The 144,179-nt window shown below is 40.4% G+C and overlaps 1 protein-coding gene across 1 annotated transcript; it reads right to left on the bottom strand.

The window, feature by feature from the left end:
• Positions 1-31,279: 31,279 nt before the first annotated feature.
• On the bottom strand, positions 31,280-130,182 carry LOC124799916 (ATP-binding cassette sub-family D member 3). Its single transcript, XM_047262955.1, has 15 exons — positions 129,928-130,182; positions 121,124-121,163; positions 107,018-107,205; positions 106,632-106,701; positions 86,919-86,945; positions 86,566-86,636; positions 84,202-84,382; positions 69,211-69,423; positions 68,872-68,941; positions 61,817-61,914; positions 59,384-59,597; positions 52,184-52,398; positions 45,231-45,506; positions 37,192-37,353; positions 31,280-33,671 (listed from the first exon to the last, which is right to left on the bottom strand). The coding sequence occupies exons 1-15, from the start codon at positions 130,038-130,040 to the stop codon at positions 33,594-33,596; spliced, it is 2,016 nt and encodes a 671-aa protein (XP_047118911.1). The 5' UTR covers positions 130,041-130,182; the 3' UTR covers positions 31,280-33,593.
• Positions 130,183-144,179: the final 13,997 nt, after the last annotated feature.

Genomic DNA, 144,179 nt, shown 5'->3' with positions numbered 1-144,179 from the left:
TGGTGATGAAATCATCTTCCAAAACCTTCATGTACCGTTCGGTTGTCACTGTGCCACCAGGGAATATCCCACCAATTATTTCGTGACTGGACATTGCACATCACACAGTCACCTACTGAGGGCAAGAGACTTCTCGATCGCGGCATGCAGATTCTCAGTCCCCCCAAAATGCACCAATTTTGCTTATCGATGAACCCAACCAAATGAGAGTGGGCTTCGTCGCTAAACCAAACCATATTCACATCAAATCCTGTTCGTCAGTTCTGTGGACAACAGTGTTCACGAAACACAGCCGCTGTTCCATGGCGCTGGGGTTTAACAACTGATGGGTTTGAATGTTGTATGGGAAGAGATGAAGGTCTTCAACAACAATTTGTCGCAGTGTCTCCCAGCTGTTGTGCAACTCATCTGATCGATTTCCTGAGGCTGGTTTGAAACCCAGTGCATATCTTCTCGATCTTTTCAGGCATTTTCGCCATTTTTGGACGATCGACATTGCCAACACTGCCACGAAAACTACCCATTCTCTCAAACTTGCGAATCAAATTTTTGACTGTTAGCACCCTTGGACTGGTTGTCTTCAGCTTGAACTTGGTGGCAAACTTCCTTTGAGTCGCAGTTGGGCTGTTATTGCTCACGTAGTAGGCCTTCACCTGCACTATACACTCATGCACGCTGCACCGTGACATTTTCACACGCAAATGACCATCAACAACAAGGCGCGTGTGCGTGCGCGTGCTAATTCTCATCATGCCCCACGGCCAACTGTGGAATTTGAACATCCTAACGCAAACCTTTAAGAAATTATGACGATTTTATTTTATGTAGTTCAACAATTGTCATCCTCTACATTTACATACGTACTCCACAAGCCACCATATGGTGCATGCCAGAGGGTAGGCCCTACAATATATCATTTCCTTTCCTGTTCCACTCGAAAATAGAGCGAGGGAAAAACGACTGTATAAAAGTCTTTGCACGAGTCCTAATTGCTCGTGCTCCTTACCCAGAATGTATGTTGGCAGCAGTAGAATCGTTTTGCAGTCGACTTCAAATGCAGGTCCTCTCAGTTTCCACAATAGTGCCTGGAGACAACAGCATCGTCTTCCCTCTAGGGATTCCCATTTGAGTCCATGAAACATCACCGTAATACTTGTGTGCTGATATAACTTAATGGTAACAAATCTAGCAGTGTGCCTCTGAATTGTTTCGATATCTTTTTTAATCTGACACACGGACAGTACTGCCACTTGCTTTGAGCTTATCCTAGGGTTCTTCTAAATATCCTGTAGAACCTCGTCCTCCAAATCGGGTGTACACACAGTCCGCTGCCTGCACGTTCATCTGCTCGAAACGACCCATGATCACACAAACACCCAAAGAAGGTCTTCAAAGGTTGTGTGATACAGTTGGTGTCTGTGAGGGTACTTGTTTCAGTACAGCCATGCTGACTCTCCACCATGTCCAACTGCTTGACTGTACACAGATACCATCTCAGCTTGATCCTGACATGAAAACTGGTCCATTCTGCTGCTTACAGTACGCTGTGTCAATCATACAACCTGCAACACAAAATGCACACACGGCACATGGTCAGAACTGTCATTCATCAGTGCCATCTACTGTGGCAACAATGCAGTTTAGGACACATGTTGATAGGACCTTTATTCTTCCATTTTCTGTCACAAATCCGTCCCTACAGTTTGTCAGCTTTGTTAGTGTTCACCCTGTATAGAGAATGAGAGTGGTTCTAAGCAGTAGGGTAAAGGTGATACAAGCACATTTTATATCAAATTAATTATGAAAATTAATTAATTCATCAATTAATTAGCCCCTTCCCCCTGACAATATCAAGGATTTTCTCTGGCAGGCACGTGTCCTTTTCCTCCACCACCCCTGTGCGAAATCACTGCCCCACCCCTCCCCCTCTCGATATTTGTTGTTGAACATGAGCTGCTTCTGTTCAGGCCCGAGTCATCTGAATAGTCCTCTACTTCATAAAATTGATTGACTAATCAGTTAAATTGAGATCTTCTTCTGTGGGACAGTTTTCCTTGCATCCTAATGGTGGATACTGCTCCCTTCTGGAAATATTGATTAATTAGCTATTTGATGGAAATCTGTTGAAGTGTATGTAATATTGTTTAAACAATTTGTGGTAGACAAGGCATTATGTGGAATATTTTTTATTTAAGCAGTTTCTAGTGAACAAGGAAGTGTGTCGAATACTGCTTGTTTAAACAATTTCTGGGAGACAAGACAGTGTATGGAATATTGTTTATTTATTTATTAAACTATTTGTCGGATATAAGTCAGCGTATGGAATATTGTTTATTTAAACAATTTGTGAGTAACAAGACAATATGTTGAATATATGAGCAATATGCGGCCCTTTCTTCTTATCATCGTCAACATCGATATAAAATATCCTCCACACTGTCACAAATCACTCTAAACAAATATGGTAAAAAAAAAAACTTTCCCATTCCCCACATGTGCTTCTTCATGCACAGTTTTTGCAGAATAGCGGGTCATGACAGGGTTGCGGCTGTACACACAGAGCAGCATTGCACACGTCACCGGCTGGGGACTGCCACAGCCACAGGGCTGTGCTAATCCACCGAACAAAAGCATCATCCAAACTCACTTCCTGTCTCTTTCTTTCTCAAGTGGTTACTTCCTGCTTCTGCATGAACCAACCTGTCCACACTTGTAGACTGAGGTGTCCCCAAATACTGCATTCTGATTGGTTCCTGCCAAATTAGTGGGCAGAACTTGAGTCTATTGAAGCCCTACCCCCTCCACTTCTGGTCACATTCTGCTATCATCCACAGATGGGTGAGCCCAATTGTATCCTTCCTCACGCGTTAATAGTCTGTTCGCTTCATCGTCTTTCAGCTAACGTGAATTGTTCTGCAGAGTCCTCGAGCAGCAGCAGCTCCAGTGAGAGCAAATGTCCAAGGCAGCCGCAGGAATCGGACTTACCGTGTAAGATCAGATTCAAATCAACAGCAGTAAGTTTTTACAACTCTTTCATCAGAATTACATAGTAATGGTATTAAATACATTTCATCTTATTGTTTCAGCATATATCTACCAAATTGTGGATGAGCTGGAGATGGAGAGGCTGCAGCAGCAGCAGCAACAGCATTGTAAGTAGTATATATTATCTTCATCATGTACATAAGATGCTGCTTTTATTTAGTGGTCAGTGAGTCTTTGCTGTTGTACATGACTTCGAGGATCAAAATCGATAACTTCAATTTTTTCACTTTGAATTTCATAGTGGTATTGAATACATGTTGTCTTATTGTTTCAGTAAAAATCCAACATATACCTGATGCCTTGGCTGTTGAAAGCCAGCAAGCAGCCTCAACAGCAGCAGCAGCATTGCAAGCAGTGTGTGTGTGTAAATATACAGGGTGGTACAGTGATAGTGACCGGGCCAAATATCTCACGAAATTAGCATCAAACAAAAAAACTACGTAGAACGAAACTCGTTTAGCTTGAAGGGGGAAACCGATGGCGCTATGGTTGGCCCGCTATATGGCGCTGCCATTGGTCAAACGGATATCAACTGCGTTTTTTTAAAAAGAACACCATTTTTTATTACATATTCGTGTAGTACGTAAAGAAATATGAATGTTTTAGTTGGACCACTTTTTTCGCTTTGTGATAGATGGCGCTGTAATAATCACAAACGTATAAATATGTGGTATCACGCCAGTGCGGACGGTATTTGCTTCGTGATACGTTACCTGTGTTAAAATGGACCGTTTACCAATTGTGGAAAAGGTCGATATTGTGTTGATGTATTGCTATTGTGATCAAAATGCCCAACGGGTGTGTGCTATGTATGCTGCTCGGTATCCTGGACGACATCATCCAAGTGTCCGAACCGTTCGCCAGATAGTTACGTTATTTAAGGAAACAGGAAGTGTTCAGCCATTTGTGAAGTGTCAACCACGACCTGCAACAAATGACGATGCCCAAGTAGATGTTTTAGCTGCTGTCGCGGCTAATCTGCACATCAGTAGCAGACAAATTGCACGGGAATCGGGAATCTCAAAAACGTCGATGTTGAGAATGCTACATCAACATCGATTGCACCCGTACCATATTTCTATGCACCTGGAATTGCATGGCGACGACTTTGAACGTCGTGTGCAGTTCTGCCACTCGTCACAAGCGAAATTACGGGACGATGACAGATTTTTTGCGTGCGTTCTGTTTAGCGATGAAGCGTCATTCACCAACAGCGGTAACGTAAATCGGCATAATATGCACCACTGGGCAACGGAAAATCCATGATGGCTGCGACAAGTGGAACATCAGCGACCTTGGTGCGGCATCATGGGAGGAAGGATAATTGACCCCCATTTTATCGATGGCAATCTAAATGGTGCAATGTATGCTGATTTCCTACGTAATGTTCTACTGATGTTACTACAAGATGTTTCACTGCATGACAGAATGGTGATGTACTTTCAACATGATGGATGTCCGGCACATAGCTCGCATGCGGTTGAAGTGGTATCGAATAGCATATTTCACGACAGGTGGATTGGTCGTCGAAGCACGTTCACTGGATCTGACGTCCCCGGAATTCTTTCTGTGGGGAAAGTTGAAGGATATTTGCTATCGTGATCCACCAACAATGCCTAACAACATGCGTCAGCACATTGTCAATGCATGTGCAAACATTACGGAAGGCCAACTACTCGCTGTTGAGAGGAATGTTGTTACACGTATTGCCAAATGCATAGAGGTTGACGGACATCATTTTGAGCATTTATTGCATTAATGTGGTATTTACAGCTAATCGCGCTGTAACAGCATGCATTCTCAGAAATGATAAGTTCACAAAGGTACATACTTCACATTCTGTATTTTAATTTAAAAAACTGACCTATTGCCAACTGTTCGTCTACAATTGTGAGCCATATGTTTGTGATTAGGCCTATTACAGCGCCATCTACCACAAAGCGAAAAAAGTGGTGTTCCTTTTTTAAAAAAACGCAGTTGATATCCGTTTGACCTACAGCAGCGCCATCTAGCGGTCCAGCCATAACGGCATCTGGTTTCCCCCTTCAAGCTAGACAAGTTTCGTTCTTTGTAGTTTTTTCGTTTGACGCTTATTTCGTGAGATATTTGGCCCAGTCATGATCAATGGATCACCCTGTTCTTCATGGTACTGTGTATAAGTAACATGTTACTGTTTGACTAAAATCTCATAGCATACAAAATTCGCTGCATATTCTTTGTTGTTGTTGTTGTTGTTGTTGTTGTAGATGATTTCCGGGCAGAAGAAGAGGGAGGGGCATGTGCTGAGTATAAGCAGATCCCATGTAAGTGCATATTCTAAAAAATTTCTTTTACTAGTATTTTTGTGTGTGTATATGTTCTTATTAAAATTAATATGCCATTGTAAGGGATATGAGTGAGATGAGTTGATGTCTCTACCCAATTCAGGCAAGGATGAAATGCCAGAGTGGGCGGTGGAGATGGAGAGAGACCTTCGTCGGCACAAGGAGATGTTGGAGGACTTGGTGGAGATGCTATGAAGCCAGAGCATAACAGGTAATTTATATACATGTATTATTCATTCTACTTACAAATAATAATTAGTGTTCTTTCTTTCCTTGCAGCAGCTGGTGATGTCTGGAATGTCGCACTTAATTGTTTTCATGAGTCTCTCTTTTACAGTGGCTGTGTCTGGGTGACAGCCACTGCAGTATGCTGTGGCAGAGGTACTGGGGATGGCGAACCCTATATTATCGAAGTGAGGCACGCATCACCAGCAAGGGCACGTTTGGTCGCCATGTGGCTAGCTGCCTCCACCATCGTCACCACCACCACTGACGCCCCACCATCGCCGCCCCTGGTGCTGCTGCCCCAGCACTGCTCTGGCATCCGTGGGTCGTTGAAGAGGTACGGGCTCCCACCTCACGGGCAAGTGGTTCGAGGCTACAGCTGCAGCCACAGCCACAACTAGGTTCCTCACACTGGCCCAGTGCTGCAGCATCTCCTCCCCCACGTCTTAGCCTGAATCGACGACGACCTCGTAAGATACGTGCACCTCGATGCGTAACCCTCGGCACCTCACCACAACTGCCTTCACCGATGTGGTGGAGCTCGTCATCCAGTTTTAGTATTAGTAATAGTGATAATCCTGTGGCTAGTGGCAGTTCCCTCTCCCATTCTTTTAGTGTTGGACATCAGATCAGTGACACCATACCACAATTAGAACACTCGGTGATTGTGGACACCTTTGAGGTGCAAATCTCATTCACTAGTATCGAGATTCTGGCAGGATGGTACTGTAACCCTATAGGGTTCCTTAAAGCATGCCTTCCTATTGTGGAAACGGAGCTCCTCATGGTTGTTAATGATCCAGTGTCCCACCATTGAGTATGGTACAGTGCTGTGCAGTGAACTGTTGCACCCCGCCAAAGGTACCATTGGTGTTGAAGAGACATGTCTTCATTATATTTGGGGGAATAATGGCATGATATTGTGGAGGACCTCAATTGCCGAGAGATTTTGTGAGTCCACCATGAGTGCTACAATAGTATCGTTTTCTGAGATGGAAGTTAGAGAGTCAGCTAAAGCTTTCAGATGAATACTACATCTGGATCTCCATACATATAACTATGATTTGGTAAATGGAGGGTCAAGCTATCTTGAGCTTCCTAAGGTTATAGCAACCAAGTAGGCATGCATTAACATCAAAAATGAAAAGGATCAGGCTTGTTTTGTGTAGTCTATCCTGGCTTGTGAAAGAAGTTATGAGAAACATATACAGATTACAACTTGATATAGTAAAAAACGAAACACTCATGGGTGTTATAACTTTGAGAGTACTGAGCTCCCTGTTAAGATCCAAGTACAGAATACCGGTATATCGGTTCATGCTTATGACCTGGAGAAACACAAGTCAGAGGAGCAGAATGAGCAAGATAAATGTATAGTCGTTGCACCCCTCCATTTCTCAAAATTTGCTGGTGAGCATAAGCTACATATAAATATGTTAATATTCTCCAATGAGAAAAAGAAGGATGAAGGCAATTATTATGTTTGGGTAAAAGACATGCCCTGACTTCTTTCCTCCCAACTGAGTAAACACAGATATAAAAAGTATATCTGCTTAAAATGCCTTAATCCCTTTGGAAGAAGTGAGTATTTAGCAAAGCACCTAGTAGATTGCGCTTCCAAAGACCCAGTACATGTTATTATGCCTACTGAGGACAATAAATTCATGTTGTTGTTATTGTGGTCTTCAGTTCTGAGACTGGTTTGATGCAGCTCTCCATGCTACTCTATCCTGTGCAAGCTTCTTCATCTCCCAGTACCTACTGCACCCTACATCCTTCTGAATCTGCTTAGTGTATTCATCTCTTGGTCTCCCTCTATGATTTTTACCCTCCACACTGCCCTTCAATACTAAATTGGTGATCCCTCGATGTCTCAGAACATGTCCTACCAACCGATCCCTTCTCCTAGTCAAGTTGTGCCACAAGCTCCTCTTCTCCCCAATTCTATTCAATACCTCCTCATTAGTTATGTGATCTACCCGTCTAACCTTCAGCATTCTTCTGTAGCATCACATTTAGAAAACTTCTATTCTCTTCTTGTCTAAACTATTTATTGTCCATGTTTCACTTCCATACATGGCTACGTTCCATACAAATACTTTCAGAAACTACTTCCTGACATCTAAATCTATACTCGATGTAACAAATTTTTCTTCTTCAGAAACGCTTTCCTTGCCATTGCCAGTCTACATTTTATATCCTCTCTACTTCGACCATCATCAGTTATTTTGCTCCCCAAGTAGCAAAACTCCTTTACCACTTTAAGTGTCTCATTTCCTAATCTAATACCCCCAGCATCACCTGATTTAATTCGGCTACATTCCATTATCCTCGTTTCGCTTTTGTTGATGTTCATCTTATATCCTCCTTTCAAGACACTGTCCATTCCGTTCAACTGCTCTTCCAAGTCCTTTGCTGTCTCTGACAGAATTACAATGTCATCGGCAAACCTCAAAGTTTTTATTTCTTCTCCATGGATTTTAATACCTTCTCCGAACTTTTCTTTTGTTTCCTTTATTGCTTGCTCAATATACAGATTGAATAACATCGGGGATAGGCTACAACCCTGTCTCATTCCCTTCCCAACCACTGCTTCCCTTTCATGTCCCTCGACTCTTATAACTGCCATCTGGTTTCTGTACAAATTGTAAATAGCCTTTCGCTCCCTGTATTTTACCCCTGCCACCTTCAGAATTTGAAAGAGAGTATTCCATTCAACATTGACAAAAGCTTTCTCTAAGTCTACAAATGCTAGAAATGGAGGTTTGCCTTTCCTGAATCTTTGTTCTAAGATAAGTCGTAGGGTCAGTATTGTCACACGAGTTCCAACATTTCTACGGAATTCAAACTGATCTTCTCCGAGGTCGGCTTCTATCAGTTTTTCCATTCGTCTGTAAAGAATTCACGTTAGTATTTTGCAGCTGTGACTTATTAAACTGATAGTTCGGTAATTTTCACGTATGTCAACACCTGCTTTCTTTGGGATTGGAATTATTATATTCTTCTTGAAGTCTGAGGGTATTTCGCCTGTCTCATACATCTTGCTCACCAGATGGTATAGTTTTGTCAGGGCTGGCTCTCCCAAGGCTGTCAGTAGTTCTAATGGAATGTTGTCTACTCCGGGTATAAAGTTCAAAAATGCTCACCATCAGGAGTGATGCTGATGCTGATGCTGATTTGTGGTGTACATCGACTTTGAATGCCTCCTCACTCCTGTGACCCACTGTGAAGCTGATGCCACAGCCTCACATACTATGTTCACAGCGAAACACATATCATACACAACTGTGTTCCAAGTTGTATCATCCCATGAGTCAAGTCTCAAGCACTAAAATTCTTTTGTCAGAGATAATCCTGCAGTTTGACTGCTCACTAAGCTCGCAAAACTTTCACGGAGAACTGATGAGTCTTACAGCACCAACATTCCCATGATGAAATTGAAGGAGAATGAAGATTTGTACAATATTGTGGTTGACTGTCATATTTATTGGTTACTGTTAGACTGGAAAGTGGAAACTGCTCACAGGGAATACTGCGATCTTACGGGGAACCCCTGTAGTGCAGCTCACAATATGTGCAACTCGAAGTATCAAAAACCACAACAAATACCTGTTTTGTTCCATAATTTAAATGGATATGATGCTCACTTTCTTGTTGAGACTTGGCTAGTTTCAGTTGGGAGGAAAATCAGGTCAGTGTTCTGTCTGAAAATGTTGAGAAATGTATTTCATTCTCCAAAGGAATGACACCAAGAATTATGCTCTCCTTCCCCGACTTGCTTCATTTTGTGCATGCACCACCCCAGAAACTCATTGAATATCCACCTCAGGAGGATATGCACATCACTCTAGCTGCATTTCACAATGAGGAACAGCTCCAACTTGTGACTAGGAAGGGGATCTTCCCATACGAGTATCTGGATTGTATGGCCAAACTCAGTGAAACCAGACTACCCGACATAACTGCATTCTCAAGCAATCTTACAGGCAATGCCATATTAGATGCAGAGTATGAGAATGCTGTGAATGTCTGGTAGGAATACATCTCCACTTTAGGGGAGTACGCACAGCTTTACATGGACACAGACATGCACTTGCTTGCAGATGTTTTCATGAAATTCTCGAGTCTATGCATGACCACATATTCTCTTGATCCTGCCTTTTATTACACAGCACCCAGGTTTGGCATGGGATGCATACCCTGATCGAGTTACATTATGAACTTGGATGTAAATAACTTACACTGACATGCCATGCAAAATCACTGCCGACTGGTGAGTTTTATTGGGTGCCGGAAGACAAATGCAAGAGATCGAGGTCATGATGGCTGATTCAGATGTGGGGTATGTGGTGGAGGCAAAACTGACATACCCTATTAGTTTGCATGATACAAATGCCGATTTGCCGCTATGTCTGGAGCAACTAGTTCCATGAGGGGGCTCTGACCCAAAACTGATGCTGGGGAATAAGTGGAGATATGGTATTCATTATTGTAATCTCCAGCATTGTCTCAGCGTGGGGATGGAGCTGGTTAGAATCACCTGGACTAATTCCTTGATATATTGATTTGAATAAGAGCTGGAAAGATTCCATAACATGCAACTCTGAGAAAGATTTTTATAAATTAATGAATAGCTCAATTTTTGTGAAAACAATGGAGAATTTGGATTAGAACCAAATGGGATGGGCATTGGAGCATAAGAAAATGCATCACCAGATCAAATTTTAAGCAGGTCACCATATTCAATGAGAACTTTGTTGCTGTGGTGTTAGCAAAGATTGCAATAGAGTTCTCAAAACCTATTTATGTGGGGATGTGCTCACTAGGCCTATCCAACTTCCACATGTACCAATTCCACTATGAGTTTGTGAAAACTCATTTCGCATGTCCAAAGTTACTTTATGTGTATACAGATAGCTTCATCTATTGGGCAAAGAACTGTGATCCATTTGAAATAATGAGGTACTATGGTGAATTCAATGCATCTCGATACACTACCTATAATCCTTACAGTGTTGTTCCACAGAACAAAAAGATTATTGGGCTTACAAAAGACAAGGTGAACGGGTTACCAATTCTGTGAGCAAAAATATATACGTATCACACATTGGAAGGGGCCACCCAGAGGTGGGCTAGAGCGTGCGTTGTGTGGCATCAAGAGCCCTCTAGATTGAAGACTATTTGCAGCACCTGTATAGTGATGCACACGGTGCTGCATCACAGCCACCTCACATGGTGTGGCAAGCTAGTATTCCATTGAGTGGACATAAGGTGTGCACTGTACTGCAGTCTAAAATTAGCCTGTGACCCAGTGATGATAAAAGGGTCATTTGTGATTATGGGATTGAAACTCACCCATACTCACACTGTGCTGTTTACACCCATGTAAATATATTTGCACACCATGTGTACTAACTATAAATGTATACAACTGTCACAAAAAAAACATACCTAGCACATCGGAGAAAAAACAAATGTGAATCTTGTATCTTGCATGTTGTGTGTGTGTGTGTGTGTGTGTGTGTGTGTGTGTGTGTGTGTGTGTGTGTGTGTGTGTGCCATGTACATTTGTAAATAAAATAGTTTAGTTTCACCTTCCACTAGCTGTCCAAGTCAGATAAGTTTTTAAGTATATGTTGTTCATAGTCCATCAGAATTATTGTTCATCCATGTAAATGGAGCTGTTGGGACTGCGTAATTTAGCTGTAGTAAAAGTATCTCCACATTAGTTTTTAAGTGTACATACACTGAAGAGCCAAAGAAACTGTTACACCTGCCTAATACCGTGTTAGGTGCCCGTGACCATACAGAAGTGCCGCAACTGATGTCTGGAGTAGTGGTGGAAGGAAATGGTATCACGAATCCTGCATGGCTGTCGACAAATTCGTAAGAGTGTGAGGGGGTGGAGATCTCTTCTGAGCAGCATATTGCAAGGCATACCAGATATGCTCGATAATGTTCATGTCTGGGGAGTTTGGTGACCAGCAGAAGCAGTTAAACCCAGAAGCGTGTTCCTGGAGCCACTCTGCAGCAATTCTGGATGTGTGGGGTGTTACATTGTCCTGCTGGAATTGCCCAAGTCTGCTGGAAAGCACAATGGACATGAATGGATGCAGGTGATCAGACAGGATGTTTACATATGTGGCCCTGTCAGGGTTGTATCTAGACATATCAGGGGACCCATCTGCACATGCCCCACACCATTACATGGCCTCGACCAGCTTGAACAGTCCTCTGTTGACATGCAGGATCCATGCATTAATGAGGTTGTCTCCATACCCGTACATGTCCATCCGCTCAATACAATTTGAACAAGGCTCGTCTGACCACACAACATGTTTCTAGTCATCAACAGTCCAATGTCAGTGTTGATGGGCCCAGCAAGGCGCAGATTTTGTATTGTGCAGTCATCAAGGATACACAAATGGGCCTTTGGATCTGAAAGCCCATATCAATGATGTTTCGTTGAATGGTTCGCACGCTGACACTTATTGATGGCCCAGCATTGAAATCTGCAGCAATTTGTGGAAGGGTTCCACTTCTCACTTCTGTCATGGTGAATGATTCTCTTCAGTCATCATTTGACCAGTTCTTGCAGGATCTTTTTCCAGGCACAGCAATGTCAGAGATTTGATATTTTACCGGATTCCTGATATTCATGATACAATCCTGCAATGGTTGCACAGGAAAATCCCACTTCATCGCTAACCTGGAGATGCTTTGTCCCATCGCTCATGCACTGGCTATAACACCATGTTCAAACTCACTTAAATCTTGATAACCTGCCATTGTAGCAGCAGTAACTGATCTAACAACTGCACCAGACACTTGTTGTCTTATATAGGCATTGCCGACTGCAGCGTTGTATTCTGCCTTTTTACATACCTCTGTATTTCAATATGTATGCCTATACCAGTTTCTTTGGTGCTTCAGTATAGTTCACGGCCCGTCCAAATTGTTACTGTATAATGACCGGTAACTGATGCTATTGTTACTGCAATTTAGTTGTAGTAAAACTATTTCCGCAGTAGTTTTTAGCATAGATTTAAATATGTCTGAAAAGTGTAAATATTTCAAGCAGTAAATATTATTTTTATTTGTCATTGTTAAAAGAAAAGTAGAAAAGAATCAAATTGCAATCTCAAGAACTGAATTGTATTTGAAGAACTGAATTGTAATATTGTGCTTTACATATTGGGTTTGGGAGTAGGTAGCATGTAACCGCAACCCCTTCCAGAGACATAGCAAAAATGTCTAAAACTATATCTCCTGTTCTTGAGGAGAACCACAGACATAGAATCTGGGCAACTTTTTGTGTACTATCAAAGTGTGAGCAGGGTAAGATCAGTAAAAAAGTATACAGAATGTAAGGTAAAATGTTCAGTTATTTCTCATCCAACTTAAAAGTAATTTTACATTTTCAATAGAAGATACAACACGATTTTCACACGTCTTCTTATTCTTCCTGAGTCAATGGAGAGCAGGGCACCTGTAAAATTCCAAATCTTGAATAACAGCATACTTGAAAATTCGATGCATCCATGTGACTTCTCCTTCGCCATGACATAGATGGTGGTATCCATGTTGTCGAATAATCAAAGTGACATTGTCATATCTTTATAGGGTATACCAGGATCATCCCAGTGAATTCCATGATAGAAATGTGTTAACTACTCTGCACTCCTCTGTGTTTTAGCACACTGTGTCCTTGAAAGACCTTGGAGATGCAATGCTTGCTGATGATGTCTCTATTATACCATTATCTGCTATGTATGAATGCAACATGTTTAAGTATGAACTGTTTGTACTCATCATCATAGAAACCCTGAATGTCTACAGTGATGTTCACAACTTGAGATGACATTATGAAATGCTCCGAGTATGACACAGCAGCTGTTCATTTATATAGCTTGCTGCACAGCACCAGTAATAGTTAACCACACAGTCATTTACAACTAGAGCATATGTTGCTGTATGTATGGGGAAATTTGTGAAAGACTCAAATTCAATTTGCACATCTATAGGTCCTGATTTTATGATGTCTTTCTGCTTTGAGCAATCTTTCATAATGATTGGTTCCAGCACCTTGAATTTCTGTGGGCTGAGTAGACATCCCTCAACATCATAGTCAGAATCATGGAACTTTGCATGTACGTCAAATTCTAGACTGTATACATTTTCATCCCACCGCAGGTGTAAATTGTCATATGTATAAAATTCTGAAGTCAAGTAGACTCTGGCATTAGTTGACTTGCAGTTGTCAAATTTGATGGAATTATTTGCTGTATTCCCCTTTCTATTGGTCTGAAATGCAAGTATGAATCTGTGTGTCTCCAGTTGAACAGAGCGCTTAATAGCCCATGTTTGTCTGGTTGCCATCAGTAGCACTGGGTGTTCAAAAAGCTCCCTTGAAGAGAAACTTAAAGATAGATGCACACCTGGACTCAGAACTTTTAAAAGCTTCAAATGCTCCTCATCTGCTACCGTGATGTTATATTATTTTATTGATGACAATCTTGTTCTCCTCTTGGTGTCCTTGAATGTGTGGGTTGTTATCCATTGTACTCTGTATCAGAATAAGCTCCTCTTTAGCTTTCACAATAATTCGTTGCATCTCTTCAAAGTACCCCATGAGCAGTTTTAGAGGTACACATGTAGTAAATCTCATGTACTCCTCTGCTGTTCTACCCACTGGCTCATCATTTTCTAAAGCAGTCAAATCTGATGATGAGGCAGAGACATATGTTTTAAGGGTTGATAATATGCCTACATTATGTGTATGGTCAATCTCAACCCTGTTAAGTTCATAACATATTTCTTGAAACAGCAGTGCAAAAGCATTATGCATGAGCTTGACTTCAATGTGGGAGAACCATCCTTTTTCTTAAATGCTCCATCCAAATATATAAAACGCTTGCATGGGAGGTTCATAATGTCTTGGTGGTGAATGATGATCCTAATTTCATGGTTCTGTTAAGTGTGGTTGAAGCATAAGGTTTATACAAGAAGTATTCCGGGCATATGATTCACACATCATGTTCTACTTGGGCCATTATATTGAGCAATGTCATTGTGGGGCTTTAAGAAACTCATAGTTTGCACGTTCTTGAGGTTCTGCTGCAAAGTGCAGTGCTGTGAGTTGCATGCAGTGGTTTTATGCTTTACGCTCATCCTGCCTTAGATGTAGTCCTGCAGTGATTTCCCCACCATGAAAATCAACCAGTTGATTATTCTGGTCTACAATACACAGCTCTAGATAGTCCAATGTCTGAACTGTTACTGGGAGATATATAGTTTTATTTGGGGTCTCAACAATCTTATACCCTGTTCCAACTGATGAGAAAAACCTGTTAAGTTGTGTAAATCAATCTATTGTTGAGATAAGAGTTTGAAGCAATATTACACTTGACATGGATTGTACTGATAGGGAATATACCCACTGACAGATCAGATGTGTAGAATATATTATGATCCTTTTTCAAAACCTATCCTTTTGTGAAATGTAGTAGTTGTCCCATTGAACATTTCTGGCTAAATTCAATCATTGAGTTTGGTGTCTTTATTTCAGATTTAAGTGTACTGCTTTTTGAACATGGCACAATCCCTTTCCCAGACTGTTTTAGAACTTTGTTTAAATTGTCTGTACCGTGTGCATTGTGTTCTATTCTCACAATTTCTTTTCTGCCGTTAATTTCTAGATGTAGTTTATTGTTACCCTATGTGATATTTGGAATGATATTATACGTCTCTAGTCTGATCAGCACAACACTCTACCCTCTGTTGGTTAAATCAAGTAGCGGGAAGTAATTTATGTGTAATACTGACAATCGTTCTTTTAAAGTTAGAGTGTATGTCATTGTGTCTGAACCTCAACTGATGGGTGGATTCTTAATGCATCTCCATATATATACTTCTTCATAAATGTTAGAAGGAACATGATGCACAGATGTCCACATAGGTAATTATTAAAATCTTGGTAGCAATTGAAGTTATGGAACACACGTCTTCTGCCGGTGAAGTTTCATTGTATTCTTCTGGTGGATGCAGGTCACCAATGAGTCAAAATAGTAGATGTTATCTGTATTTTTCTTAACATACACCACCCACTGGGTTCCAGATCCCCAGCTACATCTAAATTCACAATTCTGCATTCTCTTTATTTCCACATAGCCTTTGTTAATGTAGCCTGTATAAACACACCACCGAATCTTGAAACACTGAATATTTTCCTAATAAACTTGAGAAAATCTGTGTTTGTAAGAGGTCTGTTCAGTAGGGTGGCTAATGGGCTTTTTTTCTTATATGTACATGAAGAGACTTAACCTTTCTTATGTGGTTTCAGGTTTTCCAATGGCTACTGCTTGTATTATGCAGTTATGCTTCTTGCTTCCTCTAGTTGCTCCTGGGAGTTTTGTGCATTCTTGGCTGTCTTGGCAATAGCTGCAGCACCTCCAGCCAGAGAACCCTGCTGAGAGATTTGCGAGGGCAGGGATGTGGAAGGGAATGATTCCACATGATGTCTTGGATATTGGCAGAACATGGGTGCTTTAATTGGTCCTTTATGTTTCAGACCGCTTTTAGCTGCATGCATCACTGCCAGGACGCTATTTTTTAAATGCTTTCTTCTTCTTCTTCAGTGCACAATGTGCAGCATTCATAACTTGTTTGAAATTCATCCCCAAACCCAACTTAATTTTACCAAGTATCATTTTTTCAACTGCAAATGCTGAAAGGCACTGGCCTAAATTGATATCCCTTCTTGCATGTATTGCCTTGGCTTTATCTGCTAAAATTTGATCTGTGAGACATCCTGGGAGAATTTTATTTGCTGCGTAGGCAATGTCATGTTCCACACACACGTCGTTGGCAGATTAATCCCCTTATCACCTCATGCCAACCATTTTTGAAGCTTTGTGCCAGGTCCACAGTAGTTGTATCTGGGAACGTATAATTTGACCGGCAGTTTGTCAAGAATACCAGCACTTCCTCTAATGTGTCTCCAATCACGAATGCTACAATAATGTGATGGTTGCAGTCTGTGCATCCCATTAAACAGCAAACTGTCAGCATCAATACAGCTATTTTGTGTTGTGGGAAAACCAAGACATTTAACTAGTGCTCTATTCCTTCAGTGTCTTATGACCCTCTCTATGAGAAACACATCCAGTTCCAAGCTTTTCTCTAACTCTTCTGTGTAAAAGCATCCAGCAATTTCATTACCACCTCTATCCTTTAAGAGGTACATTCTAGAATTTATTCTTTGCACTTTGGAAACTGTAAACATCTCAGTTGATCAGTTTGGTAGGCATGACTTCTCAAATGCCATCTTTTGTTTCGAAATATGCACTAAATCACTCACATTAAACTTTTGTGTGCTTGGATCCAGCATTTTCATGTGATTTTGTACTGTATCCATGAGTCTGTTATCATGAATATCAATTGGTCTCATTTTTACTGTGCTGTACTTGGTTCGATTATAATGTGCACTTATTCATGGGAGGATATGTATCCATCTATATGAAGCGTGAAGATTAAATCACATTCACATTTGACCTTTTATTGTTCTGTTCAAATGTTCCATGATACTCACCTTTAGATGAGTGAATGTTGAGTGGTGATGTGTTCCATACTACTGCATCATGGTCTTGCAATACCTATTGTAAAACTTATCACCATGATCTGTTTGATGGCAGTCCAGACAATGTTTTTGTTCCTGTCTACAACAAACTCTCAAACACCTCTGCTACATAACTCACCATTTTTGTTTTCACAGGTAATGCCCAGGTAAATTTTGAGTGTGTATCAATTACCATTAAAATGTACTTGAAACCATTATTCATGAGTGAGTGTTCCCTCATAGCTACAAGATCCACCTGCTATAGGCCATCCAAATCTTTAATCATAACATGGCTACAAGGGTATGTTTTGCATGCCAGTTTGTGCAGTTCTCGAACTACTGTCTCCATATACCTCTCTCTTTAAGGTCTAAAATTACTGAAATAACTTCATTTGAATGAGCTGTATTACCAGTGACAGCTGACGCCCTGAGCACTTGTAGCCTTTTTCACCCTCTAATACAGGCTTTATAACAGTATTGTATTTCACACTTCTTTTGGCTTTTTGGTTTCCAATTTGCTTTCTTATGTAGCTCAATCAAATGCAGTATTTCACCATACATTTCTAGATCATTGGGCAAATATTTTAAGGTTTTTGAGGGACTTAGGAAAATAATGTTAAGTAGACCTGGTGTTCTATCTGTTGAACTTATTAACTGTGTGCCGAGCACATACGGCTTCATCTGACTGACTCCAAATATTCTGTCTATCACAGCAATGCTGTGATAGTTAATGAAATCAGTGGTAGCATCCTGGTCATCATCGTGCAATTTTGCCAAGAGCTGCCCAATAGATACAGTAACTGGCTTAAAGGTTTCTCTCAGTGTTTGGTCCCACTCCAGATGTCCTAACCCTAGCAAGCATAATTTCTCTCGAACAGCCTTCTGTGCCTCGATGGCTTTTCACTTAGCTAACATCTTGTTACATACTAACCAGAGTTCTGTGCAGGGTACACCTTACATACATTCCTTTCTGCTGCATTGACCTTTACAGTTAAGTTGTTTACTTTGTTTTCAATTACATTAATCCTATCATTTAATGCACTGATCTCCCTCAGAAGGGATTCACAGCATGTCAGTGGATCTTTGCATTCACTCTCAACTCTACTTTTGAGAGATTGGATTTTGCCATCCATGTATAAGAGAATGTTCTGTCTATGTACACCCATCCTCTCAGGTTGAGTAGTCAATACAAATGCTAACTTGTCCATGGTGTGATATATACTGATGTAGTCACCCCTTTTCATAGCATTATATATAGAACCTCCTGAAAGTTTCATCTATACCTACCATCATTCAGTTTTCTTGTTATATCAATAACAAGAAACCTGTACTGCGTGTGCTACCAGCAATCCTCACGTATATTTACAAATTCTTTGAATGACATATCAGTTCCTACATGCACTTGGTTTTAACATACTTCAACACATTATCAATCTCCATCAAAACATGCCAGTCACTGTATGCTGCTTCTATGCCTATATTCAGATGTTTTGATCCACTAGCAGTTAACTTATATGTAAAGCTGAATAGAAGAAACAGCACACTGAGAGCAGCAATTGATATCTTTCCATTCACAGCCTGTCCATGCAGTATCACTGGAGTGTTCCTTGGTTCAATGGTATGTTGGAGTCCAGTACGGTCCTTTAAAGACTATATCCACATTTATCTGTTGTGTATTCTGTCCCAACATGCTGACCAGTTCCTCTAGAGGATCACAGTCTGCTGCTGCTCCTGCAGGTCCTGACAAGCTGGATTTTGTCTCCACTGATAGTGGACACAGAGGAGGACCCATTACATATGGTAACAGCCCAACAGACAGACAGACAGACGGATGAACATGTATTATTAAGCAAGGGGAACTCACTCTTTGCTTCTTACTCCTATTATGCTGCTTGGGAATGCTGCACGATCCCAGCTGCTTTTGCTGTTCATGCTTCATGATCTGGCCTCTGACTGATGCTAGTGAGGTGTTGCTCTAGATCATGATCCAGGCCCGGATCTAGGGGGAGGTAAACCAGGCTCTCTGCTTTGGGCGGCAATTACAAAGGGTGCCAAATTCATATTCTTGAAGAAAAAAAGCCTTGTTTCATAAAGCACCTAGCATTCAGCACTCGTTGGTCTATTGATTATTCATACAATTTTGAAACATATTCCAGTTTGTTTCTTGAACATTTTTGACACATTCTAAGTTGATTTCTGAACTAATAATAAGTTGATTTTTGAATATTTGCATAGCATACATGTCATCTCTGTCAGGGGAATTCCCATTGCATCTAGAAATAAGAAACATTTCCTGCAGACGAGAGGGGATGGGGCTATATGATCTGAGCCGAATAAACCCGAATGGGTTAACGCCAATCGCTGTTTGTTTATGTGGTTGATTGGGTGTGCAAATGTTCAGCAATGTTATAATTACTAGCAAAATTCATAGATTCAGACTACTGGAGTGGAAATAAATGACTAACAGGAATAACAGGCATAAAAGATTACATATTATATTCTCAGTGTATGCAGGAAAGTGAAATTTTGACAGAAAATTTTGGCCATAATCCGCCAGTTGTACAGTCCCCAGTTAGCAGCCGCATAAGTTCTGTTCTTGGAATAGTGTAGAAAACACGTTGTATGAACATGTAATGATGCCTAACCAGAGAATAAACATAGGGTAACTGAACCGGTGATTCTCTCAGGGTTAGTGAAGTTGTCTGGAGAATAAGTTTTGACAATGACAGGAGTAGTTATACAATAAGTAACGACAAGATTGATTGTTAGAATGAGGAAGTAGAAGATACAGGGACATCACACAAATTATATGGAAGAATATGATGATTTCAAGTTTATATAAAAATTTTGTAGCACTACTTTTTGATCTCATACTTGGTAAACTGGAGTGTGAATGAAATGTGAAACTATTTCCGAACATAAAACATTTTGCTTGTAGTAGTCCTAATAAGCATTTGATACTAGTACTGCACGAATTGTATTCTGTCGTGCTATTTATGTAAATGAGGTGCATAAAAATGACCATTTGTGCCAAAACAGCCTTGCTTATTTGGAATGTGTTACAATTGCTGCAATATTAGAAAGACCTATTTCGTTTTATCTAGCAGTGACAGAATAGACGTAATGAAATCAAGAAACCGCACCAGTCTGTGTACTATTCGTATTAACAACTTTTACAGTATTAGACTATGACATTTCAATTTTTCATGCAGCAAAACATTTGACAAACTTTGATGCGGTAATAGAGTCTTTAGAGAAAAATAAGCTCACCATGTAAAGCTGTAGCAAGATTAGTGGGGAAAAAATGATGGTGCCTAAGGACAGAAGAAATGTGTACTGTCTTGTTTGTCTCTTGTCTTTACTTGTTTTATGTTTTCTATATTTAATTTTATGTTATACAGAAGAGAAAGTTATTAATTAATAGGCAATAAACAGTGCATATTTTCTGCAGAGTTCTTATTCTCCCGGTCGCAAATAATCCCACTCAGTATTAATTGTGAGTTTTTTTTTTTATGGGGGTAGCATTTCAAAACGGCTGACAGGGAGCAGGAGAGGAACCACAGAACATTTTAATTTCCACTGTCCTAAAGATGTTTGAATTCATTTTAATTTCCACTGTCTTGAAGATAGGTTTGTATTCCACAGAGTGAAATACAGTGACATACAATAGAAGAATGGTGCACTTTGGCACACTTAACACCAAATAGCATGTCTTACATTTCCTTGAACATTCATGTTTTATATATAAATCTCTTCAGAAAGATGTGAACTGCGAAACAAAATACATTTGAAAATTTGTTTTTCTTTTTTAAGAATTTTTGACGTCCTATTTCAAACCTCGAGAGCACTTTTTTAAGTTTTTGCCCCAGTTCAGAAATAATGTAGATCCGAAGCTGTCATGATCATGTGACCAGAAATTTATTAATCAGTCAATGTATTGACTTCAGCAGTATTTCTGGATTGAATCCCAGTACGTTGCCTTGAAGGGATTTCTGGCATGTGCCAGTGTCCAGCAAGGGAATGTCTGGGGATTTCGCAGATATCCGCTGCTCTGTTTATGGATTAGTGCAGTCCATTCCAGCTGTGTCTGGTGGCACATGTGGACCCAGCAATGGTGCATGACAGGAAGTGAGTCTGGCTGATGCTTTTGTTCAAGGGATTCTGGTCTGTGGTGGTTGCTGGCTGGTGGTTTGTTGCACAAGCCCAGTATATGGCTCCAGAAGCTCCGCACCCGACTGATGGCTGGCCCAAGGTGGCGCGATTGGTGCGGAGAAGTGATTGGGAGTTTTTTTCACTGGATATGTTTAAGTGATCAGTGAGTGTTTCATGATGGTATTCCTTGTGCATTCGGAAAAAAGCATCGCAAATTGTTTAAATATTCCACATAATGCCTCGTATCCACAAATTGTTTAAACAATATTCTACACACTGCCTTGTATCCCTCAAATTGTTTAAATTAATAAATAAACAATATTCCACACATCACTTTGTCTACCTGAAATTGTTTGCACAATATTCCATACATTGTAATCAGTTTCCCGCCAAATGGCCAGTTGAGTCTATCAATCAGTCAATATTTCCAGAAGGGGCAGTATTTACCAATAGGATGCAAGGAAGAGGATCTTGATTTAATTGATTAGTCACTCAGTTTAATAGAGTGGGGGGCTTATGTGGCCTGACCAGAAACAGCTCGTGTTTAATGACAGAACACCAAGAGGGGGAGGGGAAAAGTGTGCCAGACCTGAACAACAGAGTAAAGGAGGGGGAGGGGTGGGGCAGCGATTTCCCAGAGGGGTGGTGGGTTTCCCAGAGGAGTGGTGGGAAAAGGGGACACCTGCCGGCTGAGGAAAACCCATGACGTCATCTAGGAAAGGGGGGTAATTAACTGATCAATTAATTAATCTGCATTATTAATTTGATATAAAATGCAGATGTACTGGCCTTACCCTACTACTGTCCTATCACACGTGCCTGGGGCACTCCTGATGATACATGTGTCTTTGATGAACACTTGTCGTCGAGAACGATGTACTGCGTACTATTATTTAAGAAGTCTTCAAGCCTGTCACTTATCTGGGAACCTAAACCATATGCTTGGACCTTCGCCAACAGTCTGCAATGGAGCACTATGTCAAACGTTCTGTCTGCTGCCCTCAATCCATGGTTCGTAGGATATCACAAGAAAAATGGGCAAACAGTTTCACATGAGTGCTGCTTTGTTAATCTGTGTTTATTTGTGGATAGAAGCTTTACTATTCCAAGGAAATTTATTATATTCGAATTCAGAATGTGTTCAAGAATTCTGCAGGCACAGAAATGTTAAGGATATTGGTCTGTAATTTTGTGGGTCTATTCTTTTGCCTTTCTTATGTTTAAGAATCACCTGTGCATTTTTCCAGTTGCATGGAACTTTGACTGGGCTAGAGATTTGCATTACATGCAAGCTAAGCAAGAGGCCAATGCCACAGAGTACTGTCTGTGAAACTGAATTCCCCCCCCCCCCCCTTCCCCAACACTCAAAGCTGCTTCTCTACACCACAGATGCATATTTGTATGTCCTCCATGTGGGAATCTGTACAACAGTCAAACTTATGTCTGTATGCTGCTCCTGCATGAATGTTTTTCAGCTTTCCTTTTGCTGTCCTCTATTGCCACCCCAGACTGATTGACGAGTGATGGTATAAAAGTCTTCAATCCGCTTAATGACTTTACATACATACCCTTGATCTTATGGAGGCACAAATTTATACTAACTTTTGCCTGTCAACATTTGTGCGTTCTATTTTGAACTGAGAGTGGAATAATCTATGTTTCCTCAGCATTTGGCAAATTTGGTTATTAAACTGCAGAGGGTCCTCTCCATCCTTCACTTACTTGGTGCATAGGTCTCCAGAGCACAATTTACATTCAACTGTGCTCATAATTCTTCTACGTCTAATATATTGGAGCTAAATGATGTCAGTTCATTGTCTAAGTGAGATACTAACAACTGCTTATCTGTTTTATCTAGCAAAAATACTCATCCAGCCTTCTTGACAAATTTATTAACTTCAGTAACCATTGTTGCTATGAAGTGACGATCTGTTGGTAGCTACAACATCGAAGATATTTCCATTGTTTATGGGTTGTCTAAGTAGTTGTTCATGGCAATTTTAAAAAAACGTGTTCAGAAGGACTTCACCGGGCTGTCTGTCTGTACAACCTGCAGTGAATCCACAGAAGTTCTGGTCTATACTGGACAGATTGAAGTTGGCTCCAACTAATGCTGAACGATCTGGGCATTTCCATGCTACTGAGTGTAGACTTTCCTTGAATGATTATACAACTGTTATGGCAGAATCAGATGGATGGTAAAAACATCCAATAATTAACTTGAGTTCATTTAGGCCTGCTACTCATGTCCAGATAACTTCAGTCACAGACAATTTTGACCTCAATAGACACAATATTTTTGTTGACTGCAATGAACATTCCCTCTCCTATAGTAGGTATTGGAGGTCAGTTCACAGACAACAAAAGATACTCCCCACCCCCATGACATCATCAATGACATAATGGGTTTTATCCATACCCATCTGAAAAAGGCGGATTGTCCTTTGTATTGACTGGCGGCAATCCAAACTTTAACAGGAAATTCAAAATATTAGTGGGAAATACAAAAAACAGTCCAATTCTGCTAGTGTGTTTCATGTGGTAAAAGAACTGTTGTCCTAAGTACGAATTGGCAGGAAATTTAAAGTGGTACAGTGTCATGCTGGCTGAATTGAAATATTGGGACAGGCTCTATGATTTCAGTACTTGGAATATGAGCACTAGCCTAACTATGATGTCAGAAGCAAGACAGCTGACTTGAAACACTATATAGTGACTGGAGCATACTGGCACAGAGTTGGAATACTGGTTCTGGTTCTATGACATCCAATCAGACCTGCTGTGCTGTTTATAATAGTATGGAATCGTTGCATACTGGCCCAGAGCTGAATTACTGGGATGGGTTCTATGACACCACAATCCTAGTTCTGGAATAATGTAACTATGACATCTGAGGTGAAGAATGTTTGCGCAGGTCTAACCCTGCAACAAGTTTTCCCAGGCTACTGTTCACTCAGAGATCACTGCTTATTGTTTTGCCTGTTTCGATCTCTCCACACCAGGAGGGATTTAAACAAATACCTTACCACAGAGCATAGGGAACACTGGAATTGAGAAGTGCCAGAGAGTTGCTCCAGCCAAGTTACTCAACAGGGAATGTGTCAGGATAGTTACTATTGAGAAGCACCAGATAGTTGCTCCAACCAAGTCTACTCGGTATAGAATGTGTCAGGATAGTTACCATCAGAAACACCAGAGAATTGCTCCAGTCAAGTCTACTCAGTAGGAAGTGAGAGAGGAATACTTCCACTGGGAAGCACCAGAGTCGACCCAATCAAGTCTACTCAATAGGGAATGTAAGAGGAATGCTGGGGCACTAGTGGGAAGCACCAATAATCTATAACCCACACATGCAAGGGTTCATTTATACTTTAAATTACTTCATTTTCATCTTAAGCACAGAGTAGACTGTGAGCCCCTGACTTGTTAAATATACTTGTTATCAGTAGAATAACTTTTTTTTTTTACTAAGAACCAGGAGTTTTCAACTCTGATCTTTTAAGGCTTTCATTGCACCTTTGAACACAACATGTGTAAGATAATAAGTATCTTGTTACAGGAGACCTTGTAGGTAATGAATAACAAGTATTTTTTTCAATACATACATGTACACACTATTGGTATTAACTTCTGGTTATTGGTATTTCTTGACAGAGTGGTTGGCGCAGAAGACTTTTATCTGTGAAGACTCCAAGCACATCTTCAACTCTATTGGAACAACACAATGCCAAGGCAGGTACCTCATGCAAATAATAAAATACACAAAACAGGACTTGTCCCCTAATAAATCCTCTTACTTTGAATGCCTGTAATTCTATGAAAACGCTTCTTCATTTATATTCAAAATTAGTAAGAGACTTCACTTCCACTCAACGCAATTATTTATTTCAAACTATGACTACAAAATATCTGGAAAAATCTCGTACCTTCGGAACGTACTTACTCCTTCTGGATGTAAATTGAAAATCCAAGAGATGTACATTTATCCTCCTGATGGTAGACACTTATGTGCAGGGAAAGTATATTTTTTATGAAAGTAACGGACTACCCCATATTCGTACATAGCACTTCCAGATGAAAAATTGAACTGCCATGACCAACAAAGTGCAGCACCAGCTGATCATTGGTGACTGAAGCTATCATTAATGTACGGCACATGTTGCTAGCTCCATGTAAAGGAGGGAATATGAACACAATAACTCAAGAGCGCTGTCAGAAACCTAACAGGGACCATGTGGTGAAAGCAGGAGCACTCTGTAAATACTTATGGATCATGCACTTTGGTGTGCCAGTGATTGAGGCCTGCAAACAGAAATGCTGAATGGCCAGCACCACTACTGTACCCATATCTATCAAAAACTGGTAGCTGACCACAGCCAGCCGAATTTTACGTGCTGGTATACATTACAGCATTGATGCTGTGCTACACAAGAAGAGAATGTTCCTGTTGGCACTGACACATTTCCCTTTAATGCATATGGAGATCTCACTAAAGTATCATTACTGTATCTAAATAAATGTACACTCACTCTCCAGGTGTGATATGCATGCTACAATGAATGTTGTACCAGCAGGCCTCACCTCACTGTCTCAGTTACAAACAAACTAAAACAATTTTTTGAAAGCGTCATGTGTAGTACCGAAAATGATGAAAAGTTGCACCCACACAAGTGCAAACTCTCCCTCTCCAGATGAATTTGCGGGGATAACAATGTGATTATAGAGCTCCAACCATGATGTTCGCCAACTTTTAGAGGATGAAACTACTACTTTGTACAAAAATAAAATGCCGATTCAGTCTGACACAGACCATTTTATAGGTTCCAGAGGGGTACATCATTCCTATACTGCTTGTGTAACATTAATGACACGAGTACATCCACAGCCAAATGTAATCTAAATAACCCACACATATGTCCTGCTTGGAAACTGAAAATTAAGAGATGAACATTTATCCTCTAGCATGGTGGATTCTTGTGCAGCAGTTCAAAGACCAAATAAATAGACTGATGTACAATGCCTGTAAAATTCACACTAAATTTGCATGGAAGGGCACACAGCATGGTCCACCACTTTTCACTGTCGAGATTCTGTGGTACATGGATTGAACAAGCTCTTGATAGGTTGAAGGGGTGGGATGCATGTGGTTGTTACTCTGTCTCAGAAAAGCTTTAGTATGTTTGCCAAAACTAAGCTGCTGACTAGTGATATAGACCTTCAGTTGTGCGCACCAACTTGACGATACCTTGCATGGTACATTTTAAATTTCTGCTATAACTTCAAATTTGCAGAACAGGCATAGTTCCGCTAACTTTGTGTTCCAATAAATATTTGACAACAAAAGCAAACTGTAGAACCATACTGATCTAAGTGATTTTTCTTTATCGGAGCTTTTTGCAAGGCTGAATGGGAGAAAATATAAATTTTGTAGCCATATTGATCCACATGCAAAAACCACTGTCTTCTGTAAGAATACCTCAATCTCCCACCTTGGAATTCATCTTCCTTGAATAATACACTCTGTCACACTGGTCCAAATGAGAAACCACATTCTAATAGTTATGCCTCCAAGCTACGGCTCTGATTTAGTGTGAAAGCTTAAGTGATCCCAGTGCAAAATATTATTACAATTGAATTTATAGTTTCGAGTGTTCATAGCCTTTTATATTAAAATTAAAACAGGTGCAAAACAAGTGGACAGACATCTTCACGCCTCAGGTATGGACTTAATGTGTGGCTGTCAGATGTGTAAATCTTTCATGTTTCAAGACGTGACTGGCAAGTTCCTGGATTCTGAAAGCCTGTCAGATCATGACAAAGATTAGCAAACTGTTTTTAAAGATGGTGTAAAGATATCATAAACACAAAAAATGAAATTCTTCAAGGGCTCAATCTTTAAGCATTACAGTGATGACTATACAGAAAAGTACAAAGTGATTGACTTCAAACCTTATGAAGCAGATTTGCAAACATTTCTGCCAAGCCTTCAAAATTGCATGTCTGCACAGGCTAGGGCAGCAAAGCCAATACCATACAAAAAGATGTAAGATATAACAAAACGTTCTTAAGTTTGTTCACCAGTTCATCATCCATTCTACCTATCAGTTCATGTGTACTCAGATGAAAAAGTGGCAATGAGGCCTAGGACAATGAAAATGTGCTACTCTCTGGATATGGAGACAATTAAAATAATAAAAAGACTTCAATAAAACATTTTTTTAAAATTTTTTCTAACATATTAGTCAACATTTCATTGAGGATTAAACCAAAACCCAAACATGTTTCCCCACTTTTCTCAAAATGATGAGGTCATTTTGATCAGTATGGTTATACTGTTGCTACTTAAGATATGTCCGCCATAAATAATCTCTTCATAGTGATCCATATTGCAGAGTACAAGTCACACTGGATCACCACAATTGAATGAATATAGATTTCTATCCACTACTCACCTGTAGCATCCAGGCTTACAACCCATCGAGAATGAAGTCTCTGCTATGAGTTTGTATTCATCATCTGACTTGCATACAAGATTATCAGTATTAAACCAGTCATCCATCTAAATGTATGTTGTTCGGCAGCAGCAGGTATCAACTCAACATGCAGACAAGCGCCCCGATGCAGCTCCCAACACATTGGAGTGGAAATCAAGTACAATCAAGCAGCAGAAATAAAGTTAGCATGCAGACAAGCTCCCTGTTTATGATCTGTGACACAGCACTTTTCTTCTATGCTCTGCATCTAACTGGTCACCATATTTCATTGCTGAACTGCTGACTACTGCTACAACATCTGAATCACTAAATGTAGCAGGATTTAAAAAACACTATATCATTGGTATCTGTTGCATTATGTGCTTATCAAAACAGTCTACATCTACTTTATGAAGATTGAGATATTTCCTTCTGATGGACTACAAACTGTAAGTTCTACTATCTGTCATGACCAACTGTTGTGGCACTGCTTAGCTGTTCAACACAATATTCACTAACCTGAAGGGCCTGTGACATGTCTACATTTTTTTGTATATACAGCACCACTCCCTTTTCTCTTACTGATTCTATGGAAGTATGATACCAGCTTCTCCCTGTCAAGATGTATCTGATATTAGTGATGTTCCGGTAAGCACATCATCTGCTGACATTCCACCTGCATGGGTAAGAACATCAGCCTTTTTAGTTACGAGGGTTCTTGAGGAATGATGCTAAATGAAAATACTTTAAGAACCATGACTTTCTCCAAGCTGTAGTATTTTATTTTGATAGTAGCTATTTCAAATGTAACTAGATTTATTCTGCAGTTCTGTCTTTTGGACTACTCGATCCTAAAAAGAAGTTCCAGGAAACGCATTGGAAATCACAGCAGTGATGGGACTAGATGCTTCTGCTAATTTGTTGTGGTAGTAGTGTCTTGACAGAAGTATTCAGTTGTAAAATATGTCTCAGTGGTGCAGCCGAATGTGTGGCAATGCATCAGTCACACTCATGTATAAACACGTCTCTCCTGAGTGATTCTCCTAGTTCTACATTGCAACAATGCATTTAATTTACCCTTGCAAAGTCCATTTTTTATATGGTTTCTTCTGAAAGGCTATGTTATTCTCAGCAGATTCCATTAATATCTCATTTTTGTTCTCATACAGGCTTACACACCGTTTGACTGAAATATCATTCTTTGTTCTTTTCTGTGCAAATCTTCCATTATCATATCGTTCTTTCATTTGCCAGACTCTGTACACTTTGTACAGCTCTTCAACCTCCTCTTCAGAATGTATGTTGGTGTGCAGACTTGAATGATTACCACCTTTTTTTTTTTTTTTTTTTTAAACAAGTTTTGGCATTTGAGATCTTTCCAATATATGTAGTATTGTTTTATTTTCTTATTTACTCATACAGTAAAGTCTACACTTGAATTTGCATTCAACCCTCTACCTAAATAACAAACCTGATTAAAATTCTATTTGCTCTTTATTTTTTCTGCACTGCTAATATTCCTACTATATCATGTTAGATATAATTTACTTTTTATTTCGACACCACAAAGTATCTTGTGATCCTAACGTCCTGCAACTTCCTAAATAAATAATAGTAGTTGAGCTTCTGGAGTCCATGTTAGTGTCTATTTAACCAAACTTGATGTAAAATGGTGCGGGTGCAGAAGTAACAGTACCTTGTAGCCTGGGTTCCCTTAGTCCAATGTTTTCTATATTTTTCAGCATGGCCAGAATGCCTGGTCCTAATAACTCAGAAATGGTAGTAAGACCTCTGACAATCCTGACCATAGTACAATAACCGGACAGAGCCCAAAACTTTGAAAACAAAAGTGACCAGAGCTAAGCTACAACAGATTTACCCACAGCAGTTTAAGCCTAGGCCTGAGTATTTCCAAATCCTCTGATCCTGGGGTCAACACCTACCAGTTCACAAGCTGATCAGATGCCAACAATATGATCATTTACCAGTCAATCAGCATGCATGCGACACACAATGCATCTGCGTCTAGTGTGGTTTGGTGAGAAACCCATCCTTGTATGTTCTCCACAAAGCTATACCTCAAGATGGTTACTGTTTGTTCAAGAACAGCTTTCCAATGTTAATTTCTGGATTGGATAGTGGGATGAACTCCGGTCGGTTCCCTTACACTCACTGAATTGTACTTAATGACAGTAAATAGCCACATTTCACTTCTGAGATATAAAAGAACACAAACATCAATGTGGACTGTAAATATATAAATTCAGTAGAAAGCAAAGAATCAAACTAGGCAAAAAATTAGTCACTTCCAGGAGGCATCCCACTAAAGCTGTACAGCACTGTCTATGGTGATGATAATGGCCTCTTTTTTTTTGGGCAAAGAAGAGAATTGAGAAGCTCCTTCAGACATGCCCTGTCCAGCCGAAGTCACTCATCTAATTAGATCCCACACAGCTCCAAATTGTGAGGTTGTTTATTCTATGTTTCACCCACTAATCTAAATCTCCCAGACATTTTCTGTGGGATTAAGGAAACCTGATTTAGCAGGCTAGTTGTAATACAATAAGGTGCCAGTGTGTTCATGAAATCAGGAACATAAGCATACTCATCACTTCAATGTTATGGCTCAAGTCAACTGCCAAGGGTCACATGACGACCTGGTACCAGTTCTTCACAAACTACAGTAGTCGAAACCAACCAGTGTGGCCTCTTAGGCAGAGCCAGTTTAAGGCTCAAGTGATACAAGTGGCTGACGACAGTCACATGAAGCACTGGAAAAATACTCCATGATCATTGTAAACTGATCCCACTAACCTTTCGAATCCTAATCTGACTTCAGGCCTACAGAGTGAGTGTATCATTATCATAATACGACATTCAGGACTTTAATATTTAAATGTATAGTAGGGCAGATCACTACTCATTTATTAGCAAAGGTACTGAGTAGCAGACAGGCATGTGGAAAAATGTTTATCCTTTGTATTGTCTATTCTATATGCTTTCTTTCTTTCCCTAACTGCCAGTCTGATGTACAATGGCTCCTATATTTCATCAGTAGAGATGTATCTTCACATAGGTACTGAATGACCGTATTATCTAACTTCCAAACAGCAGTTTTCCAACATAAAAGTATCCCAAAAGAATAGAATTACCCACCTTCTGCTTGCTTGTAGTAGTATTGTTGATTATGTAAGTTTTGTTAACCACCACCCACGCAAAATCTGTATCAAAATTATAATAAAATTTAAAGTCCTTTTGGCATCGTTGATTTATGTCAAATGTAAAGAACAGGACGCAAATTATCGATTTAGAAACTGGCAATCACACTTACATAAAAAATAAAATATTTTTTTATTTGTAGCATACATATAAACACAGCCACACATATAATATTCTCTTTATATAAAATGGAATACTATGAAAAAAATTATGCTGTCTTCAAGAGACAACAGTGCAGTGAAATGATATTTTCAACATCAATTTGATGTATCACAATTTGCAATTTATATATTACATGATGCTGATTTCCCTAAAATTAATCAAATGTTGGAAACAAAACAATTTTTATAAATAAAATATATCTGTACAAAGATATTGCATAAAATTAACAAAAATAATAAATGTCAACAGAATCATGATAACTTACATAGTTCACTTATCAATGAGAAAATACACAACAACTGTTTGACTAAAACATTAAGGATCACAGCATCAAATACATCACATTAAACTTTGTTCTGCTGTATAAAAAGCACTAAAGACATATCAGAAATACCCCAGTCATCTGAATGACAGGAAAAAAAATCAAACAAGGCACACAATCTGATGATGGTTATCACTATGCAGTATTTCTCTGATGAAAAAAAAAATCCAGATTTCAGTGTACATAATCATACTAACAGCAAATATATCAATGACGTCTGCATTAATAAGTACTATTCTGGATAAAATCTGTCATATTAAAATTAGATGACATCACAACATTATGAGCCACATAAAAATAAGATTTCTGCCAATGATCAAACTTGCCCTTATAAAATATATGCTGCCCATTTCACTAAAAATGATACTGGTCAGTGTAAGTGGTGTTTCTTTTTTTGTTTTATTTTTTAAATCAACAATGTCAGGTAGTCATGGTAAGACCTTTGTCATAGTTTCACTCCAGGCAGAAACTGTGGTAAAAATAAAAGTAAGTTCCAACTTTGTAACTGAATAAAAACTGAAATTGTGCCAAGAATACTTTTAAGTTTTAAAAGCTCATTCCCTTCAGACAGCACTAAATTATCTAGTTTTGTTTGTCCTAAAACATACAATGCATCCTTTCACTGTTCATTTAAAACAAGCAAATGATTTTACACAATGAGTATGAAAGTAAAATAAGATGGTCTGTCAGTATAACTAATGAGCAAATTGGCACACCTAGCCTGCATTGTGAGCTGGGTAGCTATACAACCTCTAGCCAATTTTTTAATAAAAAAATAAATAAAAAACCAGAAAGGAAGTCCTATTATAAAGTGTAGCAACTGCAAACCAATAAAAAAGTTTACACCGTGCAATATATCTAACAATAAATTGATTCCTTGTGGCAAGAAAATGCTCCGAATCAGTGGTGCAAATACTCTTACTTTAACAAAATCTCCATTCTCTCTTTAGATAACAACTGAGTGTGGCTGATAGCCCACTGAAATTCTATGTATAATCTTTTGAAGACAATTGACTGAGATACAATGTCTGTTTAATTTTTAAACAGATTCAAGATTTTATACAATAAAATAAGAGCCAATTTATATATTACAAAATAAACCTTAAGGAATGAATGTAACACAGTAGATAATGTTTCTCAATTGTGATAGTTAATACAACTTATTTTACCAATCATTAACTGCTTCAAAGGTAAACTCATACAGCTGCTGTTCTCTTCTATTTACTAAAACTTGACATTCCCCTATCACCATCCTTCTGCCAAGGAGAATATGCTCCAAGTTCAATTAGCACAACAGGAAAATACTGTAGCAATGTTACAAATAGAACAGGAAATCAGAAAGAGGAGAGCTTCAGTTATATAATGTGTATTAAAACTGAACTGAGACTGAAAACGCATTTTCACTCTTAAAGTATCCTTTTCCTTTTTCTTCTCCTTTAAAAAAAAATTATGGCAAGAAAGATGGCTACAATTACAAATGAGAAGAGCTGATCCTGTTGACACCTTTCTGTCCATCTGCATGCCCATGTTCAAAAGTATACTGTCCCAACAACATACGTAATGAGCTCACTTCTTGTTCCTCAAACATTTTTTTTTCTTGTACATTCTAAAAGTTTAGAAACATTTGTTCCATATTGTAAATATGTTGCACTATCTTTGTTTTAGTGTCATCAGTCAGCTGAATGAAACCTTTCACTTCATAATACTTATTAGTTTCCTCATTAACAATGAATTTATAGCACAATGATTCTATCATTAAAGGGACTCACAATTATGCCAGTTCTTCCAGGCAAAACAACTATCCAACATACTGCTGAATGAAGACTGATATAGAAGCCAACAGTTAAACAGCTGTTGAGAGTTATTTTACCCACGCTATTTTTTTTATTTTTATCAGGTTCAGTTCTCCAACAGATGAAAGTGAAGTAGACACAATTAAGTAATTTCTGTAACAGAGTTTTTCCTTTGTGTAGTTGCCTATTGGCACTCTTTGTATACAAAGTTACACAGCCAAACCAGGCCAAAACGTTTCATCACCAGTTTGGTTCATCCTTTCATGACCCAAATTCTTGTGTATCCTCTTCAATTGGCTTAAATTCAAATGATCCTCTGCCATCCATGTGTAAGTAATACTGAAAATTTAAAATGGCAAATGAACAGCAATTTTATTCCATTTACATTAGACACATAAGTGAAATCTGAATAAGGAAAGCTGGTAATTATTATTACTGTTGTTGTTTTGGAGCATTAAATGACATCAGTGTCCTTGAATGAAAAATTGACAAGTGTGATGAAAATCTATCACAAAAAACATTTGTAAAACCCAGCTGTAACAACAAACAAGGATTCATTCAAGATTATCCATACAATTTTGATAAAACACAACAAAGTAACTAGATAAGATCAAGGATAAAATAACAGTTCAGACAGAGTTAAAAAAGGGAAAGATTACTGTGGCTAGGCGACTACTTAAAAATAATGGCCTAATGGGTGACCAAGCCACTCTGCAACATATTTTGGGAATGAGTCCTGATGACATACAAAACATTAAAACACAAACCACACTCTTCTGACTACAAGTTAAAATACAGGGCAGGTCCCATGGAAGACCACAGTCTATTCCCAAGCCATCATATAAAACACACACAATTAAAATACGTTGTGCAGACACCCATGTTCCACGTTGTTGCCACATTGGTAGCTCTTTGTGACAGAGGAGAAAGCTGTGTGTCAGTGGGCAATGTACCAATCTTTTAAGGACCTCTACTTCACTTAGTCAGGATCAGAAGCAGATAATGCATGGTCACACTGAAGGTTTCACAAATAGCAGCTCATTACTCCTCACTTCCAGTAATTGAGCCTCCCATCAACACATGGTATAACGTGGTGACAGCCTGCAGGACGACTGAACAATGATCAGGTGGTGGAAGAGAGCAAGTCGTCTTGGCAGCGCATTAGTGGCCTGGAACCCAGCAAACTTTCCTGCCTTTGCAAGTGAAGGAGAGCACCCTGCACTTCTTATCCTATTCTACTGGCTTCGTGCCTCTGACTAATAGCAAGAACAACACATTTGGAATCTTGCTCCAGTACCCTCAGGTTAGCAAACAACTCCACATAATTGGTAACTGCTCTGGGAATCTTACTCTAAGGGCAAAGTCAGGTAACAGGATGGAGCTGCTGACAGAATACCCATCTTTGTTGAGACTAATAAATCCAGAAGGTGATTTAAAATCTCGAAACATTTAAATTTACAAATATAATCTGGTGTACAACTCTTTTGTACAAAAAGTAACTTCTGCCTCGTTAGTACCAATGGAGATCCCCTACTCCACCCCTCACTTTGGACCCTAATGTACTCCACCTCTAATGACTGAAGACTCTTCCCAATGACCATGTTGCCCACCGAAGGTTGCAGAACAGACTTTCTTGTGGTGGCTGGATCGGAGGTGGAGACCAGACAGAGCCCTGTATGCTTTATGTAGCACAAAGAGAAGATGTCTGAATGGAAAATGGACATTCACCAGCATCTGCCACAAGCTAGGAACTGGAGTTGGGTGATAAGCCTAATGCCCCCTTGGTCAATCATAGCCGGCATTTTGAGATATGAAGGTCTCACAAACCCATAAATCATAAAAAAATGAGTCAGTGTGTGTGCAGCTGTAATAATACTCAATGTATATATGACTTTTTTCTTTAATCAAAGTTAAATAACTACCTCAAAGATATTACAGTCACAGTGCAACTACCTATGGACTAGAACGAGGGAAAGACTTAATCATGACATAGATAAGAAACCATCCTAGAATTTGCTTCCACCTCTTAAAACAAAAGATGAAAAAAAAAAACAACGCTTGTATAGGGATTTTTAAGCCAACAAATTTTTGTAAAAAGGGGGAAGATCTTAATCAGAGCCTTGTTACAAATTTCACCACATAGGTCCACACACAGATTGGTATTAAATTCAATTATAGGCATGAGCCATGCACATATCTAAGGTATTTTTAAATTACGAAGCAGTGTAAGACAAATAAGTCATAGAAAAATGATGATAAACTCAAAACATCACTACATGTGCTAGTGTAAGAAGTTGATTGCCTTCCTCAGGACAAGAAATAGTTTAAGGAATTTTTAGTTGGCTTCATTGTGAACTAACAAGATATAATCTGTGAAAATGCTTACACTTGCTGCTCAACAACTGACAGGGGAAAAAGTGATTTCAACATTTGGCACTGTGTTGCAACAACGTATCTGGTGTAAGCTGTCACCAACACACTAGTTGGCAAACAAGAAGCCAGAAGATCGATTAGAAGGTGCTGGATCAAGTGTGCCTATCACGAGGGAGGCCAGAGAGACACCCACAAGCAACAGGCCCCCAACACCCTCTTGACACCATGTATTTAGGTCGCCGCTGCTGACCAGGCCCGACCGCCAGTCAAGCCACTGCTCAACAATGTTTTTGTGTTGTCATGACCATCAAAAGTGCTTTCCTCCAAAATAACAGTCCAAGTTCAAGAACAAGTGGTAGTCACACGGTGCAAGATTGGGACTGTATGTCGGGTGATAAACTGCTCCCAACCGAACTGTTTAAGGTTTTGAGCAACATCTGCAGAATGGGGATACATTGTCATGAAGCAACACAATGCCTTGATTGAGTATTCTGTGCCTTTTGTTTTGAATCATGTGCCAAAATTTTCTTAACATTTCATAGTATCATACAACATTGATGTTTTCATCTTTGGGAAGGAATTCAACAAGCAGAATGCCCTGTCTGTCACAGAACACAATGCACATAACTTTTTTGCTGATAACATTGTCAAGAATTTTTGTTTTTTTCTGGGGAGTGCCTCCACTCTACCGACTGTTTTGATTCTGGAGTGACATGGCTGGTCAAAATTCTGTTTAAGGATTCATCTCCCTCATCACTATATTGGGTAAGTAATGTAAAAGCACTGAGAAGTCACTTCATTTTGTGGACAACTTTTAAGAATTTTTGAAATATAACAGGGAAACAATATGTGAAAATTTAAGTGATTTGTGATAATCTCAAGCAAAACAGTTTTTGAAATTTGTGAAAACTCACCATAAAGCATTCTTATTGTCAACTGCTTGTTTTCATGAATCTTCTCATTCAGTTTCTCAGCCAAAAAATCACGGGGAACAGAAGGCAGCCCACTCTGTGCTTCATCATGAACATTGGTTTGGTCATCATTGAGTTGTATCACCCCCTTTCTCACCATTCCATCAGTCATCACATTTTCACCAAAAATCTTTACAAGCTGACAATGAATTTCAGCTGGCTCAACAGTCTTTGTATTCAAAAACTGTATTACAGAATGTACTTCACAGTCAACAGACCCAGAGATTATCTTCAAACATTTGGAACGGTCACTAACAAATGTAAACACAACAACCAGCTGTAATGGCATCAGTGGTAAGACAATGAACCAGAGAGATGAGTGTGAATGCATGGAGCTGCAACAATGATGCTTTGGAGTGGAGGGGGTGGGGGGTAGAGTGAAATGGTACTTACTTTCCAGTAATGTATAGTGTTTATGGTTCTTTTACCAGTTACGTGAGAGATTTTGTTTTAAATAGTCACTGTCATCTATCTACATCAGAACTCTGATAGACTGATATGATCAGTAGATATACCTCATGGTGCTGCCAGAGCGATTTCCTGTGGCTAACAGTAAACAGTGTGATGCCAGTTTCTCTGCAATACCGGTACATAGATCCTTCAACATCCACACTGACTGCTGATGTGCACTCATCCAGTATGGCAAATTGTGGAGCATGATAGAAAAGACGAGCCATCTGAAATAACAATACAAAAGCTGTGAAACATGAATCTGTAAAATATATATATCACTCAGTTACATAATTTACCAAGTAAGAAAGGAAGTACGGTTGAAATACCTGTGCTTAGTACAAATAACATGAGTGTGGACAAATAACACAAATTACTTCAAAAGATTTGCAGCTTGATACCACAGTTTTGTTTTCTAGAGTTACAGGAAATGCCGACACAATGAAAGCTGTCAATGAAGAATGTAAACACAAAGTTCACAGAAAATCATAGTTTGAGCAAAAGTGTAATGCAGTTTTTAGTTTTTTGAAAATCATGCCTGTTTTATTTTGCTTTATGTTATCAGTCAGCATTTCTCCAACATTACAGTAAAAAAACGTGAATGGAACAAGATTTCCGATGTGAAGAAATAGCACACCAGTTTGCTGTTTATTCATATCGGCATTCTTCAAAAACAGCTGCTGAAAATATTGAACAAAAATCTAAATGACAAGATCAGTCTCTGCAGTGGGTGGAGATATGTGAGAGGAAGTGATGACGTAATCAGTGCTACCTCAACAGGAACTGCAACATTTTATTTCACCACACAATTTTGACATTACAACTGCTAGGTCACTGACATTTGCAGAAATGAAAAAACAGGGAAGTTGTTGAAGTGTTTTGGACAAATCCAATAAGTGACAACTGAACAACAGACCCATTGGACACTGTTTATTATGCCACTTACATGCAGTTAGCATAGTTAGCAACATGGTTATCGCCAAGCGCAAACAAGCATTGTTTTCCTTTCTATTCTTGCTCTAAAGGGGATAAGCAAGCTGCTAGCTGCTTAATGTACAGAATATCTAACAATAAATCAAAACTTAAACATACAGCTCTAAAAACAGCAGTATATTTACAATGTGCAGCCGATCTAGTTATAGGCCGGTACATAGATATTTTTTCTGCCGCAATATCGATACTTTTTTTGATGTATCTGCTGTGTCATCTGAACAAGACACAGCCAGGGCAAAAGCATCACAGGCACAAAGATGCGAGCTTTGCCTCGGCCAATTGCCAGCCGTGTACAATCCGCTAATGACTGGACGACAATGGACAGAAGCCTACTCAGAAGATAGAAGAGCAGCTCTTGCCCACGTTGTTATAGATCATTGTCCAGGGCTGATTTAGACAGGCAATGTCGTTTCGTGACCTCTTAGAAGTGAACAGACAGTAGTTGTAAATTGTATTTGGTATGTACTGTGAAGTCTGCCTATGATTATTTGCACTTAGCCATTGAGGGCCTTCCTTTTTGTGTTATTGTACAAGCAGTCCTGCAGACTTAATCCTTCAACTAGTCACAAAATAAGTAAACCTTTTAAACTAATTCGTATGACTGTTACTAATTTGCTGGAGTGTTGTAGAACCTTCGTTCTCCTATCCTATTACCTGACCCTGGGGCATAGCTGTGTAATAGTGGCAGGGAGAAATTGTCTTAATGGTGTACTGCACCAGAAGCCATTTCACAGACACACAAACTCTGCCTACCTTAACAACAGTGGCCACTCGGCCTCCACAGCAGTAGCAATGAGGCCTTTACATAACTGGCGGCGATGATCTACAAACATATCAATACATCGTATTCCTGATATTTTTAAAACTATCAACAGTCCTTGTGTGAAACATCTCTATGTTTTACATTGTGAACTGGTGGCGTAAACACATTGAGTCATAATTCACAGAAAACATTTCACGTATAATGCCACACATTGAGCCAGACAAGAAAAAATTGTTTTTGCTTGCTCATACGTCAAGGAATGAAATGTAACTAAATTTAATAAAAGTAAGAAACGTGATGCGAGATTTTGATGGTTCTGTGCACTTGCATGAGCCAGGAGGGTATACACACACACACACACACACACACACACACACACACACACACACACACACACACACACACACACCAGTGCTGGCTGATACAAATTAGGACTTTGGTGTATCATGTAATGCATCCGTGGAAGATCTACATATCCAAATTTCAGCCATTTCAGTACTACATTGTTGACTAACTTACTGGTACTTTATTTCGTAAGCAATAAATTCATGAGGAAAAAATAACAGTTTATAAGTTATTGTGCTTAGTACACTTAATGTTTTTCCCTGTTTATGACTCAGCTTATACAAAGGTGCACCAAAATGTTAGATAGGAGCTATTCAGCTACTAGCCTTACAGCATTAAATGAGCAAACAATTATTGCTCAGCATCACCCACGGGCATCTGCATCTACGAGCTAATAATACAAAATTGGCAGATTAGGTTGATGCAGTGAATGTAACTGTGATTAAATACTGATTTTTAAAGGCACCCTGGACTAACAGCTGCTTCATACATAAAGTGCACTGCCAAATGGCTAGCTGAGCACAGACATAAATAATGAATAAAGGCCAACCATCTCTTTTTAAAAAAACTCTTACAACACTCATCCTATCACCATCTGCAATGGAAGTAAGGTAGGAAGGGAGGGAAGGATGTACGGAGGAAGGAAGGCTAGTGTTTAATGTCCTGAGGACAATGAGCCATCAGGGAAGCAGCACAAGCTCAAATTGGGGAAGTAAACTCAACTGTGACTTTCAAAGTAACCATCATGGCACATGCTTTAAGCAATTTAGAGAAAGCACAGAAAATCCTAATCTTGATGGTCATACTGTGATTTTAAGCACTGTTGCCCTCAAACTAATAGAGGGCAAGACCTTAGCTAATTGTAGAGATGTCCTCTTGTCAACACACGAAGTACAGTGAACTAAAATGTGGTACACTAGGAATGGTATTCTGTTAGGAAAGGAAAACATCTAAGCCATTCAGAGGTGGGCTGCTAGATTTGTTACTTGTAGGTCTGGTCAACATGTGAGTATTAGGAAGATGCTTCGTGAACTCAAATGGGAATCTCTGGAGGGAAGAAATTCTTTTTGTGAAACAAAACTGAGAAAATTTAGAGAACTAGCATTTGAAGTTGTCTGAAGAATGAGTCTACTGCCGCCAATGTACATTTCGAGTAAGGACCATGAAGATACAACAAGGCAGTCGAATGAAATTGAGACAGATGGAAAAAAAAGTAATTTTTTAATACTTCAAAAATAATCGCCATAACTGTTAGTATACTTATCCCCACTGGGAGACAAGATGGTCAGTGCATCCTGGTAAAGAAAAAAATTGCGGTTGCCTGCAGACCACATGTTGCCAAGATTGTTTAGAGTACGCTGCAGATGTTTTGCTGGGAAGCCCTTACACATCCTCCATACAGTTCCAATCCCCCCCCCCCCCCCCCCCCAATTTCCATATGTTTGGAGCCCTGAAGAAAAACTTCGATGGCCAGAAATTTGTTTTAGATGAAGAGGTGTAAGTCTGGGTACAATCAAGGTACTATAGGCAACAGCAAACATTTTTCCATGAAGGTACCGACCATCTTGCCTTGCAGTGGGATAAATGAATTAACAGTTATGGTGATTATTTTTGAAATAATAAGCAGTCTTCCACCTGTCTCGAGTTCACCTGTCTGCCCCTTATAGGTAGTAGTTTTTCCCTCACTCTATTAGCAAGTGGAACAGGAAAGGTACGAACTAGTAGTGGTACAAGGTACCCTCTGCCGTGCACCATATGGCACTTGTCAAGTATGTATGTATGTATGTATGTAATGTATATGCAGATGTAGCTGTCAGCATTGCATATTGAAGAGGCCTCTGGTGGTTTAACCCATGTCAATAGACAGTGACCTATTCGGACGGTGGGTGACAGTTACTTCATTACATCTCTTTGACTGTAGAGAACTTTGTTTTGGGTATGTTGTTGATGTGACTGACTGCAGTTTGTTACAAATCATTTTCTGCCACTAGGTCTCCCAATGACACACAACATTAAGAGCAATGCCTCCAATCTTTTCAAGAAAATGGCTGACAATAGAATAATGACTTAATTTAACTGATTAAATCTTGTCAACTAATCTCAGTTTGTGCTGTGTAGTAAAGGTCTCTCCATATAGTGCTAGCAGAGCTAAACAAGAAAAATATATCTTGTTGGTATATTCTGTGACCTTGCAGAGCCTTCGATTTGGCGGATTACAACTTAAGTCTTTGCACGACACTATTTTAGGAAGATACAGATTGCTACTTACCAAGTTGCAAACAGGAAAATTAAAAGGCACTTAGCCAAAGCCTTCATCATAAAAAGAGAAACACACACCATTCATTTCCACATGGAATCACACCTCACACACACAACTGCCAATTCCGGCAGCTCTGGCCCAAGCGACTGGAGTTGGCAGTCATGTTTGCGCAAGGTGTGCTTCCTCGTGTGACTGAATGGTGTGTGTTCCTCTTTTTCTGACAAAGGCTGTGGCTGAAAGCTTATGTGTAAGTGCCTTTTAACTGTGCCTGTCCTTAATATGTCATCTTTAGGGAATATATCTGTTCCTACATTGTGATTCCCATCACGAGTTTCCACTGTTTAATTCTGCATCAAGTGATCACTTTCCAATTACCACCATCCTTCAGTTCATGTGCACTATTGATGCTTTATGCACATAGACATTTTATGCAGCTGATGAATATAAACTGGAAGAGGGCAGGGGTGGGGAAGTGGAGGGGTTGCAACACCAAGGAGGAGTTGTGCAACAAAAACGAATGTTTTTACATTTGAAAGGTGATGTATATTCAAATTTCACACCAACGCTGCATAAGAGTGACCCTAGTAGTACCACTTGTTGTTGTTGTGGTCTTCAATCCTGAGACTGGTTTGATGCAGCTTTTCATGCTACTCTATCCTGTGCAAGCTTCTTCATCTCCCAGTACCTACTGCAACCTACATCCTTCTGAATCTGCTTAGTGTATTCATCTCTTGGTCTCCCTCTACGATTTTTACCCTCCACGGTGCCCTCCAATGCTAAATTTGTGATCCCTTGATGCCTCAAAACATGTCCTACCAACCGATCCCTTCTTCTAGTCAAGTTGTGCCACAAACTTCTCTTCTCCCCAATCCTGTTCAATACCTCCTCATTAGTTATGTGATCTACCCACCTTATCTTCAGCATTCTTCTGTAGCACCACATTTTGAAAGCGTCTATTCTCTTCTTGTCCAAGCTAGTTATCGTCCATGTATCACTTCCATACATGGCTACACTCCATACAAATACTTTCAGAAACGACTTCCTGACACTTAAATCTATACTCGATGTTAACAAATTTCTATTCTTCAGAAATGCTTTCCTTGCCATTGCCAGTCTACATTTTATATCCTCTCTACTTCGACCATCATCAGTTATTTTACTCCCTAAATAGCAAAACTCCTTTACTACTTTAAGTGTCTCATTTCCTAATCTAATTCCCTCAGCATCACCCAACTTAATTCGACTACATTCCATTAGCCTCGTTTTGCTTTTGTTGATGTTCATCTTATATCCTCCTTTCAAGACACTGTCCATTCCGTTCAACTGCTCTTTCAAGTCCTTTGTTGTCTCTGACAGAATTACAATGTCATCGGCGAACCTCAAAGTTTTTATTTCTTCTCCATGAATTTTAATACCTACTCCAAATTTTTCTTTTGTTTCCTTTACTGCTTGCTCAATATACAGATTGAATAACATCGGGGAGAGGCTACAACCCTGTCTCACTCCTTTCCCAACCACTGCTTCCCTTTCATGCCCCTCGACTCTTGTAACTGCCACCTGGTTTCTGTACAAATTGTAAATAGCCTTTCGCACCCTGTATTTTACCCCTGCCTCCTTCAGAATTTGAAAGAGAGTATTGCAGTTAACATTGTCAAAAGCTTTCTCTAAGTCTACAAATGCTAGAAACGTAGGTTTGCCTTTTCTTAATCTTGCTTCTAAGATAAGTCGTAAGGTTAGTATTGCCTCACGTGTTCCAACATTTCTACGGAATCCAAACTGATCTTCCCCGAGGTCCGCTTCTACCAGTTTTTCCATTCGTCTGTAAAGAATTCGCGTTAGTATTTTGCAGCTGTGACTTATTAAACTGATAGTTCGGTAATTTTCACATCTGTCAACACCTGCTTTCTTGGGATTGGAATTATCATATTCTTCTTGAAGTCTGAGGGTATTTCGCCTGTCTCATACATCGTGCTCACCAGATGGTAGAGTTTTGTCATGACTGGCTCTCCCGAGGCCATCAGTAGTTCTAATGGAATGTTGTCTACTCCCGGGGCCTTGTTTCGACTCAGGTCTTTTAGTGCTCTGTCGAACTCTTCACACAGTATCTTATCTCCCATTTCGTCTTCATCGACATCCTCTTCCTTTTCCATAATATTGTCTTCAAGTACATCACCCTTGTATAAACCCTCTATATACTCCTTCCACCTTTCTGCCTTCCCTTCTTTGCTTAGAACTGGGTTGCCATCTGAGCTCTTGATTTCATAAAAGTGGTTCCACTATGAGGATGCAAATCAGATTTGTTTTACATGCGCACTGTAACGATCATGAGCATTAGTTACCTTTTTTTGGATGCGTCGAGTTTGTGTTAGTCAAGAACTCCTTTAAGGTGGCAAATACACCATTATCAACACAGTGCTGAGTTTGAACGAGGTCGTGTAATAGTGCTACGAGATGATGGATGTTCCTTCTGCGCTACTGCTGAAATAAGTGGCAGGAACGTAGCCCTGTACATGACTGCTGGCATTTGTGGTCACGAGAATGTATGGTTGCAAGAAGAACAGGCTCTGGATGGCCATGTGGCACTACCCAGAAGGAATACCACTGTGTTCGACATGGGGCTCTGGCGCATCATACTACGTCTGCAGCAGCAATTTGTGCAATAGTAGGCACTAAGTGACACAACGAACTGTTACAAAGCAGTTACTTCAAGGACAGCTCTGTGTCAGACACCTTGTAGTGTGCATTAATGACTCCAAACCATCACCATTTATGTCTTCAGAAGTGTGAAGCAATAGCTCATAGGAGGGCAGGGTGGAGGTCTGTTGTTTTTTCTGATGAAAGTTGGCTCTATCTTGATGCCAGTGATGGTCATTTGTTGGTTAGGAGGAGGCCAGTTGAGAGTCTGCAACTAAACTGTCTGCATGCTAGACGCACTGGACATAAATCTGGACTTATGATCTGAGATGTGGTTTTATATGGCAGCAAGGGTACTCTCATGTTTATCTCACAAATCTAGACTACAAATTTGTACATCAGTCTGGTGATTTGACCTACTGTGCTGCCATTCATGAACAGCATTCCAAGGGGTATTTTCCAACAGCAAATTGCTTGCCTACATGCTGCCACTGAACCAAACAGGCTCTATAGTGCGTCAACATGTTGCCTTGGTCTGCTCAAATCACCAGATCTGTCTCCAATTGAGCACATCTGATGATAAGTGCAGCATCACTGACAACCAGCAAGTGAAACTGGCATGGAACTCCATCCAACAAACTGAGGTAAGTACTGGCCAGCCCCTCTATCTCTTTGTTAGTATTTGTTTCACATCTTTATATGAGATTTTCCATTAATCATTTAAACTGACCCCCAGAACATATAAGACACAATGCATGCACGTTTGCATGCTTGCATTCAACATTCTAGCAGTTACACAGTTTATTAATGTAGTAGCATTTTACATTTGCAATGGCATATACCAAGCTTACATTAACCTTTGATCTTACAATGTTAATCACTTACATACGTTACCTAGGCAAATGTATTCCCAAAGTTTCATTTACCTACATTAATTATATTTTGGTGTTACAATTTTTTTCCATCAGTGTAGTTCTTAAGAATTGGAATACAATTTGTACTACTTAGTTTTGAGGATTATACAGAAATGTGATTATGAAGAGTGTGAGTGCGAGTGTGTGGGAGCTAGAACTTTAATTACTGTAATAAAGAAAAATTAACATAATTACCGCAATTCTCTGCTTCTCTCCTCCCGAGAGCACATCAATCCAGTCAGCAATAGCATCCCACCCACCCTCACGAGTGAGCAGATATGAAAGCTGGACACGTTCCAGATGGCGTTCTAGGTCAGCATCTGTTTTACCTCTCCGCCGCATCTCCTCTTGTGTGTGTGGGTATATCACTTGATCTCTTAGAGTTCCCAGTGTCATGTACGGCCGCTGAGGTATGTAGAAGAGCTTTCCACGTGGTGGCTTTGTCAGTGTTCCTCCAAACAGTGGCCAAAGCTGCCAAATATTTTAGAAAAAACAATACAATATCATTATCACAAACAATACACATAAGATCTAAATTTACAATATGATGGTCACTTTGAAATTTTGCAAAAAGAGTAAAGGAAGAAAAGAAAGAAAGAAAGAAAGAAAGAAAGAAAGAAAGAAAGAAAGAAAGAAAGAAAGGGTAAAGCAAATCCCTAATTCCCCAAAAACACTAGCTTCACCTCTTCTTGTTGGAGCACCCTTCAAGCGCATTCAAACAATGCCAACAGATAGTTTCTGTTTTTGTTTGGGAAGATAAGAAAATCAAGTGTGGCCAGAGCTGTGGTTTAAGGTGACTTTGGAAGGGCTATTCTAGACTCCTCACAAAATCATTTGCTCTGACGAACAGTAAGCAAGCATGTGTATTGCTGAAAGGCAAGATCCCACATATCTTGTGTTTACCCACTGAGTTCCTTGCAAGGTTGAGAATGTCATGGTTCAGCATACAAATCTGTACTAGTTGCCCAAACTTCTTCATGTGATACTAGGGTAACAGGTGAGTCCCTGTGATCCAAGGTTCTGAGTGACCTGCCCTCCTTTTTTCACCAATCCCTTTCTCATCACTGAAGAAGGAACCAATATTTGCAGAAGCTAGCATAGTACAGAGTGCTTCTATGGGTGTGTATCGACAATACTACATGCTTCACATACTGATAATAAATAAGTACTTGCTAGCAATTCTGTCTCAATTTTGTAATTAAATGGTTTCACATGCAGTCGCTTCATTGCAAATAAAAAAAAATGACTGTACTAGTTATGTTGCATTAATAATACATGATTGCTGACCAACAGAAATTGCATGTAACAACTAACAAAGTGTAATCAAATGAAACCTTACATATATTCCAATGCTACGCAGATTTTATACACACACTACTACTATTTATAGAAACGGATATGACAGTGTTAAGGGAAAAATGTGTGTCAGCTGAATAACTGCTCTCTATCTGATGAATCTGTCATTTGTCCTTATTTGTATCTACTACTATGACATTAAAAGTTTTATTTTATATAGCAGTAAACTTACCGTAGACAATTTTTTTCTACATAGCTCTTCACATGCAAAATTAGTACTGCAGGTTAATTCACCAACACAAGTGCCAACTACTCTATCATTGCTACTAATGATTCAAAGGGTATGTATTTTAAAAACTGTTTTGGAAAGTGTTAGCCAATGTCTATGGAATCTTGTGTGAGAGGTAAACATTTTCTTCTGGAACTTCAGTCTCCCCTACACTTCAGTGATCCATTAAGAGTTAGTGAAAGACTCCAAAGTCTGAAAACATTAGAATTATTTTATAGTGCTTTTCTACTACTTTGAGCAGACACAATTACATTAACTTCAACTTGCAAAGAAAGCTCAGTGCAGTTAAACCTCTCCGGGCAGTTCAGTTATGCCTCTGTCATTCTAGCAAACTGTCACTATCATCTCCTTGCTCACTGATCCTGGTATGCTCTGACAAGGAATCTGTAGTAGATTTGACAAGGAATCTGTAGTAGATTTGACAAGGAATCTGTAGTAGATTACAGTTACTGTTTATCACAAGCTGAATAACTAACAGATAATGCATTTGACATTTTAGTGATATAGCATGACAATTTTTGTTGTTACTTTATTTCATTCATATTGTTTGCTGAAGTGGAATTTTTAATTTCATCATTTTATGTTGTCCAATGTACTGAAATATTAGCAGGCCCAATCTGCTAGTAATAGCATGCAAACTATTAGGTTTGAGACCACAGTGCAGTTACAATGGTAATGAATATTTGATATAAAACCATGTTTGGGTATGAAGAATTTGTTAGTTTGCTCTACTTCTTTATGCAGAATTTAATTTTTTGCTTGAGTTTGGATTGCAAAAACAACAATATTTTAAAATGTCTGTTGAAAATCCTGGACAGTATGATTAAAGCGAACAGGAAGGAAGATATATACAGACTGGCCACTCAATAAATCTAACTGATAGAATGTGGGATCATCCTGCACACTGCCAAATTAACACTGCCATGGAAGAAGAAACTTAAGGTTTATTGTTTAACACAATGCCAGTGATGATGTCATGAGCACTAGCTCAGAGTGGACAAGGATGGAAACGAAACCAGTATAGCCTTTTTTGGAGGTACTATCCTGAAAGTCACCTTTTTGTGGGATCCATGCGGAAGTGTACCCAGTGAGTGGGCAGGGGTGGGAGGGTGGAGGTGAGGCGGACAGCTATCTAATTAACACAGCAAATGGCTGGCCACCTTCAGGTAGGGAAATTGTTAGTACTGCCACCAGATACACAAAAGTACTAGAAATTATCATAGCTTTCAAAAGTATTAGTTTATTTCTTAGGGTGGCAAGAGGGATATGCTGAAGAAAGTTAGCAAGGAGGTTGTATCCCTTGGACCCCAGGATTAGAGGAACCTGTGTGTGTGTGTGTGTGTGTGTGTGTGTGTGTGTGTGTGTCGCAGAACTCTGCAAACTGTATGATTCTGCACTGACACAGAAACTTCATCACCTAATCTCAGATATAAGGGAGATGGAGGAAAGACCAGTAGACTGGAAATGTGCTCTGATCCACCCATTACATAAAAAGGGTGACAAGAGCGACAACGACTACAGAGGAATCTACCTGCTCCCAGTGGCATGCAAATTCCTCTCCGAAGCACTTCTAAACACAATAGAACCCAAGGCGATTCCACTACTTGGCGATTACCAGGCCGGATTCTGAAAAGGGCGATCATGTGTGGAACAGATCTGGAGCCTAAAGGTAATACTGCAAATGAGAAAATGCAGGCATACAGTAATTACATTCATCGATTATAGGAAAGCTTATGACTCAGACCACAAAACTCTCTTTGAAACCATGGAAGAATTTGGGATCTACCGAAATACCCGGAAAGTCATATAACACACACACACTTACAAGAACATCTTCCAAAGTGAAATTCAGGGGTGAGATATCGGAACCCTTTGAAATTAGAACAGGAGTACAGCACGGAGACGGACTATCCCCAATTCTTTTCAATATCATTCTAGGGTAAAATGCCTTGCCTTTGCGGATGATATTGCGATTATCACAAACAGGACAGAAGGGATTCACACAGTTGAAAAAATACACGAAATTTTACCGATAACTGGACTGCATATTTAATATGAAAAAACCTAGTATATAGCAAGACAGCCAAAAAATAAGTCCCCATTAATCATGAAACAAGTAACATCATACAAGTCAGCCACTTTAAATATCTTGGTGAAACTAAACAGTCACCAGGATTAAACAGAATTGCCAATGAACAAAGGATCAGCAAGCTGTAAAAGGCATATAAAGTAACATGGTCCTACTATAACAAGAAATGCATTTCAACAGATGCAAAACTGACACACTACAAAACTGTGATTCTTCCAAAAGCAACATACACAGCTGAAACAATTGAGATTGGTGTCACTCCAAAATTAGAGAAACAGGAATGAAAAATTCTTAGGAACGTTTACGAAGCAGTCAACAAAAATGGTATTTGGGTATTTGGATGAAGATACCTCACAATGAACTATCAAAAGCCCAACAATAATTGAAGAAATCAGGAAACGCCAAGCAAAGATCTATACAGGGTGTTACAAAAAGGTACGGCCAAACTTTCAGGAAACATTCCTCACACACAAATAAAGAAAAGATGTTATGTGGACATGTGTCCGGAAACGCTTAATTTCCATTTTAGTTTCGTCAGTATGTACTGTACTTCCTCGATTCACCGTCAGTTGGCCCAATTGAAGGAAGGTAATGTTGACTTCGGTGCTTGTGTTGACATGCGACTCATTGTTCTACAGTACTAGCATCAAGCACATCAGTACGTAGCATCAACAGGTTAGTGTTCATCACGAACGTGGTTTTGCAGTCAGTGCAATGTTTACACATGCGGAGTTGGCAGATGCCCATTTGATGTATGGATTAGCACGGGGCAATAGCCGTGGCGCGGTACATTTGTATCGAGACCGATTTCCAGAACGAAGCTGTCCCGACAGGAAGACGTTCGAAGCAATTGATCGGAGTCTTAGGGAGCACGGAACATTCCAGCCTATGACTCGTGACTGGGGAAGACCTAGAACGATGAGGACACCTGCAATGGACGAGGCAATTCTTCATGCAGTTGACAATAACCCTAATGTCAGCGTCAGAGAAGTTGCTACTGTACAAGGTAACGTTGACCACGTCACTGTATGGAGAGTGCTATGGGAGAACCAGTTGTTTCCGTACCATGTACAGCGTGTGCAGGCACTATCAACAGCTGATTGGCCTCCATGGGTACACTTCTGCGAATGATTCGTCCAACAATCTGCGATCCTCATTTCAGTGCAAATGTTCTCTTTACAGATGAGGCTTCAGTCCAACGTGATCAAACTGTACATTTTCACAATCAACATGTGTGGGCTGACGAGAATCCTCACGCAATTGTGCAATCACGTCATCAACACAGATTTTCTTTGAATGTTTGGGCAGGCATTGTTGGTGATGTCTTGATTGGGCCCCATGTTCTTCCAACTACACTCAAAGGAGCACGTTATCATGATTTCACACGGGATACTCTACCTGTGCTGCTAGTACATGTGCCTTTACAAGTACGACACAACATGTGGTTCATGCACGATGGAGCTCCTGCACATTTCAGTCTAAATGTTCGTACGCTTCTCAACAACAGATTCGGTGACCGATGGATTGGTAGAGGCTCTCCTGACCTCAACCCTCTTGACTTTCGTTTATGGGGGCATTTGAAAGCTCTTGTCTACGCAACCCCGGTACCAAATGAAGAGACTCTTCGTGCTCGTATTGTGGACGACTGTGATAGAATACGCCATTTTCCAGGGCTGCATCAGCGATTCCATGTGACGGAGGGTGGATGCATGTATCCTCGCTAACGGAGGACATTTTGAACATTTCCTGTAACAAAGTGTTTGAAGTCATGCTGGTACATTCTGTTGCTGTGTGTTTCCATTCCATGATTAATGTGATTTGAAGAGAAGTAATAAAATGAGCTCTAACATGGAAAGTAAGCGTTTAAAGACACATGTCCACATAACATATTTCCTTTCTTTGTGTGTGAGGAATGTTCCCTGAAAGTTTGGCCGTACCTTTTTGTTACACCCTGTATACACATCTATAGGGTAGAGAACACCAGAACAGAAAAGAAACTACTCAACATCATAACGAGGAGTAAATGTAGCACGGAGTGACTAAAGGAGGCCCAGAGGGACATGCAACAGATCAACATAGAAAATCTCCAAGACCACAATGAATGCCAGAGTAAAATCATTAATGTGAAGTTCGAGCAAAGAACAACGCAACAATCCAGTAAAAAGTGGACAGACGAACAGAAGACAGAATATTCTGAAAGAATGAAGAATTTATGGAAAAGGAAGAGTGAAAACATCCAAAAATAGGATCATGACAGTCCCGGGCATATTTTTCTGTTGATACAATTAACTTCTTCACATAAAGTCCTGAGTTCTCTCTTTTTATTATTTTGACAAAAATTTAAAATCCTGAATACATTAGGGCAACTTAGAAACAGAGCATGGAAAAAATGAAACCCTGCATATGTGAGTTTCAGTGCCGCAGTAAGTGATCAGCCACTAAAGAGCATCTGCTCCTACATTTGTAGACTGGCAGTCATGTTTTGGCTGATGACGTTGCCATTTAATGTCACCTTTAGTCTCTGAGGCTTTCAGTACTTAACAAAACACACACTTTCTGCCTCTGGCCTGTATTGTTCTTTAGGCAGTAGTTCCAAAAATGGATTCCCAGTTTGAGATTGAATTTAGTGGCTCAGAAAGCGAAGAATTGTTACTTCATTGACTGAAAGTGATGACAATTTGTCAGATGATCGACAAGTGCTCGTAAGTGGTATCAGATAAATATATCCACTGTGCTCCAGCCAACTCCTCCAAGATTTCTGTTCACAGGGAACTGTGAAATACATGGTGTGACTTAATACCTACACAGAAACGAAAAATAACTAAGTTTCAGGATACTTTAGTTGAAGTCCAGCACTCGAGCATACTCAGAATTTTATTAACCTTCAAAAATTTGTAGCTCATTGTTTGAGCTTTAACAGCTATATTTATATGTCTATATGTAATTTCCTTCATTAAAGGAAATTGAAATGAACAAAACATCATTTTTTGAGAACATAATTTGTAAAAAAAAAAAAAAAAAAAAAAAAAAAAAAATGTTAATGGGTTAACAACATTTTTGGATAATCTCTCTTTCTTTTTAAGTGAGCCCTTTTTAATAATCTCCACACTCACTAGTTTTTTCCTCCCACTATCTTCACATCCAGTCAGGTTTTTATTTTCCTCTTCCATCTTTCGTTTATAGTTTGATACTTCTCTTGTAGCGTTTCTTCATGGTTTGTCCTATCTCACTTGCATTTTCAATGCAAACATATTCTACTTTATCTGTTCTCTCTTAAATCTAGCTTACAAGCCATTTTTTCTGTCACTTCTTAAATTCTCAGAAATCTATCATCTGTGTCTGGTGTTTCACTGAAGCTTTCCCTTGTGTAACGTTCTACCAAGTCTCCATTGAAGGCAATTTCTTTTTACGTCCAATGAAAATAATCTGCTGTTTCCTTCATGTGTGAACAATGTTAATGAGAAAAGCACTTACCTCACCAAGTACCCTAAATAGTGAGCTCTTGCCACAGCCATTTGGACCACACACTAAAACATTCATGCCTGATCGTACTTCAAAGGTTAACTCTTCAACAAGCATGTCTCCATTGGGTGTAACTAAAGGCACTCTATCAAATCTTATAATATTGTCCTGGAAAATTATTCTTCCTGATCCCGGTATAAGTGGCATCTTAGGCTTCATTACATTCTCTGGAATATAGAAAAGTTATTATTACTCAAGTACATCAAATGTTTAGAATACACTGCATATGACAAAACACATCAAATTCCTGCTTATATTTGAGACTTATGAAGCAAATTGTTCATGTGTGTGAAACATCTACCTTAGCAAGCAATCTTCATGCAAGCTTTAGATCTAATAGAACAAATGTAAATGGAAGCTGACATATGTCAAGATAACACAGATAAATGAAAAGAAAACAGTGACTTCCCAACTAATCATCTCTACTCTGACAAATAATAGGTAGTACATATGAGCCATATACACAATCTTAATTCTTCAATACTACATTGGTGTTGCAAGTTAGTCACCCACAGTCTATTATATTCCTCTTGCTCAGTATATGAAAGCTTATCTTTTATATACACTTTCATGGTTTTCCTTGTACTGTAAAACGGATAGGAAAGAGTGAAAATCCCAAATATTAAGATAAAAAACCAGACATGGCATGCTTTTATCGCCAGTAAAATTTGATAAGTATTGGTCACGTGCCCGCAAAACGTTACACCCCATTACTCCATGGCTTCACAACTCACCGATTTTGAGTGAGAGCACTTGCACATGCTTAGGTTCTTGCTCACAAGCAAAACAGTTGTTGTGTGGTGGGAAGTGAAGGGAATGCACGCATATTATGTAGTTGTGACAACATGAGAGAAGTGCCAACTCAAACTCGAGAGGGTCAATTTTGATGTGCCAAGAATCTTATCTTGTTACACAAAAAGATGGGTTTGCAAAATATTTGGTTCATCATAAAGCAATGAGTACCTTCAGGAGGTTCAGTTTATATTACATCTTACCGCACTGAAGAATACGAAAATGGAAAATGTGAAGGCCCTGAGCATGAACAAGAACTTTTAAAACTAAAAAGGAAGCTCTGTAAAGAGGCAGAAAAAGAGGGAGAAAAATGATGTGAGTGTGCCATTCAGATGAGCAAGAAAACTGTGCTACTTTTAGCAAAGTCCTTGCACCCTTTCATGGGTGGTAATTTAATAAAAGAATGCTTGGTAGTAGCAACTGAACATCTATATCATTATAAAACGTGTCACTCTTGTGTCCCATACAGGTTATGGCAGATGATGTTCAGAGTCACATTGCAAAATATTTGTAATGAGTTTGTGCATAATCATTAACACTCTTTGAAAGTGTGAATATCACTGGTACATAGCTGCATGTAACATGTTTAATGATGGAGCACCAATCATTTTGGGAAATAACTCACAATCCATAGTGCAACAAAATGGGGAAATGAAAAAGCTTCCAGTGCCCAATATGCATTGACCTGCAGCTTGAAGTAATTGATCAGCAGTGTGACAGAATACATAGACTTTCTAGATTTCTCCAGGCATTTCACTCAGATTTGACTTCCTTGTTTACACATATCTCTGTGATATTGGGAGAGGGGTACAGTGTTCACTGCTTGCAGGCCTATGCCTTACTTGTGGAAGGCATAGGCCTTGCTGTGAAGTTCTGTCCTACTCCTTCATTCTGAACAATGGGATGATACTCTCACACAATGAGCAATCATACATTTATGAAGATGCACTTATGAGCAATCATACATTTATGAAGATGCACTTATGAGCAATCACATGTATATGATGTAATGTCATGTTTACTAATTGCTAATTAACATCAGTTAGACGATCATATGAAATGAATGAAGTTTTCTTGGCAAGGCACAAAGTTTGTTGAGAGTTCTGTTCAACTAAAATCAAGGAATTTCAAAATTTTAATTATTTCAGTGTATTCTCTTATTTGAGACCTATTGCTTTTCAGTAAAATTATGAACATGTTTTTCAGATTTAAATGACTTCTTTTGAGTGGCAAAAACACTGGTAACAATCTCAAATTTACAACAGAATTTAGACTTCCACCAACACTGAGGTTAATATACAGGGTGATCCATCTGAAGTTTCAGATGAGATTATCTCGAAAACTATATATCGGGTAAAAATGGTGGGTAAACTGAACACTGTTATGTAGCGGGAGAGATTTCTGCCTTCTTCCGTGCACCAAGGCTGCATTATACATCATTTTTAACTATAGCAAAATCAATAAGAGTAGGGAATTCTTTATCACGTTTATTAAATTATCATTGGTCTGAAGTCGCAAGGACTGCTGCAATTGGGTATTGAGAATCAAACACTGGCAAAACCAGTGAACATATGTAGAGGAGGGTAAAAACACACTTGCTTCAGGAACATTGTAGAAGACACCTCTCTGCGGATATTGAGGCAGTGTGCTTGGCCTTAGAGGAGCGGAGCAGGATGTCTACAACTTAAAGCAGAACTCAGATGCTACAGCTAGAATTCTCACCCGCTACTGCAGCTGTCTTGTGCTCTCGTACAACATTAGTTGTAAGCATGGATCGTATTTGCATCCAACAAGACTTGGCGAATTTGAAATCATTTGCCCTTCACCAAAGTTTTGTTTCACTGATCTAATTTTCACAACTACCTTGGTGCATGCACAGTGCAATTACATGAGAGTACTGCAGTTTGTTCATGCTTTTGTGGGATCTTTTTATAACTTATTAACATTTTCCACTGTCTTTGGTCATGTGCATGACACAGTTTTATATTGTATGCATCATGTAAGACAAGTTTGTAAGCTCAAAGGGGGACATCAAATGATACATGTGACCTCCAGCCTCCGCCCCCTTTTCCAGTTTACAAAAATTGATTTTTGCGGTATATACAGAGTGGTCCATCTGAAGTTGCGGATGAGATTATCTCGAAAACTATACATCGGGTAAAAATAGCGGGTAAGACAAGTTCGTAAGCTTAAAAGGGGACATCAAATGATACTACACGTGACCTGTAGCCCCCACCACCTTGGGTGGGGCGGGGGCAACTTCTAAATCTTAAATGGAAACCCCCATTTTTTATTTCAGATTCGGATTCTCCAGAAAAAGTAATCAAATTTTGTCTGAAACATTTTTAAACCATTGACATATGGCGCTGAAATTAAGAAAAAAGTAAAATTGGGGAAGAACTCTGATTTATTTAGAATTATCTGAGAAAGACGCTTCAAATCAATAAAAAATGTGCACCAATTCTTTCACTACCCCAAATTAAGCTATTTTTGTAGAAAATGTACTGTATACTACTTTTAGCATTACCCAGGACAACGACATGGACGTAGTAGAATGATGTTCCCATGGGGGTCCTTAATTAGTGAGAGTCCCCTTGCCTCTCACATGTTGGGGAGCTTAATTAATGAAATTAGCCATGAAGAAATTGTTCAAAATTATTCCCATTTGCTTCAATGCATAAAGTTAATGATCTGCGAAAGTTGTCCACAGTTTCAAGCAGCACATCCCGTGGTATGGCTGCGCATGCTCTTCGAATGCGTTGCTCCATATCGTTTCAGGTTGTAGGCTGTCTTTCACAAACAATATTTGTTAAATAACCCCACAAGTAAAACAATCAGGAGATGTTAGGAGGTTTCCTTACCTATGTACTTGTATTTTTTATATTCATTTATGGTTGCTAAGTCACATGTTGCCACACAATGTATCAACTATTTGTAGTCATTCCTAGATTTTATAACATTTCCATGGGGGGGGGGGGGGGGGGGGGGAAGAGGACAATGAAATCCATGAATGATCTTAGGTGGCTGCCAATTTGTGTGTAGTGTCAATAAGATACTCTAAAATGACACCATCATGTTATATCCTCTTCAACAATGATGCACTGAATTTGGATGGTCAAAATCTCAATATTCTGTTAGCATAACATCAGTACTAAATCGATTAAACCAGTAGAGTAAGACTATTAATTAGAATTGCTGGTTAAAGTAACTGAAGACAAAAAAGTGGACACTCTCATAGAACAGTTTTGAAGAAATTTATACATAAATTACACAGCTGGTTTAACTCCCTCATGACTAACAACTAATAGCTGCTGGTAAACCTTTCGGGATGTGAGGTCGTGGTCCAAGAAACTCTTCCGTTCCTGACGTTTCAACCACGACTGTGCTGGACATCTTCAGAGGCACTCCTCCGCTGGGTCTTGCTGACCTGGCAAGGCCCAGTGGAGGAGCACCTCTGAAGATATGAAGCGCAGTCCTGGATGAAACGTCAGGAATGGAGGAGTGTCTTTGACCATGACCTCACATCCCCAAAGGTTTACCCACAGCTGTATCATCCAGTTGTGAAAGCCTTCATTCTGTAACGACTGTAATGCCTGCGATCCTCTGAAAGATCGAAATGCATCAATGAATATCAGTGTGGTAAACTGATAAAAGAGATACCCATAAAAAAGGGTTTACCATGGTATGTGAACTTCACACGTGCTGTTGGAAGCTCAGCCTGTCTTGACACTACTAACTGTCTCTGCTTTGTTAGGTCCTCCAATGCTTTACTTCATTCTTCTTAGAACTACTGAACGTGGAATGACATTTTGTTTAAAAGTTCATTGTCACACTGTTTCATTTGGCATTTGGTATGGCATTTTTCAGCCAGCCCAGCCATCTTCGGGTCATCATAGTTGTGCTGTTTAACCTTTGCTACTTCCTTGTGGCATAAATGAATTTCAACAGTACAGTGACTGTTGCTATGGAAGATACACTCAAAAAAGGCAATCTATTAACCCATCATCACAAGCTTTTAAAAACTGTGGGAATCACAGTTCTTTTTTGAAGAGAATTATCAAGTCGTTTAAGCCGTCAAATAATCACCAGGCACAGTAAATTTGCTATAGAATGGCACTACAGTACCATGCACAGAGAAGTTACACATTTATTTGTTGATGGAAGAGCAGGCAAGCTGGTGAACCTAAAAAGATGCAGTGCTGTCCAGTGAGCTGATTCCAACATGAGTACCCTATACAATTCATTTTGTTTGCGCTGTTTGCATTTGTATATATTTGTATATTTACTTCAATTGCAGACCACAAAATTTTATACTATGTTATTAATTTCAGTTAGTAATGATGATCTACAGAACTGAGCACCAACAGATTTCTAATCATATTGAGCCAACATATTTAAATGTAGTACAGTCAGTGTGATCAGAAAATTGTGTGTACTCAGATCTGAAGTGGTCATTACTGACCGAAATTAATAACCTGGTATAAAATTTTTTGATTAATAACTGGAATAAATATATAAATGCCTTCCTGGGTCACTGTGGTTTTCTGCTGTGACTATTTTGCAACTCGTGTATGTATTTGCTTGTAGAAATCCACTGTACTCCATTATACTGTTTCCTCTTTTTAGCCAGCAACCAGCTAGTGGCTTGTCTTTGAAAGTAAGATGCAACATAGTGTTCCAAATTGCCAGACCAAATAAACTGTTCAGCGATAGTGAGTTTATCAAAGAGAAAATGGAATTTTGTACACACATTCAAATAACTCACAGAATGCACTTTCTGCTAAATTTGCAAGCAGGAGCACATGATGAAATTGGTAGTACGAATAATAAATTTTCTCACATCACATGGGTTCTTACATCTTCTGTTTCTACAGTTTTTAATGGAATTAAATGAAGAGTATGGAGATGTTATCAGTTACTGTGAAATATGTTGGTTAATTTGAGGGGCATGTTGGGAATGATTTTTCAATTTAAGCCCCACTGTTGTTCAGTTTCCGAAGGAAAAAGGAACCAATATTATCAGATTAGGAATGGATTGCAGATAATGTGTGTTTAGTGGACATGACTGCACACTTTAACACACTCTTAGTACAATGCTGCAAGATGAGAAGCAACTATTTGTGTTTTGATGGGAAAAGTGAAAGCACTTAAAAGGAAAATGCACTGTGGGGGAAGATAACTTCTGACAAACAGCACCAACCATTTCTCTAAGCTATCTAGTGTGAAGTTTGGAGAATTCATTGTGGTGTTGGAAGAAATATAGAAGAACAGTTTTCTGAACTGTTTTTAGGACACTGGCACCCTCACATTCATTTTTACCTCTTTTTGAATGTGTGTGCTGTTGTAGTTGAAAGCACCCTTTTGTATTTGCTTATGGAACTTATCTCATTTGAAAGACCAATTCCTTCATGTTTCCACCTGTGTAGGAGTTCTATAAGGTTTCCCTCCGGAAGAGTTTCCCTGTCTCTATAATGTGGTTGCAAAAGTCATTTCAATGTTTACAGCCTTAAATGTGTGTGCAAAATGCTTTTTTCAATTATGAAACTAAGTAAGTCATGATTGCATGGCAACCCAACTGATGAAAATTTACAGAATTGTGTGTTTGTCCTTGTGCTGACAGTCTGGCACAAACTTTGTTATAACTTCAGTGAACCAAAAATAACAACACAATGATGAAAATTTGTACTGTTTGTCATCCATGCTATCCAGAAATGTAGCCACTGCAATGTTTGTAGAATAGTTCCAGATAATAAAATTTATTTCTTTACAATGTAGTTATAATCACTTATTCCATCCCTAACAATGTGCTATACACTAGTTGTTTTTGCCTATGTTTCTATATCAAAGCTTGAATAAAGTAAGAATTTTACAGGGAACAATGAGGTGTACACAATATTGCTGGTGTAACGTAGCTGCAAAACTAGCTTAATTTTTCTTAATTTTTGTAGGTGTATCCTCTCATAACAGTAACAGTCGAATACTGCTCTTATTATGTGCAGTACAGAGCTTCAAATTTTCAAATTTCCTAATATAGCCTAACACAAAACCAAACTCCATGCAAGTCATTCGATTATCCTTGTGCGACTGCACTGCCATCTAACATGGCGTATTCACTAAAAGTGATACAAGGTAATAGGGGAAGTGTGCTGTCAGTTAAGAAAGACACATGTGAGTGAGAGCACCACACCTGTGCAGAGTTCCTGTTGACCCTGCAGTAAATAGCATTACACACACACACACACACACACACACACACACACACACACACACCTTAGGGATGTGAGTAACTTGCAATGCAACTCGTACATTACTTGAACCTAGTGCTTACACTACAGTTTCAAATAATGTCAATGAACTTACTAATGAGACCATTGTCATCCCTTTCTGGAGTCTTGCGAGAGTCTGAGACCATTGTACGCTCATAATGTCCTTGGTTCAGGTCTTTAAGTACACCCATGATTTCTGTAACTCTTGCTGTGAAGCCTGCTAACCTTGTCATTTCTCTGCCAGCCAGAACCAGACGTCCAATGGCTTCAGCAAGTTTTACAAGCATCCGCCCGTAAGTGTAGTACAGCTGTTGAGAAAAATTATCTAGTCAGAATAAATCTTTACAGTTTACAAGCTGTACTCCTTAAAACACATATTTATTATACAGATACAATCTTTAATAAACATTTGGATCCTTAGCTGAAAAACCAATTAGATAATCAGGACCTACTTCAGGATCATTCTATGTCAAATCAGCACTATTTTGAATGAAAATTTATCTCAACCTCTTAGATTTCCATGAAATTTGGTGTACTTAGTGTCCCTACATAGTTGTGAATGAAAACTGTAAATTGTTTGATATTTAATTAAAAATTAATTAAGACTTGAATTTTCAAATGTTCATTAAAAATTGCTACACCCCGGAGTAGTAAATTGCCATTTTCTCAAGAACCAGATGAGATACAGACCTGCAAAATGTGTCATTTTAAAGCTCTTTAGACGGGCTTTCGTCTGGTATGCAAAATGGTGTTTAAAAATGAAAATTATTTTGCAGAGGTAAAACCACCCTGCATAGCATGTGTGTATGGTAGATGTTAGCTAATACAATGCAGCAAATAAGATCTAGACAAGATATCAAAATTTATTTAAAATTTAGAGCAGAATGATACCTTGCTTCATTCTCAAGGTTCTGGTTTTTATATTTGACAGACAGTAATGCGTGGTGTGGATCGGGAGATATTCTGCAGGAAAGAGACAAAGAATTGATTCTTTTATGAACAGGAATTTTTGTGTCAACACAGAGTCTTCTGAAAGTGATACTGAAGTATCAGAAAATACAGTTTTAAACAATCTGAAGACCAACTTCATAAATTTAAGCAGCAGAAAGAAACAAAAATCATGATTTTAACATTCCTGCCTAAATCACATAGTGTATGGAAGATAACGTAGGAATTCAATGCCCCAAACTACATGGTTTGGCAAGCAAAGCAGCAATTACAGAGCAGAAGCATTTTGGAAAATCCAGATCAAAGACCAGGGAAAAGTCTGCGAGTATAAACTGTCCACACCATTCGGTCATTTTATGAGAGCAACAACATAAGCAGGGCCATGCCTGGAATAAAGGATTGTGTTTCAATGAAGGACAGTGGCGGTCAGAAAATTAATGCTTCAAAGATACTTGCTCTTTGTAATTTCAAAAGTTTTTTTTCCAAATTTATGAAGGCGTGGCCTAAAAATTGTATTCCAGCAGGCCCCTGTGGTACACACACAGTGTGTGTATGTGCCATTCACCAAAATTTGAAATTTATGATTGAAAATGCTAGGCTGAACCCTGTAACAAGTGGAGAAATATAGATGTATAAACATTGTCTTGCGAAGGTTCTGTGCAATCCAATATCAACAGATAGTCATTTGGGAGACTGTAATTCATGCCCGGGAATAAGGAAATCAACACCATACTTCAGAAGGTATTCGAAGAAAAGCTGATGGACAATGCCACCTTCCAACAGTGGATTTCTGTGGACAGGTGTAAATGAGAAACATTGCAAAAATCAGTGAAAGAGTTCATCAATTTATTTTGCTGTCTATCTTGATCCATCATGACTTTATTGCAAAACAAAAAAATTCATTGATGAAACACATTAGAGAAAGCCTGCAAGATTCACAGTTTGCTGTATACTGTGATTTTTTAGAGAACTGCTCATTTTTGATGCAGAATGAGGTCCAAAGCTATCACTGGACAAGTCAGGAAGTCACTGTTCATCAATTTGTTGTGACCTACAAAGGAGAAACAGAGCATCTCAGTTACGTTGTTGTTTCGGACTGTCTTGAGAACATAACACTGTGGCTGCCTACTGCTTCCAGAAAAAGCTCACTGAATTCTTTGAGAAAGCACTTTCGACCTAAACAAATGTACTACTTTTCTGGAGTGTAGATTCCAGTTATCTGTCTACCATCCTCTTATTTTACTACACCAGCATGGACACTTTACCTCTATTTCTAGTATCCACCCCCTGTCCCCCCTCCATGCTACTTTCATATGCCTATCACCTATTGCCGCTAATTTTCTACATGGCTGGCTGTTGCTCACAGCCTCTTTGATGTGACTAGTAGTGATCTGTCATCATATTCATAATTATATTCCAGCCTGGATTTTCCAATGATTTATTCTGACTTACTCAGCTCACTTTACAATACTGCATGCCTCCTACAGGGGCATGCATAATGGCTAGTGAGCACCCATCTCCCTGAAAAGTAAGAATTACACAATTAAATGTGCCAGTGACAGTACTGTGTATTACTCACTCTAAATCTTTCTTGCTCTCCACAGATAGCGAGCTCTGGATGATTACGGTCCAAAAATGGCAGGCTCACTGCAAAAAAGCCAACTACTGTGGCACAGTCTGAAAAAGAATGAACAGTACATGCGATGGATTGCTGCACAATATCAACATAGGTTATGCAGATTTGGTATGTGGACTGTGAAAAAAAAACTAGTTATAAGCTAATAGATTTTGACATGGGCTGTTTCTGTATACAGATGATGAATTCTAGTAAGCTGGGAAACTGGCATGAGGGCCCAGTAGACAGTGTGCGGCTGTTGGCCAAAGGCAGGTACCACTTGCAGACAACAGGATTTACCTCTGGGAAAAAAATTGGAGACCAGTATTCTGGAGGCGGGAAGTGGCTTCTGTTCTGAGCTGGCTGATTATGATGGAGAATATTCATACTGAGGGACTATGTAACTAAAGGTGACACATAGAAAATAAACAGTAGGCAAGTACCAACACGGGGCACAAAATGAGGGAATTACTAATAACAATACCTGTACTTTGGAACAACTGTTTTAGAAGATACGCCATATGAAGTGTGCTGGCACTTATAAAATTTATATCTTCATTAATATTGATCAGATTGTGAGAGAAAACATCATTGATTAGCTTTTGTTACTTCTGAATACATAATGAGAAAGAGGAGATAATTTCCTTTCAAACCACAACCCAACATTTTTGAAGCATTTTGTTATTTACATACATCCCATTGTACTATACATTACGCAGTCTAAGAACAATATTTAATAGCGTATGTCTTGGGTACAAATCAACACAGAATCTACCACTTCAGCTTCCTTTTCTTGTTTCATTTGCACACGTGATGGCATATATTAGAGTAATGAGTTCTGAATAATTTCAATAATTTACATTGTACTTGTGAGAGACTTTCTCAGGTCAATTTGTGGCATCAGAGGCCAGGAAAACAAGTCTACAGAAGAACAGGAAGCCAGGTATGCAGGTATTGTATTTTACCATCTATAAAAGACATCTTAATTTTTAAGTAATTTTCTTAAAAAATAAGAATTTTTAGTAGATTGAAAACCGGATTTTACAAAATCTAGTTTATAAAACTGAACTGATGTTTAAAATCCCTGATAATAATAATAATAATAATAATGATTGTTGTCCTCTTCATATATAAGACTGTCTTCCCTGCCATCAAGACCATTACTTATGCCACACTTCTTGAAATATTTAACAATAACGTCTTCTCTCACTCTAGACCAAGACTGTGTTATCCACTGACACACTTGTTTGATCGTAGGTCGTTTTAAAGCTCCCTTTGGCGTGAATTCATGTCGAGTTTCACCCATCATCCATTTGTTCCATTCCTCTCTCATATACACTGTAAGTGGTTTATTTATTGAGACATCAGGAGGTTGTAATTGTGAAATAAGTCCTTCTGGAATACTAGCAAGCTCAAATGACCACTAAACTGATCTAGCATAAGAAGAGAACTCTTCTTCAATAAAGCACCTTTCCTTCTCTCCCACACTCTGTTAATCCATAATTTCATACCAGCCTCGTCCAGCCAACCCCGTCATGTATGTGAACAACAACACCTGGTTGTACTTCAGAAAGTTTTGGTATTGTTTTGCTATTGGAAATGATAGTTGGGTTAAGGTTAGTGCCATCAGCACAACATGAAAGGATAACAGTTTAGTGCATTTTTTCCATGTCCACTTGTTTTTATAGTTACAATTTTAGCATCTTTCATGGAAACAGTTCTGTTACTCACCAAATCAAATGTCAGAGGAGCTCTGTCCATATTCGCTGTTTGGCTCAGTTCCACATTGGTTTTCTTTCAATTTTGAATAATAAAGCAATGGAAAGAAAATATCTCTTCTTCATACTCTTGTGGTGTTTTCTGAGATATTTTGGTTTTGGTTTGCATGCTAAGTCCATGATGCTTCATAAACCTGTAGCACCAAACAATTCCATCCTCAAAGTCTGTCAGGTTCCATTGAAGCGCTAGCTTACAAGCATGTAATTACATCATTTTTGTATTAATTCCAATGTCATTTTGATGGTGACCTTGGAATGATTTCAATACATCATCTTCTAGTTCTGGTCATTTTGCATTCAGTTCTCTACTTGCACATTTAGTCTTCATTATTTTTTACAGTTCATCTTTACGAGTCCACCAGTTGCAAATGGTTTTTTTCTGTCGTTGGAAGACCAAAACACCACTCAGTTGCTGTGTTTCCATGTTGTTATGCATTTGCTATTACTTTCAATTTACAGCTCACATCATATGAATACCTTTTATTTTTTCCATTACTAAAGTAGCCTACTAAGAAAAATATTGTACTGTTGACACAAGCCACTTTCAATTCAAGTTCACTGGCACTGCAGACTGCACTGAAGCATCATAGGCTAGACAGTGTTTTGTGCTTGTGATGGTGCGGCAGGCGGAAGACAGTGTTAGCAAGCTTGTGAATCCCCACAACTGATGTTCGTCACATCAGTGCATTGCTGTTGGTAGATGGATCCAATGTTGCCAGATGGAGATAGATTTCCTGTGGCATTAAATATATGGGCATTTTTATGACCAGCGGGAATTTTAAATCAAACACTGGACATTTTTATATTAATTTCAAGTATAAGATGCACCTGGATCTTGGAGGCAATTTTTCACACAAAAAAGTGCGTCTTAAAGTCAGTAAAATATGGTAGTGACTGCCAGTGTTGCAATTAGCATGGGAGAATGGTGGTGTTCTGTCATGTGATAAGAACAGTTGGTGGTTTGGTTTGGTGGAAGTGATGGAGTTTCATATAGCATTATCCACGTTTAACAGTAGCTTGGGTGCCAGATCAGTTGCTCTAGAATTGAACAGAAGATAGAGCTATTTAACATCACTAGATAATTATTAATGGCTTGTGGAGTGATCTGTGTTACACGGTACAACAGCTTGCTTAATGCCCGTTTGCAGTGTACCTGCTCTGTCGCTCAAGTTCATTTGTTTCAAAGGAATATGTAATTAAGCTCAACTTTAATTTAACATCATAATCTTTTGTTTTAATAAGATGATCTCTTGTATTTCCTACATCAATTTTTGAATTGGTCTACATCTACTGTAATTTCAGAGACTATGCTGCAGACATGCACTTTAAGGAAAACCGTGGTTATGGTGGCGCACAACTATCTCCAAGAGCCACAGTACTCAGTGCACCTAACTACTCCACCAACTGTAGTAAGTTTCATGATTTTACCTTACTTCTATTAGAGGTAAAGCATCAGAAAAATGAGTAATTTAGTAAGCTATTTAACAAGAACACACCAATGTGAGTAGCAGATGAAATATCACATTATTTTCAGGTATGATGATCTCTGCAACATATGAAGACGTACTGTGTGGGTACAAAGCTAGTACATAGTGACAAGTCTACTGTATGTCTGAAATGGGACACTTATAAAACTTTACCCTGTATTCACAGAGGTATTTTCTAAAGAGTTATGAGGTAACATATTTGTATCCAATGACAGGTACATTGATAGCCAAAGCATTATGACCACTGCCCACCGTGATACTGGATGCTGCCTGATGGTGTTGCGGGTATGTGGCGCGGTAACGAAAGTATGTAAGCAGAGTAGACATGGATGAGGGATCACCCTAGCGAAGACAGGGCTGTAATGGGGAAATCCACGGAGATAAGTTACTGACAAAGGGCAGATTATTATTATGCACAGCCTGTGAACAAATATCTCAAAAACAGTGAAGCTGGTTGAATGTTCATGTGCTCCTGTTGTGAGCATCTATGGAAAGAGGTAGGACAGTGAAACTACCATTAGGTGCTAAATGTTTTAATTTCCATGACTCTTCACAGAAAGTTGGGTACGGAGGCCTTCTGCTCTGTAAAGTAGGATAGATGGTGATCTTTGGTACCTCTGCCGAAAGAGCGGAATGCTGGTGGACACAGAAGTGTTTTGGAGCACACTGTTCATCATACATCATTGGACACGGGACTCTGCAGCAGACCACCCCTACATGTCCACATGTTGACCCAACGACATCATCAATAGCAATTTCAGTGGGTACAGGACAATCAGGATTTGACCGTCAATCAGGTGAATCACATTTTTACTACACTATGTTGATACTTGTCTCCACAAACACAATCATCAAGGTGAATGGTGGCTCAAAACATGAAGCACACCATGGACACAGGCTGGTGAAAGCAATATTATTCTGTTGGAGACATTCTCCTGTGCTTATCACCACCTGCATCCCTTCACGCTAGATGTCTTCTCCGATGGTGATGTAATCTTTCAGCAGTATAGTTGTCTTTGTTTTGGAGCCAGAACCATGCTGCAGTGGTTTGAGGGGCATTATAGTGAACTAATGTTGATGTTGTGGTGACCGAATTTTTCTGATGTAAATCCTATGGAGCCAAAATACCACCACCACTGATGATGCTTTACCTCAATAAAGCAAAACGCATCTGGTGAAAAAAATCACGCATTTTTGTAGTTGCAATGACAGATCAAAAATACCCTCATGAATTATAAAGCAACAAAGGACACTATGGCCACACAAATGAAGAATTAAATCCTATGGAACGCACCTGCATCGCTATTGGGCACCAACACCGCGTACACAAATCGCGGCCCATAATTTGCATGAATTACAAGAACTTTGCATAGACATCTAATGCCATGCATTTCCAGCTAACAACGAACTGTCGGAATTGCTGATATGTAGAATCAGTGCTGTATTTCATTCCAAAGACAGACAGACAAGCTATTAAGTTGGTGGTCATATAGTTTTGGCTCACCAGTGTATAAAAATTTGTAATACATTTTCAAAAACATTGATAAAAAACATAAAAATTTTCCTTTTACAATTGCAGAAATTGCTTAAGATGGTACAGACAAAAGCTATCCACCTCAACAACCATTTTTAACACAAAAATCGTAAAGTAGTATCAAATAAAAACAGTAAAGACAGTACGATCCGTTCTTGATGAAAAGATTTTAGTCAAGTATATTCATTACGTAAATCAATAAACAATATTACAAAAGCCAACAGAACATGTAAGAATGAGAGTTAATGTTAGATATTCCATTGATATCGATCTCCTGGGAGAGTAAGCACTTGCTCGGTGGGGATAAAAAATTGGCTGCATCCATGTTGAATGAGCCATCTAGGTGTCCATAGAAGGACTTGAATACAAAATAATTTAAAGGGTACTTCATTTGTCACGCGGCTGGTGTTACAAGACTGACATGCGAAACACCCTTATCATAATTAACTTTTATTCAACTGATTAAAAATCTTCATAGTGTTTACCAGTTTTCAGAAACATGAGAGCCATACTGTTCCTCGAATTACTCTTTTCATAAGTACATTATCCTATTACAACTTTATGATAACTGGGCAAATAATAAATATTGGGATGTATAGAACATAAAAAAATGCAAAACCATGCACTATATGTTTTAAAAATATGAATATTTGATTATAGATCCTGTGAATTACAACAGAAATAATTTACATAGAAGAGCAATATCACATAAACTGTGTATATTTGGCATGTAAATGCAAAAACGAATGCAGCCATAGCACACTGTTTTTGCTAGTTATGTCTCTCTTCCTGTTGATAAACAGTTCTTGAGCCAAAGCTTTAGATGACGAAAATTAACAATATTTCCTAAGATGATATTTTCACCGCGAAATAAATCTTTACTGAAGTAGCATACAAAAGTGGAGATTTGTTTCTAACACTGATTGCCAAGTGTCAACAACTACACCAATCACTGATCCTCTGCAAGTCTTCCTGCATTTTGCTACAGGCTTCTGGCATTGCAGCCTCCCTCTAGACAATAGCATCATCCATGTACAGGCTCATGGTGCTTCTAACATTAGTTATGTGATATTTTATTCTTCTGTAATTATACAGAGTCTACACTTTTTAATCTTGTTTGAATTATGCAATATTCTATCTGCTTGATTTTAATTGGAAAGAATTGAAAATTCGTTATTTTCATGGCAGCAGCGGGTGTACTCAGTGTCAACTGAAAAAATAATGGAAAGTCAGTTGCGTGGTATTGTTTCTTCAATAATAATACACAGAAATATATCTGAAGTGCATTTTGTTCATAGTACTTGGATGAGAAGCTTCAAGAAAGAGGACATCCAATGTATTTAAGAAGACTGACAAGAAGTGTCTAAGACTGCTCAACTCTTAGAGCTATACACTGAATTGCTGAAAAAATCTGAACTTCTGAAAAACCTAAAATATCGGATACTAAAAGGAAAATACCCATTCTCTCTCAAAAATTATACCAATACAACATCAAGAATATTTTTTTCACTCCAAATGTCACCAACTAGGTGACAGTGAAAGCAGAATTCAAAGTGTGAGATTACCTTGAGTTAAATGGTGTCTAGCACTACTACTATTTTGTAAGGGTACAAAATACTACAGTTAAGAAAAAAAGATTCATGATATTACTACATTAATGGTTGTACTCATAGCTGGTGTAACAAGTATTATATTTTACAGTTGCTTGTGACATAGACAAAGCTCCCAAAATGAACATATACAGTCTAACCATCAACAGGGTATCACAGTTTCTGTTAATGATCACACTCCTTAGGACACAATTTACTCATGTCTTCAATTGTGCACTACTTCCATAACGTTTTATCTGTTGATTTTACTTTTCAACGTACTGTCACCTGAGTATTTATAGCTTAAATACTTCTCTTTACTATTTTCGAACTGACCCAAACACTGGCAGCACAATATTGACTTTACTCTCATTTTCCTAAGATTCCTGTAATACACACCTTTTTGGCTCTCTCTTCCCACTCATATGTTACCTGATCCTTCACTTGTTTTCTTACTTTCCTGCCACATTCTTCGTTAGTGCTGAACTTTGTTTAGCTACACTACAGCCACCTTCACTCAGAAATTGTATCAGTACTTTTTTAAGCCAATCATAAAAGTGAAATTGTTTCAGCTATGATTGAAAGCTTATGTTACAAAGATTTAAAACAAACTGTAAAAAGAATCACATACATTTTGCGACAAGATTGTCAATGGTTCCCATCAGCACTCTGAACTCCAAGAACTTCCTCATATGATTAACCTGAAATGAACAATCATCCATTTTGCTGTTAATATATTAAAAACTATTTCATCAAATTTTAACAAAAAAATCAATCCAACTTGGTTTGTTTCTTCCAATTAGTTCACTTTATTTGCAATCAACGTAAAAAAGTAGTGCAGTATATAGTCAAAGAAAACAACAACCACTGATATCATGAAATGAAGCTACAGCACTCAAGAATGTAGACAACCACTGTAATTAGAATCACAAGACAAAATAAAGAGTCAATTACTGACACATTAACTTACCAATTTTTGGAATGACGCCAATAAAGTAAGCTTCTCACGACTATTGCCTTGATAGAAAGCTACTTCTTCAGAATTTGTAATTAGTCTTGAGTTGATATATCTGAATTCACCTTCAAGCTTCTGTTCAGTAACTGTCATGCGGCCCATTGGTCGCCTAAGGTGCGTGAGAATGAAGCCCGATACAACTAGGTAAGCAATTAGCATCACTGGAGTCTGGAAAAGCAGAGAGATATGTACAATAAAAACATGCTTATGACATTCTGAAACATTGTCTCCAATGCTCTTGCTATTAATTGCAATATTATGTAACATATTGAATAGCACACTGACAAAGTGTCCTTGCAAGGCTCCTAAAAGTAAACATAGAGCATTTATTGCACACGAAACAATAGTTAAGTAATAAACGTACGACCATCAGAGGATTTTTCACAAATTCTGTTGTCTTAAGACTGCTGAATCATTTTAGGGGACTGATGTGTAAGTTGTAACTGAAGTTAACCAATCAAATGCTCATTTACAAACATTTTTCTCATTCAAACATGCTTTCAATCCCCCCTCACTGTTATTACTTCGTAATTTTTGCATTCTTTAGAGGTCAACATGAAATGTCTTTTTAAAGATATAATTTCTACTGCTAAATAATCTAGACATGTAAATGAGAAATACTTAACCTATCATGGAGAAAGAATCCAGATGGCATATGTGGTGAAACAGCACCAAGTTCATGATGGTCATGTTATATAGCATGATCTACAACAGGATATTGTGTGTTGCCTGTATACACCCTCTGCCTATGCCCATTTACCCTGAGTGACAACTGGGTGGTAGTCATCCCAATGTAAAAGGCTGAACGGTGTTTGTGTAACAGCTGGTATATGACGTGTGTCATTTCCCCCCAGACACCAGTTTCTCAGAACTCCGCAGGTGGGAACTAGCAATACAACATATCCTTGGTTCTCACCATCCACCTGACCTTAATTTACATTAATTCCTTCTGTCTCAGCATATATTAACAGTAACTACTCCTTTCTTCACTCAATTTCAGTTTTCTACACCTTTCATTTTCTGACTTGTCTATTTTTTGCTATCTCCCCTCCCACCTCTGTTACATACAATGCACTTGGCGTTTCACTCTTATTAACTCATGCATGATGCTTTAGTAGTAATCTCTGTCTTGCATATTACCCTGTCTTCCACCTTTAAGCTCTCAGGTTTTCAAACCTCATCCGGTGCAGTCCCCATCAGTCAGTTTTTCCTTCTCATCCCATCTGGTACGTCTCCCCTGACCCGGAGTCCTGAGTGACTTTTCTAAACGGTACCCCTTTCCCTAAAACTCTCCAGTCCTTCTCCTTCAACTCTTCTACCAGAAGAAGGAGCCACTGAGGCTCCGAAAGCTTGTGAAAGTTAAATCCTTTTGTTTGTGTGTGTGTGTGTGTGTGTGTGTGTGTGTGTGTGTGTGTGTGTGTGTTCCCCTGCCGCCACTTGGTGAGTAGATTTTTTTATATGTCTATTTACATTATATTATCAATAATGACTATTTTCGTTGTTATATATATGATCTGAGATTGAACATTTCACAACAATGCAACATCACAAACCTTCCATGACACACTCAAGAATAATTGTATCTCAGCTGATAGTATTGTGTATCTGCTTTTTTTCACATTTGCAGGTGCTAAAACTAGTATACATAAAGTGTGGTACACAATTCTGTCCAAGTGTTCTGGTGTTAAAGAACTCCCAATGTACTTCAGTTGAACTTCTCAACAAATCAATTTCTTGTCAACTTTCTCTTCTCAGGTTCCACTTATTAGTGACAACAACTTCTTGTAACAACTTGACAGCCTTTTCCTTTTAATTGCGTATCCACTTCATCTCCCCCCACCACCAATTAAATATAGTTTCTAACTTCCACAAAGGGTTGCATTTTTACCAAAGGAGGTATGGACATGGGAAAAATATATTAAAAAAAGATGCTGTGACTTACCAAACGGGAGAGCGCTGGTAGATAGACACAATAAAAACCACACACACAAATATCAAGCTTTCACAACCCACGGTTGCTTATCAGGAAGGAGGGAAGGAGAGGGAAAGACTAAAGGATGTGGGTTTTAGGGGAGAGGGTAAGGAGTCATTCGAATCCCGAGAGCGGAACGACTTACCTTAGGGGGAAAAAGGGACAGGTATACACCCCCCTCTCCCCCCCCCCCCCCCCCCCACACACACACACACATATTTACACATCCATCCGCACATATACAGACACAGGCAGACAAGATATGTCTGTATATGTGCGGATGGATATCTGTGTGCGCACGCTGTTACAAGGGTAGGAGCCAGGGAAGGTGGTTTGGGGATTTCATAGGGGTGAACCAAGAGGTTATGAAGGTTAGGTGGATGGCGGAAAGACAATCTTAGTGGAGTGGGGAGGATTTCATGAAGGATGGATCTCATTTCAGGGCAGGATTTGAGGAAGTTTTATCCCTGCTGGAGAGCCACATTCAGAGTCTGATCCAGTACTGGAAAGTATCCTGTCACAAGTGGGGCACTTTTGGGGTTCTTTCCGCTGTCCACCTAACCTTCATAACCTCTTGGTTCACCCCTATGAAATCCTCAAACCACCTTCCCTACCCTCTGGCTCCTACCCTTGTAACCGCCCCCAGTGTAAAACCTGTCCCATGCACCCTTCCACCACCACCTACTCCAGTCCTGTAACCCGGAGGGTGTACACGATCAAAGGAAGAGCCACGTGTGAAAGCACCCGCATGATCTACCAACTGACCTGCTGACACTGTGAAGCTTTCTATGTGGGAATGACCAGCAACAAACTGTCCATTTGCATGAACGGACACAGCCAGACAGCGTTTGTTGGTAATGAGGCTCACCCTGTGGCTAAACATGCCTTGGTGCACGGCCAGCACATCTAGGCACAGTGTTACACCGTCCGGGTTATCTGGATACTTCCCACTAACACCAACCTATCAGAACTCCGAAAATGGGAACTTGCCCTTCAGTATATCCTCTCTTCTCGTTATCCACCAGGCTTCAATCTCCGCTAATTTCAATTTGCCGCCGCTCATACCTCACTTGTTTTTCAACAACATCTTTGCCTCTGTACTTCCGCCTCGACTGACATCTCTGCCCAAACTCTTTGCCTTTACAAATGTCTGCTTGTGTCTGTGTATGTGTGGATGGATGTGTGTGTGTGTGCGCGCGCGCGCGCGCGCGAGCGACTGTATACCTGTCCTTTTTCCCCCCCTAAGGTAAGTCTTTCCGCTCCCAGGATTGGAATGACTCCTTACCCTCTCCCTTAAAACCAACATCCTTTCGTCTTTCCCTCTCCTTCCCTCTTTCCTGATGAAGCAACTGTTTGTTGTGAAAGCTTGAATTTTGTGTGTATGTTTGTGTTCGTTTGTGTGTCTATCGACCTGCCAGCACTTTCGTTTGGTAAGTCACATCATCTTTGTTTTTAGATATATTTTTCTCACGTGGAATGTTTCCCTCTATTATATTCATATCATTAATTTGAACCCAACAATTACGTTTGTTATTGTCACTGTTGCATTTCGAAATCTTTTCTGTCATCTTATTTTCTCTTTCTGTTTTTGCAAGTAGTTTCACTTTGTATTCACCTTCTCCTTTTTACCGAATCTACCATACAATTTTATCTCGCCTCAAAAAATTTTTTTCCATTTTCAACACTACCGCTGCTATAAAATCCATCGTTTCCAGTTACAAACAGTTCCTTTCACCTATTAAACAGACATTTCGTCTAGTTCTAATAACTTTTGCTTTTTTTCCATTTCCGTTTTTCCCATATCACTGATCATTTTTAGCCACTTCCCAACAGGTTTTAACGTCATTATTTTTTATTTTTTCGTCAGACAATTGTTAGCCTCATTTTCACAATCTGCCACCACAAAACCACTCCTTTTAATACATTTACACGCAGTTTTTTCGAAATTTTCTCGAATTGCTCCACCCTTTAACATGTTTTGGCGGCAACACAACCACCTAACCTTTGTGCACATCGTTGTCTACCAACCCAAGTTCACCACAGGATCAACATAGCCCAGCTTTAACCAACACTTTTTCGCCTTTTTTGACACCAGATCTACAGTTGCATACTAGTTCACCTTTATCTCTCCCCATATATTTTTATTTTCATTTCACCCTCATGTTACACTTTCCACCTTCTAATACCATGTCACCCTCACAACATCCCCACAACGTTTTATTTACATTCCCTCCGCAAACATGCCTTCGCCCTAGCCAGATTACACTCCCATATTTTATTTTCTCAGGCTTGTCTGACATTTGGCATTACCCACAAAGGCCTCACACTTAAAGTTCCCATCTCTGGCTGTAACCCTTCTTTCCATCAGTCCCTATACCAGTTCCAAACTGAACAATCCATTGCCCTCACCCACCTAATCCTTCACCTACACATCAACTCAGCCTATCCTTAAAAGTCCTCAATCTTTCCTCTCCCACATCCACACCAGCTGTTCAGAGCATCCTCCTACAAGCCAACTGCAAATTAGAACAGCATGCCACCCTCCACCTCAAAAAACTATCCAATCTCGTGGTTTCCCACCTCCGGAAAGACAACTCATTCACCCTTCACAACCTTTCCAGCAAACATCAACCTCCTCTCATTGCACACAGACCTAGTCTCTCCCATCTACTCAATCTCCCACTTCCAGCTCCACTCCCCCCAAAACCTCAAAATTCCAAACAACACAATCTGGAACCACAACACCTTAATTCAGTAGTTAACCTTTCCTCCAAACCTCTCTCCCAATCTGAAACCTATGTCCTATCCAAAGGCCTCACCTTCAGCCCCACTCCCAGATTCAACCAAACAGCCCTTGTCAAAGATTTACTGTCCTACACCCGTACTCTCTGCTGGAAATATCACTTTGCCACAAAGAAAAATGATGCTAATCCTACTCCTAATGATCCAACTCCCCAAGACACTATCCAAATTGAACCCTGCCTGGAACAGTTCCATTCCTCCGTCACAGCGGGACCCACCTCCTCTTCCTCAAAATCACCCTCTCCAAACCTTCCAGGAATTTCTGACTTCCAGCCTTGCCTCTCAATCCTTCTTAAAAAACCTTAATCCTACTCCCAACATCACCACTGCTGAAGCCCAGGCTATCCGTGATCTGAAGGCTGACCGATCCATCGTCAATCTTCCGGCGGACAAGGGTTCCACGACCATGGTACTTGATCGTCGGGAGTATGTGGCTGAGGGACTGCGTCAGGTTTCAGATAACACTACATACAAAGTTTGTCAAGGTAATCCCATTCCTGATGTCCAGGTGGAGCTTCAAGGAATCCTCAGAACATTAGGCCCCCTACAAAACCTTTCACCTGACTCCATCAACCTCCTGACCCCACCAACACCCCGCACCCCTACCTTCTTCCTAAAATTCACAAACCCAATCACCCCGGCCGCCCCATTGTAGCTGGTTACCAAGCCCCCACAGAACGTATCTCTGCCTACGTAGATCAACACCTTCAACCCATTACATGCAGTCTCCCATCCTTCATCAAAGACACCAACCACTTTCTCGAACGCCTGGAATCCTTACCCAGTCTGTTACCCCTGGAAACCATCCTTGTAACCATTGATGCCACTTCCTTACACACAAATATTCCGCACATCCAGGGCCTCGCTGCGATGGAGCACTTCCTTTCATGCCGATCACCAGCCACCCTACCTAAAACCTCTTTCCTCATTACCTTAGCCAGCTTCATCCTGATCCACAACTTCTTCACTTTCGAAGGCCAGACATATCAACAATTAAAGGGAACAGCCATGGGTACCAGGATGGCCCCCTCGTATGCGAACCTATTCATGGGTCGCTTAGAGGAAGCCTTCTTGGTTACCCAGGCCTGCCAACCCAAAGTTTGGTACAGATTTATTGATGACATCTTCATGATCTGGACTCACAGTGAAGAAAAACTCCAGAATTTCCTCTCCAACCTCAACTCCTTTGGTTCCATCAGATTCACCTGGTCCTACTCCAAATCCCATGCCACTTTCCTTGACGTTGACCTCCACCTGTCCAATGGCCAGCTTCACACGTCCGTCCACATCAAACCCACCAACAAGCAACAGTACCTCCATTATGACAGCTGCCACCCATTCCACATCAAACGGTCCCTTCCCTACAGCCTAGGTCTTCATGGCAAACGAATCTGCTCCAGTCTGGAATCCCTGAACCATTACACCAACAACCTGAAAACAGCTTTCGCATCCCGCAACTACCCTCCTGACCTGATACAGAAGCCACTTCCTCATCTCCTCAAACCCAGAACCTCCCACAGAAGAACCCCAAAAGTGGCCCACTTGTGACAGGATACTTTCCGGGACTGGATCAGACTCTGAATGTGGCTCTCCAGCAGGGATATGACTTCCTCAAATCCTGCCCTGAAATGAGATCCATCCTTCATGAAATCCTCCCCACTCCACCAAGAGTGTCTTTCCGCTGTCCACCTAACCTTCGTAACCTCTTAGTTCATCCCTATAAAATCCCCAAACCACCTTCCCTACCCTCTGGCTCCTACCCTTGTAACTGCACCTGGTGTAAAACCTGTCCCATGCATCCTCCCACCACCACCTACTCCAGTCCTGTAACCCGGAAGGTATACACGATCAAAGGCAGAGCCACGTGTGAAAGCACCCACGTGATTTACCAACTGACCTGCCTACACTGTGAAGCTTTCTATGTGGGAATGACCAGCAACAAACTGTCCATTCACATGAATGGACACAGGCAGACAGTGTTTGTTGGTAATGAGGATCACCCTGTGGCTAAACATGCCTTGGTGCATGGCCAGCACATCTTGGCACAGTGTTACACCGTCCGGGTTATCTGGATACTTCCCACTAACACCAACCTGTCAGAACTCCGGAGATGGGAACTTGCCCTTCAGTATATCCTCTCTTCTCGTTATCCGCCAGGCCTCAATCTCCGCTAATTTCAATTTGCCGCCGCTCATACCTCACCTGTTTTTCAACAACATCTTTGCCTCTGTACTTCCGCCTCGACTGACATCTCTGCCCCAACTCTTTGCCTTTACAAATGTCTGCTTGTGTCTGTGTATGTGCGGATGGATGTGTGTGTGTGTGTGTGTGTGTGTGTGTGTGTGTGTGTGTGTGTGTGTGTGTGCGCGCGCGCGCGCGCGCGAGCGAGTGTATACCTGTCCTTTTTTTCCCCCCTAAGGTAAGTCTTTCCGCTCCCAGGATTGGAATGACTCCTTACCCTCTCCCTTAAAACCCACATCCTTTCGTCTTTCCCTCTCCTTCCCTCTTTCCTGACGAAGCAACCTTGGGTTGCGAAAGCTTGAAATTTTGTGTGTGTTTGTGTGTTTTTTATTGTCTCCTATCAACATACCAACGCTTTCGTTTGTTAAGTAACAGCATCTTTATTTTTAGATATATTTTTCCCACGTGGAACTTTCCCTCTATTATATATATATATATATATATATATATATATATATATATATATATATATATATAAAAAAAAAAATCACATTTCTAGAAGTATTCAGAACCACATGAAACTGACCTAAAGGGCTGAACTGGTAGTGAACTCTGTTTTCAACACCAAGTGGAGCAGTTTTTCATTAAAAATTGAAAACATCTTCCATTTCTACCATATGCAGGTTGATAAAGGGTACGATTTTGTCAGACAGAATCAGTGATTAAATTGTACAAATAATCCAATATGAAAAAGCCTCGCAAAAGAATAGAATTTGACTCAACAGTCTCAGGATTGTTGAGAATGAATTCAATGCCTGAAAGAAAAGGAGTGTACAACCTGACATAACCTGTAACAAGTCAATATTTTGATTTGATATTCGAGTCTTACTGGGATGGTCCAATTTGTAGCACATTGCTGGTGAAAGCCAGTGATCCTGGTTAGAAGGCTGGTGTAGCACACTGTTTGAGCTTAACACGTACATTCACTGGAACATATACTGTGCCCAGAGTAAATAATTCTCGATACTACATACATTTAAAACCACTCAATGCTAACCCATTATATAGGCTTAGGCAGAGAGAGTGGGGGATGTGGATCTTACTAAAATCTGGATCAACAACATATGTACATGTAACATAAAACTACACTCCTGGAAATTGAAATAAGAACACCGTGAATTCATTGTCCCAGGAAGGGGAAACTTTATTGACACATTCCTGGGGTCAGATACATCACATGATCACACTGACAGAACCACAGGCACATAGACACAGGCAACAGAGCATGCACAATGTCAGCACTAGTACAGTGTATATCCACCTTTCGCAGCAATGCAGGCTGCTATTCTCCCATGGAGACGATCGTAGAGATGCTGGATGTAGTCCTGTGGAACGGCTTGCCATGCCATTTCCACCTGGCGCCTCAGTTGGACCAGCGTTCGTGCTGGACGTGCAGACCGCGTGAGACGACACTTCATCCAGTCCCAAACATGCTCAATGGGGGACAGATCCGGAGATCTTGCTGGCCAGGGTAGTTGACTTACACCTTCTAGAGCACGTTGGGTGGCACGGGATACATGCGGACGTGCATTGTGCTGTTGGAACAGCAAGTTCCCTTGCCGGTCTAGGAATGGTAGAACGATGGGTTCGATGACGGTTTGGATGTACCGTGCACTATTCAGTGTCCCCTCGACGATCACCAGTGGTGTACGGCCAGTGTAGGAGATCGCTCCCCACACCATGATGCCGGGTGTTGGCCCTGTGTGCCTCGGTCGTATGCAGTCCTGATTGTGGCGCTCACCTGCACGGCACCAAACACGCATACGACCATCATTGGCACCAACGCAGAAGCGACTCTCATCGCTGAAGACGACACGTCTCCATTCGTCCCTCCATTCACGCCTGTCGCGACACCACTGGAGGCGGGCTGCACGATGTTGGGACGTGAGCGGAAGACGGCCTAACGGTGTGCGGGACCGTAGCCCAGCTTCATGGAGACGGTTGCGAATGGTCCTCGCCGATACCCCAGGAGCAACAGTGTCCCTAATTTGCTGGGAAGTGGCGGTGCGGTCCCCTACGGCACTGCGTAAGATCCTACGGTCTTGGCGTGCATCCGTGCGTCGCTGCGGTCCGGTCCCAGGTCGACGGGCACGTGCACCTTCCGCCGACCACTGGCGACAACATCGATGTACTGTGGAGACCTCACGCCCCACGTGTTGAGCAATTCGGCGGTACGTCCAGCCGGTCTCCCGCATGCCCACTATACGCCCTCGCTCAAAGTCCGTCAACTGCACATACGGTTCACGTCCACGCTGTCGCGGTATGCTACCAGTGTTAAAGACTGCGATGGAGCTCCGTATGCCACGGCAAACTGGGTGACACTGACGGCGGCGGTGCACAAATGCTGCGCAGCTAGCGCCATTCGACGGCCAACACCGCGGTTCCTGGTGTGTCCGTTGTGCCGTGCGTGTGATCATTGCTTGTACAGCCCTCTCGCAGTGTCCGGAGCAAGTATGGTGGGTCTGACACACCGGTGTCAATGTGTTCTTTTTTCCATTTCCAGGAGTGTATAAATATAATGCCACAATAGTCACTGTTAACTTCAGTCTTTCTCATGATGTACTATGCCTACACCATTAGGGCCCTTCTTATGAGAACAATTTCCTTTGGCACCAACACATGAACATCTAAGTTCTAGCAGGAACAGCCTGTAATCAGTACGAGACTTGTGCAAAATGCAGCAGGGAGTTATGCACATGATTATGGCATCCTACAGAACTGTGCCAATCAAAGCAATTGTTCTGGTTATTGGATTGTATCCAACTGACCAACAAATACCCAAGCAGGGAGTGATGTCTGATGCTCCATAAGTGGACACAAAAAGTTGAGGCTACTTCTGCTAAAAATAATATCAACACTAGCAGGAGTTGTACAAATGAATAACCAAGGAATGCAATAAACATGAGGAAAGCAAATAATGCAAGAGTCCATCACCAAATAAGAAATAATGTGGACTATGCAACAGTCATACTCGTTATTAGTGAGGGTTGAAGTCAGGATTATATGTTTCCTCTTTAACCAGAATCCCCCAAACCCATTATACTTGGCTAAAACAAACTAGTTTTTTCATTACAAATGCATACATTGTGCTGTCATGATATCATAGTATATGGTATTTCAATGCAACAATAATGATGTAAGTGCTGAGCTGGGAAAGGACTTTACCAATGGCAAAAGCTTGTAAAACAATTTACACCAAAGTAGACCCTAAACTGTGTGAAGTTTTACGTATGCTAAAAAAATAGGTCTTCAAATGAAGGCTTTGCAAATTAATATTCATAATGGTCAAATATATTTGTCATAAGATCAAATGAGGTGAGACTTCATATTTTCATCTTAATTCAATATTTATTTTATTATCTTTCATATGGCAAAAAACAGTGAAGTATCAGTGCCAGTGAAATGTCACTAAAATGTTTTAGTCTTATGTATTGTTTCTTTTAGTGTTAACAGTACTGTGAAAATTACTCAAGTATCATTAGTGCAGAAATACAGTATCTAGTACTTTCTTTAATGGGACTGTAATGCACATTGGCATTTTTTAGGCTAGGCAGCATGAACAGTCACCGGCTGACATGCAGGTAGTGAAATCAGACAACATTAACCATTAAAATTTTAGTTGCCTTAAAGCCGAAGTAGAAAGCTCCAAGATATTTAGCAATTAATGGAACATATGAGAGATTAGACTCCATGAGAGGGGAACTGTTCATTGCAGTTGGCAAAAATATTGTATACTGAGGCCGAATTAGAGCACGATAATGAAGTTATCTGGACACTTATAACAGGTCTCCTGTAGGTACAACCAAGTTAAACTGTTAGATGTTTTACTGGCCACGCTGTTCCATTCTGATAGTTCTAGAGTCATCCAAAGAAAGTCAACAGTCAGTAGTGTGTAAATATTTAGATCATGCAATACTATTTGGAGGCAACTTTAACCTACAGGGTATTGACTGTGATGTCTAAGGATTCATTGCAGGGGGTACAGGCAGACAGTGTTGTGAAGTACTTTTGAATACATTTCCCGAAGACTGTCTTCAGGAGCTGGTTTGACATCCCACATACAATGGATATATTTTAGATCCTGTAGCTGTAAATAGGCTTAACCTTATCTATGGCATCAGGATACAGACTGGGACTAGTGACAATGATACCATAGTGAGTATTGTTACTAAACTTAATAAATCAGTCAAGGTGGCTAGGAGATTATATCTGCCAGAAAAAGCAGATAAGCGCAGTTGCTAGAATCCCATTTAGACAATGGATGGACATCATTTAGTTCCAGTATGATGGACAGTGAGGAATTATGGTTTAAGTTTAAATGGATTGTAAATTGTGCTCTGGAGAATTAAGTGCCAGGTATGTGGATTATGGATGGAAAAGATCCATCATGGCTTAACAATGAAATCTGAAAAATGCTGAGGAGGCAAAGACTCTGTCAAAACAGGACACGCAAATGACGATGAACATAAGTTAGTAGACATACGTCCGTCTGTAAAAAGATCAATGGCTGAAACATACAGCAACTACCACCGTCATACTTTAATGAAAGATCTTGGTGAGAAACCGAGGAAATTCTGGTCCTACATAAATTGACTAAGCAGGTCTAAGGCTTCTATCCCATCAGTCTTTGACCAGTTTGGTGTGGCAGGAGAAGACAGAAAAAGGTAAGCTAAAGGTTTAAATTTCACATTTAAGAAATTGTTCATGTGTAAAAATCGTATTAACATGCAGTCACAGACTCCTGTGTGGAGGACATTGTAATATGGATCCATGGAATAGAGAAGCAACTGAGAGTGGAAAACGATTGAGTTGGCAGGCCCATACAGAATCCCAATTGGGTTTAACAAAGAGTAGTCTATGGCGTTGACGCAACGTCCCAAGAGCCTAGAAAAAAGTGCTCATGATTTCCGTATATGAGAAGGGTAAAAGAATGGACCCAGATATTTACAGACCAATATCCGTAACATCAGTTTGCTATAGAATTCTTGAACATGTTCTCAGTTTGAATTTAACACATTTCCTTGAGATGTAAAAGTTCCTGTCCAAAAATAAGCATGGTTCTAAAAAGTATCACTGATGCGAAACTCTGATGCCTGTTTCTTGCACGATATCCTGTGAAGCATTGATAAAGGGCAACAGGAAGAATCCATATTACTTGATTTCTGAAAAGCATTTGACATGGTGCCCCACTAAAAACTTAATGAAGGTACGAGCATATGGAATACATTCCCAGGTTCAGAAACTTCTTAAATAATGGAACCCAGCACACTCTCCTCGATGGCAAATGTTAATTGGAAATAAGAGTATTGCCAAGAGTGCCCTAGGGAAGTTTGATAGGACTGTTGCTATTTTTTTTTAATATATCTGGCAGAATGTAGAGCAAAATCTGTAGCTGTTTGCTGATGATGCTGTGGTTATTACTGTACTGGGCACTACACATTGAAGTTTGAATAGTTTGGCTTGAGCCCCCACATGCCATGGCACGAAAAAATATATTTTGTTACACTCAGCTTAATTGAGTGGCCAGAAATGTGGCTGGTCTCAATGTTTGTCAACATTTTTCGTCACAGGGTGCCAGCTATGCCTGGTACCTGGTGGGGTACCAGACACTCAAGCAGTACTCAAGAATGGCTCACACTAGTATATTGTATGCTGTCTCCTTTAAGGTAAACCAGACTTTTATAAAATTCTTCCAATAAACTGAAATCGATCATTCGCCTTCCCTACTGCAACCCTTACATGCTTGTTCCATTTCATATCATTCTGAAGTGTTACGTCTACATATTTAAATCTATATATAAAAATCAAAGATGCTCTGACTTACCAAACGAGAAAGCGCTGGTAGATAGACAAGCGCGCGCACACACACATATATATATATATATATATATATATATATATATATATAAAAAGAAAGATGATGAAACTTACCAAACAAAAGCGCTGGCAGGTCGATAGACACACAAGCAAACACAAACATACACACAAAATTCTAGCTTTCGCAACCAATGGTTGCCTCGTCAGGAAAGAGGGAAGGAGAAGGAAAGACAAAAGGATATGGGTTTTAAGGGAGAGGGTAAGGAGTCATTCCAATCCCGGGAGCGGAAAGACTTACCTTAGGGGGAAAAAAGGACAGGTATACACTCGCACACACACACATATCCATCCACACATACACAGACACAAGCAGACATTTGTAAAGACAAGCTATGTCTGCCTGTGTCTGTATATGTGCGGATGTGTGTGTGTGTGTGTGTGTGTGTGTGTGTGTGTGTGTGTGTGTGTGTGTGTGCCAGCGTGTGCGCGCGCACGTGCATGCTTTTGCACCTATGCGAATGTATACCTGTCCTTTTTTTGTGCGCGCGAGTGTATACCTGTCCGTTTTTCCCCCCTAAGGTAAGTCTTTCCGCTCCCGAGATTGGAATGGCTCCTTACCCTCTCTCTTGAAACCCACATCCTTTCGTCTTTCCCTCTCCTTCCCTCTTTCCTGATGAAGCAACTGTTTGTTGTGAAAGCTTGAATTTTGTGTGTGTGTGTGTGTGTGTGTGTGTGTGTGTGTGTGTGTGTGTGTGTGTTCTATTGTGTCTATCTACCAGCACTTTCTCGTTTTGGTAAGTCAGAGCATCTTTGATTTTTATATATAGATTAAATATGTAGACTTAACACTTCAGAATGATATGAAATGGAACAAGCATGTAATGGTTGCATTAGGGAAGGCGAATGATCGATTTCAGTTTATTGGAAGAATTTTATAAAAGTCTGGTTTACCTTAAAGGAGACAGCATACAATATACTAGTGTGAGCCATTCTTGAGTACTGCTTGAGTGTCTGGTACCCCACCAGGTCAGATTAAAGGAAGACATCAAAGCAGTTCAGGGGCAGGCTGCCCAATTTGTTACCGGTAGGTTTGAAAAATATTCGTGTATTGCAGACATGCTTCAGGAGCTTAAATGGAAATCCTTGGTGTAAGGTGACGTCTTTTCTAAGGAATGCTATTGAGAGAATGTGGAGAACCGGCATTTGAAGCCGATTGCAGAAAGATTCTACTGCCGACAATGTATATTTCACATAAGGACCATGAAGATAAAAGAAATTAGGGCCTATATGTTGGCATATAGACCGTTGTTTTTCCCTTGCTGTATTTGCAAGTGATACACAAAAGTAAACGATTAGTAGTGGTACATTGTAACCTCTACCAAGCACAAACGGTGACTTGCAGAATATGTATTTGGATATTTATTATATGGTGGCTTGCAGAATATGTATTTAGGTGTAGATGAATTAAGGTGACGTGTAAACTTTAAATCTAAATGATTTTTTATGACTACTTTAAACCCTAATTCTAGACCAATATTAATTATCAAATTGTGCAACAATACATGTATGTGCTCTAATTATAATTTTATCAACACTCAGGAGGGAAGAGAGAAAGCTGTCAATATTTCTGAAAGAAGCAGATCAATCAAGCAAATTTTATTCATAAAAAACCTTGAACAAAAAATAAGTGAAGTAAGAGGTGTATGTTACAGTACAGGAGTAGAAAGTAGCGCATATGCAGATAGTATGTGCGTGTGACTAAGAAACTAAGTGGCAGGTAATTGTGAGCAGGGACACAGTAAGGGCAAAAGGCATTATACAGTTTGGTTGAGCACTGGAATAGTGCTTTGTGAACTGGAGAATCTTTGAAATATTTCTCCTACTGACAAAAGGAAGAGGACATGAAAGAGCTGGTGAAGCCTGGAATGGCACTAAGTGACAAAGAGTTGTCCGTTTTTAGCTACCTTAATAATTATCTAGGGATCAGATGTGGGTGTGAGGATGGGAGGGAGGGGAGGGGAGGGGGGGGAGAGGGAGAGGGAGAGGGAGAGGGAGAGAGAGAGAGAGAGAGAGAGAGAGAGAGAGATTCAATCAAATATGTGAATGTCACATACCTGTGGCCCCAATGACACTGTCAGACGATATACATATATAAATATGTCCAGCATGGGTTTGCATGTATTTGAATACAAGTCTGTAAATGTATCACAGAACTTGTCCACATCTGTTGTTAGGAGCTGATCTGCATTTGCAATACGATTATCCAGATTACTCATTTTGTAATATGTAAAGCCCCTGTATGAAGAAAACAAAAATAAAGGAACTGTTTGAATAATTACATGACACGTAACCCAAATGTTATATAAATGCAGATAAGAGGAAATTTAGAGCTAAAAGTGTGTTTTTCAGTTCTGTTTTTTAGTTCACTGTCAGGTTGAGTAGAGAACTTTCATCTGTTTTCCTTTTGGGTATCTTGTACACTTCAAGAGGCTGATGACCTATATTGTGTACAAACTCTGGATCATTAGTAATTTCCTTTCTTCCTTCCTTTTCTACCAAATAATGTTTCAAATTACACTGATAGAACAACTGCTACTCGTGGAACAAACCAGTAATTCCAAATCCGAAGCTACATTTACCCTCTTTCCTTCAAGTCACATGCAAAGTACAGGTTAACAATGTTTCCATTTCAATGAAGTTCCTCATCCTTATGATCGTAACATAATAGAAACAGGTAGGTCTTTACAGCAAATTCTCACCAGTGTTGTTAATATATGTGAGGCATCATCAACATTAAATATACATGCTAAGTAATTTCTTTTATTGTTTTCTGGGTGGGGGGGGGGGGGGGGGGAGGAGGGGTTGCAGGAAGAGTAGGGGGAAAAAGGGGAGAAAGAAAGTAAAATGTGGAACAGGAGCAATTGGCAAAAAGATTAAAACTGAGGTAAAAAAAGTACTGCAGTGGCTATACTTTGAAGATCTTAAGCAGAGCTATGCTTGCAATAATAATTACAATAGACCAATGTAGATAGGACTTAAGGTAAAGAAAAGAAATGTATTATGACCATCACCCACATCAAAAGTAGGCTATCTCAGCAATAATCACACTTCCATGTTTATGAAAACTGCAACACAGACTAAAATTAACTTTACATCAGAAATTAGGTGTGCCTGATAGCTGAAAATAGGGCAGGAATTGAAATTCAAGCTGCCTGTAATGTTACATAGAAGCCAATTGCATTACAGATTGCAAAAGACTGCCTAAAAAAGTAAAGAACACCCAAAATTTTGTTACTGAAAAAAGTTCACTTCCTGGCACTCAGTTCTAAGCTACTTGATGTGGTAAATTGGTTAGAAAATTGGAACACTAGCAGGAAATACCTTTATGTTAGTGAGATCAGTATAATGTCTTCATGTAGCAGTGGGTTACTCAACGGGCTAAAATGTAAACAAGCAATGTTGCAGTTGGTGATTCAAACTCTGCTTTACAAGAATTACTGTATCGTTGTGTTTTTTCAGTAGGCTTGCATATTCACAAAAACCTTAACTGAATAATACATCAACCGATGTAGAATTAAAAATAAGACAGCAGTACATGGACATCACACTATGTCAGTTTGAAATGGAAGAGAGACAAAAACATTCCATTCTGTCATTCAGTGTGCCAAGAGCTGAGCGGCATTAATATGCTCATTTTTATCTCAGGATTTTCGATCTATCAAAACTGACATAACAGCATGCAGGCCGTCAGTAAACCTTGCAACATACTCCTAAACGGACTGGATCACACCCATTGCAGTCCTATAGCGATCAAGCCAACGTTGTTGAGTCTGTAGTGTTGATCAAAGCAATGCAGACAAAACAGAAAGTTGACGTAGAAGTCATCTGTTGATTACAATGTGCAGTCCAGAATCTGATTATCATTGTTGCGCCTCTGTTGTGATCCACTGTTGCAGCAAATGCGCTTACATGCCCTGTATGAGCAGAAATCTCATAGTATGAAAACTTACTTCCTACTCACCAATCATTCTGTTTGGTTTGAACTCACTCATACACTGACAGAGCACCATTACTCACTGAAGAGGCATACTGGCACTTGTTCTCACATTTTAATGGATATCTTGGCTTTTCACTAGTTGAACTTGACATAACACTGATCTTTATAGTCAAACAAGTTAAAGTGCTGCCAGTGTTTCGTGCGTGCCATCACTCTATGATCTGAATCACTTACTGCTTATCCACAAAGCCGCCAAGTTTCAAGCAATCCAGGCCATTCTTTCCGAGTGTGCCCTTTTCACAAATTGTGGTGCAGAAAAAAATCAATTCACACTGGCAGGTATCTACAAATACATGACCTTAGTTGTGAATACTCTACATAAAAATGGCAACTTTTCTGTCTGCATCACATATTGATGTAATACTGAATAGAATATGACACTGAAATTGTCTAACAGTATAGAGATCACAAATTAACATACCTGAGGTACTGATCATACAGGTGATGTGTTAGCCGTGTTCTTAAACGCAGCTTCAGCTCTCCAATTCCATACTGCAATGGAATACATTTTAATCAAGAAAGATTTTACATTTACAAAGTATATCAGCACATTATTAAAAAAAAAAAAAAAAAAAAAAAAAAAAAAAAATTGAATGAAAACCTCACTGTTAAAGAATCTTCAAGTTTTTCACAAATGGTTAATAAACAGTTATTGTTTCAGTTCACCTGAGGATGAGTGGCTGCATGTATTGCAGGAATTAAAACTTATTACAGAACTTTTTGTATCCTATTTCATATAAAAAATTTCATAGACACTGAAGCCAGTACACATACCTTAAGAATGTTGTTGACAACGGATATCTGAAAAAGAAACATTTATTAGAACTTGCTTAAATGTTCTGGCCCTTCAAGATGTGATTGAAAATATAAACATGTAACATTTAACTTGACAAAAGAATACAGGTTGGATGGGAACTAAAGAAAACACACACACACACACACACACACACACACACACACACACACACACACACACACTTTGAAGGAGGAATACACAAAGTGAATTGGAACAACAAATACAAATACACCTGAAAGATTAATACTAATAGGGAACTTATGATAGCATGTAAATAATTAGGAGTAATGGAGACCACTCACCAAACAGCAGAAGTGCTGAGAAGCTGACAAGCAAACACAAAAGAGAAAAAAATCTTGCTATCTTCTGGAATTAATCTTTTCTCAGGCTAGAGTATACACAGAAAAAAACAGGCCTGTGCCCATTCGTAGAACCCAAAACTCCTAACCCCTTACCTGGTTCATGTTCATAGATGATATCATGATTTGCGCTCGGGACTGAGAGACAGTCCTGTCCTCCACAACTTCAACACCTTCTCTCCCATCTGCTTCACTTTGTGCTTCTCAACCCGATGTGCTGCCTTCCTGGACATTGACCTCTACCTCCCTGACGTCTTCATCCACACCTCTGTCCATGTGAAACTCACTAACCATCAACAATACCTCTGTTTCAACAGTTGTCATCCCTTCCACACAAAAAAATCCTCCCATATGGCCTGGCGACCTGTGGAATGCATATGTGCAGAGACAGGATCTCTAATGCCTAGTATTCCAAAGGTCTCACAAGGGCCTTCACAGACAGGCACTAACCCTAACCCCATTCCCTCCCCCCCCCCTTTCCAACCTAGCTGCAGAAAGACTTCCCATGCCAAACCTCAAACACCCTTAATCCCCCCAGCACTCCCCGGAATCAGCTTCAAAGGAGTGCCCCTCTCATGACCCAATAACCTGTGGACTGCAACAAGTCAACCACATCCTTCATCAGGGCTTTGACTATTTATCATCATGCCCTGAAATGAGGTTTAAAGTTCTATTGCATCGTGTACTCACTCACCCTATACAACATCCTAGTCCACCCCTATGCCACTCCCAACCCCTACCTCATCCCTGTGGAAGACCTGCCTGATGCAACCTGCCTGATGCAACCCAGCACTTCCTACCCCAATCCAGTCACAGGCTTATCCTGCCCCATCAGAGACAGGGCAACTTCTTAAAGCAGCCATGTCATATAACAATTCCACTGCAATCACTGCAAGGCTTTTTCTACTCCTATGACTAGCAACCCACTGTCCACCAGACTAAATGGCGACTGTTAAACTGTGGCAGGCACAACATGCAGCTTATCACAACATCCTTGAGTTGAAAGGTTGTTTCACAATCTGGACCATATGGATCCTTCCCTCCCCCACCAGCTTTTCTGAACTATGGAGATGTGAGTCATCCTTGCAACACATCCTTTGCTCCCGTAATCCTTCTGGTCTCAGTCTCCATTAACCAACAGACTCACTGCCAGAAGACACCATGTAGAGGAAGAGATAAACGTGGGCGCGAGCACGTGCAAGCGCACACACATGTGCATGTGTGTACTAGCTCATGAAAGGACTGATTCCAAAAGCTAGCAAGTTTCTTTTCTCAATACTTCAGCTATTCAATGAATGGTTTCCTTTACTCCTAAATTATTTACACTGCAAAAGATTAAGTCCTCATATTTTACATAGCTGTCTACTGCATATAAAAAAACGAAAACAGACAATACATTTATTTATTATTGTAAACATAGGTAAATATTTTATTTTTCTATAATAGAACTGAAGTTGTAGACACCTTAATATGAAACAGTTAAGTAATTCTTACATAACACTATATAATGTATTCTCCACAAACTTCTAAGACTGACATGTTCCATATCCTGCAAGATATTTACAGCATGGACCATTGCAACATGAAATAAACAACTAAAAATAAATAAAATAAAGAAAGGCAGTTTTTCATGAGAACTCGAGACAAGTACACATTGATATGAAACTATGTTATTAAAATAGTTAAATGAAAATTGATAGATTGTTAAATGAAAGTGTATATATAGAATAAATTTTTCACAATCTCATCAAAAGTATCCAAACACTTATTTGTGGACTTCAGTAAGGGGTGTGTTCATTCCTTACATTTACGATGGCTTAAACTCTACTGAATTCCCATTCTTTCTCAAGAGTCAAAATCAGAAGGTAGTGATGTCAGGTGCCAGGGTCTGGAGTGAAGTCGACATTCTAATTCATTCCAAAGGTATTCCATTGAGTTCAGGTCGAGACTCCAAGCAGGCCATTAAATTTCAAGAATATTATTGTAAATAAACCAGTGCCTCACAGATGCTGCTTTGGGACAGGATGCCGATACAATCAATCATCATCTCTGAACTATTCCTCTATGGTGCACAACACATAATGTAGTAACATGTGTTTATATCCTTTTGCATTTACCTTTCTCTTATGCACAATAAGGAAAGCACATCCTAACCAAGAAAAGCATACTCATACCATAACACCATATCCTCCCTACCTCAATGTTGGCACTACAAACGATGGCAGGTAATACTCTCCAGGCATTCACCAAACCCAAACCCTTCCATCGGACTGATACAGGGAATAATGTAATTGATCACTCCATATCTCTCATTCTCAGTCATCCACTGTCCAGTGGTGGTCCCTCTGCACCACATCAAGTGTTGCTTGCCACCAACTACAGAAACAAGGAACTGCTTGACCATTTTATCCCATTCTTTGAACTCCCTATGCCCAGATGTCGTGCTAGCTGGACTGCTGGTAGTACTTTGGAAGTCAAGAGTGATTCCTTCTGTTGATTTCATGTGATTTTCTACAACCCCTCTCTATGCTGTGCAGAGTGTAGACCCTATCCATGAAGCCTACCTGGTATTGGTTTACCTGTGGTTGCTCCTTTGTATTTCCACTTCACAGTCACATTAGCAGTTGCACGGTTGCTGCCAGTTCATATGGGTGGCTGGTGGAAGTTGTTAAGGCTGCTGGCAGAGCAGAGCTCACAATTTGCAGCATTGTACCCAGAATTGATAATGGTTGTTTTGTTTGGAATCAAGTTGAGGGTCTCAACCAGAGAGTCCATCGGTTCTTTGGTGATATTCACTGTGTTATAGCCTGGAGAACTGTACGACTCCTCTTAAGTCAGAGGTGCACTACACACAGCAAGCAGCTATTCTCATAGCAGACTACCTTTGGAGTGCATCTGGAGGTTTTTTAGGCCAGGTGATAATTTTAGGTCCTTTTATAAATGCTCACCAGTTGAAACACACTGGGAGTGATATTATATCTAGTGCAAAGCTAAGCCACTTTGACTGACAGAATTTTAACAGCAAATTGCAGAAGCTTTCATAACTAAGTTCCTGAAGTTACTGTTACCTTAGCAAATGATCTTCCTGAGAACCTTAGAGACTTCTCATTCTATGTAAAATCATTAAGAGGATCAATGGCTTCTATCTAGTCACTCATCGGTCAGTCTGGTGTGGCAACAGAAGGAAGCAAAAGGAAAATCAAAGTTTTAAATGTTGTGTTCAGGAAATCATGGATGAAGGAGGATCGTACAACATGTAATCGTTTGATTATTGCACAGATTCCTGTATGGAGAACATAGTAATAGGCATCCCTGTGGTGCAGAAGCAACTGAATGAGTTGAAAACAAGTCACCAGGTTTGGGTGGACTCCAACTTTGGTTTCACAGGCATTGGTGCCTTACTTAGCTAACATTTTTCATGAATCACTTGCCTAGCACAAAGTCCCAATTGACTGGAAAAAAAGTGTTCTTCACTCCTCTATATAAGACAGGTACAAGAATAGATCTGAAAAGTTACATACAAATGCTCTGAACACTGTTTTTCTGTAGAATTCTTGAGCAAAGTCTAAGTTCGAATATAACATATTTTTCTTGAGACAGAAAACCTTCTTTGCACAAATCAGTATAGGTTTAGAAGAGACTGAGTTATATTGTAGAGCAGTGGTTCCTAACCTGAGGGTAATTAGCTTCCGAGGGGTAAAATGAAATTTTCTGATTGGTAAAACCTTAAACAATTTGATTCTGTTTCAGTCTCAAAACTAAAATATTTTCAAATGATCATTACTATTATCACAATTTTGTAAGATTTTAATATTGATTATACAAGTTATCAATAATTACTTTTTTCAATTAGTAGTATTAATACGGTGGAAGTGCTCAATCTCTCAAGAAAATGTCTTCTCCCGGTTCTAGATAATACCTTCAGTAGTACAGAAATTGCTTCATTATGCAAAAAAAGACAGCACGACATAGCAGTAACTACATAAGGGCTACAATAATGCTGTACACAGTATTCCAATATCTGCCAGTTCAGAAGTAAGGCGTACAGTAATTGAGTGATTTACAAACAGTAAGTCTAGTGAACACATCTGAACTTGTTTGAGTTTCAATGGGGTTTAAGTGCGTAGGTCAAGCAAGTGCCCCACAATGGAGGAGACATGCAGGGAAAGTATATTTTGTAACTAATGTCTATCTTCACTGTGTATAGTCAGCTTTCTTATCTGAGGCTTTCTTATGTGAGAAGAAACACACACACACACACACCTTCTTCTTCTTCTTCTTCTTCTTCTTCTTCTTAGTAACTACTGCATCCTACATCCTTCTCAATATGCTTACTGTATTCATCTCTTCATTTCCCTTTACGATTTTTACCTTCCACGCTTCCCTCCAGTACTAAATTGGCTCAGAATATGTCCTACTGACCGACCACTTCTTCGAGTAGGTTATACCACAAATTTCTGTTCTCCCCAATTCTATTCACTACCTCTTCATTAGTTACATGATCTACCCATCTAATCTTCAGCATTCTTCTGTAGCACCACATTTCAAAAGTTTCTAGTCTGTTTTAGTCTAAACTGTTTATTATCCATGTTTGACTTAATATATGGCAACACTCCATACAAATACTTTCAGAAGACTTAAATCTATACCCGATGTTAATAGATTTCTCTTCTTCAGAAAGGATTTCTTCCCATTGCCAATCTACATTTTACATACTCTCTACTTTGACCATCTACAGTTATTTTGCTGCTCGAATAGCAAAACTCTTCTACTACTTCAAGTACCTCATTTCCTAATACAATTCCCTCAGCATCACCTGACTTAGATGGACTACACTCCATTATCCTCATTTTGCTCTTGATGTTCACCTTATGTCCTCTTTTCCAGACACTGTCCATTCCAATCAACTGCTTTGTCTCTAACAGAATTACAGTATGATTGGCAAACAATGATTTTATTTCTTCTCCCTGGGCTTTAATTCCTACTCCAAATTCTTCTTTTGTTTCCTTTACTGCTTGCTCAATATACAGATTGAATAACATCAGGGATAGGTTACAACCCTGTCTCACTCCCTTCCCAACCACTGCTTCCCTTTCATGCCTCTCAACTCATCATTGCCATCTGGTTTCTGTACAAATTGTAAATAGCCTTTCGCTCCCTATATTTGGCCCCTGCCACCTTCAGAATTTGAAAGAGTATTGCAGTGAACATTGTCAAAAGCTTTCTCGAAGTCTACAAATATTAGAAAAGTAGGTTTGTCTTTCCTTAATCTTTCTTCTAAGATAAGTCGTAGGGTCAGTATTGCCTCACATGTTCGAACATTTCCACGGAATCCAAACTGATCTTCCCTGAGGCTGGCTTCTATCAGTTTTTCCATTCATCTGTAAAGAATGTGTGTCAATATTTTGCAGCCACGACTTATTAAACTGCTAGTTCGGTAATTTTCACACATATCGAGACATGCTTTCTTTGGTATTGGAGTTGTTATATTCTTCTTGAAGTCTGAGGGTATTTTGCCTGTCTCATACATCTCGCTCACCAGATGGCAGAGTTTTGTCAGGGATGGTTGTCCCAAGGCTATCAGTAGTTCCAATGGAATGTTGTCAACTTCCTGGGCCTTATTTCAACTTAGATCTTTCAGTGCTCTGTCAAATGCTTCACACAGCACCATATCTCCCATTTCGTCTTCATCTACGTCCTCTTCCATTTCCATAATACTGTATTGCCCTGAAGTACACTGCCCTTGCATAGACCCCCTCATATACTCCTTCCACCTTTCTGCTTTCCCTTCTTTGCTTAGAACTGGTTTTCTATCTGAGCTCTTGATATTCATGCAGGTGGGTCTCTTTTCCCCACAGGTCTCTCTAATTTTTCTGTAGGTAGCACCTATCTTGCCCCTAGTGATATGCGTTTCTACATCCTTACATCTATCCTCTAGCCATTCCTGTTTAGACATTTTTTAGATTTTTGTATTGCCGTTCACCTGTTTCGTTTACTGCATTTTTATATTTTCTCCCTTCATCAACTAAATTCAGTATCTCTTGTGTTACCCAAGGATTTCTACTAGCCCTCATCTTTTCCCTACTTGATCCTCTGCTGCCTTCCCTAATTCATCTCTCAAAGCTACCCATTCTTCTTCTACTGTATTCCATTCCCCCGTCATTGTCTATTGTTCCCTAATGCTCCCTCTGAAACTCTCTACAACCTCTGGTTCTTTTAGTTTATCCAGATCACACTTCTCCTTAAGAAACTGCCTTTTTGCAGTTTATTCAGTTTGAATCTGCAATTCATAACCAATTAATTGTGGTCAGAGTCCACATCTGCCCCTGGAAATGTCTTACAATTCAAAACCTGGTTCCAAAATCTATGTCTTACCATTATACAATCAACCTGAAACCTTCCGCTGTGTCCAGGTCTCTTCCACATATACAACCTTCTTTTGTGATTCTTAAACCAAGTGTTATCTATGATTAAGTTACGCTCTGTGCAAAATTCTACCAGGTGGCTTCCTCTTTCGTTCCTTTCCCTAAATCCATATTAACCTACTATTTTTCCTTCTCTACATTTTTCTACTATCATATTCCAATCCCCATGACAAATCTTTGTCTCCCTTAACTACCCAAATAATTTCTTTTATCTCATTATACATTTTCCCAATATCGACCTCACCTGCAGAGCTAGGGAGCTAATTGGCATATAAACTTTTACTACTGTGGTGGGTGTGGCCCTCGTGTCTACCTTGGCTAGAATAATGCATTCACTATGTTGTTCATAGTAGCTTATCCGCATTCCTATTTTTTTTATTCATTATTAACCCTACTCCTGCATTACCTCTATTTGTTTATAAAACTGTATTCACTTGACCAGAAGTCCAGTTCCTCCTGCCACCGAACTCCACTAATTCCCACTAGATCTAACTTTTTAAATTTTCTAACATACATGCCTGGTTAAGGGATCTGACTTTCCATGCTCCAATTTGTAGAACGCCAGTTTTGGTTCTCCTGATAATGACATCCTCCTGAGTAGGCCCCGCCCGGAGATCCAAATGGGGGATTATTTTACCACCAGAATATTTTACCCAAGAGAATGCCATCATCATATGGTAGAGCTGCACTCCCTTGGGAAAAATTACAGCTGTAATTTCACCTTGCTTTTGGCCATTTGCAGTACCAGCACAGAAAGGCTTTTTTGGTTGATGTTGCAAGACCAGATCATTCAATCATACAGACTATTGCCCCTGCAACTACTGAAAAGGCTGCTGTCCATGTTCAGGAACCACATGTTTGTCTGCCCTCTCAAAAGATACCCTTCTGTTGTGGTTGCACCTAAAATACGGCTTTCTGTATTGCTGAGGCATGCAAGCCTCCCCCCTAATGGCAAGGTCCATGGTTCATGTGGGGGGATTCATTTTTTATCGCTTTAAAAATAGAACTGTTCCAAGAAAAGTCTTTCATTCTGCAATTTATTTAGTTGCTAAGATTGGTGACTGTGTGTGTGTGTGTGTGTGTGGGGGGGGGGGGGGGGGGGGAAGGGTCCAACAGACAGCAGTGTCTAAGAAAGGTTGGGAACCACTGTTGTAGAGGGACCTGCCCTGTGTGCCTGGCTAGCAGAGTTTCATGTGTAGCACCCTGTTGCTGAGAAAGTTTTATTCATTTCTCATATACTCAATGTTAATAATATCTTGACCAAGCGAGTGTAGTGCAGTGGGTAAGGTTGACACCAGTATGCTGGCGGGACAAGTTCCAATCCTGCCTGTGTACTTTTATTTTTTAAAAATTTTATCACATAGAATATCATTAAATAGTGTACACCATGCAAACTCATTCAAAGATAGTCATTAAATCAATCATTACAGTCCACTTTCTTCAAATTGCAGAAACATCTTGTTTTGTATCATTAACATCAATTGCCATACTAGAACAGAATTCCGGATGTATTTGTTGTAGAAGTAACTGAAACACAAATTCATAGAGCATTATGCACATTTAATGAAATCTAGTGCCTTGCAACACACAGGTTTTTCAGAAGTGGTACTGGAAAACAGTTTTTTTAAAAAAAAAAATCCTAAAAGACTGCTGTTTATTTGGTCAAGTTTGATGCAGACCATGGGTATTTGATCATTCCTGTGAAAACAGGTGCAAAAATTGAACCAGAATTAAAGAATGTTTTTCATGGAATCTGCCCTCAAAGCTATTTCTTTATTAATCTCTAGGAATTATTGTTTTCTTTTTTCATCAAAATTTTAACTACCTGTAAAAATAATCATCACAGGGAAGGCAAAGCGGAACACATTTGGGTGAGAGAATTTTTAGACCTGAAGGTGCATGCTTTTGTTTCATCTACAAATATTTTATCTTAAAGTCTCTGATTAGTCTGTCCTCCTCACATATGTAAAATTTAAAGAAATTTTCCTTATATCACATATGGGAAATTCTTCATATAGCACTTTTGTGAACCTCCCTGATTTTGTGCAGGCCACAATTGCTTTTTTAATTTATGAATCAACTCATCAACTCTTTTTTGAAGTCTGACTACATTCCCTTGATGGTTCTTGCCTAAGTAAGAAAACCAAAGGGAATCCCTTTCCTAATACAGTTATCGGTACTGTGCTGTGCAGGGATGACTAATCTTTTTCCTGGGGAACTTCTGTTTAAAGGTGAGTTACACTTCTGCGAAATACTTCCTGTAAAGAAGACTGTGTACAGAATGCCAGTGCGGCCCATTCTTGAGCACTGCTTGAGTGCTTGGGATCCCCGGCAGGTAAAAGACATCGAAGTAATTCAGAGGCATGCTGCTCAATTTTTTTTTTACTGATAGATCTGATCAAAGGCAAGTGTTCCGAAGAAGTGTCATGAACACAAATGGGAATCCCTGGAGGGAAACGACATTCTTTTTGTGAAATTCTACTGAGAAAATTTACAGAACTGGCATTTGCAGATGGCTGCAAAACGATTCTACCACCACCAACATACACTTTGTTTGTGGACTGCATAGACAAGATAAGAGAAATTAGAGCTTTTTTGGAGTTGTATAGGAAGTAACTACACCCTCACTCTATTTGTAAGTGAAACAGCAATTGAAACGACTACCGGTACTAAGGGTGGGACGACATTTGCCTTCTTTTATTTCTTTGTCGATTGTCCTCGATGTCAACGTACTTGCCTTCTTTTATTTCTTTGTCGATTGTCCTCGGTGTCAACGTACTGGCTGAAAAATGGGGTGTGGAAGTCAAACACGGACTACTTTAAATGATGTAGCTGACAGATGCACAGTTTGGTGTCACACTTATTTCACTGTTAAGTTGATGTGTTACTATCGTTGTAACCTACACAGGTTCCTCATCTGAAACACTGCCGTGGACTGACTGTCTCATGTCCAGAAACTGGGCCCTTATATATCCTCACAATAATAAGTACTGAAACTACGCACTGTTCTAAGTTTACTTTACAGAAATTACAATTAACTGCTTCACACAAATAGCACAGAACTTCCCAGCACTACTCTTTATTGACCTTACGACCAAAAGGCAGGAACTCATGATGCACTATCCCACTGTAATCTAAGAAAACAGTGAGAAAAATCTTCGTATATGTGATCAAACATGTCAAATTTTCTTTGGCTTTGGATATTCAGGCAGTTTCCATTTGGACAGCTGGGCCTTGGTTTTGATGTCATACCTGTAGACCAATGTTTCAACACCTGTTATTTCTGGATCATTGTCGACTTTACTCAGCAATTCCTGAGCAATGTCTATGTGACATCATTTGCTGCTACATGTTTCATGCCCAAAACATCCAAAAATATTGCTTGGTATGAGCCAAAAAATATACTGATATCATCAACAACCTCTCTTTTAGTGATTTGGTGATTTTCCAGAACAATTTTCTTTACTTCTTCCACATTGTCATCAGTAATTAATGTGCTATGGCATCCAGGGCAGTGGTCGCCTTAAACGTCTTCTCGACCCTCTTTGAAATGTTTGTACCACTTGTAAACTCTTTTACTTGTAGTGGATTCAAGAAAAGCCACTTTCAACATATCTAATGCGGTGCTGCACTTCATTCCATTTTTGAAGCAAAATGTTTTATGCACCCTTTTTGAAAGTGAAAATTTGCCATGCACTCGAAAATACATACAAACTTTTCTGTCAACTGTAAATTAAACATCAAACAGCTGAAGATGCAAACAAACATCAGGAACAAATTTATCAACAAGATAAAGAAAATTTTGAAAACTGAATGTACAAAGCCTGCAAAATTAAAAAATTCCCATCTTTTTTCTTTTATCACACCTCACATATGCGTATGAGTAGCGGAGCTAATCCAAGATGGGCAGCTCACTGCCATCGATGAAGAGTTGTGCTCTGTTAGCATTATGGATAATACAGTGGAGGAAGCTACTACTGAACTGTCAATAGAATATTGTCAGACTGAGCAACATCAGTGAGTGTTAGAAATATTGCGCCAATTTTTGGATGCTTTCAAACTTGAAGCACAGGAAAGACAGACCACAAGCAGCTGAGTGCAAAACACTGTATCAACACTGGGGATAATTCATGATTTAGCCAGGACCCTTACACTGTGTCACTAGCTGAATGATGAATAATTTGGGAGGAAGTAGAAAAGATTTTGCAAGAGAACGTCATTAAACTCTGTCCTCTCCTGTGGTCCTTGTGAAGGAGGATGGCAGATGGTGTTACTGTGTGGACTACTGATTACTAAACAAAATCACAAAAAAGATGTCGGCAAAGTGTTTCTCAAGTATGGACAGTTATTGACAAATCAACACTGACAAGGTCGACTGGAAAAACATTGCCTGCATAACTTCTGCTGGCCTCTATGAGATTAAAGTTTTGCTCTCTTGACTGTGCGATGTTCCAACCATCTTCAAAAGTATGATGGACAAACAGCTTTGTTACCTTAAATGGACGACATGTCTCTGCTATCTGGCTGACACTTTTATTTTTTTTATTTTTAAGAAATTTGAAGAACATCTAAGTTGCCTGAAAACCATGTTGAATTATATTCATACCAAAGGCATTCACCTGAATCTGTAGAAGTGCCTTTTTGTCAACCAAGAAATAAAAATCTTGAGGCAACTAGTTAATGGTGATGACTGTCATGATCCAGAGAAAAACCAATGCACTGGCAGATTAGTGACGTGAGAAGCTTTCTCAGATTGTGCTCGTCTTACCGGTGAGTCATAAAGGGCCTCTGTACCCAAGCAGATTCCTTGCAAAAACTATTGCAGGGAGATGCCAAATGTTCTGGTACGAGATGCAAGAAAGATCCTTCCTTCTCTCAAGGAGGCACTCTAATCATCTTCAGTCCTAGCATTCTACTATGAAAAGGCTGTGACAGCAGACTGATGCTAGCAGTTACAAGACAGTTGCAGTTCTAAGGCACTTATCCCAGGCAGGGCTGAGAAAGCAATAGCTTGTATGTCCAGAATAATCTCCAAGTCAGAGATGGACAACTCCACACCCAAGAAAGAATGCCTTGTAGTTGTCTAAGGCATAAACAAGTTCTGGCCTTCTTTATTTGGCAAACCACTCTCCATTGTGATATACAGCAATTCTCTTTGCTGGCTGACTAGCCTGAAAAACACTTTGGTTTGAATGGTGAGATGGGCACTGAGGCTCCAGGAATACAATATCACAATGATATAAAAAACAGACACAAACAGAAGGGCACTGATTGCCTTTCAAGGAATCCTTTAGCAGAACACAGCCGTGTGGAGGAAATCTCTGTCATTACTGATTTAAATGATACTGCTCCTTGTGACATTCACCTAATTTGTTTCTTTGTTGATAGTCCTTTGTGTTGACATACTGTATTGTTATAATTGCTGAAAAATGGGGGATGGAAGTTCCACACTTAGTACTGTAAATGACATAGCCAACAGTTACTCAGTTGTGTTTCAGTTCTTTATTTTCACTGTTCACAACCCCCCAATATTACACAGTTATATGACCAGTTCACTATTGGTAATTTGTTGATAAGTCTCATTAATAGACTGCAGGCAAACATCAGCATACTGCTACAATACTTTGCCGTTGAATATCTACGAGCAGTAAAAACCTAACCACACAGTTCACACCTCTTCCAGAATAATACTGTATGTGTGACACTTTCTCAAAAAAATTTAACAGACGCTGTCATTGTTTTAACACACGACCTATTTGTGTCACTAATTCCACTGTTCAGTTGACGTATTACTCTAACTGATACAGACTTCCCATCTGAAAATCAGCTGTGGACTGACTGTCTTGGGACCAAAAATCGGGCCTTTATACATCCTCACAATAATAGGTACTGAAACTATACATGGTTTGATGTTTAAGTTACAGAAATTACAATTAACACATAACTCATTCAATTAACTGAATACATTGACAAACTGGTTCTTTTTAACATTATCTTCTACCATAAAGGTTAGGCTGAATTATTTGTTTAAATAACGAAATTAACAGATATAGTTATGCAAACAATGCTTTTGACAAATCTGATAATTATTTTGGAATTAATTAAGGGCTGGCTTTGCTATATGTTTTCGAATAGAGCCAAATAAATACTTTAAGAATCGTAATAGTTCTTCTTCCAAATATTTATAATTATTACAGAATTCATATTTGTTTGTAAGTCAACAACAGAATTTAAGTCATGAAACAATTACTGGTTTCACCATATGACAAAAGATATTAACTAGGAATAGTCAAAATAAATCAGGAAATTAATTACAGACACAAAGCTAAGCACAAAATTAGATTTGGTGCTATATTTCTTAAGACAGAGGACCAACCTTTCACTTTTATGAAAATGTAGATTATACTAATGTATGTTAATTGTAATTAGTAAAAAATAAATAAATTAATTTAAGGATGCAGATGGCAAAACAGGAGAGGAAGTAAAGAGGTCTCAGCTTGCTTCATCACATGCTGAAGACTGAGAAATTCAATACTGCATAAAACTATAGAATCCTTGTAGAAGGAAGAACTAACCAAAAGAATTCCAATTAGTAAATGGAACACTGAATAAGAGGAACTATGGTCCAATGCAGTGGAAATAGTTGCTCATCATCCCAGCTCATTTACAGGCAGCTATCCTGAAGTATTTTCATGAACATCCAACCTCAGATCAGCTGGGATCAACCTCAGATCAGCTGGGATCCACAAACACTACACAGAGCAACACCCAGGTATCACCAGACGAATCTCTAGTGATCTGTTAGATGATATATTTTTGTCTTGTTTTGTTTTGTTTTGTTTTAGGGCACAAAAACTACTAGGATCATATGTGCCCATGTCGGAACAGCAGAACATCAAGAGACAGCTAAAAACAGGGACGTGGAGAAAGGTCTATAAAATACACCATAGAGAAATGGAGGTCCTGAACTAAAAATTAAATGGCCTTTGCCACACTGCTGTGACAGATAAAAGGTAAAACGCAGTCAACTGCCCGCACGTCATTCACTAAATTGGCTGATAACTCAGATGGCAAACACAAATGAGAACGCAAGTGGTTTAAAAAAAAAAAAAAAAGGGGGGGGGGCAGACCGTCAAAGGTTGGGCGCAATGAGCACAAAGTGGTGGATGAGCAGCACTTAACAAATGGCAATGGCTAAAAAACAGTGCCCGATACGCAACCTAGCTAAAATATTCTCCTCACAGCGACAGGGCTGAGAGGGTGTCATCCAAGCATCTGAGAGAGGCTCAATAACTCGAGTTTGTTTGCATGAAGGGAGGGCTAGTGGTGATGCCAAAGTGACACCACCTGCTGACAAACAGCTACACAGAGATAATAAGAGGGAATGTAAAACCAGCAGGCTGAGGTATGAGGACTGCAGCCTTGGCAGCAGCGTCAGCGGCCTAGTTTCCTGTCAGACCATAGACACTGTGTGATCCATTGTCAGGAATTTCAGTGACTGAAGAAAGTGCCCCAGTTACCTCCCAAGCACCAAACACAAATTCCCCCTGGAGCAGCACCATTGCACCAGACTGGTGTCTATCTCTTGAGGTGGTTTCGAAAGCCTACAAATGGTAATCAGTGGATAACAGTCTGCACTGACTACCTCACCTGCTATGCTGGCACCGAAGCTGTGGTGACAGCTGAAGCTCCAGAACTTGCAAGGTCCTTTGCAGAAGACATAGTTTTGAAGCACAGACCAACCCACTGATGATCTGTGACTATGGTAAAGTTTTCCAGTCAAAATTAGAAGTAGAGGTAATTCACACTGCAATGTCACCCACAGGATGATAACTTCCATATGAGCTCTGCACACAAATAGCCTCATAGGATGCTTTAATAAGACATTTGTAGACATGCTAATGTTGCATAATGCAACTGCAATACAAAGCAAGAGACTACAGGTTTTACAATTTTTTTCTACTACAAAACTGTAAGGATGAAACAATTTATACACTACTCCCATTTCAACTGGATGACACTCAGGATAACTACGTTAAACAGCTCATCTCGAGGAATAAAGATGAGAGACAACAGCAAGCTCGCATGCAGCCATGCAGTCCTTAGACGTCCAAGAGAAGGACAGAGTATTGCAACACTAAGCTCTGACCAATGAAGACTTGGTATGGACTTTTACAACTGTGAGGTAATAAGTGTGATAACTGGAAAAGTTACTAAAGCACTATTTTGGGCCCTATCTTACCCTTTATTGCTTGTCAGATGTCATACACAAAGTCGAGGATTATAGGCATTGAGATGTTGTCCATGTCCTCCACATGAAGACATACTTCAGTCACGAGACTGATCGACGATGGGGGATTCTCATCCAAGAAAACTGGAGGCTCGCTTGATGATCACGAAGCTTCAATGGGAGTGGTTACATATGATGCTCATCATGGTGAATAGTATGTGACAACATGAGCAGAATGTGAGGATCCACCAACAATACCAAAAAATAAATAGTGCACAGTAGTGAAATTTTGGCAATACATATGTCTAGGTAACATATTTAAATGATTAACACTGCAGGAACACAGGTTAATTTAAGTGTGAGATAAGCCATTGCAAATGTGAAATGCTGGTATATTAATAACCCAGTGTAACTACCGGAATGTTGAATGCAAGCATGCAGATGTGCATGCTATGTGTTGTACAGATGCCCCATGTCAGTTCGTGGGATGGAGTTTCATGCCTGTTGCACCTGATATGTGAATACAGGAACAGTTAATGCTGGCTGTGGATGATGCCATTGTTGTTGTTGTCTTCAGTCCTGAGATTGGTTATATGCAGCTCTCCACGCTACTCTATCCTGTGCAAGCTTTTTCATCTCCCAGTACTTACTGCAACCTACATCCTTCTGAATCTGCTTAGTGTATTCATCTCTTGGTCTCCCTCTACGATTTTTACCCTCCACGCTGCCCTCCAATGCTAAATTTGTGATCCCTTGATGCCTCAGAACATGTCCTACCAACTGGTCCCTTCTTCTTGTCAAGTTGTGCCACAAACTCCTCTTCTCCCCAATTCTATTCAATACCTCCTCATTAGTTATGTGACCTACCCATCTAATCTTCAGCATTCTTCTGTAGCACCACATTTCGAAAGCTTCTATTCTCTTCTTGCCCAAACTATTTATCGTCCATGTTTCACTTCCATACATGGCTACACGCCATACAAATACTTTCAGAAATGACTTCCTGACACTTAAATCAATACTGGATGTTAACAAATTTCTCTTCTTCAGAAACGCTTTCCTTGCCATTGACAGTCTACATTTTATATCCTCTCTACTTCGACCATCATCAGTTATTTTGCTCCCCAAGTACCAAAACTCCTTTACCACTTTAAGTGTCCCATTTCCTAATCTAATACCCCCAGCATCACCTGATTTAATTCGGCTACATTCCATTATCCTCGTTTCGCTTTTGTTGATGTTCATCTTATATCCTCCTTTCAAGACACTGTCCTTTCCGTTCAACTGCTCTTCCAAGTCGTTTGCTGTCTCTGACAGAATTACAATGTCATTGGCGAACCTCAAAGTTTTTATTTCTTCTCCATGGACTTTAATACCCACTCCGAATTTTTCTTTTGTTTCCTTTACTGCTTGCTCAATACACAGATTGAATAACATTGGGGAGAGGCTATAACCCTGTCTCATTCCCTTCCCAACCGCTGCTTCCCTTTCATGCCCCTAGACTCTTGGAACTGCCATCTGGTTTCTGTACAAATTGTAAATAGCCTTTCGCTCACTATATTTTACCCCTGCCACCTTCAAAATTTGAAAGAGAGTATTCCAGTCAACATTGTCAAAAGCTTTCTCTAAGTCTACAAATGCTAGAAATGTAGGTTTGCCTTTCCTTAACCTATTTTCTAAGATAAGTCGTAGGGTCAGTATTGCCTCACGTGTTCCAACATTTCTGCGGAATCCGAACTGATCTTCGCCGAGGTCGGCTTCTACCAGTTTTTCCATTCATCTGTAAAGAATATGCGTTAGTATTTTGCCGCTGTGACTTATTAAACTGATAGTTCGGTAATTTTCACATCTGTCAGCACCTGCTTTCTTTGGGATTGGAATTATTATATTCTTCTTGAAGTCTGAGGGTATTTCGCCTGTCTCATAAATCTTGCTCACCAGATGGTAGAGTTTTGTCAGGACTGGTTCTCCCAAGGCTGTCAGTAGTTCTAATGGAATGTTGTCTACTCCCAGGGCCTTGTTTCGACTCAGGTCTTTCAGTGCTCTGTCAAACTCTTCACGCAGTATTGTATCTCCCATTTCATCTTCTTCTACATCCTCTTCCATTTCCATAATATTGTCCTCAAGTACATCGCCCTTGTATAGACCCTCTATATACTCATTCCACCTTTCTGCTTTCCCTTCTTTGCTTAGAACTGGGTTTCCATCTGAGCTCTTCATATTCATACAAGTGGATCTCTTTTCTCCAAAGGTCTCTTTAATTTTCCTGTAGGCTGTGTCTATCTTACCCCTAGTGAGATAAGCCTCTACATCCTTACATTTCTCCTCTAAGCTGCTTAGCCTTTTGCACTTCCTCTCGATCTCATTTTTGAGACCTATGTATTCCCTTTTGCCTGCTTCACTTACTGCATTTTTATATTTTCTCCTTTCATCAATTAAATTCAATATTTCTTCTTTTACCCAAGGATTTCTACTAGCCCTCGTCTTTTTACCTACTTGATCCTCTGCTGTCTTCACTACTTCATCCCTCAGAGCTACCCATTCTTCTTGTACTGCATTTCTTTCCCCCCATTCCTGTCAATTGTTCCCTTATGCTCTCCGTGAAACTCTGTACAACCTCTGGTTCTTTCAGTTTATTCAGGTCCCATCTCCTTAAATTCCCATCTTTTTGCAGTTTCTTCAGTTTTAATCTACAGTTCATAACCAATAGATTGTGGTCAGAGTCCTGGAAATGTCTTACAATTTAAAACCTGGTTCCTAAATCTCTGTCTTATCATTATATAATCTATCTGATACCTTCTAGTATCTCCAGGATTCTTCCAGGTATACAACCTTCTTTCATGATTCTTGAACCAAGTGTTAGCTATAATTAAGTTATGCTTTGTGCAAAATTCTATCAGACGGCTTCCTCTTACATTTCTCTCCCCCAATCCATATTCACCCACTATGTTTCCTTCTCTCCCTTTTCCTACTCTCGAATTCCAGTCACCCATGACTATTAAATTTTTGTCTCCCTTGACTACCTGAATAATTTCTTTTATCTCATCATACATTTCATCAATTTCTTCATCATCTGCAGAGCTAGTTGGCATATAAACTTGTACTACTGTAGTAGGCATAGGCTTCATGTCTATCTTGGCCACAACAATGCGTTCATTGTGCTGTTTGCAGTAGCTTACCCGCATTCCTATTGCTTTATTCATTATTAAACCTACTCCTGCATTACCCCTATTTGATTTTGTTTTTATAACCCTGTATTCACCTAACCAAAAGTCTTGTTCCTCCTGCCACCGAACTTCACTAATTCCCACTATATCCAAGTTTAACCTATCCATTTCCCTTTTTAAATTTTCTAATCTACCTGCCGATTAAGGGATCTGACATTCCAAGCTCCGATCCATAGAACGCCAATTTTCTTTCTCCTGATAATGACATCCTCCTGAGTAGCCCCCGCCCAGAGATCCGAATGGGGGACTATTTTACCTCCGGAATATTTTACCCAAGAGGACTCCATCATCATTTAACCATACAGTAAAGCTGCATGCCCTCAGGAAAAATTACGGCTGTAGTTTCCCTTGTCCCATATGTGGTAGATTGGAGACATATCATGACTCAGCAGACCAAGGCAACATGTCGACACACTGTAGAGCATGCTGGGTCACAACAGCTGTATGTGGGTGAGCGTTATCCTGTTGGAAAACATCACGTGGAATGGTGATTATGAATAGCAGCACAAATGGTTGAATCATCACACTGACATGTGATAATCAGGATAGTGCTTCTGTTGTCAAACAAAATCGCATACCAGACCACAATTGCAAGTGTAGGTTCAACAACGTATCTAGTATGCAGACAGAGTGGTTGCAGGGTCTCAACTGGTGCCCTCCTAACAACACACGACCATCACCGGCACTGAGGCTGAACCAGCTATCACCAGAAAACAAAACAGACCTCCACCCTGCCCTCCAATGAGCTCTACTAGCAGCAAACTTCTGCAGCTGGCATGAAATTTAAATAGATATAATCTTTCAGATATAGAAACAAAACTACCAACTTCTGTTTATGCTGCCCTCTCCTTAGTGTTGCATTTTTTTCTCCTGTAATGTAAATCTATGATGCTGCAGTCAGTCAAATGAGACTTCTGAAACAGAGGGCCGCTGTTTTCCAGGGGACAGAGCAATGCAATTGGGAATAGCAGTCATTGTCTAATGTGCCGTGGGTCACCAGTTAATATTTATTATTCAATAAATATCATTTCTACAAGGTTCTCAAAATTTCTTGTATTGGCATATTATAAAATACTCAAAGTCTGCATGACTAGCAGCACTCTCCATCCAAGAGCAACAGTGAGGAGTATTCATCCCTACTATTTGTCCTGTGAATTTTTGCTATTTTGTTAAAAAACAAGTTCCTGCTCTGCGTGTAATTCTTACCTAATTTCCCATTTCATCTAATTACATGCTGTAATTTTATGCTTTTACTAGGTGACAAGTTTTCTGCTTAAATGCCTGACAGTTTCATTTGAAATTTTGACTAGATTGACAACTGAAACTAAGGATCTTCTAAATAATTCTCTGTCTCGCTCTCTCTTGCCGCCCCCTCCCCCCTTCCAGTCCCTCACAACCATACATGCACTCTGTACCAAAAATAAACAGCAGCAGCTCAAATGATACTTACCAGAGGTATGGCTGCAACATATTTTAAGAGCCTCTGAATGAATTTCTTCTTATCCATGTTAATAATAGCGCTGGAAAATGAGAAAAAAAGTGTCACATGAGAAATACTTATTTCTGATAGTATTACAAAAAACAACTGATGGATGCAATGTTTTTCTTGCGAAACTTACCCAATGATATAACGCACAAGCGCAAATGCACTCTGAACGTAACATTCAGAAGAGGAAGGGGAAATGATACATTAAAACAATGTATTTCTTACTGTATATTTATGGTGACTACTTTAAACATTGCCGTCAACAATGTGTTGTTACCAGGTAACCTTTATGTGACTTTTATAAAACAGTAAGAATAAAATCTACAGTCATAATGTTAGGTTAAACATACCTTTCAATGAAGGTTCCATTCTGTATCATCCATAAGTCACAATATGTCCTTGCAATTAATGAGGCAGCTACAAGCAGTAGGAAACCAAATTCTGTGCTAAATACACCTGGTACAACTATTCCTAAAATCTCACGAAGCTGGCGAAAAAAAGCGGCATTGACGTGGGCTTTGACAGTGTTTTTTGACTTCTGCAAATAAAAGCATTATGTTAGTATTGTTCTTCAGATCAAATTTATAAATAAGGATTTGTTAAACATCATAAAATTAATTAGCAGCATTATAGTTGAAGGTCTTATTTCATTTTGGAGTGTTTATAGGAATAAGATGATATGTGACACTCGCTATACTTGGAATGTTGTTTTTCTTCTCTTTACATTGTAGCAGATAATGTTCATGCACCAAGTTGTAAATATGTAGTCTATGTTTCGAGCATTCCACATTAAATTCATTGCAATTCTTTGCGCACTTTTATCAATATGTAATTCAAGTGTTTTGTTCATTTTCCAGATTATTTTTCTTCTTTTTTGGCCATTCAACATTTACTTTTCGGTTGATGCATATACCGGGTGATCAAAAGTCAGTATCAATTTGAAAACAGAATAAATTATGGAATAATGTAGATAGAGAAGTACAAATTGACACACATTCTTTCAAAAAATGTCTGACAGATGGCGCTGCATTTGATCAGAATAGCAATAATTAGCATAACAAAGACAGAGCAAAGCTGATGTTCTTTACATGAAATGCTCAATATGTCCACTATCATTTCTCAACAATAGCTGTAGTCGAGGAATAATGTTGTGAACAGCACTGTAAAGCATGTCCGGAGTTATGGTGAGTCATTGGCGTCAGATGTTGTCTTTCAGCATCCCTAGAGATGTCGGTCGATCACGATACACTTGCGTCTTCAGGTAACCCCAAAGTCAATAATCGCATGGACTGAGGTCTGGGGACCTGGGAGGCCAAGCATGACGAAAGTGGCGACTGAGCACACGATCATCACCAAACGAAACGAGCAAGAGATCTTTCACGCGTCTAGAAATATGGGGTGGAGCGCCATCCTGCATAAACATCGTACGTTCCAACAGGTGTTTATTAGCCATGCTGGGGATGATGCGATTCTGTAACATATTGGTGTACCTCTCACCCGTCACGGTAGCAGTTTTGCTGTCCAGCACCATCTTTGGACATTTTGTTAACTTTGTTTTTTTTCCCTAATAAAACCCCAGGTTATTCCAAGCATGTGTGTCAAATTTTACCTTGTATAGTGTCCCCAGTGAAATAATACGAAAAGAGTTAAAAAACAGTATTTATAAAGAAGAGACAATTAAAAATTGAATAATATACTTTTTCTCATGTACCCATATTACAATAATTTCTCTGTGTAAGTTTCGAGGGCAAAGAAATATAACAAAATGATCTAAAGAGACGACAAGATACACCCTTTTGTTAATTTTTTAGTCTTCTTCACTTCTTCTCTTGTCTTGGTTGCGTGTAGACGGACATCTTGTGAGTGCTGGCAAATGTAAGCATATTTGTACTAATTAAGCAAATAGTATATTGATTTAATATTATTGTTCACTTTTAATTTGAAGAGGTGATCCCGATTTCATGTCCGCCTTCCTTTGAATTAACCTGCATTCGAGTAATTTACAGTTCAACAATCGCAGCGGCTGATGCAGCCAACGACGGCATTACGTGGCGATACTAACTTATAAAAAATTAGTGGAAGCGAAAAACTCGCCCGCTATTAACATAATATACATTTTTCTCCACAGCTGCCCGACGTTGCAGAAAATACGTAGCTTTTAAGATTCTTATTTTCAGTACAATAGCTGAGAGCCAGAGCCAGGACTCCGACTACAATGCAATGGTTAACGGAGGTAAGAAGGAATACTCTCGCGTGTGTGTGTGGGTCGCAATTGTAATTAATAACTACAGATTTTTTGCTTTAAAGTGAACTGACTAGCCGAGGAAATTAATATGAAAAGTTTATTCCCTTGTTCAACTTATATGTTCATGCTTTAAGATTCAGTGAGTCTAACATTCATTAACGTAAAAAATAATTTATACTGAAGATTAACATTGTTAAAAAAAAAAGGGGGGGAGAACTTCACAAAAGCATTTAATTGTATATCAAAATAAAATGAAATATCATTTTTATTAAGGCCCACCAAGTAAGTTGGCAACAATCAACATAATAATAGTAATATATTAAATTACGACGGCCAACGGACGCGAGACTCTCTATCTACATTATTCCGTGGTTTATTAAGTTTTCAAATTTATACTGACTTTTTGATCACCCGGTATAATTAGGATTAAAACAATGTGGAGGACTAAGTTGAAGTATCGAGAAGGTTGTGAAAGCAGCAATTGAGACGTTAAAAATAGAGAAGCCCCAAACAAAGAAACTTTCGAATCTTGTTCGGTTTTATAACTCAAAATTCAACCAAAATCAGCTTTAAAACAACATTGAGAAGGCAGCAATGATTGTGTGCAATGTGCTGTTCCAAGTTAAAAGACCTGAGATCAGGTTGGGTAGAAGACATGGATTAACTGAAAAGTTCAATACCACTTCATAAACTCACAACCTTTCCACCTAACATAGACATCTGTCAACACTACAAATGACAAATGAGTATGTCACCCCCCCCCCCCCCCCTAAGGTTTTGTATTCATACTGATTGGTTTTGCTTACTCATAACTGAACTTCCACTTTCCGGTCTACCCTAGACCTTGTGCTACACTACTGATCAGTTAGTCACCACAACCTACATTCCGAAAACCAATGTAGCTGCAGAAGAAATATTGTCAGTGGGTCATTATCTTTCTGTTTGAACACATATGGTGCAACAAGTAACATCATTATATTGCAGAAAGAAGCTGAAATCTGACATTGGTAGGTTCAGTTGACACTATAACTTTAGGTACAACAGCAGTCACACAATGAATTTCATTCTAACTGTCCATTACAAACAATGGTACAAACCTTTCAGCATACCACAATATATGAAGAAGATGGCCTAGGAAAAAGCTGGAACAGAACCTGATTCTATGGTGTCCATTTCTCTTCACAAACAAGTGCAGGATCTATCTGAAATTCAACACCCATTGTACAAGGGTGTGGAAGAGGTCACGGACTCTCATCTAAGGCAAGCAGATCGAGGTTCAAGCAACTATCAAGGTTCATGTGAGGACAGTTAACAATTTTGCCAATGGCTATGTCTTTCATGATGATAATCCAAGAGCACATTGTGCCCACTTGATGAATACCTTACTCCTGGAGCCAGAAATCCACCAAATGGAACAGAGTGCAATATCTGCTGATTAAAAGTGCGCAGTCCAGCAAGGCATGTGACTCCAGGACCCAACCCAACCACCGACCTACCATACGTTTCAGCAGCTTACAAAGAATGTTGGTGAGGCTGATGTCTACCAACTTCTGGCCAAGATGTCAAGGAAAGGATTAAAGAAACTTCTGTGTGGCTTATTCTTTCAAGTCTTTGACTGCCTGCTCCCCTTGAATATAACCCCACACATAATAACTTGCACAGGGTGGGTTGGTTGGTTGGTTGGTTGGTTGGTTTGTTTAAAGGCGGGAGAAGGGATCAAACTATGAGGTCATCGGTCCCTTGTTCCTAATAAAACAATTCCACAAGTGTGAGAATAAAACGGACGAAACATATAACACAAAACAGAAAGAAAGGAAAAGCCACAAGAATGAAGGGAAGGCAACAAACACTAAAAGGAACAAATGAGGACAAGAAAACAACAGAGGCACTAGAAACAGATGAGAGTAAAACATGAAAACAGATTACAGTGGCTGGCCAACCACGAGAATAAAAAGGGAAAGCCAGCCACTCTGCAATACATTAAAACCTCCATCCTAAAAGCACTAGGGTGGAAGACACAGAGAGACAAAGGATATGCGCTAAAACCTAGATAGAAGTATAAAACCCACTCTCAAGGATAAAACGTAAAACTAAAGCTGCTGTGGAGGCATTGTCACCCAACACCGAAGGTAGCATGCTGGGAAAGTTAAAAGCCTGCCACAGAGCGGCTGAAAGTGGGCAGTCCAGCAAGAGGTGGACGACTGTCATTTGGGAGCCACAGCGACACTGAGTGGGTCCTCATGACAGAGTAGGTAACGATGCGTTAGCCACGTATGGCCAATGCGGAGCTGGCAGAGGACAACCAATTCCCTGCGAGAGGCCTGCATGGAAGACTTCCACACACTTATAATCTCCTTAATGACACACAGTTTGTTGTGCATGCTGTTATGCCATTCCATCTCCCAAAGCCGGAAAACCCTGCGGTGTAAGACAGAACACATGTCAGCTTCGGAGATGCCTATCTCCAGAAGCGGTTTCCGCATCGCCTGTTTGGCCAGCCTGTTGGCAAGCTCGTTGCCAGGGATTCCGACGTGCCCTGGGGTCCACACAAACACCACGGAACGGCGGGACTGTTCCAGGGCAAAGATGGACTCCTGAATGGATGCTACCAGAGGGTGGCGAGGATAGCACTGGTCGATAGGTTGTCGGCTGCTCAATGAGTCAGTGCACAGGAGAAATGACTTGCCAGGGCACAAGCGGATGTACTCAAGAGCACGAAATATGGCCGCCAGCTCTGCAGTGAAAATACTGCAGCCAACTGGCAAAGAGTGCTGTTCAATATGTCCTCCATGAACATATGCGAAGCCTACGTGACCATCAGCCACTGAGCCGTCGGTGTAAACCACTTCAGAGCCGTGGAACAAGTCAAGAATCGAGGGGAAGTGACAGCGGAGAGTGGTGGGTTTAATGGAGTCCTTAGGGCCATGCAAAAGGTCCAGACGAAGCTGCAGCCAAGGCGTACACCATGGAGGCAAACGTGAACGGGCCGCAAGTAGAGGAGGAAAAGGGAAGGACTCCACTTCGGAGAGAAGAGACCGCATGCAAACAGCAATTGTCCGCCCCGATCTGGGCAGCCGATGCGGGAGATGGACTGCAGCGGGTGGGAAAAGGAGACGGTAATTCAGATGCTCAGGGGAACTATGAATGTGTGCCGAGTAACTGGCAAGCAGTTGCGCACATCTGATCTGCAGTGGAGGGACACCAGCCTCCACCAGTATGCTGGTCATCAGACTCGTCCTAAAAGCTCCTGTCGCTAATCTAACCCCACAGTGGTGCACAGGGTCGAGTAACAGCAATGCTGAAGGAGCTGCTGAACCATAAACCACACTCCCATAGTCAATGCCGGATTGGACAAGGGCTCTGAAGAGCTACATCAGCGTAGAGCAATCTGCACCCCAATTGGTGTTGCTCAGGCAACGGAGGGCATTGAGGTCCTGCCAGCACTTCTGCTTAAGCTGAAGAAGATGAGGGAGTCAAGTCAATCGAGCATCGAAAATCAGTCCTAGGAACTGATATGTCTCCACTGCAGTGAGTGGATCATCATTAAGGTAAAGTGTGGGTTCCGGATGAACAGTACGATGCCGACAGAAGTGCATGATACATGACTTTCCAGCTGAAAACTGGAAGCCGTGGGCTAGAGCCCATGACTGCACCTTGTGGACAGCTCCGTGGAGGTGCCGCTCAGCAACAACAGTACTGGAGCAGCAGTACAAAAGGCAGAAGTCGTCTGCATATAGAGGAGGTGAGACAGAGGGCTCGACAGCTGCTGCTAGACCGTTAATGGGCACTAAAAATAGAGACACACTCAATACAGAGTCCTGCAGGACTCCATTCTCCTGGATATGGATGGAACTATGGGAGTCACCAACTTGGACAAAAAAGAGGGCAATCAGGTGTTGCGCCTGGAAAAAGTTGTTCAGATGTCAGGCTCGATGGACACAAGATTATCCGTGCGACCCTGGCGGAAGCCACCCTGACATGGAGCCAGCAAGCCACATGACTCCAGGACCCAACCCAACTACCGACATACCATACGTTCCAGCAGCTTACAAAGAACGTTGGTGGGGCTGATTGGTCGATAGCTATCCACATCAAGTGGGTTTTAACCAGGTTTGAGCACTGGAATGATGATGCTCTCCCACCACTGCGATGGAAAGACGCCATTGCACCAGATCCAGTTGAAGATAATGAGATGATGTCACTTGTAGTCAGATGAGAGATGTTTATCATCTGGCTGTGGATGCAATCAGGCCCAGGAGCTGTGTTGGGGCAATGTGGAAGGACATTGGGGACCTCCCACTCTGCAAATGGGGTGTTATAGGATTCACTGCAGCATATGGTGAACGAGAGGACATTCCCTTCCAGCTGCCATTTGAGGGGGCGAAAGGGTGGGGGGTAATTCTCCGATGCAGAGGCTCGAGCAAAGTGCTCAGCAATCGCGTTTGCGTTGGTACATAACTCGTCACTTATGGTAACACCGGGGAAAGCTGTTGGGGTCTGGTACCCGAAAAGACGTTTGATCTTTGCCCAGACTTGGGAAGCCACGGTGGAGACGTATCTCTCCCAACACTCCTCCTTCCGTTGTTTGATAAGGTAGCGAACATGGGCATGGAGCCATTTAAAGGCTATTACGAGCTCAAGGGAAGGGTGCCGCTTATGCCGCTGTAGAGCTCACCGACACTCCTTAATTGCTTCAGCGACTTCCGGCGACCACCAAGGGACTGCCTTACACCTCAGGCACCATAAAGAGCAAGGAATCGCATTTTCTGTCGCAGAAACAATTGAGCTAGTCACCTGCTCAACCATCACATCAATGTTACCGTGTGGGGGAGATTCAGCACTAACAGCAGAGGTGAAAGTTCCCCTGTCCACCTTGTTCAAAGCCCATCTGGGCAGGCGTCAGTGCACCTGATGCTGGGTCAGTGACTGGAAGATGGGGAAGTAGTCACTACCGCACAGGTTGTCATGTGCTATCCAATGGATAGATGGGAGAAGTCCTGGGCTGTGAATTGATAAATCAATGGCTGAGTAACTACCATGAGAAACACTGAAATGTATGGTGGCTCCAGTATTTAAGAGGCAGAGGTCAAATTGTGAAAGTAAAGTTTCGACATGTCTGCCTCGGCCAGCAAGCATGGTACTACCCCACAAGGGGTTATGGGCATTAAAATCTCCCAGGAGTAAGAAAGATTTAGGGAGTTGATCAATCAGTGCAGCTAATACATTCACGGGTACTGCACCATCTGCAGGAAAATATACACTGCAGACAGTTATTTCCTGCGTCGTCCTTATTCTGACAGAAACAGCTTCAAGAGGGGTTTGAAGGGGCACATGTTTACTACAGACCGAGTTTAGGACATAAACGCAAACTCCACCTGACTCTTGATTATAGTCGCTACGGTTCCTGTAATATCCCTTATAGGCGCGGAGGGCAGGGGTCTGCATTGCTGGGAACCAGTTTTCCTGGAGGGCAATGCAGATTGCAGGTGTAAAACTTTACAATTTCCGTAGCTCAGCCAGGCAGTGGTAAGATAACGCCGCAATTCCACTGGAGGATGACATCGTAAGACTGGGAAGGCATGGAACATTCAATGAGGCAGTTTACACCTCAGAGTCACCTGCTGCCACCGATTTATCGCCTGAGCAGTCTATATCCATTGTGTCTGAGAATCTGGCAAGACCTAGGTCCTCAGCAGATGCCAAAATCTCCACCCCATCCTCAGCCGCAGAGCTTGTAGGTGGCAGTGGTGTGGGTGCCACCGCAATTTCCTTGGTCTTAGGAGTTTCCTTTTTGTATTTCTCTCGCTGCTCCTTGAGTTTCCCTGGCTGGGAGGACTTCACTGGCTCGGTCTCTGGGACTGAGGGTGAGTGTGAGGCCCTACAACCAGCTGCTTTTGGGCTCTTCAGCCACTGGCAGGTGTCGTCTTTCCCACTAGAAGAAACCTGGGAAGGGAGTGACCCAAGGGACCCCTTCCTAGTGAGAGAAGCCAAAGAAGACTTACACTTCTCCAGCTTATAAGTGGGGGAGAGACGTCCCTGATGTTTGGGGGGGGGGGGTGTTTGCTCCCAAAGCAGGTGGTGCAGCAGCAACAGGGAGGGAAATACCCCCACCATCAAGGGGGCACAGGTGTAGACTTCCAGCTCTGAGAGGTGACCTGGGTTGGCAGAGCTGATGGTGCCAGAACTGTCGCAGCGGCGGTGTAAGACGATGTCGTACGCACAGGATGCAGGCGTTCAAATTTTCTCTTAGCCTCAGTGCAGGTCAGTCTGTCCAGAGTCTTGTACTCCATGATTTTCCTTTCTTTCTGGGGAATCCTAGAGTCAGGCGAGCAAGGCAAATGGTGCTCTCCGCAGTTGACGCAGATGGGAGGTGGGCCACACGGAGAATTGGGATGTGATGGGCATCCGCAATCTCGGCTTGCAACACTGGAGGAACAGCGTGAAGATATCTGGCCGAACTACCAGCACTAAATGCACTGCATCGGGGCAGGGATATAGGGCTTTACATCACACCGGTAGACCATCAACTTGACCTTCTTGGGCAATGTATCACCCTCAAAGGCCAAGATGAAGGCACCGGTGGCAACCCGATTATCCTTCGGACCCTGGTGGACATGCCGGACGAAATTTACACCTCGCCACTCTAATTGGCGTGCAGCTCATCGTAGGACTGTAAAAGAAGGTCTCTGTGAAATATGATACCCTGGACCATATTTAAGCTCTTATGGGGTGTGATGGTTACAGAAACATCCCCCAGCTTGTCACAAGTGAGTAACTCCCGTGACTGGCCAGAGGTTGCTGTTTTGATTAAGACTGACCCAGATCTCATTTTGGACAAGCCCTCCACCTCCCCGAACTTGTTCTCTAAATGCTCAACAAAAAACTGAGGCTTCATTGTCATGTAAGATTCCCCATCAGCTCTCAAACATACAAGATGCCAGGGCAAATAAGATCCGCTGCCATCCTTAGCCTGACGATCCTCCTGTGGTGTGGCCAGGGAGGGAAACAATTTGGAGTCATACTTCTGTGCGTTGAATTGAGCTCGTGATTGCTTAGAAACTGCTGGTGTTTCACCACCAGAAAGAGATGATGGCCTACGCTTCATCACGTGTCATCCGCCATGATGCCACCCACTCCGAGGAGGGGCCGTCCCCATGGGCGCCACCCATCTGCAGCAAAGGCCACCTGGCAGGATGACCATTGCCGGGAGTCCCGATGCCCCAAGGGGATGGGCATCTACCCCTTGGCATCAGTGGGGAGTTAACAGTGCAGGCATCAGTAGAGCGATCCCTGTGTGGTCAGGGGGCTACAACCAACAGGGTACATGGCAGCCCCACCACAATGGACTGGCTACCGTGCTGGATATCAGGTGCAAAGAAGTCCGTGGTCATCGTCGACGCAGAAATCGACACTGCATAGTGCATGGTGGAAAATGCACCCACGAAAGTATCCTTGCCCAAAAGATGGAGAATGGGCAGGATTGTAATGTGACGACGAGAAAGTGGGCTAAAGATCTCAATGCACGATGGACACGATGCACCTTGTAAGGCACCCTTCCCCAACTGGCTCGCTCTTAGAGAAAATTTTGAAGAAGGGAGGTCAAACCCTACAGGGGTCCATCACATAAAGGCCAAAACATGTGAAACTCCTTTTAGTTACCTCGCACAACATGCAGGAATACCTCGGGCCTATTCTAACCCACGGACCCACAGGGGGGACTTGCACAGGGAGCAAAATCAGTATTGTGGTGCTTGGATGAAGATGTGTTCAAAGAAATCTCTCTCTCTCTCTCTCTCTCTCTCTCTCTCTCTCTCACACACACACACACACACACACACACACACACACACACACACACACACACACAAAATATATAGAGGGAAAAATTCCACATGGGAAAGATGATGAGACTTACCAAATAAAAGCGCTGGCAGGTCAATAGACACACAAACAAACACAAACATACACACAAAATTCTAGCTTTTGCAACCAACGGTTGCTTCGTCAGGAAAGAGGGAAGGAGAGGGAAAGATGAAAGGATGTGGGTTTTAAGGGAGAGGGTCTCGCTGCGATGGAGCATTTCCTTTCACGCCGATCACCTGCCACCCTACCTAAAACCTCTTTCCTCATCACCTTAGCCAGCTTCATCCTGACCCACAACTTCTTCACTTTTGAGGGCCAGACATACCAACGATTAAAGGGAACAGCCATGGGCACCAGGATGGCCGCCTCGTACGCCAACCTATTCATGGGTCGCTTAGAGGAAGCCTTCTTGGTTACCCAAGTCTGCCAACCCAAAGTTTGGTACAGATTTATTGATGACATCTTCATGATCTGGACTCACAGTGAAGAAGAACTCCAGAATTTCCCCTCCAACCTCAACTCCTTTGGTTCCATCAGTTTCACCTGGTCCTACTCCAAATCCCATGCCACTTTCCTTGACGTTGACCTCCACCTGTCCAATGGCCAACTTCACACGTCCGTCCACATCAAACCCACCAACAAGCAACAGTACCTCCATTATGACAGCTGCCACCCATTCCACATCAAACGGTCCCTTCCCTACAGCCTAGGTCTTCGTGGCAAACGAATCTGCTCCAGTCCGGAATCCCTGAATCATTACACCAACAACCTGAAAACAGCTTTCGCATCCCGCAACTACCCTCCCGACCTGGTACAGAAGCAAATAACCAGAGCCACTTCCTCGTCCCCTCAAACCCAGAATCCCCCACAGAAGAACCACAAAAGTGCCCCACTTGTGACAGGATACTTTCCGGGACTGGACCAGACTCTGAATGTGGCTCTCCAGCAGGGATACGATTTCCTCAAATCCTGCCCTGAAATGAGATCCATCCTTCATGAAATCCTCCCCACTCCGCCAAGAGTGTCTTTCCGCCGTCCACCTAACCTTCGTAACCTGTTAGTTCATCCCTATGAAATCCCCAAACCACCTTCCCTACCCTCTGGCTCCTATCCTTGTAACCGCCCCCGATGCAAAACCTGTCCCATGCACCCTCCCACCACCACCTACTCCAGTCCTGTAACCCGGAAGGTGTACACGATCAGAGGCAGAGCCACGTGTGAAAGCACCCACGTGATTTACCAACTGACCTGCCTACACTGTGATGCATTCTATGTGGGAATGACCAGCAACAAACTGTCCATTCACATGAATGGACACAGGCAGACAGTGTTTGTTGGTAATGAGGATCACCCTGTGGCTAAACATGCCTTGGTGCACAGCCAGCACATCTTGGCTCAGTGTTACACCGTCCGGGTTATCTGGATACTTCCCACCAACACCAACCTATCCGAACTCCGGAGGTGGGAACTTGCCCTTCAGTATATCCTCTCTTCTCGTCATCCGCCAGGCCTCAATCTCCGCTAATTTCAAGTTGCCGCCACTCATACCTCACCTGTCTTTCAACAACTTCTTTGCCTCTACACTTCTGCCTCGACTGACATCTCTGCCCAAACTCTTTGTCTTTAAATATGTCTGCTTGTGTCTGTATGTGTGGATGGATATGTGCGTGTGTGCGAGTGTATACCTGTCCTTTTTTCCCCCTAAGGTAAGTCTTTCCGCTCCCGGGATTGGAATGACTCCTTACCCTCTCCCTTAAAACCCACTTCCTTTCGTCTTCCCCTCTCCTTCCCTCTTTCCTGATGAGGCAACAGTTTGTTGCGAAAGCTTGAATTTTGTGTGTATGTTTGTGTGTCTATCGACCTGCCAGCGCTTTTGTTCGGTAAGTCACCTCATCTTTGTTTTTTTTATATATATATATATATATATATATATATATATATATATATATAAGATGCTGTAACTTACCAAACGGGAAAGCACTGGTAGATAGACATAACAAAAAACACACAGTAAAAAACACACAAATTTGTGTGTGTGTTTTTTATTGTGTCCATCTATCTACCAGCGCTTTCCAATTTGGTAAGTTGAGCATCTTTATATGAGAGAGAGAGAGAGAGAGAGAGAGAGAGAGAGAGAGAGAGAGAGAGAGAGAGAGATGTTGACGAAAGCCAATGGCTGAAAGCTTTAATTATGAGTCTTTTTGTTGTGCCTATCTGCGACTCAGCATCTCAACTATATGGTGAGTAGCTACTTTCCTTCTCACAATATTGTTACGTACCATTGTTTGAAATCTTATTTTATTATATATTTTATAAATAATCACACTACATACTGCAAACTAACTACTATGACCAAACACACAGATAACTAAGCATAAGAAACAAAGGCAAATTTCCTTTTCAAACGGAAAAGTTTCTGGTTCAGTTTTTGTAGTGAGTCACAGTGTCATCAAAATGGCAGTCATGACTACCAAGTACTAGCCACAATAGCTAGACCTATTGGTCATTAAGAAATTACAGTATCACAGTTGTCAACTCACAGACTCCACAGTTGCAAGTTTACAAAGAACAAGCTATCATACTTCAACCTAATGATGACATCAGTTGCTAATTAATGGAAAGGCAATCATGATTGTTACAAGAAACACTTCATCTGTCTCTGACACTATTAATAAGAAGAGGGGTCATGCAATGGTAGAAGAAAGTATCAGTGTGACAGACAGAGATAGATAGTTGGATGCGTGTTCCATTGATCAATCGCATGATACCGTAGCAGTTAAGATGAGGAACGTGTCAAGTGCATAAGAAATACGGAGTTAAAGGTAAATATTTCTATTATTTACCCCATTCCTTAAATGGCACAAAATGCATATACTATATTTATTGATTTCTGAAGACACTTTAATACCTGTAGTAATCCAACGTTTCTTTGAAAAGTGTGTGGTGTTACATTTAGTAATTTTCTTTGGGAAACAATGTTCAAAAAGGGATATAAATTTATAAAGTAATATGTTGCATTTACCATTAGCATTTGTCTCATTGTATACGTCTCCCCAATTAACATTTCTTAAGCTTTATCTGAAGTGCTCTATAGGTACTGAGTTGAGCGACCTCGAACTTCTATTTAATGGTTTCCGAACTGTACACTCTGTTAGGTTTTGTAAGTTAATCAGTTGTGCATCATGGTCTGACAATCCATTTACCACAGGGAAAGCAAGTGTTTGTTTTACATCCTCTTCCTGTACAAATACATTATCTATTAGTGTGCTACTGTCTTGAGCTATATGTGTAGGAAAATTGACCACTGATTCTAAGTTATATGTTTTTAATAACATTTCTAGTTCACTTTTCCTATCAGAATTACTTAGAAAGTTTACATTGAAATCACCGCAGATAACTTCATCTTTTTGTCTGACAGACAGCATAATGGGGAGTCAAACTCTTATGAACAGCTCCCAGTTTCCTAATGGGGTCCTGTACACTGTTGTTACTACCCATACTACGTTATCTATCTGAAGTTCACACGTACAAACCTCAAAGTGCTGATCAACAGAAAATTTGCTTACTTCTACAGTTTTGCATTTATACCCTTGTTTTATGAAAATGGAAACTCCTCTTTTATCCATCCTAGATCTACAAGTGTAAGATGATAAATTATACCCACTTATACTGACACTATCCATGCCCACAGTTACATGGTGTTCAGACAGATTGATATATTCTATCTCACTCTTATTTTTGAGATCATCTAAACACACTAATAGCTCATCTACTTTATTTTTTATTCTCCTGATATTTTGATGAAGTAAGTTGATACTGCCCTTAGCTTTACCCCTATTTACTGTACATGAAGTTTCTTTTATTCTATTTATCTTGATTGTCATCTGTCTGGATTTCGACTTTAACCTAAAAAACCTGTCTGCCTGGATCCATTAACCACAGGGGTGATCCCTGTGTGCGACTGTGGACCCCCTTACAGTTTCTGTTAATAGAGAAGCTAACTTATTTTTTCCCGCCCTATTCAGGTGAAGGCCATGTGTAGTGTAGTCCCATTTTATTTAATCTGAATGGTGGATGTAACAGACTTGAGTGTCTTTCAGTAATAACAAACAAATTTAGAAGTTCCAGAGGGGCAAGTGACAAGAGAACAAACAATATTATACAACCATTTATTGTAGGTTTGCCTTGTCAAACAAGAATTATTGATGATCAGTAATTGTTTCCTTATAGGGGATATTGTTTTGGTTATCTCCAACACCACGATTAGTTTCTTCCTTTAAATCACTATCACAAAAATGACAATAATATAATCATAAAAAACATGTAAACCCACAAAGCTTTTACTCACCTCTCCGACAAAGTATTGAATTTGAGCTTGCTGCGTGTTTCTGAAACAAAAAGAAAGCAAGGCTTTGTTTAATGGTACACAAAACACAGTACAGTTCTTTAAAGTGAGGTATCTGGAATCTCCATCATCCTAAAGGGTACATTATTATTATTTCTATTAACAGCTCTTTGCAGTACCATGTTTCCTGAAGGGAGATAACACCATGCTACATGTGAACCCAATTTTCAGGGCAAGTTCAAATTTGTATAATCTAATTCATCACTAAAACTGAACAATACTGCTTTAAAAAAAGTTTGTTTTGGTTTGAGAAATGCAATGTTAAGATTGAACACACGTGTTGAAAATTAAAAATAGAATATTGAAGCGGAGGAGGGACAAGACCACGCAACTATGACTTTGCTGAAGTAAATTTTCTAAATAGTTCGTGAAGTCTTCAACTTGTGAAACACAAAGAGTAGTTTTACATAACAAAATTATGAAAATTCATCACAAAACAGCATGACAAGATAACACTGCAGTAGACCTATACTATTTCAAGAGACAGTATTAAGTAAATTCAAAAGTGAGTCCTAATGTCAAATACACCATGTGGTAAATAAAATTTTAACCTTTGGAAAAAAGAATATAGTCAGTCTGGTTAGCTACTTATTGGAGTAGTGGCCTAATAAAAATGGCAAACTACTGATCAACACCTTGAACTTCGTTTTCAGTTACTGAAGGAAAGCAGAAGCTGTCCACAACCCAATGGTTGATTGTCAATTGCTTTAAAAGGCATGGTCCTACTGACAGTGGTATGCCCTTGCCTACCATCAACCTCTGAAGGGGTTATCCCCAAGCAGTATACTAAGGACTCAAAAAATTCAACTTCACATTTTTCATGTACAAAAATAATTGCCCGAGGTGGCAAGTGACATAACCTGTGACCAGCTGAATACTGAGACCCAAATATCTGGATTTGTAATCTGGCATTTGTAGGAAAATAATGCTAGTTCTGAAAACTGTGAAGAGCTGATCAAATACTTATTCAGGGTTGCAAGTAAAGTGTAAGATGCATTAAAGAGTAACCGTGGTCACAATCAAACAGCAGTAAACAAACATTATTCCAACTAAACTACAATTCTCCTGTCGTGATCATGATTAATTTTAAAAAGCAGAACAGGTGTAGGATTGCTAGAAAGCGTGCATGACAAATAAGCAAAGATAAATACAATCTCCTTCACATGCGTATAAGGCAGTATTCGTATCTTCTACAAATTATTCAGGCACAATTCATAACATGCAAATCACACATAATATACCTTTCTTTAGGCTAAATAAGCAATAAGTAAATAAATTGCCAGAATCCTGAAAACCACACTAGCACAGATGGTAGGCTAAAAACAACCCTGCATCATTTACACATAAAGTACCAAGTGCTTATTCGTATCTGTCAAGTTACTTGTGGGGAACGGCACCAACTGTATTTCTTTAGGTAAAAGTTTTAATTGCAGTCAAAGACTAACATAAAATATTTGAGTCGTTAAACTGGTTTGACTTACATGATTTTCAATAGCCCACAAACAACTCTTGGCATAAGGCTGCTAAGTGCAAAGAATCATTCGTACACTATTGAATACGTCTGATGGTCAAAATCAATTTAGCTAGTGAAATATTTTGTTTGAATATTTTATTCTAATGATATTTATTGTTTGGTTCTCTTTTCATTCATTTTTACAGCACACTCTGATCTATACACATGACAAATATCTCTCCAAGTCCTTGAACACTCAAAAATCTTTACTCATGAATGCAAATACTTTAAGATTAAAGGAGACCACTCACTGAAAATTACAAGCATCACGCCACTGGCAGACACAGGAAAAGTCTGAAAGCTAGCAAGCTTTCATTTTTTTGTGTGCGCCTATTCACAACTCAATGCTTCTGCTTTTTGGCGAGTGGTATCCTTTAATCCTACAGTATTTACATTCTACAAGAACTTTTTTAGTCATGAATGAAATGTTCTCATCAAAATAACTGCTCCAACATTAAAACAGCACACACATTAAGCAACACAGTTATTTCTATATACTAAAATACTAAATGGATTCAGGAGTAACAGATCCTGTCCAGAGCAAGTTCTGAACCTTTAACAAATAATTAGATATATGACAATATCTAATAAAGATTGCACTAATAATTGTTGTTTTTCAGAAAGGCGTATGATTCAATGGACAAACTCCCTCCTCACAACACTGAAGGAAATTGCAGTAAAGAGGAAAACTCCTGAAATAACTACACAAATCCTTACAAACACAATATCTAAAGTTAAATTTCTTGGAACAACTTCTAGTCCCTTGCAAATTATATTAGGAGTCAGGCAAGGAGACAGTCTGTCCCCTTTGTCATTCAGCTGGTCACTAGAGAAAGAAAAAGGGTCTAGTGCAGCAGGGGATACAACCCGTCGGCTTTGGACAATGACGTCACAAGTCGCCAGATAGCAGTTTACCATTTTCGCTTTTGCTGTTATGTTTCAGTTTCGTTTTTTTACTGATTGCTTAATAAAGTGGATCTCTTTATTCTATCTCGTGAGATTTTTTTTTTTAAAGCCAAAAAACACTTATCAGCAACTGAAGGGAGCTACAACACTAAGAAGAATCGCTTCTCGATTGGCGACTTGTGACGTCAATGTCCAAAGCCGACGGGTTGTATCCCCTGCTACACTAGTCCCAAGAAAAACAAATTTTTAATAACTGTATAAAGCTGGGTAGACTGAAAGAAGCAATTAATTCTTTGACTTTTGCTGATAATGTAATCTCTCTCTCTCTCTTTTTTTTAAGAAAAAAGAAGACTAACTTCTGAAGAAAACAACTGAGAAGTCTGATCTACAAACATCATTTGTAGACAGACTAAATGACCAGTGGAGGTAACTTGCCTTAAAAAAGGCTGCTGGATGCCTTGTATCAAGACTCTTTATGTCACAGGTCCTATGAATTCTGCTACTGAACCAGGGTGCGATTTGTGCTTTTACCAGTGGGGGGGGGGGGGGGGGGGGATGTCTTAGGGGGTTAATAGAATTACATATGTCACTACATCTACATCTACATTGATACTCCGCAAGCCACCCAACGGTGTGTGGCGGAGGGCACTTTATGTGCCACTGTCATTACCTCCCTTTCCTGTTCCAGTCGCGTATGGTTCGCGGGAAGAACGACTGTCTGAAAGCCTCCGTGCGCGCTCTAATCTCTCTAATTTTACATTCATGATCTCCTCGGGAGGTATAAGTAGGGGGAAGCAATATATTCGATACCTCATCCAGAAACGCCCCCTCTCGAAACCTGGCGAGCAAGCTACACCGTGATGCAGAGCGCCTCTCTTGCAGAGTCTGCCACTTGAGTTTATTAAACATCTCCGTAACGCTATCACGGTTACCAAATAACCCTGTGACGAAACGCGCCGCTCTTCTTTGGATCTTCTCTATCTCCTCCGTCAGACCGATCTGGTACGGATCCCACACTGATGAGCAATACTCAAGTATAGGTCGAACGAGCGTTCCGTAAGCTACCTCCTTTGTTGATGGACTACATTTTCTAAGCACTCTCCCAATGAATCTCAACCTGGTACCCGCCTTACCAACAATTAATTTTATATGATCATTCCACTTCAAATCGTTCTGCACGCATACTCCCAGATATTTTACAGAAGTAACTGCTACCAGTGTTTGTTCCGCTATCACTAGCTTGGACCGTGGCGTTACGCATGGTTAAACAGCTATTTATAAATAGATGTTTATGCCGAAACTCACTATTGACGCGTATGCACTATCAGAAAAGCCATCCCTTGTAATACCTTTAAAAGTACATTATAGGTAACGCTTATTTACAAAATCATCAACATACGGGTACAGATATACGAGGAGAATTCAAAAGTAAAGGCACATTTGTGGAATGTTGTACTTATTCTGATGATAGAAAACTGAAACATTAATAGTATTAACAGTAAGACTTATTAAAAACTTTCAGTGTTCGGCTCCACAAATTTAAATTAAATGTAAAGTTTTACTCCAGTGCAGTCCAGGTTGTAAAAATGCTCTTAAGGTTTTACAATACAGTGAGAATTATTATATGAATTTTAATTTATATGGATGCTACTGTAAATTTGTATAACACTATTTTTAGTGGAAGTTTTGAAAGCTGATGTCCTTACTGACTGACATGAAACTCTCCCTTGTACCTTGTATCACCCTCATGGATACTGAAGTTTTTATTTTGGTCTTTTTAATTCTTTCTAACATATTTACTAACTTTTAATCTATACATACAGGAAAATAGGAAGATTGAGGACTTCTGAAAAATGGGTTTGCAAGAATCAGTTTGTCAAGCATGGTGCATTGCTTTTACAGTTCTGTTCTGAATTAAGGAAAGGAAGCTGCATGGAATATTACCCCAGGAAATAATACTGTACAGTATGATGCTGCGGAATTGGGCACAGTAGACAGTTGGTACAGATGCAAAACTTGCTTTAACAGATAGTAAATATAGACTATAACATATTTTATTCAGCTTCTTTGCTTACATGCACATAACATTTGAAGTCATTTTGAAACCATACACACTGAAACTTTGTTTTCAGAGATGACATTTTGTTGGCATTTAATGTCACATTAGTGTTGCATACATCAACTTTTAAACACAAATTTAGGAATGATATTTTCTTGATGTCTTTTAGTAGCTTATACTCCTCCAACTATCCATTTAGTTGCGTTGTAGTTTTATTTACAGCTGCTCGCAGTTGTCTTGGGTGTTTTGGTTTAAGAATGGACTCTTGAACATACCTCCCCAGCCCCCCCTCCCCCCTTCTCTCTCTCTCTCTCTCTCTCTCTCATATATAGTTTCTGCATCTGAGAAACATCGTCTTAGTATTTTCCTTTAGTTTAGGTTTTTTTGTTTCCTTTTTGTGAAGTATGATGTGAACCATTTTAGCACGGCCTGTAATGCCACATACTTGGAGCTTCAACTGTGTTGCACTTCAGAATGTCAATGGCGTTACTTGAGTTTAAAAAAATGACAGTGGTACTTTGTTTTGTCTGCTATTTCTAGGGCATTTAGCATAAAATCATATGTGGCACTAGATGTTGACTTATCTCTCCTGAATGCATGCTAAGTATCGCTGAGAATTTAGTTTTGTCTAAAAATTTCATTAACCCATTAAACATTACTTTTTCTATGATTTTCAAAATTCTGATAATGAAGCATCTGGTAGGGTGTAGTTCTCTCTCTTTGATTTGTCCCCTTTCTCATGAACAGGGTCCATTTTAGAGAACTTTTAGACAGATCAGAAAAGTGTGTCAGAAAAGATGAATTGACTATATCTGGAAGTGGCATTGAAATGTTTGTAACACGCTGCCGTACAAATGACGTTATCTACAACAATGCAAATCATCAATTATTGATATAATCAGATAGACAGAAAAATTTGTGCATTAAGTGGCAGAAGGGGAACACACATAACACGAGTCTTTCCTTCTCATCCCATCCGGTAAGTCTCCCGGACCTAGGGTTCTGGGGGACTTTTCTGAACTACATCCCTTTCCCTAAATTTCTCCAGTCTTTTTTATTTACTCCTCTTCCATCCCCCTCAACTCTTCTCCCAGAAGAATGAGCCGAAGGCTCCAAAAGCCTATAAAAATTAAATCCTTTTGTGTGCGTGTGTGTTTTCCCCTGCTGTCACTTGGTGAGTAAATGACGTTATCTGAATACCACCAATTTCTGATGACATTTTCTTAAAATGTTGATGCAACATGGATGATTTCATCCCAAATTGTTCTGCAAATACAGATTGAAGAGGAAAAAAAGAGAGCCATTTGTCTTTCTGTTGGCTTCTATCATCTCGTGTCACGGAATATTGTTTGTAACAATTCTAGAGAAGGAAAGTTGCTACTCACCATATAGCAGAGATGCTGAGTCGCAATAGGCACAACAAAAAGATTTGCACAATTGTAGCTATCTGCCATTAAGGCCTTTGTCAGCAGTAGACACACATACACAAACACACACGCAAACGCAACTTGCACGCTTGTGGTTTCAGTTCTCTGGGACTGCAGACATATGTGTGCAAGTTGCATTTGCGTGAGTGTGTGCGCGCACGCGTGTGTGTATGTGTGTCTACTGCTGACAAAGGCCTTAATGGCCGAAAGTTACAATTGTGTGAATCTTTTTGTTGTGCCTATCGCGACTCAGCGTCTCCGCTGTATGGGAGTAGCAATTTTCCTTCTCTGGTATTGTTACATTCCATCCTGGACTTTCCATTGTTTGTGATATCTGCATAGTAACAACTGAACAGATTTTCATTATGTTGAGGCCCGTGATATTTTCCATTATAGGGGATACTTTATTTGCTTCCTTCTTCATTACTTCCCATACTGCTTGGCTTTTATTTGACGACTCTTATGAAATTACCATAGAACCCTTTTTTGGTCTGGCATATCACCCTTCTGATAATAGTTAGGTATCTGTTAGATTTTGGAGTTGTGCTGCTTATTACTTGTGCTTTGAGAAGCAAAGCAGTTTCAAAGTAATCACTGAAGATGCTAAAGAAATTCTCAAACTGTCTGTTGAAGCCATCAATTCGCACAACCTCTTCCACATTTCTGTTTGATTCTATAGAAAGATTCAGCTCTGTGTTGTGTATACTGAACCTTCTTGATGTTGCAGTTTTATTTTGATGAGCTATATAGGGTGGGCAGAACATTGTTTGGGAGTGAGACTTGTATTTGTATATTATTCACAAATACCTCATCCAGGAAAGCTGAAAGGAAATAAACAGACCAGAGGTCCAGAAATTCAGAGTTTTTAGGAAGATAAAACAAACAGGAGAACAACTGAGTCATATGGTCAATTGAGGCGAAATGATCTCATTCTGAGAACATAATAAAGAGTTTTGGAGAATAATGAATGAAAAAGATGGTCCTTAGTTGGTCTCAGAGACAGAGAGAGGAGGGAGGCAGGAATATACACTGCAAATAACTACTGATGCACATGATGTCATTGTTTGTGTAGAACCTCTGTGTGTGATCAATGAAGATTTGAACAGTTATATTCTTTGCTAGTGAACTTAGGTAGGCTATCTCTTGCTCAGTGAAGGGAGACTAACTGGTGACAACAGAAAAAAAAAAAAAACCTAGGAAATAGATATTGCAGAAAATAAGGGGGAAAGAGATGGCAATTGCAGGACACCAATCATAAAAGCACTACACAGTCAAAATTCAAGGCCCACATGACAGTATTAAGAACACAATAATATTTTTTAATGTGAGGTCGTGTCAAAGTTTTGTGTCTGAATATGAAATTAGTTTAATGGAAAATACCACGATGGACTCCTGTAATTATAAATTAATTGTGTTACCCCCAATTTGTTGTATATTGCATGTAGACACAATATACTAAAAAATTATTTACTGGACCAAACAAAAAATAAATACAAAATGCAGAAAGAAATGAAAAAGCAGTATGGAAAGATTTTTATTGAGTCCACAAGTCATTGGCGGCAACTCTTCAGTCATGACACACAAAAAATGTCTCATGTATGCTTGTGTATACAAAATAACTACAGTTTACATTTTTCCATAAAAAACATGCCTTTTTCATGTTCCTGGGAACTTCCTATTACCACTGTTGGCTAAAAGAAGATATTTGTCATTGATTGAAAATTCGAATCTACCTAAGACATGATTCAGTGTCAATACACAATAGCATCATCATGTCTTATTGAAGCTATTACGGTATCCTCGTCTTTATTGTATCTTTGTTCTTGTTTATATAATAATCCTCACTCAGTCTTTCCAGTCTTGCATGGTGAATGGTTGATATTGCAATATGAAGGGGCAAAACAACAGTGACGCACTACACACTATTCATGTAAATTTCGTGACAGCCAAGTGATGCATAGCAAGGCACCTGAGCTTTTGAACATTGCATTAATTATCATGCAGTGTACGGTCGATCACTGATTAACAGCGGCATAAATAAATGCAATTTTTTTCATGGACAAAGAAAACATGTCACCTAACCTTCCTGACAATAGTGAAGCGTAAGTGTCATACCAAAATCAGTCAATCTAAAAGACACTACGAACGATGAGAATGTGTCAGTACAATGCGAAGGGGAAAAAAGATTTCCCCCCATGCTCAAGAATAAGTCACCTTAGAGGTTCTTTACAAATCTTTCAATTGAATGATCTTACTAATTTACCGATTTACGTTCTTACATAGTAATCTGGAATAATTTAATGAGCAATTATAAAAAAAATTAAAATACTGTCTGAAAATGAGAAAGGCGTCTTCGGAACTAGTACTGCAATAACTTGGTGTGTCTTCACATAACAGCGGTACCCATGTATTTGCGCACGTAGCAGAAATGGCAAAACAGTAATAAATTTCAACTGAACTACACAGTAAATAATGAACGACATGTGTAAAATGTAAACTGGCACATCCTGGCGAAACTCTCCACACTGCTACTTTTTGTGTTTCGCGGCTGTCATTGCTGAGCCGCTGCCGTACTTCAAAAATAAGCATTTCGCGTCCTCTACGCTTGTACACTGCGATACGTAATAAATATCACGGCGCTACAGATGCATCACGAGATGCTGTAATGCGCTCTCTAAATAGTTCGACCGAGACATCACCGCAATGTATAACATTGTCTTGTCTGAGACTATGTACTATTGTGAAACAAAAGCAGTAAAGCATGTAGTGACAGCTGCACTGATAGAAATTGTAATATCAAGTTTTTATGACATGTGATGCTGCTGGGATACAACAATATTACCTTTGCGCTCTTAGATTTTTATTCCTTGTTCGGATTAACCAAATGATGACTGAGGCAGAAGCAATTCCTACTGCGGCATTCTTCGATACGAATTTACTCATCGTCGGAGCCATTGTGAACAACTGAAGCAGCACAGGTCAGTAAGATATCATACGATGTTGCACAAAATACCACACACACAACTTTGCAAACACACTGTCATCTGCCACACATCTCCGACCGCTGCCGAATCCTACTGACGCAGCCAATGTCTGGACTCCGGCTCTGAAGTTTATCACGCAATCGATAGAAGCGTCGAGCAGAGTAACATCGATAGTCGACACTACTCGCAAGTACAGTATGACGGACGATTTCGATATTTTCTCGGCAATGCAAGTGAATTTTTTTCACTTTACAGAAATCTTTGCCAGATACAGGAGAAGAAATAAGTTTATATCTGTGTTTCCCGCCAATCAACTCAGTTTGAAAACAGTCTGTTACATTAAGTCATATCTGAGACGCTGTAGTAGTGAAATGCAGTTTAAATTCTTACACACAGTGACGTCGGGATAGCTTTCTGTGTCTGATCTAGCTTTACTATTAGAGCGCCTTTCTTTGATCGAATTCATGGCAGTTGATGTGAAAGCTCAATCTTGATTTTCGCTCTGCCATTTTGTCTCTTTCCACCTTTCTTACCGTGTGCTACATGCACTCGCTTTAAGTTCGGGGATGTGATCGTATGCGTTGAAATCGGAAATAAACAAGTGCCAGTTGTTTGTTGCGTCCTTTGCCAGGTAGACCACGTATTAAACGCGCGTACAAAGTTGACACTAGGCGCGGTGGCTGATGGGAGCGACTGTCAATGAGAAATGCCTTTACGGTCGCTCCCATCAGCAACCGAGCCGAGTGTCAAATTCGTTTGCGTGAATTCACATTTTATTGGAGATACTGATGCGATGGAATCCATAGAATGTTTGCAGCACAGTATTGATGGGATGTTGAATGCTGTCACCGTACGTAAACCCTAAGATATGATCAGTCTCTTGCTCAGTCCATTCAGATTGACTCAAAGCTTGGTTGGTTGGGTGATTTGGGGGAGGGGACCAAACAGCAAGGTCATCGGTCCCATAGAGTTAGGGAGGGATGGGGAAGAAAGTCGGCCGTGCCCTTTCAAAGGAACCATCCCAGCATTTACCTGGAGTGATTTAGGGAAATCACGGGAAACCTAAATCAAGATGACCGAACGCGGATTTGAATCGTCGCCCTCTCGAATGCGAGTCTAGTGTGCTAACCACTGTGCCACCTCGCTCGGCCTCAAAGCTTGCATGATGGTCACAGCTTCTGCGATGTTTTGAGAGAGGGAGTATGACTGTCTACTTACGAATCAGGACAAAATAAGGTGTTAACCTCATATGGTCGATCAATTATTTTCGGCGCATCGGTGAATAATTTACTATCATCTGACCAATGCAATAGCACGGTTGTCTTGAATAAACGGTTAAATCATTTTGAGGTTACAGCTCACTTTTCGGTCTTGTTTGCTTTCAATACTCTCATCACGTAACGATGAAAAAGAAGAAAATTATGTTTGCCTGAGGCATAACCTTCTCCAAAATATATGTGGTTAATGTTTGTTTGGAGAGAGAAACGGTAGTTGGTCTGACGAACTTCCTGCATCTCAGGTACCTGCAAAATTGAGGTAGACAGTCCGGAATCTGGATTCTTTGCGATATAAGTTTTTACGCTATGAAGTGGTGCCAAATATAAAGAGATATCTATCCTGCTTCGGAGAGCAGCGAGTTTCTGCGTTGAAAGCATTGCTCGGACACAGAGTCAGCGCAGCCGTATTGTATTTTGTTTAGTTCTGCGCTCCTTTTTTTAAAAAACAATAAAATCACGGTTAAAGTGCAGTTATAGTGTCGGTGGTTGCTTGCGAAACGTGTACATGTTGATAACCGTCACAATGGATCATTGGAAATGAAGATGGCCAGATTACCGCTATAAACAAATCTGTGTTCTGTCTGCGCTTTCAGCAATATACACGTGACAGGTAGTTGCATCGACGACTGTAAGTGGTCATTCAGACAAATACTGTTGTTGTTCGTTTCATTAGCAGTAATTTAAGTTGGCGTATTAAGTTGCTGCCTAACCACAAACGGGGAAATCGTCATACGTTTTCAGAAAACTGTGAAGCAACTATAGCAAGCAGGGACAATCAGAACGATCAATGTTGGTTTCACTCGTAATAATGTAAGCTATACTGTTAGGTTCCTGCATAATCAAATAGTCGAAAATAGTCACATGTTACACTTTCTCATTTATTTTACGCTGTAAAAGTATCTTAGTTCATCCCGTGCTTTCAGAAATGTAGTCGCTAAATGCTGTAAAAGATGCGACATCTTTTTAAAGGGAAAGTAGCCTTAACACATGATGTTTTAAACTGCCATAATGTATCATGAATCATAAAGACAGTAACGCCGTCTATAGAAAAAAATGTATTTCAAGATAGTCTATATACAAATAATTTTGCACAGACCGATGTTCCGGATAAGTATTAAATGTTCCCTTCTGTGAAACGTACGCTAACATTTAATCATTTCAGTACGGTAATCTTATTGTTTTATTTGCGATCGTTTTTCCAGTGCAGCTATCGAGCAGATAAAAATAAAAATCCAGTGTGGCGAGCAATAGCCATTCTTATCTACAAGATGAGTAAAGGGGAAAGCAAACGGTTTAGAAAATATAAAAGCACTACCGTTTTTCAAAACAAAACTAAGAAGGTACTTAACAACAATTTGTACAGAGTAAAGGAACATTTTGAGACTTATCCAAAAGAAAGAGAAAGAATTTGCATTACTGAAGCAGTATCCTGGGAAATGAGCCCTATATACTCGTAGTGTGTCAACGAAAAGTAAACTCTTTTGTTTTCATTAAAATAATATACGTGCTAGATTTTTTGTTGCTGTAATTGTAAATGTACACTTATGTATCCAGCATTGATCTAAACAGCGACCAAAAGATGAATGGATAACTAACTAACTAAATAAATAAATAAATGCCATAAACCAAATTCCAATTGCTAACCATGGTAAGTCCGTCCGATGAAGATACTTAACTTGTATTTTTCCTCAAGACCGCTACGGTCGCAGGTTCGAATCCTGCCTGGGGCATGGATGTTTGTGATGTCCTTAGGTTAGTTAGGTTTAACTAGTTCTAAGTTCTAGGGGACTAATGACCTCAGCAGTTGAGTCCCATAGTGCTCAGAGCCATTTTGTATTTTTCCTCAGTAAATTTGCGAGAGGAATATTTTTATTTATAACGTGTTCTCTACACCATATCGCATTATGTGTAAAGTGTCAACTGAACAAAATCGAAAGCTTCTTGAGTAAATATACTATATTTATCTGATTACATACAGGCAATTTAAAGTTTGTAGCTAACTGCTTATTTCTGTAGCAAAATTCAGCAGTGGTGAAAAATGTTTTGTCAACGTTATTCGTAAGCCTCGGGGTTTAACTCTTCGCCGCCGGCCGGAGCGGCCGAGTGGTTCTAGGTGCTACAGTCTGGAAACGCGCGAACACTACGGTCGCAGGTTCGAATCCTGGCTCGGGTATAGATGTGTGTGATGTCCTTAGGTTAGTTAAGTTTAAGTAGTTCTAAGTTCTAGGGGACTAATGACTTCAGAAGTTAAGCCCCATAGTGCTCAGAGCCATTTGAACCATTTAACCCTTCGCCGTTCTGTTCTTCTTCGATCAGACTCATTTACACAACCAAAAGCACTGCTGTTTACACTCTCTTGCACGCATCCATGTGAAACATTTCTGGCAAGTACAAGGCAAAGGTCCCAGGTTCGAGTGCCAGTCTAGCACATAGTTTTAATCTGCCAGAAAGTTTCAAGTACAGGGTGTTCCAGAAAGAGTAATCTGATTTCACAAAATTATATCTTCTATATGAATGAAGATAGAAGCTTGAGGTAATTTTTAACTTAGGCATCTGAATTAAAAGTTTGCCACGTGACAGTTGGAAGTCGGCAGGTCATAGGAACTGTGGGTGTTCCCTAGAGCAGCTGACTTGCTCGTTCGTTTATTGCCCGTTGTGCCCCGTTTTTTCACAATTGCGAGAACATACCGAAATTTTCGTTATAAAAAGGACAGAGCACAATCGCACTGGCCTCCGCATGAGAGAAAAGAGCATTTCTGAGCAATCTTCCCCCCTCCCCTCTTTCTCTCTCGTGTGGTGGCTACTCCGCCGTGTGCATGTGTTTTACTTGACGTCATTTAGGCGACTGGCATGTCGCTGACGAAGGCAACCCAACACCCAGTCCCCGAGCGGACAAAATCCCCGACCCAGCCGGGAATCGAACCCGGCATCCAGTTACGCTGACCCCGCAATTACCGAGCCGCCCCAAGGATGGATTGGACGTAATGCCGTCCTCACATGGGACGTGTTTCTCACCACGAAGCACGCCATACGTGGTGTCCATCGTAGTTGCTGCACCCTATGACCTGCTATATCTCACGGAACGTGCTCCGTGCTCCTCATCTTTATTTGCGACCTCAGCGTTCTCCAGCGGCAATTTCCGGCTGCATTTCGCGCGTAAACCATATAGTTTCTTTATGAGAATTCACGCACAACAACAGCTCCGTTAATTTAGTCAGCGACAACCGAAGAAGGGCGGAGAAAATCGCGAAGATTTTTCGCTTGTCGTTGGCTTCAACAGCGGATTGCTGGCAAAGGAACACTTCGTAATGCTGAAGTTATTCATTAACTCGATTGAATGTTCATCCCACTTTCGATTTTAAATTGAATGTAGTTAAAGTATAGAGTCTAACGTCAGTCTGCGAGTGCTAATATCCATATCCTTGATGTTGCATTGACTACCACCACTCTGATATAACGTACTGCATCACTTAGATTTCAAGATCGAGATTCATTTCGTAATTTCATCTGAATGGAAGAGGAGACATTTCGAAGCTGTTGACCGTCATTGAAAAAGATATTTGCCGGTAAGACACTTGAAGCAGTCAGTCAGATCAAGAGATAGGTATTTTACACAAAGTTTCATAATAGTAAAAACTTCCAGTGTGTGTTGTGTGCTCGCGTTTCAACGTGTGTTAAAACGATATACTTTCGTTGCACACAACACATTAAAAACAGCAAATACAGAAAGCCTTTAATTACCGATATGTAGTTTCCTGTCATTTTATTATACCAAATCGTAAGTAAAATGTTGTTGATGCTTTCAAACTACTTATCTTCATACGACGTTCTCTGAGCTAAAGAAAACCCACCAAATACGAATCTTCACTGAACACAATATGGCGTTTCTTCAGTATACTTGTAATGTAAAAACGATGTCGATCTTATTGGCCACGTTCCTCCCCAAGAGGTAAAAATCTGATATGCATGAGTCTTTGTTGGTGACGTTCCTCTAAAAGAGGCAAAAATCTGACATGCCAGAGTCTTTATTTGACGCATCACAGTTTAGTGGAAAATAGATTTCCATGTTGTGACGTCACCTGTTCCTCGTCCACGTGCGTTTTCAAGACCTGTGAATGGGGGGCTCAATGGGGGCGTACGGATCTCGCATCCCGTCATTGGCTTCTGCGGTCGCCTGACCTCATTGTACGTGATTTTTTCTTTTTCTTTCGTGGGGTTTGTGAAAGACTGTATCTACTTGCGTTCTCTTCGAGCAACTATGAGCGAACTGCGATGCTATGCAGCAACTCCAGAAATAGTCGCAAAGGTAATTAAAGTTTTTGATCCTAGGCGTAATCGTAGGAAGTACCCTAAGGTTGTATGTGCGTGTATTTGAAAGGTAGATACTTGAGAAATCGGGCAATTATTTTGAAAACGAAAACTTCGTATCATACGCGCAAATCAAAATGTTCACAAGTTTCTGTCTTCATTCGAGCAAAAGAGTCTCGCGAAGTCAGATGAATATTTTTGAAGCACCCTGCAGTTTACAGACCGGGGAGTTTTAAGAGGGTTAGGACGTCAAACGGGCCGACTTGGAGCAGGAGAGGCACCATAGGACATTTTAATTTCCAATGTCTATACTTTTTCAAATAAATTCATAAAACTTCGTCAGTATGACCAGGAAGGATTCAGGATTCACATTCATAACAGTGGAAGTTCATAAACATAACAAAATAAATTTTTTTTACATGTGAAATTTCATCATTTTTTCACTTACTATTGGCTGCATTTGTTGCTATAGGTACACTTTTCTTCATAAGTAAGAGAGATTCTTCTATGAATTTTGCACAGTATACAAACCATACTTACAGGTGTATGAAACTCTAGAATCTATTTAATTTATGAAAAAATGAATGAGCTGTTACATTTTGAACTTCATATTTAGAAAAATCTCAAATTTTACAGTTAATTATCTCAGTTTTTACCACAGTTTTTAATAGATCCTGAATGCTTCTTGCTCATCCTGACAAAGTTTTATGAATGTGGAAATTAAAATGTCCTGTGGTGCATCTCCTGCTCCTTGTCGGCCCGTTTGACGTCCTACCCCCTTAAGGCTGGGCCAATCACTTTCATTAAGCGCTTAGGCGTTCCGTGTGCCTTCTAGCTCATACGTATTTATACTATCTGGTCAAAAGTAGCCGGACAACCAAATGTAATGCGCAACTGACCACTAAATGTCACGAGAGACGGACCCGCCGTCATAAAAAGGAGGCGGCGAGTATTGTGTCGTCAGCTGAGAAGTGGTAACAGGAGAATGGGGCCGACGGGAGAGCTCAGGGACTAAGACGTGGGTCATGGCATGACACCTAAATAAACAATCCCATCAGGGACTTTTCTACTTTATCTTCCTGGTTGTTACTCGCAGTATATGTCGGCGGCAGTAGAATCGTACGGTAGTCGCCTTCAAATGCCGATTCTCTACATCTTCTCAATAGACCAGGTTTCCCATTTGAATTCCAGAAGTATTGTCTTGTGGAAGAATGGGGTGCCATTCCTCCGCTGACGTTCAGAAACCTCACTGAAAGTCTTCCCAGGAGAGTTAAAGCTTTCACAAAGTCGAAGGGTGACAAACCTTATTAGTGGCTACTAATAATGGCCTTTACATTGTAGACTGATCGCCATGTTGGAGTCTTTTTTTTATAAAGGAAATAGAAGATTGTCAAGAAAATGGGTCAGCTACGCCTTATAAATCGTCGAGAACATGACGTCGGAGGGCTCTATGGAACAGTCCGATTACAACATTCATATTTCTCATGTGCATTAGGTTGCAACCGCGAAGTTGATACCATAACCAGGCTAACACAGTTTTGATACTGAAGGTCAGCGCCAGCCAGTGTGCTCCCTGCCGTTGGATAAGCAGCTGTCAGCAGCAAGTCGTATACTCTTAGCTCACTTATTTGTTACATAGTTTAATTCTCAATTTCTTTTGCGTGTTTTTGGTACTTGCATTGTTTAATTCATAAATTTCGGGCGTATTATAGTATTTGAGAGTTTTAGCATCTCGCTTTAGTACCTGAACAGTGTAAAATACGCGTAGTCTCCTTCTGCCGCCGAGCAGTGTGTCAGAAGTGCACAGGCAGCAGCATTACTGCATTTACTAGGCAATCTTGTATTTTAATAACCGTTTAAATTTTGTGTCGAATTGTTGTGCTCTCGTAGATTAGTTCAGACGTTCTTTGCACAACAGTTTTTTTTTAGCATGGATAGGGACTGCGACTGCTGTGTTCGGAATGCGGCTGAGTTGGCATCCCTTGGCTCCCAGCTTCATGCAGTGTTGGCTTCGTTCACACAGCTTGAGGCTGTTGCCAATGGGCATCACTGTGGGGGTCCGGATGGGGGTTTGTTGGGACGGCCAGCTCGTCCCACTCATCCCCCGACCGGACTAAGGCTGTGGCTGCCCCAGATACTACCCATATTGAGGCTGACACTTCATCCGTGGTAGAGTGGGAGGTCGTCTCGAGGTGTGGCAGGGGGCGAAAGCCATTCCGGAGGGCTGAACGGAAGGCCTCTCCAGTTTCTCTGACGAACTGGTTTCAGGCTCTGTCTCCGGCTGATACTGATCTTTGGCCGGACATGGCTGCTTGTCCTGTTCCAGAGGTTGCCCCTCAGTCTGCAAGATCCGGGCAGTCGCAGAGGGTGGGCTTACTGGTAGTTGGGAGCTCCAACATCAGGCGCGTAATGGGGCCCCTTAGGGATATGGCAGCAAGAGAGGGGAAGAAAACCAATACGCACTCCGTGTGCATACCGGGGGGATTCATTCCAGATGTGGAAAGGGTCCTTCCGTATGCCATGCAGGGTACAGGGTGCACCCATCTGCAGGTGGTCGCTCATGTCGGCACCAATGATGTGTGTCCCTATGGATCGGAGGAAATCCTCTCTGGTCTCCGGCGGCTATCTGATTTGGTGAAGACTGCCAGTCTCGCTAGTGGGATGAAAGCAGAGCTCACCATCTGCAGCATCGTCGACAGGACTGACTGCACACCTTTGGTACAAAGCCGAGTGGAGGGTCTGAATCAGAGGCTGAGGCGGTTCTGCGACCGTGTGGGCTGCAGATTCCTCGACTTGCGCCATAGGGTGGTGGCGTTTCGGGTTCCGCTGGATAGGTCAGGAGTCCACTACACGCAACAATCGGCTACACGGGTAGCAGGGGTTGTGTGGCGTGGGCTGGGCGGTTTTGTAGGTTAGATGGCCTCGGGCAAGTACAGAAAGAGCAACAGCCTCAAAGGGTGCCGGGCAAAGTCAGGATATGCGGGGACCAAGCAGCAATCGGTATTGTAATTGTAAACTGTCGAAGCTGCATTGGTAAAGTACCGGAACTTCAAGCGCTGATAGAAAGCACCGAAGCTGAAATCGTTATAGGTACGGAAAGCTGGCTGAAGCCAGAGATAAATTCTGCCGAAATTTTTACAAAGGCACAGATGGTGTTTAGAAAGGATAGATTGCATGCAACCGGTGGTGGCGTGTTAGTCGCTGTTAGTAGTAATTTATCCTGTAGTGAAGTAGAAGTGGATAGTTCCTGTGAATTATTATGGGTGGAGGTTACAGTCAACGACCGAGCTAGGTTAATAATTGGCTCCTTTTACCGACCTCCCGACTCAGCAGCATTAGTGGCAGAACAACTGAGAGAAAATCTGGAATACATTTCACATAAATTTTCTCAGCATGTTATAGTCTTAGGTGGAGATTTCAATTTACCAGATATAGACGGACACTCAGATGTTTAGGACGGGTGGTAGGGACAGAGCATCGAGTGACATTATACTGAGTGCACTATCCGAAAATTACCTCGAGCAATTAAACAGAGAACCGACTCGTGGAGATAACATCTTGGACCTACTGATAACAAACAGACCCGAACTTTTCGACTCTGTAAGCGCAGAACAGGGAATCAGTGATCATAAGGCCGTTGCAGCATCCCTGAATATGGAAGTAAATAGGAACATAAAAAAGGGAGGAAGATTTATCTGTTTAGAAAGAGTAATAGAAGGCAGATTCCAGACTACCTAACAGATCAAAACGAAAATTTCTGTCCCGACACTGACAATGTTGAGTGTTTATGGAAAAAGTTCAAGGCAATCGTAAAATGTGTTTTAGACAGGTACGTGCCGAGTAAAACTGTGAAGGACGGGAAAAACCCACCGTGGTTCAACAACAAAGTTAGGAAACTACTGCGAAAGCAAAGAGAGCTTCACTGCAAGTTTAAACGCAGCCAAAACCTCTCAGACAAACAGAAGCTAAACGATGTCAAAGTTAGCGTAAGGAGGGCTATGCGTGAAGCATTCAGTGAATTCGAAAGTAAAATTCTACGTACCGACTTGACAGAAAATCCTAGGAAGTTCTGGTCTTACGTTAAATCAGTAAGTGGCTCGAAACAGCATATCCAGACACTCCGGGATGATGATGGCATTAGATGATGACACGCGTAAAGCTGAAATACTAAACACCTTTTTCCAAAGCTGTTTCACAGAGGAAGACTGCAATGCAGTTCCTTCTCTAAATCCTCGCACAAACGAAAAAAATGGCTCACATCGAAATAAGTGTTCAAGGAATAGAAAAGCAACTGGAATCACTCAACAGAGGAAAGTCCACTGGACTTGACGGGATACCAATTCGATTCTACACAGAGTACGCGAAAGAACTTGGCCCCCTTCTAACAGCCGTGTACCGCAAGTCTCTAGAGGAACGGAAGGTTCCAAATGATTGGAAAAGAGCACAGGTAGTCACAGTCTTCAAGAAGGGTCGTCGATCAGATGCGCAAAACTATAGACCCATATCTCTGACGTCGATCTGTTGTAGAATTTTAGAACATGTTTTTTGCTCGCGTATCATGTCGTTTCTGGAAACCCAGAATCTACTCGTGGGAATCAACATGGATTCCGGAAACAGCGATCGTGTGAGACCCAACTCGCTTTATTTGTTCATGAGACCCAGAAAATATTAGATACAGGCTCCCAGGTAGATGCCATTTTCCTTGAATTCCGGAAGGCGTTCGATACAGTTCCGCACTGTCGCCTGATAAATAAAGTGAGAGCCTACGAAATATCAGACGAGCTGTGTGGCTGGATTGAAGAGTTTTTAGCAAACAGAATACAGCATGTTGTTCTCAATGGAGAGACGTCTACAGACGTTAAAGTAATCTCTGGCGTGCCACAGGGGAGTGTTATGGGACCATTGCTTTTCACAATATATATAAATGACTCAGTAGATAGTGTCGGATGTTCGATGCGGCTTTTCGCGGATGATGCTGTAGCATACAGAGAAGTTGCAGCATTAGAAAACTGCAGCGAAATGAAGATCTGCATCGGATAGGCACTTGGTGCAGGGAGTGGCAACTGGCCCTTAACATAGACAAATGTAATGTATTGCGAATACATAGAAAGAAGGGTCCTTTATTGTATGATTATACAGGGTGTTACAAAAAGGTGAGGCCAAACTTTCAGGAAACATTCCTCACACACACAGAAAGAAAATATGTTATGCGTACATGTGTCCGGAAACGCTTACTTTCCATGTTAGAGCTCATTTTGTTACTTCTCTTCAAATCACATTAATCATGGAATGGAAACACACAGCAACAGAACGTAGCAGCGTGACTTCAAACACTTTGTTACAGGAAATGTTCAAAATGTCCTCCGTTAGCGAGGATACATGGATCCACCCTCTGTCGCATGGAATCCCTGATGCGCTGATTCAGCCCTGGAGAATGGCGTATTGTATCACAGCCGTCCACAATACGAGCACGAAGAGTCTCTATATTTGGTACAGGGGTTGCGTAGACAAGAGCTTTCAAATGCCCTCATAAATGAAAGTCAAGAGGGTTGAGGTCAGGAGAGCGTGGAGGCCATGGAATTGGTCCTCCTCTACCAATCCATCGGTCACCGAATCTGTTGTTGAGAAGCGTACGAACACTTCGACTGAAATGTGCAGGAGCTCCATCGTGCATGAACCACATGTTGTGTCGTACTTGTAAAGGCACATGTTCTAGCAGCACAGGTAGAGTATCCCGTATGAAATTGTGATAACGTGCTCCATTGAGCGTAGGTGAAAGAACAAACTAAAATGAGCTCTAACATGGAAATTATGCGTTTCCGGACACATGTCCACATAACATCTTTTCTTTATTTGTGTGTGAGGAATGTTTCCTGAAAGTTTGGCCGTACCTTTTTGTAACACCCTGTATGATAGCGGAACAAACACAGGCAGCAGTTACTTCTGTAAAATATCTGGGAGTATGCGTACGGAACGATTTGAAGTGGAATGACCATATAAAATTAATTGTTGGTAATGGGGGTACCAGGTTGAGATTCATTGGGAGAGTCCTTAGAAAATGCAGTCCATCAACAAAGGAGGTGGCTTACAAAACACTCGTTCGACCTATACTTGAGTATTGCTCATCAGTGTGGGATCCGTACCAGATCGGGTTGACGGAGGAGATATAGAAGATCCAAAGAAGAGCGGCGCGTTTCGTCACGGGGTTATTTGGTAAGCGTGATAGCGTTACGGAGATGTTTAGCAAACTGAAGTGGCAGACTCTGCAAGAGAGGCGCTCTGCATCGCGGTGTAGCTTGCTGTCCCGGTTTCGAGAGGGTGCGTTTCTGGATGAGGTATCGAATATATTGCTTCCCCCTACTTATACCTCCCGAGGAGATCACGAATGTAAAATTAGAGAGATTCGAGCGCGCACGGAGGCTTTCCGGCAGTCGTTCTTCCCGCGAACCATACGCGACTGGAACAGAAAGGGAGGTAATGACAGTGGCACGTAAAGTGCCCTTCGCCACACACCGTTGGGTGGCTTGCGGATATAAATGTAGATGTAGATGTAGAATTAAGTAGGTCTTCCTGTTAACGACATTCGCCATTTTCCTGACAAACGCCCAAACTTGTTGTATTAGTCCAAGAGTCACCAAGGAGGCCCCACAGCAGCGGTTACGACGTGCAGCACAAACACATTGCTGGCCAATGAAATTGCAACGCCAGGAAGGATAGCAAATAACAAGATTTTTCTAATCGTGCGATTATAGTGTAGCAGGAAGACTATATGGTCATATCTGTAGGTGTTTGAGGGTATGCAGGGAGTGAATTTTAATATGCAGAGCCGTCACTTCTGGCATCAACAGTGACCGTAACCTGGCTGGACATCGAGTCGAACCTGGTAGACGAGGGTGACGTTAGTTTCTTCACGTGCACTTCCAGAGCTTCTGGCTCTGGCGCATCGTACTGCATCTGTAGCAGTAATTTGAGCAGTTGTTGGCACCACAGTGACACAACGAACTGCTACAAACCGGTTAACTCAACGACAGCTCTGAGTCAGAAAGTCTGTGGCTTGCATTCCACTGACAGCAAACCATCGCCATTTGCAACGTCAGTGTTGTCAAGCGAGAACTTATTGGAGATCAGAGTGGTGGTCTGTTGTGTTTTCTGATGAAAACTGGTTATGCCTCAGTACCAGTGATGGCCGTGTATTGGTTAGAAGGAGGGTAGTTGAGGGGCTGCAACCAACCAGTTCCGCGTGCTAGACACACTGGATCTACACCTAGAGTTGTGACCAGGGGTACGATTTCGTACGACACCAGGAACTCTCTCGTGGTTATTCCACGCACCCTGACGGCATAATTATACGTCCGTCTGGTATTCGACCTGTTGAGCTGCCATTCATTAACAGCAAGTGAGGTGCTTTCCACCAGGATAACGCTCGCCCACACACAGCTTTTGTAACCCAACTTGCTCTACAGGGTGCCGACATGTTGCCTTGGCCTGCTCTATCACCAGAACTATCTTCAATTGAGCACATATGGAACATCATTGGACGATAACTCCAGCGTCAACCACCAACAGAATTAAGCGTCCATGTAGGCATGGAACTCCATCCCGTGAATGGCGCTCCGGTTTGTGTACAACACAATGCATACACGTTTACATGTTTCCGTTCAACATTCTCGCAGTTACACCGGTTACTAAAGTACCAGAACGTCACATTTACAAAGGTTTAACTCGCGCTTACATTAACCTGTGATCTTCCAATGTTAATCACTCAAATATGTTACCTAAACAAATGTACATCCGAAATTTCATTACCCCATCATTTGTTGCAGGTCGTGTTTGACGTTCCACATGTGGCTGAACACTTCCTGTTTCCTTAAATAACGTAACTATCAAGCGAACGGTCCGGACACTTGGATGATGTCGTCCAGGATACCGAGCAGCATACACAGCACACGCCCGTTGGGCATTTTGATCACAAAGCCATACATCAACACGATATCGGTCTTTTCCGCAATTGGTAAACGGTCGAGTTTAACACGGGTAATGTATCACGAAGCAAATACCGTCTGCACTGGCGCAATGTTACGTGATACCACGTACTTATACGTTTGTGACTATTACAGCGCCATCTATCACAAAGCGAAAAAAGTAGTCCAACTAAAACATTCATATTTCTTTACGTACTACACGAATATGTAATAAAAATGGGAGTTCCTATTTAAAAAAAACGCAGTTGATATCCGTTTGATCTATGGCAACGCCATCTAGCGGGCCTACCATAGCGCCATCTCGTTTCCTCCTTCAAGATAGACGAGTTTCGTTCTTTGTAGTTTTTACGTTTGATGCTTATTTCGTGAGGTATTTGGCCCGGTCACTATCAATGGACCACCCTGTATATTTCATTCACCGGCACAACGGTAAGTAATGTAACAGAAGTAGTAGTTAGTAAAATGCGGTCATTGCTGGTATTAAATATTGATGCCATTTGAAAATGGGCAGAGGCAGAGACTGGCCGGTAATGTAGTAGATGA

Source organism: Schistocerca piceifrons, chromosome 1, assembly GCF_021461385.2.
Source record: "Schistocerca piceifrons isolate TAMUIC-IGC-003096 chromosome 1, iqSchPice1.1, whole genome shotgun sequence".
Classification (NCBI taxonomy): Eukaryota; Metazoa; Arthropoda; class Insecta; order Orthoptera; family Acrididae; genus Schistocerca; species Schistocerca piceifrons.
This window is presented reverse-complemented; position numbering and strand designations above follow the sequence as displayed.

What these genes read in the sequence shown, in the direction of transcription:
- LOC124799916 (XM_047262955.1), bottom strand. Translation starts at nt 130,040, where the DNA reads ATGGCTCCGACGATGAGTAAATTCGTATCGAAGAATGCCGCAGTAGGA. An exon ending in CTGTATGATCAGTACCTCAG is followed by an intron (nt 84,383 to 86,565) that starts GTATGTTAATTT and finishes TTCTTCATACAG; the next exon opens with GGGCTTTACATATTACAAAA. An exon ending in CAGTGTCATTGGGGCCACAG is followed by an intron (nt 69,424 to 84,201) that starts GTATGTGACATT and finishes CTGCTTTTCCAG; the next exon opens with ACTCCAGTGATGCTAATTGC.